Here is a 144,179-nt window from a genome sequence, read left to right as displayed (position 1 = left end):
GCTATTACCCTCAGTGTGTTATTATTAAGTTTAGAAAGGCAAAATTACTTACATGGTATCACAAGAACCCATCAATCGACTATCGGCTTTCATATCCGGATGGTATTCAAGACTATATGCAGAAGTCATGGTTGCATGTAGCTAACTAGCTACCACTGTGGCATACGAAACACGCGCGACTGTCTCCCCCCGCTTGTGTGATTCAGCTACTGCGCTAGATATGTCATAGAAAGACAGGTGCAAGGCCTCCCCTCCTCAGCCAAAGATTCTTTACTACTACCCAGTCCCTTCTCTCCGCTCTTTCATTGTTGTTCCCAAAATCCTAACCGAAAATTTGTCCTCATGGCGAAAGATGATGTTAGCTAAACTAAATGGGTCAGAAGAATGGCCTTTTAACGGAGGCGTGGCTCTCTCTCTACAAACCATAGGCTACCGAAACACCCATTCTGAAACCACAGGGGGATTTGAATTATTTAAATATTTTTTTGTTTTACAAATAACATTGCGATGTTATGCAAATTACGTTACTTTAATCGTGGGCACCATTGTAAACTAGGCTACATAGCAAGATGTTGTTCCGGATAGCACCTCGTGAAATACTGGAATAGACTGAAACAAGCTGCTAAATAAAGCCTTAGTGGTGAATTCGAATAGGCAACTATGACACCTAACCTAGGCTACATGATGTGTATTATGTGAAAGGAGTGTGGATCAAATCATTTTGAAAGAAAATCTAAAACAACCTATCTTCTTGAAACAGCAAACAAATCATACACACACAGTTTGGACGTTATAGACGTTGTGGTGCTGGGGGTTGGGAATAGCCTGAAAAACCCAGCGGGACACTTCACAATTAGCAACTCGGATTATGCCCATTTCCAATACAAAAACATCAAAATGTAGCCTAAATGAACTCGCTGCGCAATCAATTAATGATTTGTTTAGGTTACTGAACCTGTAGCCAGTCTGTGATCTCACCTAATCCTATTTCACCATATTAAACCTAGGCCTACTAATCCCCTTACATTTATCCATAGTCTTACAGTATGTTGTTCATGTTTATGTTTTTGTTAACCTAGGTTACTCTACAAGCCTATACACCAGTAGTCTAGGAACCTTTAACCCTCTACATTTCCACATGACCGGCTCTGGCAAAGATGACACAGAAAACCAGTCACGCGTGTTGGTTTAGTTAGTCCATCCTTATGAATACTAGGCACCAATCACATAACATCAACCACACAAGTTCAGTAGTTCTTCACATGCTTAGGCCTATTTGTGGAAGGCAGCGGTTAATTAAAAGGTGTTTAAAACTGAATATTGTCTCACCCCTCAGCCAGATGTCATGATAGAGCATTTATCAGGTAATGTTGATATAAATGTTGCTGATTACATGACAGGCAACACCATGATTCAGCCTAACAATGTGCATTATAACAACAAAACAAGGAGATACTTCAGTTACCTAATCCTGAGAAGAGATATATGAACATCTTGTTATCTTTAAACAGGAAGATATTTTCACATATTAAACAGGACGATATTTTAAAATGTTATGCCTTTCAGGGACACTGTTATTTTTCTGTCTTTTAAGATTAACAATAGCAATTACAGTCCACACCACAGTAAAATGCATGCCCAATTTCCATTGATGATGAAAAACAAGGCCTATAGGTAGAGAGCTAAAAGCAACACATCCTCAGACACAAAGAAAACACAAATCATAGGCGGGAAACCAGATTCTGCAACGATGGGAGGAAATGTGCACCCGTACCTTAACAGTAAGTCCTCACTTCTCACAGGAGTACAAGATGGGGGGCAACGCATGCTGTCAACATTCAAGCTCTACACCGAGGTCAGATAGTGGAGCACTCCAAAAGCACTGCTTAGTGTGTGATTGCCTTGAGAAATGGCTCCTTTCTTTGCTGTCTCTCTCTCTCTCTCTCTCTCTACAATGAAGAAGCCTAGATTCAGTGCAGTGAAGTGGAGCCCAACCCCTCTGCTGACTGGCCTGGCTGAAATAATCCTTTCTGACAGCTCATCCTGCACTAATGCATTGTGCTGCCTAAGGCAACCACATTCAGATACCATGAAACCTTTTTAAATCTTTTTGAAAAAAAAAAAGATTTAAAAAGTTTTCATATCACTACATTGTTATTATTATTATTATTATTATAAGCATTATTTTAAAACATCATTTATGGGAGTTTTCATTTCTGATTTATTTATGAATTTTGATTCTGCTGCTGTCATTTCATCTAACAGTCTCGGCATTTTTATGTCTGTTTTTAATCGCAGTAATACTACATAAATAAAAAAAAAAACATTTGTAAAGTATGGCCCATGCACTATCCTGTTTCATATCACCAAAAGGTAAAATGTCGACACCTGGTGGTAGCTTTAACTGCTACAACTGAGCAGAAGAAATACTGTGAATTACTCACTTTGAGCCAGGGTTGCCAGATTGGGCGGTTTCCCGCCCAATTGGGCGGTTTTGCCATCTATTTTGCGGGCAAAAATGGGTTTGGGCGGGTGTATAAAAATTGGGCTGGTTTCGGATCAGTTCGGCGGGTTTTTGTAGCCTTAACAGAGGCACTTCAGACCCTTCTTCCAGCGACCGTTTCTGGTCAGCAGGCAGCAGTCTCTCACTCAGTCACTCACACACCCTCTGGCTGACGTGCCCCCTAAACTCACGACACTCTCAGCTCACGTCACCTTATGCATTCTAGCTATATAAATGGCATAGTGCATGGTATTTCCATAACCGCGAGATATGCGCTTCACAATGACGGCAATTAGTTGTTAGATATTCACAGCAGACAGTAAAGCCCAGCAGTAATTTATCCAAATTAACACATATGTCAAGTACCATTCATGATGTTGTCAAATATTGAAGTTGTGGGAAGTTTAAGCTGTATGTTTCTTTCGTCCCCCATGTCGTTTCATTTATCCCGGCCAGGAGGGACGAATGAAACAAAACGCACGTTCGATTTCTCCTTAAATAACTCCTGAATGGTTTTGTTCAGAGCTGAAAATGCAACGGTATTTGACAGAGGACAGATGTAGGTTGCTTGTGACAAAATATTAGCTTTCAGTGTTTTACGATGTCTTTGTAAATTACGTTTAATTAAAAAGTGTTTGAGTCCAGTTCTCCCCTACTCCGGCGCAGACCGCCCTTCAAACACACAGCTCGCGGGGTTTTCAAACTTAGCTAGCTGACAATGTCAATATGCCAAAGTGGGCAAAGAGCATTTTCTCATTACAGTCAATCTCTTCATGAGTGTGCACACTGCTGAAAGATTACCTACGAGACAGGATGGACTTACCCCTTCTTTCAGGGTTGATGGATGTGCGCAGGTCTTGCGCGAATGGCTTGACATAGGACTACGGCCCACGTTCCGTCCAGCCCGACAGTTGTTGAGGAAGTTTGACAAAGCCTACTAGAACTTTTTAATTATTTTTAGGCCTAATAACAATTGCTCAAAGCGATTTTCACGAAGGGCCTAGGGCCATAGGCCTATGTTTTTTGTGGAGATGGCCCGCCATGTATGAACGTTCTGCTTCTGCAAAGAGCGCACTGACACCCCTGTTCACGCGACTTTCATGAAAACTCTAGGTTTAACTGCCTGTCAGGTAGGCCTACTAATTGTTCTAAATTACAGGTGTCAAACTCAAGTTTGCCTTTAGCCTATATCTGGCGTATGAAAATATTTTTTGCGTGTATAGAGTTGCCATGCATGAACGCACTGCTTCTGCAAAGAGCGCACTGACACTGTCCTAAATAGCCTATTCAGCGCGATTTTCATGAAAACTCTAGGCCTAACTGCCTGTCTCAGGGAATAGATAGCGCCTAGGTATTAATTAATTGTTCTAAATCACAGGTGTCAGACTCAAGTTTAACTCAAGCCTTTAGCCTACATTTGGGGTAGGCCTATGAAAATATTTTTTGTGTAGCCTAGAGTTGGCCCACCAGTTATGAACGCACTGCCTCTGCAAAGAGTCGACACCCCTGTTCTATAATCAATGCGATTTTCATCTAATGTTATACATGAATATGCATGTGTCATGTTGCTATTATAAATAATTGAAATGTTGTGCGTTAGGCTATTTTGTATGTTCATATAGCCTACTGAATGCTTTTGTTTGAAGCGTCTATTGACACAAACACTCATTGATAGTCTACGTTTAGCCTATTGCATTATTTTCCGTAACATAAGCTTATAGAAGAATAGTCTGACGTCCGTGTAGCCTACTTTTGCGTTCATTTGATTGAATATTGTTTCTGAAATTGGATAGGCTAAGTCGAAAAATGGGTAATTTTAAAGCTTGTTAATGATTTCAATGTGTTCAAATGAGAAACAAGCAAAAGCAAATTTGGGCGTTTTTTTGTGCATTCTCGCTGTTTTTGACGAGGTTTTGGGCTGGAAAACCTTGCTGGCATCTGGCAACACTGCTTTGAGCCTGGTTGACACCAAACCAATCCTCAAAAGAGACACTTTTAGCTCACTTTCAAAGGGTGCTCTTTTAAGGGGCTTTTAATATAATTCAGCCAGCACTGTTGAGGATGAAGCTGGAAGGAGATGGGGTGGACTGCAACCTGGCTGCATGGATCACCGACTACCTCTAACAAAGTATGTAAGATATGTGACTTTGAGTCTAATGTGGTTGTCTGCATCTCTGATCTAGTTGACTTGGATCATACTCAGGTATTCATTTGGAAGCCCAGATCCTACCCTAGACTAGTGATATGTTAACAGGGTAGGGATTTCACGGCGGCCACGACGGCCATGGCCGTCGTAGCCCCTTACGTTGGCCGTGACGCCCCTTTGAAAATCAGAGGTTTACAGGCCACGGTGGCCTTGGTGCCCCCTTCTTTAAATATTCTGCTTTGCGTCCTACTAATAGCGATATATATTTAGCCTATGGCCTGTCAAAATAATCTTAGCATTCAGAGCGCAAATTACGCAGTGGAGAAAGTGACAGCGCAAGCAAGAAAGTGCGTCCAAATTAACCCATTCTTCTCAGTTGAACTACTCGCGAAGTAGCCTACTCATCACACAGACATATCAAGTATCACATGAAAGAGCTTTTTCTCAGCTTTTAAACAATGTTAGCCGCTAATTGCTGTGGTGAACGGTTCGCGAGAAAAGTAAATAATATCATTCAATTTAACCATAAATTCTACTGAAGGTTTTGCGTCCCTCTCCCTACCCATTCATCTCGGTGGAATACTTCACGAACCCTTCGTTTAACATATGACAAACCGATATCAGAATAAACAGCAGACCTTACCGAACAGAAAGGTGTAAAGCAGTCCCCTGTACAGTTAGCCGTTCCAGACTAATCCCGTTTTGAATTTGCAGTAAATTTCAACATACATGGATGTCTCCAAATTTGGGATTTAAGTTTTACACTGTGTTTAAATTGTTCCACATTATTTAATAACGGACCAAATACAAAATAAATATTACAAATGTCGCCTAGATATCGGTAAATCAGAGGACAGCTGACTATAAGAGTTTGTGAAAGTAGCCTTAATGATCACAAAATGCTAAGCATGCATCTAGGCTATTTGAGTTTCTTAAAGCTGAGCTGTGCTTAAATTGTTCAATACATGATTTCATAACAGGCCAAATATAAAATAAATGTTAAATATAGCCTAGATATCTGAAAATATTAGATGATCAGATGATTTTGTTATAATATGTTTTTGTAATGTTTCATACAGTGATGCAGGTCTACTGCAGTGAATACAACTTTGATAATTTTTATAGCATACTACTGTATAGTTAACTTTGGCCTTGGTGCCCTGACATGTGGCCTTTGTGCCCCCCACCAAATATGCCCAACTGAAGGCCAAGTGGCCTTGCCCCTAAAATGGTGAAATTCCAAGCCTGGATATGTATAATTCTTCTATGATATTACACCACCATGTTGCCATGTAAGGGATAATGGACGACACGCCGTTCGACTACTAGACAAAGTTAATACACATTCTAAATGGTAAAACGCCCGACGCGAAGCGTAAGAAATCTGGACTGCATACAGGCCATTTTAGCACTTGGACTACTATGGAGCCATACAGCAGAGTGCAGTTTGTCACTGTTTTCCTGTAATATCCAAAGTCTTCCCTGAAAAAGACGGGAAAAGATTGGAGAATATGCTGCTCAAAACCTGTGTTCCAAAGACTGTGTTCATAGAGAATGGTTATCGGTTATAATAATTTTCTAGAAACAGTTCTGGTTTTGATGCAGTGCCATCTGAGGCCCAAAAGACCACGGCCATCCAATATGGTTTTTCAGCCCTGTCCCTTGTTTAGAAAAAAAATCTCTGCATTCTCTGAATATTATGTACTGTACTAGAGATGATGAAATCCCCTGGATCAGGCAGGTAGGAACTGGCAGGCAGGCTCAGGACGACTGTCCAATGGGGCAGAGCAGGAACAATCATGGCAGACTTGAGCTGGGCAGGGCGCAGGCAGACTCAGACACAACAGACTCAGGCACGACAGACTCAGACACGACAGACTCAGACACAACAGACTCAGGCACGACAGACTCAGGCACAACAGACTCTGACACAGACACGACAGACTCAGACACAGGCTTAGGAATAGAGGTTGGGACAGCTGTAGAGATGGGAACGTAGACAGTGACAGGGACAGTAACGGGGACGGTGACTGGAATGATTACTGTGATGGTGACTGGAAGAATAATGGGCATAGGGACGGACTGGGAACAGAGACATCCAGTATAAGTAAGTATAAGTATATATGGGTCATTCCATGTGAAAACAGCCAATATCGGGGTATCATGTACATGGTACCTCTCAGATTTTGCTGAAAAGCGGTGAAAATTTGCCTTATACCAAACGAGGGAATCTGAAGTTTCAGGTCAATATCTCAAACGGTTTGCCCGTGGCGTCCATTTGAATTTCGGGTGCCACGGCCCTAATTGACACATTGGAATTTCACATTTCATCCTTTGCCATTTTTGGAAGCCCATAACGTCTGTTCTAATAGTGGTAGAAGGCTGGAAACTGGTGTGGTGGTTCATTGTAGCCTGTACTACACAATTCTGGAGGTAGAATCAACATTCCTTACTGTTCATGGGGGTCCAAAAACCCTCTCCGGCAGAGGTGACACTTTTGGAACCCCATATTTGGACCCCCAAATGACCATGTGGGCACTTGATGATCCTAATGGGATTTATACCAGATAAAGATACATATTTGTTCTTTCTTTTAATGAAATAACATTTTTGACTATGAAGCTCCATAATATGAATTTTATTCTTCATAATGCACCATTTTGGACATTGTTTCCAGAAGTCGGGAATGTAGATCAGGGGAAATTTAGTGATGATAAAGCATGAAAATAGTGGAAATAACTTAGTATTAACCTCAGTGATGGCAAACAATTAAATACTGAGACTGTCACGGATTAACCCCTTATCCCCCATGAAAGAGACCCGCCATCAAACTTTTAAAGAACTAAATAACAAGAATGTTACATAGTGTAAGAACACTACAAATAAAAGGGAGTTTTTCCTTGCTCCTGTCATTCTCCAAATAAAATTGAAAATTACATTGAATAGTGTCTTTAACTATTATCCAAGAAATTGTGGAAGCAGTGGAATAATTTTGTCATGGTCCTTTTGGTCAAGTTTGTATTGGTAAGCACTGCGTCCATAGATGTCTGGCACACTGACACAACAAATGATATGTTGGAATGGCATCCGACAGGGGATCTGTCTTTAGTCCTATGGCCATGTGAGGATGTTGTTGACACACTTCATGAATTTCACAAAAACGTCACCATGTTCATCTGAACGTTCAACAATGTTTCCAATGAACCAGTCATCATCATAGATACAGGCAATGTATTTTCCTGGCTGTAAAACTGAGTTTTGTGGCTGATCTGACTGTGAGTGTTCTGCCTCCGGGTGTTCTGTATTCAAGTATTCTGAATCCGATTGTTGTCCTGCATCGACATCTGTAAATATTTGATCCTGTGATATTATTTTTATCCGTATCTTATTTTTGGAAATTGGTATAAAGCAATGATTCAATCGTGTTCCACTGATCGTTTTGGCCGAGGCGTAACGTCTCTCCAATTCGTATGTTTCCTCGTCTTTTTTAATATCTTCTGCACTAACAAAGCAGAATGTAATGTTCTTAATGTTTTCTTTTGCCCATTGAAACATCTCCATTGGTGTCAGAATATGGTTTGCATCAGTGGCCTGCAGACTTGCTCTTTCTGCAAGACGCTTGAGAGTTCCGCTTATTACATCACATGGGCTTTTCCCATGTAAAGTTGCAAAAAAGTGACTTGCAGAAAACATTAAGAACATTACATTCTAGTATTTAATTGTTTGCCATCACTGAACATAATACTACGTTATTTCCACTATTTTCATGCTTTATCATCACTAAATTCTCCCTGATCTACATTCGATTCCTGGAAACAATGTCCAAAATGGTGAATTATGAAGAATAAAATTCATATTATGGAGCTTCATAGTCAAAAATGTTATTTCATTAAAAGAAAGAACAAATATGTATCTTTATCTGGTATAAATCCCATTAGGATCATCAAGTGTCCACATGGTCATTTGGGGGTCCAAATATGGGGTTCCAAAAGAGTCATCTCTGCCGGAAAGGGTTTTTGGACCCCCATGAAACCCCCACCAGTGGTACCATACCCTTCAAATTAATTTTGTCAAGAGCAAGGTTCACACATATAACAAATAATCCTGTTTAGAATAAATATGATCATTAATTGTGGTGCTATGGCCATCCAAAAAGTGAAAAATCACACATGCCGTCAACATTTTTTAGGACTTTGGTGACCCACCTCTCACCCAAACAGTAAGGAATGTTGATTCTGCCTCCAGAATTGTGTAGTACAGGCTACAATGAACTACCACACCAGTTTCCAGCCTTCTACCACTATTAGAACAGACGTTAAGGTGTCATGTACATGGGTGGCTGAGTTGGCGTGGAATGACCCATATACTCTTTTGATCCCGTGAGGGAAATTTGGTCTCTGTATTTATCCCAAGCCGTGAATTAGTGAAACACAGTCAGCACACAATGAACGCACAGTGAGGTGAAGCACACACTAATCCCGGCACAGTGAGCTTCCTGCAACAACAGCGGCGCTCGGGGAGCAGTGAGGGGTTAGGTGCCTTGCTCAAGGGCACTTCAGCCGTGCCTACTGGTCAGGGTTCAAACCTGCAACCCTCTGGTTACAAGTCCGAAGCGCTAACCAAACACAGCTGCCCCAAATCCTCGTCCCTCCGAGAGTTTAACAGGTGTGATAATTCATTTGCATTGGCATTATTTTGTCTGCCTGCAAATTAAGGTTTAGCAAACTGCAAATTCATACTGGGTGCAGAAAAAATCCCAGCTATCCACAAGTTTCTTACGTCCCATGTGTACTTAATTATAATTTTAATTGGAAAGCCTACATATTGTAGCCTGACGAGCCAGACCCATATTAAAATGTAGGGTCTGGGCACTCACCGTTCGCAGTGCTCAGTCCGAAGGGCGGGATAATTGGTTGTCTTTCAAATTCTCTCTGCACGCAATAGGACCAGTGCTGGAATGTAACGAAGTACAAATACTTCGTTACTGTACTTAAAGGAACCATATGTAAGAAATGTATTTCAATTAATCATAAAATGGCCCTGATATGTCACTAGACATTAAGAAATCATGTTCATTTCAAATACTGATATCACTAACAACAGTAGTCCGGCCAGGATATTGTCATTTAAAAAGTGAAGTTGCAGCCCTCAAATTATGCTTATGTTTAGTTTTGTCATGTCATGTTGTGTTTTGGCCTGATGCGCCAGTAGTGAAGTCAGTAGTGTTTCGGCATCCGGGTTGGCAACCTCGAGTCAGGGGGAGGGGATACACGGCTCTACAGTAATTTGAAAGTGATTGCAGTACCAGTTTTGGCCACAATCTTACATATGGTTCCTTTAAGTAAATTTTCCACGTATTTCCACGTACTTTACTTAAGTAGAATTTATAGTGCATACTTTTGACTTTTACTTCGTTACATTTTACAGCAATTATCTGTACTTTTACTCCGCTACATTTCTACAACACCATCGTTCCTTTTTACAATACATTTTATGATCAGTTTTTTTTCTCTATGCCAAACACATTTGTTTTACCAGGGGGCGGGGTTGCTACCAAAGATTCTGGAGCTCTAGCTTCTAGCTAGTGCCCAGCTTCTAAATCTTTGAAACATAAGCTTCTAGTCTAGACCAGGCAAAGCGTGAGCTTGTAGCCATCTGCATGCGGTAGGCTATATTCACCAGACCTATGGAAGCATATGAGTAGCTTTATTCAAATGAGAATGCAATCTGCAATATGCAATTCAAAAAGACATTACATTATGCAATTGACAATTCATTATGCAATTTAATATTGCAATTTGCAATAATATCCAACAAATTGTATTTTAATCTGCAAAGTGACAATGAACTCCTAAAATCAATTCCAATAATGTTGGTTAAAAAATAGAATAAACATGGATTGAATTGCATTCCATTTTGCCATGGTACTTCAGTCTCAAAATTCAAATGGCAATTAATTTTGCATTTCGATTTTCAATATTCATTTTCATCATGTAAATGTCAATTCGTTTTGCAATTTAATATTTAAAGTGCAATGTAGGATTGCATTTTAAAAACATATTTGGCAAAACTGTCAATGCCAGCCTGAAAAGATTTTGGATTATTTTGGGCAAAACGTTTTGCCATCGTTTTGAGGCGTTTTATTCAAATGGAAAAGAAATAGCTCCCCCCGTGATTGCATTGCACTTTGGTCACGCTCTTTGTGTTGCAAAATTCAAATGGCCATTCAATCTGCCAAACGAATTGCAATCTGTCAAGTCACTCGTCAAGGCCGGAACTAGGCTACGTCTAGTTGTCTAGTTGTACTACTATGAATGGTGTTTTGCTGAATGATCTTTTACTCAGCAGATCACCCTAATAGATAACCAGAATTCTCTAGAATTGTCGGTCAGAATGTAAATTGGGCCACAGATGGTAAGCACAATTGCATTAGCTTAAAACGATCTAGTCGAGTATAACCTAAAACTAGCTTAATTAAAATGCCACAGCCCATACTGATTTTTTCTTTTAGAATATAGATATTAAGAGAATAAATCATTATGCAAATACTTTTACTTTTAATACTTAAAGTACATTTAAAAGCAGGTACTTTTTACTTTTACTTAAGTAGGGTTGTCATTGTGGTACTTTTACTTTCACTAAAGTAAATATTTCTCTGTGTATTTGTACTTTTACTTAAGTACTGAGTTTAAGTACTTCCTCCACCACTGAATAGGACAGCGCTATGAGTCCCATGCGTTTCCCACCAGCGGAGCTAGTTGGCTAGTTCAAACTTTTGGCAACTTAATAAAAGCTTAACTCATGTCACACTGTTCGCCAACAGCAACATTATCTTATTTGTTTTCAAGTAGCAGGGAATTCAAGCCAAACCGTTGCAACTCTGCCATCAATCATTATGTTAAGCCTAACGACTCTATACACGATTTGATTGGCCTGATAGAAGTTTTTCGAGAATTTTTCGAGCTCACAAGCCAACGGAGAGTTGCTAGACGCAAATTTAATTTGCTGCCAGGGTGCGTCTAGATTTCTAGGCTATACATATTGCGCACTTAAAGGGATATTCCTCTATTTGGGAAATTACACTAATTTTCCACCTCCCCTTGAGTTAAACAATTGATTTTTACCTTTCTCCAGTTCATCCAGCCGTTCTTTGAGTCTGGCGATACCAGTTTTAGCTCCAGCCTAGCATAGATCATGGAATCTGATTAGACCATAAGCTTCTCACCTGCTAGCATCACATTTAAAAGTGACTAAGATTTCCGGTAATTTTCCTAATTATTATAAGTGTAATAAGACCAACGGAAAATGAAACGTGGCGATTTTCTAGGCTGATTTGACATGGAACTACTCTCACTCTTCTTTGTTGAGGGGAGGGTCACCTAACTTTTTTTGTCTAGGAGGGGGGGGTCACCCATCTTTTGTATTAATGAAAACAGCAAAAAATCAAAGTGGCTTGTTTGATTATTGATTTCTGTCGCCATATAACGTTCTCTTTCGTTCCATAGCTCTGTCAATATTGAACAATGAAAATAAGGGAGATTTCCCGGGTTTCTCACGCAAAATACGGAAAATGTCAACATCCGTCCCCATTAACGTTGGAAGGGTTGGAGCAACAAAGTAGCGTAGGCTACTTTATTCACGCCTAACAACCTATTTATTGCTAACCAGCAACAAGTGCAATTTGTTAATCGCCGTCATTCTCTCTCCTGCCAACAAAAATGTGTTACGTTCCAAGTAGCAGTGCGTAATTCTGCTTCATAAAGCAGAATACAGAATACAAATACATTGGTCATATAAATAGCCAGTTTATGGTCTACAGTGTAGGCTAGAGTTGGTAAGTTATGGTAGGCCAACTTGGAGTGAATATACAGGGGGATTTCTTTGGCTCTTAGCCTTGCTGGTGCGCACGTAGACATAGCCTACGGCCGAACACTGCAAGCGCCAATGAATCGTGCTCTCACAACAACCACGTTGTTAACTTAAATAGGCCTACTGTAGGTTAACATCACTCTGAGTTCGCATTCAAGCAAGCAAAACGATGATTTGAATACATCTGTTTCTCTGGAAGGGCAAGGGGTAACAACAGGACAACACAGAGACAGGCCAGAATGCAGGACTAATGTTATGAGAGTATTAGGCTACAGTAATATGGGATATTCTATGGGAAAATATTAAAACGGCAAGACAGTGGGGAAAAGTTAAAATGATAGGCCTAAACCCGGAAAAAGTTGGCTTGTTAGGTATTTTTCGGTCCCTGTGATTATTTGTGAAATTGTGCAAATGGTATTTTCAAGTCATTTGAGAAGGAAGGAGTGTAAGCAAGCTCCCAAATTGACGCTCGTCTGAGAAATTGAGTTTTGGATAATATTCAGCTTCGGCAGCTTTACAATGACTGAGGAAGCCTAGAGACGAGTCCATAGCAACAAGTTCATGTGTTGAATTTGTTATTACCCAGTGTGCTTTGTTGAATGGTCTCAATGTTTCATTGTTTTATTTCATGTGAATACTTACTAGAGGAGTAAATTATTTCAAGTAGGTTAATGCAGTTGCAGGAAGTGTGCATTTAGTTTCCATGCTTATTGTGTTTCCACAACAATGTTAGTGAGTAAATCTACAGAAATGGCCACCATCTTGGTGAAGTGTGAGTGAGAGGGTGAGTTTAGAACGATTGCATAAGTCGATGTGTTTTCATAGCGCTCCATAGCGCTAGGTATCGACGATTGGCCGGGGAGGGTCATGTCATTTTTGGAAAAACTGCTGGAGGGTCGTTGAAAATGTTCTTGCAGGCAGGGGAGGGTCATGCAACTTTTGATTGAAGCACTCAAAATCCCTCCGGTGACCCCGTTTATAAATAACGAACGGTCCCTTATCCAAAAAAACTCCGGCCAAAGTGTTTTTTTTTTAAAACTCTGTTTATGCGTTTGGTTCTAAACTGTGGTAAACAGAGTTTTTGGCAGCCAACAACGTCACAGTATGCGACAGAAGTACACCAAATGTGCGACCAATGTTTACATTTACATGTTCTCACGTGCGACTTTTCAGGGTTCTGATTGGTTAATGTGAGCTTGAGCTTATCGTTAGACTGCCACTGTGGTTTGGCGTGCTCATGACAGCATGTATGTACACGGGTTCGTGTAAACACATTTTAAAAATAAACGGTCTCGTGTACATGCAGTTTTATTTGCAAACGTAGATGGCCAGATATTCGTTTAGGAAAATACCCTGCTTCGTGTAAACGTAGTCTAAATCTTGTCAAAGTTGTTTGGTGTAAGGAGGCCATCAGGGCTCTTTGGATCATTGAAATCAATCTCAGACACCTGTGATAATTAGTTTGCTAGGTGAGCCCAATCAAAGGAAAACTACTTAAGAAGGATGTTCCACATTATTAAACATGCCACAGGTTTCATGCAATATGGGAAAGAAAAAGGGTCTCCCTGCTGCTGAAAAGTGCGAAATTGTGCACTACCTTGGAAAAGGTATGAAAACATTGGATATTTTCCAATATCATTGTACTGTAAAGTAATTTGTTGCTGATTCAGAGCACAGGCGGGTTTGTGCAGACAAAGGCATGATAAGGACGGTTTCTGCCAGACAAATTCATAGGATTAAGAGAGCAACTGCTAAAATGCCATTGCAAAGCAGCAAACAGGTATTTGAAGCCGCTGGTGCCCCTGGAGTCCCGTGAACCTCAAGGTGTAGCATCCTCAAGAAGTTTGCAAGTGTGCCATTCGACCACACCTAAACAATGCAAAGCAGAAACTTTTTCAGTGGGCTCAGGAATACATGTAGACTAATTTTCAAACAGTTTGTTTACGGATGAGTGCCATGCAACCCTAGGTGGTCCCTAGGATGGTCGGTGAATGGCCACCATGTCCCAACAAGGCTGAGACGTCAGCAAGGAGGTGGTGGCGTCATGTTTTGGGCCGGAATCATGGGGAGAGAGCTGGTAGGCACCTTTAGGGTCCCTGACAGTGTGAAAATGACCTCGGAAAAGTATGTAGAGTTTCTGACCACTTTCTTCCGTGGTACAAAAAGAAGAACCGTGCCTTCCGTAGCAAAATCATCTTTATGCATGACAATGCACCATCTCATGCTGCAAAGAATACCTCTGGGTCATTGGCTGCTATGGGCATAAAAGGAAAAACTCATGGTGTGGTCCCCCCTCTTCCCCTGCCTCAACCCTATTGAGAACCTTTGGAGCATCATCAAGCAAAAGATCTATGAGGGTGGGAGGCAGTTCACATTCAAGCAGCAGCTCTAGGCTATTCTGACATCCTGCAAAGACATTAAAACAGAAACTCTCCAAGAACTCACAAGTTCAAGGAATGCAATAATTGTGAAGGCGATATCAATGAAGGGGTCCTATGTTAAAGAAGCCCTATGCAGGTCTGGTTATTCCTTCGCTGTTTCTGGGTTTTCGCCGGATTTGGGCTCACATTTTTCACGACATAGCTCCCCCTGCAGCTTCGTGCCACGCTAAACCTCCACTAGCTAGCAAGCTAGCCATCAAGAAACCAAGCTAAACACATACAGGGCTCACAATAAAACGGTCGAGCAAACACATTGCTCAAGAGACTATCAAACTACATTACAAAAACGAAGTTCACCCAAGGGTAGGCTACTTACAATTTCAACAGCAACAAAGCCAAGTCGGTGTCCGTTTTGCAGTCTTCTTAGAAAATACAATCTGACTACATTTTCGAGGCGCGATTGGATACTTCCGCCAAGTTACATCCGGATTTACCCGGTCCGGGTTCAGAAAGTTGCATATTCGGTTTTTCCGTGGAGAAGCGATAGAGGGAGACGAGGCACCCACCAAACAACCCAGAAAGTGTTGTAGAACCATCAGAACGACTCTCAACCTGCATAATTAAGGTCATTTTTGCTAAAATTGTTGCATAGGGCTTCTTTAACATGGAACACACACATATATATATATATATATATATATATATATATATATATATATATATATATATATATATATATATATATATATATATTTGCATCAACTATTTAGGAAAATCTGAGAATGTAATTTGCATTATAATTTGGAATGCAGTGTATAGCATAAAGTGAATCCTTACTCAATGCTCGCCGTGTTTATTATATTATTACATATGAACATCACATTATAGGATTTCGAGACAAGGGGCAAACTTCTACTAGCCTGGCTCCGCCCTCTTACGTACTTCCACTCAATTTTCATTTACCTTCAGTACGTCGTCTGGGTCTGCGGTATATTCACAGGTTTTCTCCTGCAAAAATCTGCAGGTCCAATCAGCGAACAGAGGGAGTAGCTGAGAATGATGACGTACAGGTCGTGCGCTAGTTTGAGCCATGACATACGTTACCAGGGGCGTAGATTTGCGTGGGTCCACACCAATGTCAAATTACGACTGAAATGTCCCCACCAATATTCAGGTTGAAATGGGAGTCTTCGCCTGCAGACAGATCTTGCAGTTGCCTTCCACGGTCTGCACGACCGGAACCCTCCCCCCCCCCCCCCCATGACGTCAGTTCAAAGACGTGATAGGGCCATTTGGGAGGAATCTCCTCATGACGATTTTGACGGATGTCTCATGCTGCTTCCTTATGTTGGAATATGCGATAATGAACCGAAATCAAAGGGATACCTTCTTATATGTGATTTCTGCAACAATGGTAGGCTAGCCTACTAAAAACGTTTGGATTCTGTTATTTTCTGCTGTTGGTTAAATAGATAGACACACATATAGGGAAAACACTTGATATTGAATTTATGTGCTACAATGCAGGCCTGTAACTGTATGACAACAGTGGTTTATTTAAACTACATCATAAGAATTGAATTTATTTCATCAGTCATCATGCTCATTCATCAAGTCAAACGCAGTTGATTTCAAACAAGCCTATTGAGCAGTAGGAGTTAAAGGAACCGTATGTAAGAAATGTATTTCAGTTAATCATAAAATGGCCCGGATATGTCACTAGACATTAAGAAATCATGTTCATTTCAAATACTTATATCACTGACAACAGCAGTCCGGCCAGGACATTGTCATTTCAAAAGTGAAGTTGCAACCCTCAACTGATGTTGATGTTGTGTTTTGTCATGTCATGTGTTTTGGCCTGATGCGCCACCCTCCACCTATGTACTAATCACGAAGTCAGTAGTGTTTCGGCAACCTCGAGTCGAGCGGGAGGGGATACACCGCAGTTATTTGAAAGTGATTGCAGTACCAGTTTTGACCACAATCTTACATATGGTTCCTTTAAGTCATTTAGAGACCGCAGACCTTCTGCAGACGAGTCCAGGAAGTGACGTCAAACACGTCGAAAGACGTCATACCTGGAAGTGGGATTCCGGAAGTGACATTACATATAAACAGCGACGTGGGGTTCGAAGCTGTCACACCCATTTAGGAGTCTAGCGGGAGGTCCAGTGTCTATGTATTCCTATGGGAGAAATTAACATTTTCACGGAATATGACCAATCCCTTAGCCCTACATTCAGCGATGTAAGTTTTGAACCCATTTTCTACAAGCCACAGCTCTCCCTAACATTCCGACATTGAAATTGTATTTTCCAACGAAACAATTAAAGACTTTAGATAGATAAAATAGCTTTGTTTGTGATCTGTCACTGTATCCTCAAAGCTCTGGTGCACAGCCACCTGTTCTCAGAGGCTCTAGACTGAGAGATGGTTGATAAACTAACCTAACATATTTTTTGCTAGAACTAGTAGACTACCACAAAGTTGTGGAACGTATGTTATTTCACGTTTGTTTTCAACAATATATACGTTTAACCAAAGTTCTTAGCTGCTAGCTAGCTAGCGAACATTCCCATTCACTTTCCGTTTACTGTGCTAACGTTAGCTAGCTAGCTAGCTAGCTCGGTTAACGGGGCAAAATGAAATTATTCATTCCGTGTCCGAAAGAGTGTTTCATTGGCATCACACACAAACAATGACTGTAAAATAGTATACAAAATTATATTTATATGTTATTATTGCTTATTCAGAGAAAAGTTAATGTTTTGACACGCCTATTTAGGAGTCCGGAACTAGTGCCATTTCGTTCCATTGGTGAATCGTCTTATGATTCATCTTAGTTAACTATAGAATCTTTGATAGGCTTGTTCGAGGTCAACTGCGACTACCCAGCATGCATCACATCAAGTCAGATCTGAGCAGATCTGCATGAAGTCGAACAAGCCTAGTCCAATGGCGACGCACGCAGGTAAGATATATCCAATGGCGACGCTACAAGATATATAATTGGCATTGAGTAATCCACCACCTTTATAATATCCCTTTAGGAGGCTTAGTTTTAAAAATAGTTAGTTTTAAACATAGGTATTATGTTAAATGGTTTAGGCTATTGTTTGATTGTTCATTGTTTATTTCGTTTTTTCATCTTTGGTTGTTTGATTAGGTTATAGTATATAGTTGGTCTTACTTTCATTTAAATGTGTAAATAATACATTGATGGATTGGTTGGTTGGTTGTTTGATTGAGATTATAGCCTATATATTTTGTCTTACTTTCATTTAAATGTGTAAATAATAAATGGATTCATTGATGGATTGTTTGTTTGGTTGTTTGCTTGCTTGATTTTGGATTGTATTGTGAAATATTATTAAGTAGGCTAATGTTATTAAGACTGAAGTCCTAAAGTATATTTTCTTAATTAATTAACACATTACATCACTTTACACACATTACACATCACTTTGACCATGATTTGGGGGGAAATATCCAAAGGTATTAATGCTTTTTATATAGGCACGTTACCTCAGCTTCAGATTCTAATGCCTATGTTTGTGCAGATTGCTTTGAGTTTCTCAGAGGAAGAACTGCATGGAGGCACTGAGAACTGCAGGTACTGCAGGCAAACTGTCTTGTGCACAGCAGAACATATACTTCGACACTTAAAATATGCCATATATTTTGAAAACAATAATGTTCGTGAGTATATTACAGATCCCATTCTTTAACAATGTAATATTCTTTTATTACTTTTTTATTTTATTTAACTAGACTTATTAGTCATAGCTAGACTATGAAATCCATGTCAGCGAAAGAGAAGGAACTCTCTCCTTACAGTTAAATTTACCATTTTGTGCCAATGGATGGCGGGAGAAGAACAGATGCCACTGGCACTGTCTTAAGTGTCAGGAGGTTTTTCCCTGTACCAATGTCTTTAAGAGACACCTTTCCCAACACGGTTTGTACAAATTGTCATCTCTTCTTCTGCCATTAAAGTGTTCTCCTGTTTTGCTTTTATTTTCTTCTTTTCATGTTGCAGGTCTTAATGTCACTCAACAGACTCAACAACTGAACAACATGCCCTGTCAGAGAAAGCAACGAAGACATCAGGGGATACTGACCAGCCAGAATGCCCTGAGTGCTTCATCAAATTTCACAATCCATCAAATTTGAGGCGTCACCAGGCTATGCGGCACGGCCAAAAACATCCACCAGTCATTTGCGTAGATTCCAAAAATGGAATTTTTGTTACACCAAAAGATGCAAGTGGTCCCAGGATTCCCATTCATGTTGTGAAATCAATTGTCGGCCAGCGAATTTCCTGCGAGTCATCCGTGTGCCGCGATTTCATGCAACTGTCTGTGGAAATCCTGGGACCGAATGCAAACCCCTTGTAAGGACAAACAAGAGTCTGCCACACAGTACACCCCCACCCCTGATGGCTGGGTCTTTGCAGCTAATGGTTGACAGGGGCCTTCTGTTAACCGTACAGCAGAAGGAGTGTCAGCAGCTGCAGGCAAAGGCCCAGCCTGAAGGGGTGGTATCTGTGTTTCCCATTTTTTGGGGAGGACAGGACAAGGACAATGATAAGGACTGTTATCTCCAGTTTTCAGTCTTCACAGGACAAACAGATGGCTGGTGCATATTTGGAAGGGTGCGTGTATCTATCGACACCCGCAAGGGCCAGAAGCACTGCCGGTGCCATGAGAAATCGGAAAGATGCACACACCGGTGTATGTGTATATGGTGGGTGTTTCAGGAGAGACCCCACCCGTTGAAACACACACACCACCAGTCATCTGGTGAGGAGGGGGAAGAGTGTCAGAAAGACTCCATCAAAGAGACTCCAAAGCATCAGCAGTACTGCAGTCAAATGACTGAATATTTATGGCAACACAAAAAAGTACCAGCAGAGTTACCACATGAATTGGCGACAAAAGAAAAGGAAGTACCTGGCAGCTTTGAGCCAACAGAGGAAGTATGCCCTTATTGCCCTGGTCCATGTCCTCCAGCTTTGGGTGAGAGAAAGCTGGGGAACCGCCATGGGACTGTTTACGGCATGTCAGCAGTTAGAGGTACATTTCCATTTTTAATGTCAGGTGCTGTTTAGTTTCAGGTTACATCTGGCATATTTCTGTACATGTGTTCTACATGTGTTTCCAATGTTTGTGCAATGTCAATAATCTGTTAGCTTCTTGTTGCTTTTTTACAGATGTATGTGTACATAAAGGAGTGCCTTGTCTGTTATTGACCTGTGAGGTTCCAGTACTACCAGTCAGGATTTCACAATTATAACAAGACATTTTTAACAATTCCTCTTTGTACTCTGATGACATCTGGGCTAGGGGTAAGTGACTTCAAAATTCATGTTCATGGAATATACATCTTGACACATGTTGATATGTGGCCACAAATACAAGTATTGTTTATGGAACTTATTTGTAGACTCATGTTGCTGTTGGGTGATTGCTTGAGATGATGCTGCACCATTCTTTTTTTTTTAACCTTTATTTAACCAGGCAGATCATTAAGAACAAGTTCTTATTTACAGAGATGGCTTGACAGGAAGCACAAATTCTTCAGTAAGCCTCCCTACTACTGAGATTAGGAAAGAATTCCATCATTTCAGCACACTGAGGGAGTATGAGTACTCCTATGTCAGATGTGGCCACAGCCCTCCTGTTCTCATTGCTGATGCCAATTGGAAGGTTGCGTTTGATTTGCCAGGTTGGACAAATTATGGAGTACTGTAACATTTACTACTTTTAGACTTATTTAAGTTTGTTCTGGTTGCCCAGCAAATTGTCCTTTACTGACATATTACAATTGACATGTAATACTTAACTTTGTAATGTAAATGGATACAGTATAATTTGTGCTTTATCATCATATTCCAGTTCACCTCTTTAAGCGTCCAAACAAGGACAACATTACCTCTGAGGACACCGAAGTAAATGTGCCCGATAGATGGCAGATCATTGAGAAACGCATGGTGGCCTCAGGTTTTTGTGATGGTAAGAATGATGGCAAAGCTATGGTGGTTATACTGTAGCTATCACATTACACCTGAAATGGTAACTTACCATTGGTAACTTACCAAATGGTAACTTGTATCCCAAAGCTCCGGAGGTTGCCAATCCATACGGCAGTTCCCTTTCATACTCCGCCTTCACTCCATGGCTTGGCGAGAATGTCAGAGTGAGCGATGTTGTCCCAAAGACAGAAATGCTGAAAGGTTTGTCTCAAAAGAACCGGACATCCACTTCAGGGGCAGCCACTGACATAGATGAGGACACCATACTAAAAAGTGTTGGAATCAAATCCAGTGAGTTTTTTTCACTGTTGCTGTCATAATGTGCAATAACTGTATACTCAGGGGCTATAGCATGAAACTGTTCTGTACTGTATTGGACTGTACTGTATTTGTGTGTGTTCCCTACAGCCAAAGAAGGATGAATTAGTGAAGGCATGCAACGTTTCGGTTTTTATTTATTTTGGTTTTTATTTATGTTATATTCAAGTTATACAATACCAATACAATCCAAGACAACATGAAAATATTTATACAATCTAAGACACATAAACTATTTAGTTTACCCAGCTGCTGCAGTAGGCAGTAGCCAGTATGCTGTCACGCATAGCTGTCTGTCGGGTATGTTCTGGTTCGTGCGTGTCCCTTTGTTATGACGCAACTTCTTGCGACGGTCACTCGTCGCAAAATGACTTAACTCCCTCTCCGAGTACAGCTGCTACAAGAGGGTCTGGCGTCCCTTTGTTATGATGCACTTCCTGCGACGGTCACTCGTCTCTAAATGACTTAACTCCATCTCCTTGTTTTGGTGGTGGGCGACGCAAACACAGGCGACACAGAGCGTTATGGCGGTGAAGTGCACATCTTTTGACATCAGCCCTCTACGTTATATTATATATAGCTCTAATATTTTTGAGGTGTAAAAAGTTGATTTAGTTATCGCTTCCATGTGGCTGTTGAAATTTAGATCACTGTCAATTAATACACCAAGATTTTTAACAGTATCCTTTGCTTTCAACCCTTTTGTGTCAAGGACAGTGGCAACCTTAAGTCTTTCCTCCTTTTTATCAAATATAATTACTTCAGTTTTTTTCTTTGTTCAGCTGAAGAAAATTGAGACATCCAGGTGTTGATTTGTTCTATACACTGGCACAGTGACCATAGTCGTTTGGTGACGGACGACTGTGACGGATTGTGTGTCATCTGCATAGCTATGATATGAAATAAAATTATTTTGGATGATTTGTCCAAATGGGATAATATAGAGGTTGAATAATAGTGGCCCCAAGATCGACCTCTGGGGAACACCACAGGTCAAGGACATTGGTGTTGAGGTACAGTTTCCAATGGCAACAAAGAAACTCCTTTCTTGTAGATATGATTTCAGCCAGTTGATAACTATGCCTGTAAATTCAACCCAGTGTTCTAGTCTGTGTAATAAAATATTGTGATCAACCGTGTCAAATGCTGCACTAAGGTCCAGTAGCACTAGGACTGATGTTTTACCTAAATCTGTATTGAAGTGTATGTCATTGAAAACCTTGAGAGCTGTTTTAGTGCTGTGATTTGCCCTGACTGAAAGTAATCAAAAAACCCATTTGATGTTAGGAAGGTGGTTAGTTGATTAAAGACTACTTTTTCAATAATTTTGCCAATATAAGGTAGATTGGATTAGCCTGGTCCTTACCGCCTGTGACTACGTTCCTCTTCGTCATACAGTCTGGCACAATGTAATAAGAATCTGTCTCCGTAATGGGCGGATGCCCTGTTCCCTTAAAGCAGGGATTCCCAAACTGTGGTACGCGTACCCCCGGTGGTACGCGAGCTGCTTCTAGGGGGTACGCGAGATGAAAAGGGCTATGGCGGACAGGTGTAAAATGAAAATTTTAAATCTTTTGTAATTAATTTATGAATAAATACATAATTTCGAATCAGGTCATAATGATATGGAAACATGAAATTAAAGGATATCATTTATAAACTCTGTATGTGTTCATCAAAAAAAGGGCAGCCTATTAAACATGACGCCTGGAATAGCTAATAGAATGCGTTACTTTTGAATGCGTTGGGTGGTCCGTGGGGGGAAAGTTTTGCGGATATAACAGGTTTTTGAAAACAACAAAAACAGAAAGGAGGGAAGGAGCAAAGCTAGGAGTTATTTCAGATGGGCAGGAAAGGTAACATTAAGCTAGGCTTTACATTAAACAAACTAAAGGTAGCCTAAGTTTAGCCTTTCTAGGCTGTGTATAGCCTAATGTTGTCCAAACGAATACATCCTTGTCAGGCGTTGTTGTAGGCCTATTATAAGATATTGTATGTGGATGTAGTTAGGCTACTATGCAGGCTACTTTTCATAACTTTTTAACTGACCAAATGCACACACCTAAAACCGGGAAACGGACAAATATTGTCAACACGAGAGGAGGGGGGGGGGGATATAGAATGTGTCACGTTTTTATGTGTTTATGTGTCGGATGGTGGGGGTACGCGAGCCGAGTCGGAATGTAGCCGGTGGTACGCGGGGGGAAAAGTTTGGGAACCGCTGCCTTAAAGGAATTATCCGGAGTAAAATGCACTTTAGATCAATTTACGGATGATTGGGAGTACATACGTTGAGTTGATATCAAAATCATGTCATTCGGATGTGTTTTGAGAAATTTCGATTTTACCGTTTTTAGTCAAAACTCGTTAGCCTGGAAGTGACCAGGGCAAGTCATTTCGCCGCTACAAAACGCTATTTTTATACCTCTTCTACAGTTCCAAACAACATTACACTTACGTGGTAGTGAGTAGAGGGTCCCTAAAGCCAAACCGAAGTATCCCGAGGTATTTATGTGGTCGGATAGAGAGTCCAGAATGAATTTCATCAAGCCAGTACCTTTCCGGAAATGTTGCTGCAGCTGGCTAGGGGAAAGTCCGTAGGAGTCGATTGCCGAGTGTGGAGTAACACGCTCTGGAAATTCACAATTTCGTCGCTGTTTAAAAAAAAAAAAAAAAAAATAGTCCAGTCCATACAACTTCATTTCAATTTCGAAAGAAATACTGGACTATGTTTAAAAAAAAAAAAAAAAAAAAAACGGCAACGAAATTGTGAATTTCCAGAGCGTGTTACTCCACACTCGGCAATCGACTCCTACGGACTTTCCCCTAAAGACACCAGCTGCAGCAGCAACATTTCCCGAAAGGTACTGGCTTGATGAAATTCATTCTGGACTCTCTATCCGACCACATAAAGACCTCATAAAGATCTCGCCTAAACCGAGACCAAGACACTACCAAGACCAGAGGGTATCAAGACCGAGACCAAGACGAGAACAAGGCCAAGACAGACTGAGCCAAGACCAAGACAAAGTCGAGACGAGACCGAGACCAAAAAAAAAAAAAAAAGCTTCTTTCTTGCCCCTGGACTGCAAATTTCTTTATGTTCCGTGAATGCAAATTTAATGATGGCGGAATTCGCTGACATTATTATTACTAGGTCTGATTGAGACTGACAGCTACGACGTAAACCTAACGTTTCGCGCTGGCTACACTTCCGTCTTTTGATTGGATGAGCGCCAGTTTCACAACAAAATATATGTATGTCGTTGATTGGTTGCATTTGAAGGGCGTGAAAAGCGAAATAATTTAATGTTGCATTATCGAATGGTATGTTTTGTATCATGGACATTATTTGATGAAAATCTCCCGACCACTACGTCGACCTGAGACCACAAGACCAAAACGGTCTTGACTTGGACTCGAGTCATGATTCAAAACACATGACTTGGACTCGAGTCATGATTTTAATGACTTCAGACTTGACTTGATAAAATTCGGCATGACTTGCGACTCGACTTGGACTTGAATACTATTCACTCGAGACTTGACTCGGACTTTCGCCTTTGACTTGTGATGACTTGACATGTCTCGAATCAAAAACTAAATTTCCTGATCGTGGACCAGTCACCCCAGAGACGCTTTCCCTTCGCGACTAAAAAAAAAATAGCGGAGACAAGCGGCCAGAGCACAGTACTGCCGCTACCCCCACACGCGTTACGCACTGTGTGTAGGGCATCAAGAGACAGAGGAAGGACCAACATTTAGCCAATCACTAGATTTACTGCAAACTGATTTGCACTCTTGATGGAGAACGTTTAATGTCAAAATGCACCAACAGCATGTTACATAAAGATGAGTCCTCTCCATTAAGATCCAACTTGAACTTATGCTAGCCTGCATTTAATTGAGAACGCATCTAAGCGCGCACGAGAGGGAGAGAACAAGAGTAGGTTCCAGCTGGCTTTTCATTGTTGATGATGATTGATATCTTCTTTTAAATATAAGAAACGTATAAAAGGAAATCGTGAAGGCAACAAATACGAGATTAGAGGAGATTGCGAATTTATCCAGTTCTCACTAGCCTACTGTACTGTTATAAACTATGAGATCCAGGTCACTATGACATACTAGCTGCACTCACTGTGATTTGGAAAGTGGACAAGAATATTATGAAGAGTTGTCTTTGCCTTTGTGTAATGGAACTGGTGAGTCTTGAAGTATTCAATAATTTATTTACATGAAGCACATGATATGCTGATTGAAACGCATTCCACTCAGCTACTGTAGCTAGGTGGCTACTGGCTACCAGGCTCATAATTCACTTTTAATTGCCAACAGAAAATGTCAAGCAAGCATCATGTCATACATGCTTCTCTTTCCAAAGGAATGAAAGCTGTTTGTGCCAACTTAATATCATGCTTATCATTGTTAATATTGTGCTATACATGTGGCACAAACAATGTTTGAGTTTGTGGACTAGCCATAGGCTATATTTGAATGGAGCTGGTAAAAAGGATCGATCATTATGAGAATATGTGGACAGTGGCACACAATGACACAATGGGCTTAAAGTGACAGTGCACCATTTACAAATGAGATAAACAGCATCAAATGTGTAGTATTTCTTAAGAAATTAATACTTAAAAATTGTAAATTATTTGCAGGCAAATCTGTGGCCTAGCGCAGTGAAATACCATCAGTCAAATTATTACTCATCCTTACAGTGGGCTCCGCAATTTAGAAAAACAATATATATATTTGCAGCTGTGCTGAGTGTCATGTAGCTATCCGTTTTGTACAGATTACTCAGGTATGCACATGTGTATATTACACAGGTATGCGCATGCATGTGTCATAAAAGATTACAAGACAGAAACATTGAACATATTTTAATCTGTATTTATAAAAAAAACACTGGGTTAGATGGAAGTGCTAAAATTATGATCAATAGTCTAATAACGGCATTATTATGACCGCTGCTAGCAAAGCGGTCATATAATGATTGTCAAAGTCTTTTTTTTTTTTTTTTTCCCCCGTCATCTACTTCCTGAATTTTTGGTCAACGATACCCGGGACACCGAAACACCGGGGCACATGAAATTTGGTGGGTATGTAGCCCCACTAGACTTTTACGGAAAAATTTTGTTTGGTCCCCGGGGGCCACTCCCCCTCCGCGCTGGGGCCCCCGAAACCCAAAAAATGCAGTTTTTCCTAAATAACTACCTGAACCGTGGCACCGAGGATGACGAAATTTTTATGGTATGTTGGTCTCAAGGGCCCACATCAACCTAGCCCATAATCACTCATTTGTGATTTGCACCCCCCCCCCCCCGGTAAAAAATGAAAATGCAATATCATTCTGCTTTAATCGCCCCTCTCTTCAGTTAAGATGTTCAGAACTGCACCAAATGTGTATGATTAACCTGACATCCTCTGGGGGTATGCCAAGTTTCGTAGAATTTCATCCATGGGGGGGTCTAAAAAAAATTAAGTTATGTGTACATTTAGTGACTGTACACTCATTGGCCTGTAGATGGTGGTGCACACATATACACACGCACACACACACACAGGCACGCACATACTATCGGTATAGACAATTAGAACGGCCGATACATAATTACAAATTCAGTAGGATTAAAGGAAAACCAAATATTCATCATCATGGCTGCATTTCCAGTATTGGCGATACGTAGTCGTTTGTCCACCAGATGACGCATCATTGCAGTGAGACGTAATTTTGTTGGAAGTTAATCTAAAGTGGGTTGGAAAAACAATGGACGCTTCCTACAAGGACTGTAGTTTACTGCAGAGAACGTCTAATAAGGATAGGACGATTTTCACATGAAATGTAATTCCCATTTCTTCTTGAAGCCGAAATAAATCTGAGAATGTTTATCGGACATGCTTGGTTTTTACTGCAGGTACGTTAATCTTATAATATCAATAGCTATAGGACCTAGGTACAATAATGTTACCGTTAGCATTGGTTGAGTGATGGAGGCCAATTTGATTGCATTTGTAGAAAACTATGGGGTTATACCAAGCAAATTGATAGCAGCACTAATTGTATCTTTCGACTGTCCTCTCATTTGCTTATGACCATAACCTAGGCTACTAACAGGAGCTAAGTGAGTTAGCCACAACACGTTCGCTACGTGATGGGTTTTTTAATGGAAAATATATAGGCTACCTGAAAGATAACCTGTCTATGATGCATCCTAAACACCGGGCTGGGACATTTCTGCTCAAAGTCTCAAAAAGCATCTGAGTCAACGTTCATTCCCAAACACCCATATAGGCTACTTCAAAGGTGATTCAAGTAAGGAAGAGCATGGCCCAAAGTAAAGTAACTAGGACTTTAACTACATAAATTCGTCAAAGTGAATAATTTGTGTCAACTCGCCGCAATGTAGATTTATTAACGCACCCGTGATGATCTATCTCCATTTAAACCAAATGTTTTAGAGCGCACGTTGAAATGTATCCAGGGCAGGGCTGTACCTACACATATTTGTTGCACGTGCTACAAAAATCATTCTTTGCGATGGATAATTTAGTACCAACGTTACACCGGTCCGATACAGTTTTGCCTATGGCTACTGTGAGACTGAGATGCTTTTTGTTTGTTCGAAGTGCGTGTTTAGGGTGCGAGAGGGGAGTCGATGTGCTTTGATTCCAGCTTGGTAGTTGTAGTCTATGCGATTAAAAAACACGTGTGTGTGTGAAGTATCCAAACAATGATAACGCTTTCATTATGGCTGCAAGGCCACAGACCTTGAGCTACTGTACAGTGGGTTGGGTTCCATTTAGAAGTGTCCACTTCATTCGTGCTTTCCGTGATTAACACAGCTGCGTGTAATGTATTACTACTGATATGCAAAACTATTGGTTCCCAAATGAGATTTTATTTGGGTCGCCAGCATAGCCTAGTGACCATTTATGTTGTGTAATAGGCCTAGCATAGGGCCTACCTTATATAGTTTGTTAACAGTCACGGTTTTGTCATAACTCCTCTATGCATTTTTGCATTTAGAATAGCTCTGAAACCGGGGGGCGAACACGTCGCAGGGGGGGCAATCGCAAAATTAAACAATATTTCTATCGGGTGCCTACCATGGACTATAGGCTGGGCTAACTCAGCCTGATCTGCCGGCTTATTTTTCGATTTCTTAAAAGATTGAGCTTGCTAACCATGGACCTCATAGTTGCAAAATGCAAGGGAACATGAATCAGCCTATTATTTGCACGAACAATAACGGACGGTAGCTCTTCAACTTGGCCCGTTAAAATGTGTATGAACAGTCTAGCAACGCATTTCATGAAGGCCCTTTTGGACATGTCAGTTATTTGCACCACTGGGTAAAACTAAATTTTGTTTTAGACTACTGGTATTTAATTTGTGCATTGACAATAAAGCTGAATATCATAAGAACTAGATGACTAAACTTATGCATATGTAGAAGAAGAAACATTCACAAAAATCCATGACATGACCTCTCTTCTTGATAGCTGTTGAAAACTGCATGGAACTGACAGGGATTGTTTTGTTTAATAATAAATAAATAAATGCATTATGCTGCTACCTTCTGCTTTTCCCAAATACAATGTAGCCTACAGGTGTACCTTTTATCAGTCCAGTTGCAATGGATGGACTGTGATGAACTGCCCTACTTTACTTGTGATTGTTTAGAGATTTTAAAAGTTTTATAACAATGCTACAAATTCAGGACTTGAAAAAGATTGGGACTTGGACTTGGACTCGACTTGGCTTTGATGTGACTTGGACTCGACTTGCCCTTCTCTGTATTTACTTGGGACTTGACTTGGACTTGACTGCTAAGACTTGGGACTTGTGACTTGCCAAACAATGACTTGGTCCCACCTCTGACCGAGACCACGTAAAAGTGGTCTCGAGATCGGTCTCGAGACCAAGACTGGTCTCAAGACATCCAACTCTAGTTCTAAACGAGGCAGCGCTTGAGAGGTTGGTTCAGAGAATGTCTAATAAGGGGAGAACTGCCACTCTCGGGAAACTTCCGGTTTCTGAACTGGTTGCAGTTCCTTTTCTGGTTCCACATGAGGGCGCTCACGAATAAGTGCAGAATTAATGGAGGTCTATGGAGCTGTACCCCTCAAATCCACTTTTCTCGGGTTATAATTTTTTGCCCAGAAATTTGAATGTTGCATGCGAAAGAGGGGACAGAGAAAATACACACCGCTGAGTATTATATTTTTTGAGTCACTTATTTGTTCTAAAAAGCCTTTCAAATGCGTCAATGACCATTCATTAGCAGAAAGCTAGTGTGTTGTGGGCAACAACGACCCAACCTGTAAGAAATCGAAAGGACATAAGTACTCGTTCATTCAACTTTTGACCTATAATCCATAGTGAGCTTGCAGAAACCACAATGAAATCTTCGATTTTTCAACGATAACCAGGTGAAAGAGACAAATTTAGCCGTCTAGCTCCATAGACCCCCATTGTTTTTGCACTTATTCGTGATCGCCCCTAGCGGAACTGCAACAGATTGCAGGTACAATGGAGTTAATAGGGAGTGATCCGGCTCTCTGTAAACAGGCTCTGGTTGGTTGCTATATAACCAGTGGACACGCTAGGCGCATTGGGGAAAGTAACCATTTTCACCGGAACAGGTCATTTAACCATCCAAATTATTTCTAAACGGGTTTATTACTGTAGCGTTTCACCAAGAGCCAGAGTCTCATGAACTGGTTTATTGTCACCAAGCACACAATGCAGCATATAACACACTGGCCGTGTCAGGCCCAGAACCGAAAGAGGCAGAACAGCCCAGTGGTTCTCAAACTTTTTCTTTCATTCCCCACTTTGATCAAGGGGGCATTCTCGAGCCCCACCTGTCCCTCATCGCTCTAAGAAAGTGGTAGGTCAAGCTTAAACATGTCAAATTTATTGAAATCAAAGTCAAAGTCAAAGTCTGCTTTATTGTCAATTTCTTCACATGTCAAGACATACAAAGAGATCGAAATTACATTTCCCACTATCCCACGGTGGAGACAAGACATTTTACCAATTAGGTCCACAGACAAAAACATAACATTCAATTAAACAATATAAAAAGTAAATAAGAAGGCACATACAGTGAAGAAATAAGAGCAGCAAAAAAATGGGTTGAAATTGTGCAATTGTGCATACAGTAGACAGTCAATATAATAATAGTGCAAAAGTCAGGCCAATAAATGGCTGAGGTAGTTCTGTTTGACCTAAGTATGCAAGTGGCATAGTGGTGCAAGTTATGTAAGAGCAGCAGAAGTGTGTTCAGAAGTGTTTTCAGGACACAGGACAACAATAACAAGTTGCAAAGTGTGCAAGTGTACAAGTGGAGTAGTGCAAGGCAGCCATTGTGGGTCCAAAAGTCCAGGATGTTATGTGGCTGAGGGTGGAGGGGGGAGAGGGGGGAGAGAGTTCAGCATCCTAACAGCCTGGTGTATGAAGCTGTTGGTGAGTCTGGTGGTGCGGGAGCGCAGGCTTCTGTACCTCTTCCCAGAGGGCAGTGGATCAAACAAATTGTGAGCGGGGTGACTTGCATCACTCACAATTGTGGTCGCCTTGCGGGTGAGGTGGGAGGTGTAAATGTCCTTCAGGGAGGGGAGTGAAGCGCCAATAATCCTTCCAGCTGTGTTCACTATGCGCTGCAGGGCTTTCCTGTTGTATTCAGTGCAGCTTCCGCCCCACACAGCGATACAGCTGGAGAGGATGCTCTCAATGGTGCCTCGGTAGAATGTGGTCATGATGGCTGGTGGAGCACTTGCTCGCCTGAGTTTCCGCAGGAAGTACAGGCGGCGCTGAGCTTTCTTCACCAGTGATGCAGTGTTGGTGGTCCAGGAGAGGTCTTCACTGATGTGCACCCCCAGGAATTTGGTGCTGCTCACTCTCTCCACCACAGCACCGTCGATGGTCAGTGGCAGGTGTTGGGTGTGACCTCTCCGGAAGTCAACAACAATCTCCTTGGTCTTGCTGACGTTCAGCAGGAGGTTGTTGTCCCTGCACCACGTGGTCAGAAGGTCGACCTCCATCCTGTATTGAGTCTCGTCGCCCTTGGTGATGAGACCCACCAGAGTTGTGTCGTCAGCAAATTTCACAATGTGGTTGTTGCTGTAGGTTGCAGTGCAGTCATGCGTCAGCAGGGTGAAGAGAAGCGGACTGAGCACGCAGCCTTGGGGGGCCCCCGTGCTCAGTGTGATGCTGCTTGAGATATTGTTGCCAACACGTACTACTTGAGGCCTCTGACAGAGGAAGTCCAGTAGCCAGTTGCAGAGGTAGGTAGTGAGTCCCAGTTTGTCAAGTTTGCAGATGAGTTGTTGTGGTATTATGGTGTTGAATGCAGAACTGAAGTCTATAAACAGCAATCTCACATATGAGTCTCTTTTTTCCAGGTGGGTGAGGGCTGGGTGGAGGGCAGAGCAGATTGCATCCTCTGTGGACCGTTTGGCTCGGTATGCAAACTGGAAGGGATCCAGGGTGGGGAAGAGAATGGATTTGATGTGTGACATGACAAGCCGCTCAAAGCACTTCATGATGATGGGTGTCAGTGCCACGGGGAGGTAATCATTGAAGCAGGATGGAGCAGTTTTTTTCGGCACAGGTATGATGGTGGCAGCTTTGAAACATGATGGGACGATGGCTTGCTTCAGGGAAGTGTTAAAGATGTCTGTGAAGACATCCTTAAGCTCCTCAGCGCAGTCCTTCAGCGCACGACCTGGGATGTTGTCTGGGCCTGCTGCTTTACGGGTGTTGATAGCAGCAAGTGTCCTCTTCACGCTGTCGGCAGAGAGGCACAGGGGCTGCTCGTGTGGAGGGGGAGGGGTCTTCTGTGGGCAAGTGCTGTTTTGTGCTTCAAAGCGAGCAAAGAAGCGGTTCAGGTTGTTGAGCAGAGGGATGTTGCTCTCACAGCTCTGTGGCGCGGGCTTGTAGTCCGTGATGGCCTGAATGCCCTGCCATAGGCTTTGTGCGTTCCTGCTGTCTTTGAAGTGGGTGGTTATCTTGTGAGTGTATTCCTTTTTTGCTTCCTTGATGCCACGGGACAGGTTGGCTCTCGCTGTTCTCATGCCAGCTTCATCCCCAGCTCTGTAGGCTTTGTCTCTGGCCCTCAGCAGCCTGAGGACATCCCCTGTCAGCCATGGCTTCCAGTTAGCCCGAGTGATGATGTCTTTTGTGTGGGTCACATCATTGATGCACTTGGTGATGTAAGAGGTTACAGTGTCTGTATACTCCTCTATGTCTGTCTGGTTGTTGTAAGTGGCTGCCTGCTTAAACATTTCCCAGTCTGTTGTGTCAAAGCAGTCTTGAAGAGCATCAGAGGCTCCCTCAGGCCACACTTTTACCTGCTTGCGAACCGGTTTGTTTGCTTTCACTCTTTGTCTGTATGCAGGCATTAGCATAACAGTGATATGGTCAGAAAGTCCAATATGGGGGAGGGGGGTGGCTTTGTATGCTCCTTTGTGTGTGGTGTAGACCAGGTCCAGGATGCTGTCTCCTCTTGTTGGAAAATCAACATGCTGGTGTAGCTTTGGAAGAACAGTTTTAAGATCTGCATGGTTAAAATCTCCAGCGAAGATGGTGAAACCGTCTGGGTGTGCCGTCTGTTGTTCACTGACAGCCTGGTACAGTTCACTAAGAGCCGTGTTCCTGTCGCTGTTATTGCTGGTAGGCGGGATGTATACTGCGACTAGCAGAATCGCAGTAATTTCCCTTGGCAGGTAAAAAGGACGGCACTTTATGATCACTAGTGCAGTGACCGTTCAAACATGCCATTCCTGAAGAAAACCCGTAGCTCAATTACATGCCCACAGGTATGCCTGCTTTAAAAATAGGATGATAGGGAAACATCATTCCAGCTAAGCATTCAATAATGAATACTGAATATTATAATATATTAGCCTATAATTAATGTGGCCTCTAATAAATTTAGGCATGGCTGCATGTGACATTTCTACAGATCAGAATGACATAATGACAACTGTTTTGAGTTAAGGCTAAATGTGTATAGCTTACTGAATAACTTCCTAATGCTATTCGAAGCTTGCACATACTTTTATTTTGAGTGGTCACTACATACCCGTGTTTAATGGTGTGATAAGTGCCGTCGCTCAGTCTGCAACTTGTCTAACGTTAGCTATGTGGCATTAGCCTATCGCTCGTTTCAATTTGGGACCTTGCAGTCGGAATTGTCGTTTTAGTCAAAGTCTCTTGAAAGTCCAAAGTAGCCTGGGCTATTCGAGTGGTCACTACATACCTGTGTTTGTTGGCGTGTTGTTGCAAGTAATCATTTTATGCAAGCAAACTGCATACAGGGAGTCTTTATTGTTGAGGTCAGGCATGATAATCATCTTGCATCTTAACCCACAAGCGGTTCCCGAGTAATCTGTTTAAATTGCGACTGACTATCATCAAAGTGAGACCTAGCAGAGCCCGTTCTCTGGACCTAGCTACTGTTACACGATCCATGGGCTGGAGCTCCCCTTAAACTGTTCCCCTTGGAAACAGTGCAGTGCAGCGATAAACGTCCTACGTAAATAAGCATATTTTGAAATATGCATTCAAAAATCTTAAAAATCGAGAGTGCACACTTTTGCGCCACGCGCGAGCCACATACGAAATCTTAGGTCAGTCTGACAAGCGGTCAGCGAGATATGCGTGCCACAGACACACACACACACACACACACAGACGCTTCTTGCTTTATAAATAGATAAACTCCGCCAGTGGTGAGCAGTGTTTGCATACTACGACAGTGTCCCGGCACCATTCGTCACGGAAATAATGACAAGTTCTAAATATATCCTCTTCAACTGAGTTAAAATCAGCTGGTGCTGCAGATATAATAATAATAAATAAATACATAACACACATATTTCGGTTTTCCAGCAACATATTAGGAAGCATAAGCCATTTTACAGCATTGTACAATATATCCAATGAAATACCAACATGCTGCATTAAATGGATCCATAATCCAGTCATACTGAGCACTGCTGGTTGGGAAATATTTTTGAAATAAACTTTGCAGGGATGTGATGTAGGCCTACTGTTTAATACATGGGATCACAAGAGTGGCTCCCAATCAGACGTTTCAGCGATTTCGCTCATAAATCTCAAAGGCATAATACTGTCGCGATCGAGGCGCCTGTCCCATACTCAAGTTTTTTTGGTGAATTTAGTAATCTTTGCTAGGTGAGGTAGGTGCTTGTCTTTGCCTTGTAACTGGACATTTAACTCAAATGTATCGCTAAGATATATCAAATATATCGCTAAGATAGGCCAGCTTCGTCAAGAAATGTTCATAAGTGAACGTGCTTGCAGATTCAAACATGCGCTCTTCCTCCAAGAAGAGGCGACTCGGAGCTCAAACACGCGCGTCAGCACTTTACCTCGGGAAAGCCACCTTGCCTCGCTGTGAAACAGTACAGCCTTTTGGTCAGCTACCATCTCTTCCCAAAGTGCGGAGAATAGACGCACTTTTAAGGGCCGGGTTTTGATGAAATTAACCACTCTCACAACAACGTTCAAAATGTCATATAGGTCGGGACTAACTAAGCTGCCTTGACACGAGCGCTTCCCTGTGAATAACACAGTGCGTCCATTGCGCATCGGGTGCTACCTTGGGCCAGGCTACAGATAAAAAAAAAAATAAAAAAAACTCCTGTTTTTCACGTCAGTTCGCGCCCCACCTGGCATGTCTCCGCGACCCACAGTTTCAGAAACGCTGCGTGTAGCCAGAGACTTTCAAATGTGGAGACACAGCACTCAAAAAATACTCCATAGAAATGCATGGGGCTAGTTTGTCACGCCAATATGGCCGTTGTCTACACATATCCCACCCCTTCCGACATGTGAATACATTGAGCCAATCATGTGGTGTGATGTGAATACATTGAGCCAATCATATGGTGTGTTGTGAAGACATCGTGCCAATCATGTGTTGTGATCTCGCCGCTGGAGCAAGATTGGTGTCGTGAAGCCTTGCGCACGCGCAGTTCGACCCAAAGACTGTGCCCGATGAGTGCCCATAAAATGTTGGTATATGGCCGCCGAGTGGAGGGACTTGCCTAAAAGGACTTTGGCGTAGCCTATATTCCCCGGGGGTCCCGCCCCCCTCTCGCCAGGCTGCCAACCATAGACCTCTCCAGAATAAGTCCCGCCTCCGTAACTTCTGTATCCATCCAACCTTCGGTCGTCAAATGTCTATGGGAAATAACATGGTGTTTTGAAAGATCGTACCTGTCAAACTCTGTAGGTGACAAAGTAGAAAAAGCTAGTGGGCAGATTGGCCTACACACTTCTGCCATCTAGTTTCCACTGGATTTTTTGATTGTCGGTGCCGTTTAAGTAGTATAGTACTATCCAACTTATCCGAGAGTGTAGTCTGAACAGCCCGTGGAGAACGAAGTAAGCTCCGACGAAGTCACCGGGCTGCGTAGAACAACAATCGTCTGATAAGCGGCGAGAAGAGATAAGAGGGAAAACTGTAGTGATGTTACCCGTGAAACCCCTGCTTCGAAGCGTGTATCGAAGACATGAACCAATTTGGAGTGAAGCTTTGTATCGGAGCTTGATTCGTTTTGTGATAATCACGTGATCAGTGACGTCCGAAGCTTCGTTTCACACACACACCCACGTGACTGCTTCGAAATTTAATTCAAAGCATTAAAGTTGCGCGACACGGGGGGCGCCGTTGTGGGTTGTTGAAGAAGGAGAGCCAACAGACTCAATAGTGCTGCTGACACGAAAGCTTATAGGCCGGGCTTTTAGCTCAATTATCAGCACGCTCGACTCCCGTTCTAAGGTGCGTCTGTTTGGCGGGTTCGAGTCCAGGCGTGTGCAGGACTGAATCGCACAGTTACAACACAACCCAGATTACAATTGGTCTAGGCCAGTGGTTCCCAAACTTTTAACAGGCATGTACCCCCTGAGACATTATGATCTTCCGGAGTACCCCCAACACCACCAGTTGTTAACAAGTTTTTTTTTAATTGTTTTATTAATATTTATTTTTATCAATTTTGTCGAGAATAGTGGTCATAAACATATGATACAAATCTCATCAATAGTCAACATATGATAGGCCTACAAATGTGCTGAATATAATGATTTTAAATAGATCTGCACCTAATCTCACACACAATCGTCTTGTTGAATGCAGTGATCTTATCTGCTAGGTGCTTGTGTAGCATTTAATATGAGAACAGCGTTGATTATCAGTTACCATGGTAATGACGAGTTTGGGGGGTGTTGAAGTTCCGGTGTGGGAGAGATCTCGTTGTTGTAAGTTGTGGTGAGCCGCCATTAAACGGAGAGCCATTGTCTCATCCAAAGATTTACGTTTCAGTGTGCATGTTCTTAAGTGAGCCTTACCTCGGACGCTACATTGGTGACAGCGGTGTTTAAAAGGACTCGTATTTTATTTCTTTCAAACTTTTTCCGGATTAATCGGAACACTGACAGATCTTTGACTATGGACGGCTACAGAGCTTACCAAGACTGGGACGAGGATGCAGTCAAGTTTGGTGCGTTGCACCGCGCTGATACTAACGTGAGTAGCAATTTGAAGATTGAACTCCCCCCTCCCTTCAAAGGCGACGGCACGAAGTCTTTTGCGACATGGAGCAAGCAGTTCGAAGCTGCCCTGCGGGCGCACACAAGGGGAGGTACAGGAGTACGTTATTTGGCTACTCTTACAACACTGCTACCAACTAAGTTGGACGGGGCTGCGTTCATTTTGTGGGACAGTTTGGCATCTGATGTTCAAAGTGATTATGAGAGTGTAAAGGAAAGGCTATTGGATGCCTTCGGACAGAAACAATTTATTTTGTATTTCCAAACATGTCTGAATGCTCGCCCCAGGAATGCAAATGAAAGTTTGGAGGTGTATGCAGCCGATATCTCAAGACTGGTACTGGAGGCATTTCCAGAGTATGACAAAGTTGCACAAGATGGGGGAAAATTCCGTCGATTTCTTGCAGGCCTGGACCCGGCCTTACAGACTAAGTGTCATGAGATGGGGGCCAGTAACTTGGAGGAGGCCATGGCAATTGCAGCGCGCTGTGAGCGTGCAAGGCAGGCTCTGTGTGTGAACGCGCGGGTTCCCCAAATGACCCCTCTGCAGACCAATGTGTCAGCTTTGGATTCTGTTGACTGCAATTCTACAATGACAGCCGGACTCTTGAGTGCGGTTGAACGTCTGTCTGTGAAAGTGGACAGCTTACAGACAGAGTTGCGAGACATTAAAGGCAGTAGCAGCAGGACGGGATATGACAGACCAGAAACTTACCGCTTCAGAGGGCATGATCAACGTAGTCTCTCTCCATATCGGACTCCACGCGGTGGCTGCAGGTGTGACTGTGGGGAGTATGGCTGCCGTTCAGCGGCTGCTGAATTCAATATGAGGGGGCGTTCTCCACAGCGTGTGGGCAACTCACAGGCCCAGCGCTGGTCATCCCAGGAGAGGCTGGATGCTCGGACGACGGCAGCTGGACCCTGGACCTCTCGTGACACAGAGGGGACTTCCAGACGGGGGGTGAGGTTTCTGTCCCCAGGGCGCCGCTCCCCCTCTCCTGCACATGCGAGACGAAAGCAGGGAAACTCCCAGTGACTGGCGTCGTGGCCCAGACGCCAGTTTTGCCTGTGGAGGGCCATCGCCACAGTTCTGTTGACATGTCCGCCACTTTCCCTTGTGATAGCCAGACTTTTGATGACTCTGTTAAACACACGTCATATGTAAAAGGACTCATTGAGGGTTCTGAGCTCACAGTTCTAATGGACACAGGTTCAAGTGTGTCACTGATCACAGACAGTTTCAGAATGTCCATCCCCTCACTTCGCAGACGTGTTTTGAATAAGCAGTACATACTGGCTAGGGCTGTCAATGGGCAACTATTAGATACGCTGGGGACTCTGTCACTGTCTATACACATGGGTAACGAGTACTGGGAACAAGAGGTACATGTCGTACGTGACGCCACACAGAATGTGTTGCTGGGCTGGGACTTCCTGTGTCAACATCATGCCATACTAGATATAGCCCAGGGCTCAATTAAGCTGAGGAACATTATCATTCCCCTGATGCGTACCAGTGATTTTGTCCCTGATTGTTGGAACATTTCTATTTCCACTGTTGTAACTGTGCCTCCTCTCAGCGAGATGATTGTGCCAGTGCACTTAGAGACTTCAGACAATACAGGGGCCCCTGTGTGCTCATACTGTATGTGGGCTACCTGGAACCAGAAATTCGAGACAATAAGCAACTAGTGATGGCCCATACGGTTGCCCAGGTTAGTAATGGTAGGACTGTGGCCCGGCTGCTCAACCCCACAGAACAAACATTGACACTCCATCCGGGGTCGCACCTGGGCCTGTGCTATCATGTGAATGAAAGTGACCTTGCCACTCCAGTGGACGCGCGGCAGTGCAGCCCGGTGGCTTCCTTTTTGCCTGATTTGTCTGAATCACCACTCACACCACAACAGAGGCAGGAGCTGGAGTCTTTGTTGCAGGAGCGCCAGGAGGTGTTCCGACCAGGACGTACACAACAAAAAGCACGTGGCCCTATCAAACACTACATCCGCACTGGCGACCATCCACCAGTTAAACAACGTGCCTACCGTACAGCTCCTGAGAAAAGGCGGGAAATTGACAGGCAAGTGCAGCTTCTTTTGGAGGATGGGGTGATAGAGGAGAGCTGTAGTCCCTGGTCATCTCCTATAATTCTTGTAAAGAAAAAGAACAATTCATGGAGGTTTTGCGTCGACTACAGAAAGCTTAACTCTGTCACCATAAAAGACTCTCACCATCTGCCGCATCGATGATACCTTGGATGCGTTGTCAGGAGCTACATGGTTTAGTACGCTTGATTTTTCGGATGGCTACTGACAAGTGGAGGTAGCAGAAGAAGATCGTGAAAAGACGGCCTTCACAACTGGCCGTGGATTGTACCAGTTCTGTTCTATGCCCATGGGCCTTACCAACGCTCCTGCCACGTTCCAGCGTTTTATGGAACTGGTGTTGAAAGGCCTCCCCTGGAACATCTGCATGGTCTATTTGGACGATATACTTCTATACAGCCGGTCTTTTTAATGACCATCTCGCACACCTGGATGAGGTTCTTAAGAGGATAGAAGGAGCTGGAATGAGGCTGAATGCAAGAAAGTGCCACCTGGCCTGGGATCATGTTATGTTCCTGGGCCATGTGATCTCACATGAAGGGCTACGACCTGACCCACGCAACATCAAAAAGGTACAGTCATGGCCTGTCCCACGGTCAGCAACAGAGGTACGTGCATTTCTCGGACTGAGCTCATATTACAGAAGGTTCATTCAGGGTTTTGCACAACAAGCTGCCCCACTTAACCATTTGATGGGTAAAGACGTGCCTTTTCAGTGGACGTCAGAGTGCCAGGCCTCATTTGACTTTTTGCGTGATGCCCTTTGTTCAGAACCAGTGATGGCTCATCCAGACTTCTCACTGCCATTCACATTATATACAGATGCATCCCAGGTTGCAGTGGGCGCTGTGTTGGCTCAGAAGTCAGATGGCGTTGAGAGAGTGGTGGGCTTTGCTAGTCACTCCCTCACAGCAGCAGAGCGGAAATGGTCTACGTTTGATAGGGAAATGTGGGCCATTGTGTGGGCTGTGCGTCACTTCAGACATTACCTGGGGCTCCAGGCGTTTACTATTGTCACTGACCATAGGCCCCTGCTTGGACTACGACATCTCTCCCTGGCTAATGACAGGACAGGACGGCGCACCAGGTGGGCTCTGGAGCTTGACCCTTATGACTGGCTCATAGTTGATAAGGAGGGCTCACGACATGCGAACGCGGACGCTCTGTCTCGCCGGCGGCCTTCGGATGATGACTGTGATACTGCCAGCCAGGCCCCTCCCATGAACGTTCATGCAGCAACACAGACGTTGGCAGCGATTTTCCTGTTGCGTGTATAATGGACACCCCACCTCAGGTTCCTGTCAATCCACTAGCAGGTGAGCAGCAGTCCCAGCCAGAGACTGACACCACACCAGACCTGCCTATGTTGTACTCTTTGTCTCAAGATGGTACTTCAATCAAGGACATGCAGAGGAACGACACTGATATCAGCTTAGTGATGTCATGGGTGGAAAGTGGCCAGAGGCCCCTGAGGTGGAAGGTGAAAAAGGCCCCTCTAAATGTGAGGCGGTTGTGGAGTGAGTTCCCAGCCCTTACCTTGGTCGATGGACTGTTATGCCGCATGCTGGAGCAACCTGGAATTGGGCAGATAGCACAAACAGTCATTCCAGCTGCATTGGTCCCAGAGCTCTTGAGTCAGCTGCATGGAGGCCCACTTGTAGGTCATCTGGCCTTCGAAAAGGTCCTGGCACGAGCACGCCGGATGTGCTTTTGGCCCAGCATGCACCGTGACATACGGAAGTGGTGTGAGGAGTGCTATGCATGCCAGAGGAGGAAGTCACCTGTTCCTAAGTATCAGGCACCTTTGATGAGCTCGCAGGCGGTAAGACCTTTCCAGCGGGTGGCTGCTGACATTTTAGAGCTGCCTGTGACATCTCGGGGAAACAGATATGTGCTGGCTGTAGAAGACTATTATACCAAATATGTGAACTTGTATGCCATACCTGACCAGACAGCAATGACAGTTGCCTCTTGTCTGTTTAATGAGTATGTAATGGAACATGGGGTAATGGAGACATTGCATACAGATATGGGGAGGCAGTTTGAGTCTGAACTAGTCAGGAACATGTGTCAACTGCTAGGTATAAAAAAGACTCGTACTACACCATACAACCCTCGCTCAGATGGCATGGTCGAAAGGCTGAATCGAACTTTAATTGACCTATTGGCGAAGACCCTTCTCTCCTGTGAAGGAGAGTGGGACTCTTTTCTGAAACAGGTCGGTTTTGCCTACAACACTAGTGTGCATGCCAGCACTGGATTCACCCCTTTCTTCCTCACCCATGGCAGAGAAGCGAGGATCCCAGCTGATGTGCTCCTTGGTCCTCAGACAGCGACAAGTTGGGGAAATACTTGCCCGGGGAGTTTTGCTGCCTCCCTCAGGGCAGGTTTAGAAACAGCGTTCAAGAGAGCCACAGACAATCAGACTGTGGCACAAGAGCGTCAGAAAGCCCACTATGACGTTCACATGAGACACCGTCCGTATGAGGTCGGAGACCTTGTGTGGCTACATGATCCTACAGAGAGCCGTCTCAAGTTGCCACCTCATTGGAAGGGGCCTTACAGAGTGCAAGGACTTTTGGATGTCTCGGGTGAGGTTGGTGTCACCTATGAACTGACCAGTCCATTAGAGGGTAACTCTCCCCTCGTGCGAGCTCATTATAACAGACTGCGCCCGTACACTTTACCGTGGCCTGTCTCTCCCAGAGGCCTACCTGTGACTGCCGGACCTCCAGCACCTCCTGTGGATGACCCGGGGAGCACCAGCACGGCCCTCCAGGAGCATGGTGAGGATCTGGATGGTGACCAGCCTGCTGTGAGTGCCGGATTTCCCTCGCCCACAGCCATAGATGGGAGGACCTCACGGGCTGGAAGAGTAGTCCAGCTCCCGAAGAAATTGAGGGAGCTGTGCATGCACGCGTGCATGCATTTTCTCTCTCTCTCTTTCTCTATTTGTCTGTCTCTCTCTCTCTCTCTTCCCCCTGTCTGTTCGGTTACACAATACTCAGGGCAGGATGTTCTGATCTGCTTTATTGTAGCCTTAAAGGGAGGGAGTTTAGTGTGGTATATAATTACTTTGACGTTATTGTATAATGGATGTGTTTTTTTATTTTGATTTGCAGTTCTCAAGAAACGAGGACGTTCCTTCTTGATGGGGGGGAAGAATGTAGCATTTAATATGAGAACAGCGTTGATTATCAGTTACCATGGTAATGACGAGTTTGGGGGGTGTTGAAGTTCCGGTGTGGGAGAGATCTCGTTGTTGTAAGTTGTGGTGAGCCACCATTAAACGGAGAGCCATTGTCTCATCCAAAGATTTACGTTTCAGTGTGCATGTTCTTAAGTGAGCCTTACCTCGGACGCTACACTTGTCTTTGCCTTGTAACTGGAGATTTAACTCATTGAGCTTTCCAAATATATCGCTAAGATAGGCCAGCTTCGTCAAGAAATTTTCATTAGTGAACGTGCTTGCAGATTCAAACATGCGCTCTTCCTCCAAGAAGAGGCGACTTGGAGCTCGAACACGCGACAGCACTTTACCTCGGGAAAGCCACCTTGCCTCGCTGTGAAACAGTACAGCCTTTTGGTCAGCTCCCATCTCCTCTCAAAGTGCGGAGAATAGACACGCTTTTAGGGGCCGGGTCTTGATGAAATTCACCACTCTTACAACCTCGTTCAAAAGCTCATTCAGGTCGGGACTAACTAAGCTGCTTTGATACGAGCGCTTCCCTATGAATAACACAGTGCGTCCATTGCGCATCGGGTGCTACCTGGGCCTATGCTACAGATAAAAAAATTAATTAAAAAAACTCCTGTTTTTCACGTCAGTTCGCGCCCCACTTGGCATGTCTCCGCGACCCACAGTTTGAGAAACGCTGTTTTACCCTCTCTGTCTCCACTCTCGAATATTTTGTTAATGCGGAGAAAATACGTTTTTAATGTGCAGTGCAAATGCAGAAGTTAAGTTACCAACGTGGGATAGAGAAAACGTTTGAAAAGGCATATGACTTTTTTCGCGTAGGCCTACCCCCTGAAATCAGTCCACGTACCCCTGGGGGTACGCGTACCCCAGTTTGACAACCGTGGGTCTAGGCTACGTACTCATAGCCTGGGTGCCATTCCGAACTTAGTCCCGCCCACAACGTTTGAGGTCGGGAAGTTCTGACTAGAATTGAGTATGACTACGTCAGGCTAACGTACTCAATATAATCACAGAAATGTGTGTGCAATGTGCATGCCCATTCTTTATTCATCTACCTTCTAAATTGATGTATTTGTTTACGAATACAAGAAATGTTCACAGCCAAAATACTACCTTTATTGTTTTTGTAGAGAAGGCAATTACATTTGTATTTATGCAGGGTACAAAATAGGCTTAGTTAGGCCTATTTATGACATTATTTATTTATCCATTAATTCATGCTCAACATTTATTCATCTTCGACTCAAAGACATTCATGGCTAATGTCTGAAACACTTCGTGACACAATGCTATCCTTAACTTTCGCCAGCAGAGGTCCTCATAGAGTTCTGAAGCTTCGAGTACTGAACCCTTTTTCGATACAATTGGATTGAAAGCTTCACTGGTTCAGAAAGCTTCAGTTTGCCATCACTAGAAAACTGGTGTGTGACAAGAGCTGATATAATCTCGGCGACGTGACGCTTTTGGTATACAACTCTCGGTCTGTGGCTGGCGCAAGTTAGAGATATATCCACTACGAAGAGACTGCCCTGGCGGTCAGGTAGCCTGCATACTAGCCAGCGGTCTGTTTACTACTGAGGGCAGAAGTGGAAAGCGTAAGAGCCTGAAGCGGAAGTGGTAAGCGTAAAAACCTGAACTCCGGCGCACAGCATACGTCATTACCAAACGTTGCTGATTGGTTAAGGGAACTCCAATGATTTTAAACCTCAAAATAAGCATCCGCCCACTAGGGAGACAGATTATTACTTTGTTCCAGACTGTATGACAAAGAGAAACGTAGTCACAGGCGGTAAGGACCAGGCTAGCTATATTCCAGCTGAGAATATGAACGAGAATATGAATGAGAAGAGGTTGTTGCTGCTTAAAAGATCCTTCTGAACGGGGAGGGGGAGGCCGTGGAGGTGCCATGCTCTTCTTTGGTGCTAAAGGTACTAAAAAACTGCAGGGCTACTGGCAGCAGTCCTTCCATTCTTGCAGGGAACATCATGTGCTTGGGTGGGGATGGTGATGGGTATACAGTTGCAGTGCCGGTGCTCCGCACACACAAATCACGCACTTCGCGTAGGGCACCAAGTGCCTGGGGTGGCACCAACAAATCTGGGTTGTAAAAAATCATCACAATAGGCTACTAGTATAAATAACAAATAAAATATGTCTAAAGCATGTTAAAAGCAATACAAAAGTAATATAGGCCTAGACCAAATTAGTCGAGAAAAAGGTCAATATCTGCGGCCCTCTCTCCAGTCTCTCTCTGGCGCGTCACTTGCAGTTAAGACAATGTTTTAAATAAAAAACATTGCATTTGTGCTTAAGGCACCCAAATGGCTAGCGCCGGCCCTGTACAGTTGCTAAAGGTCTTGGGCTACTAACAAACTGCTGGGCTACTAACAAACTGCAGGGCTACTGGCAGCAGTCCTTCCATTCTTGTAGGGAAAATCATGTGCTGGGGTGGGGATGGTGATTGGTATACAGGGGATCCTGGGGAGTTTGAGCGGGTGGGGGAGTGTTGGGGTGGGGATGGGTATACAGGGGATCCTGGGGAGTTTGAGTGGGTGGTGGGGTGTTGGGGTGGGGATGGTAATGGGAGATCAGGGGGGTTTGGGTGGCCTGGGGAGTTTGATTGGGTGGGGAATAAGCTAATCTCCCAAAATGTTTCGTGTTCCTTTTTAAATTTGGACTCCACCTTAAAAAGTGCATTTGATTTTTTGTCGCCATTAGATGGCAATGTTGACCGCATTTCCTCAGAGCATGCCATAGCTCTGCATTTCCTAATTGATGCTTAAGCATTCGTCAGACAATCATTACATGCCTTTTCTTAAAAACATAGAAATTGTGTATTTATGTAATATTACAACTGTAATATTTACTAATTTCATAATTTACAAATTATGAAATTAGCAGTTTAGCCTAACCTACTAATTCCTGCCTCCTATTTCACAATCACATGCCATGGACATTTACAAAACACAGAAACACTAGACCTCCCTGCATCTCATTTGACAACCCTCATGTACAAATCCATCATGGAAAATGATGGCCCCCTATTGCCCAATATTGAATTGCCGTTTGGTTTCACAGACGTGGAAATCTCACACCTTTTCCAATGCCCCCCCCCCCCCCAAAAAAAAAAAATCCAGGTGAGTCCCATTTAGATCTTAAACCTCTTTTTCAAGGGAGCCCTGGGACAGCAAATATACAATAAGAACAACAACAGAAACGTATACTGTACCATAATGACAAGGTAGGACAAACAGAATGGTATAGAATAATATAGAATAATGACAAGTCCAGACACAACAAACAGGTTACATATTACTACATTTAACAAAAAGACAAATATAAGACAGAAGGTTAGATGGTTATTGGAAACAAGTGCAGTAATCTGACTTGATTAGCTAAGTAACTGTTGATTTCTTGGTTGGTATAGTTGATTTACTCAGCTTGGAATGCAGTGTGGGTGGTCTGTCAAGAAATCTACACTATCATGGCATCATGTTGAGGTGTAGTAAAGTAAGGACACAACCGAAAGGTCATTTGATATTAACAGCATACTTGATGTTCCAGGCCTGTCAAATACTCACTGTCCGATGGCTGTCCTCCAAAGAACTTGGACCAGCGCCAACATTGCTGGTGTAATGCATCAACAGCATAATCCTCAACTATTCAAAATACAGTATATGTCTTACAGGACTCATTGGTGGCACACCATTAGGACAAAAGGACAGACATAGCAGCACCTGCCCATGTGACCAAAACAGAGTGTGGTTATTATAAGCAACCAGAGTTTAGACCTTTAAATAGGCACCTGAACCACCAACCACCTTAGGGTGGAATGAGAAGTGTTGAATGAGCAGTGACCAGGTGAATTCCTTACAGGCTAGACCAGGGGTTTCCAAACTTTTCAACCCGCAACCCCCAAAATAACCGTGCCAGAGACTGGCGACCCCCACTATCCCTGGATGTGACTCAAAAATATAAAATAAAATGTGTGCACCGGCCATACGCACTAGGCTTATCCAAACACGGGCTTAACGACAACACAAAAGAACAGAGCAGCCTGTTATGATTTTACATATAGAAATTTACTATATGATAAAAGCAGAATACCTTAGTCAAAAAATAATATCCATGTAACATGAGTGCACATTATTGCTGTCGTGCAAACTTAACTTAAACATTACTTTAATTTCCATTAGAATATCTCAGTCAGGGTAATATCCACAAACTGTTGTAAACATATGTACATTGTTGCTGCGCAAATTTACATTTTGGCAACTATGTTTCAGCATTAATCCCATATAATGAGATGGATGCGCCCTATGCGTGGAACACAGCAAGTCTATTCTTGGTTTAATTGTGGAGACGGCCACATGGAGATCATCCTCCACATTTAGACGCGATCTGTATTTGTTTTTAATATATGTCAATGCAGAGAAAGTCTTTTCGCACAGGTATGTGGAGCCAAACGGCGTCAGTACATCCATTGCGGCCTTGAATAGCTGTGGATATTCCCTCTCGACTGAAATCCAGAACTCAGCAAGCGTCTTGGAATTAAAATCTGTCTTTAAAGTGCGGTCAAGTGACAGCTCTCACCCCCCCAAATTTATTTGATTTATGGAAATCATTTCGCGACCCACCCCTCGGTGTCCGGCGACCCCCCGGGGGGTCCCGACCCCCACTTTGGGAACCCATGGGCTAGACTGCCTTCTACAATTAGGCTACCCATTCTGTGTACATGCATCCCTGCAGGGGATACAGAATGAGTTGACACAACAGAGACCGCAATGCAAAACAGTGCATGACCTCAGGAAAGTCCAGATAGAATCTCTGCCAAACATGGCACTATTGCTGATAGTAAACATTAGGGATGGGCCTACATGCTTCATGACACCGCGGCGATCAGATGATTTGCCTGGCAGGCAGTTTCTGGAACCCTCATTTGTTATAGCTACCTGCATTAATACAGTATTGACCAAACCCACCTGCTGCTATGAAGCGAAAACGACCAGGACATTTGAAGCACTTAACACAATCAGATGCCCACGAAAGACCTGCAGTCATTGTGTAAGCTATACTTTACAAGTATGGCAGCGGAAGCAACAAATGAAGAAAGGGACGTCAATCAAACGGTTCAATCAACAGAATATGGCTCCATAATGGAGAACATAAACGACTGCGACTCAAGCGAGGGTGCTCTGACATCCACTTACATTCTGAAAATGCTCGAGGCTGCGGCAAGTAGACGTTCAGTCAACATTGTCTTAGTCGGCAAGAAAAATTACTCTGCTAATGTCTCAGTGAAAAAGGATTCTGCAAATGTCAAGGAAGCAGTGAAGAAGGATGTAGGAAATGTAAGTTGGCCTTAAAAAATAATAGCGCTTGTGTCTGACCTACTTTTCTGTGTCAGCTGTAGCCTATCAAGAAAAACTAGTCAGGCTTCGGTGATATTGCCACAGTGGTAGTTCAGCGCAAACAATTGTGCAACTATTGCAAGTGTCAGTCAGCAACGTCTCGATCAGATCATGATTCGTCACGGCTGCTATCCTAGAAATCTAAGATGCTCACCAGGTTAAAATGAGTGCTAAGTGATATGATAAATAGCCTAAAGCATCAGTTGTCACTGATGTGACGTGATTTTACCACAAGAACTGATTTGGCTACTTTAAACCAGACAAGAGCTGTAGTCTAGTCAAGCCCATGTTTTTCAAGTCAAAGACCGGGGGTGGAGGGGGGCACATTTGGCCATTGGTATGAATATCTTCCATTTTATTATATTTCCATTTTATTATGTAAAATGAGAGATGCAGCAGTGAAATGGCACTCAAAGTGGTTGTATTGGTTTGTGAGAAGTAGTAGTATAGAAGTTTACATGAATTATTAATTGTTTAGAATGAACAGTGCATATTTGGTTAAAAATATGTTTGTAATCTGGCTTGTTAAAAACTGTAATGCATGTTAGATTGTGTGAAATACCTATGACCTATGAACCAAAGATTTGAATTAAGAAAACTGGTTGATATACTGTAAAAAAATATGTATGCACTTGTATGCATATGAAATCATGTTTTTCTGAGTTAGATAGATAGATAGATAGATAGATAGATAGATAGATACTTTATTGATCCCCAGGGGAAATTCAAGGTCACAGTAGCATACAGACAACACACACACATTCACTAACAGCAGAAAGTAATTAAAAGTATATAATATAAAAAAACACAACTAAGCAATAAGGACAGTAGAAGATAAATATATACTAAATACTAAATATACTAAAATACAAATTATACTAAATAACACTTAATCTAAATCAATTCTAAAAAAAACAGTATCCACATAGTGCGTGATTAATCAATCAAGATGCGCTTGCAATGACTGAGGCAGGGACTGAGCCTGTGATTCTCTGTGCATAAGGTAAGGTAAGGTGCTCTGTGTGAATGAGTGTCATGGTGATGGTGCAAATGAGTAAGTCAAACAGTGCAACAGTGCAAGAATAAAGTCTATATATCTATATATATATAACTATATTAAGGAAGGTATAAGTGTGGTCACAGTTCGGCTGTGGCATGGAGGGAGGGGTTGTGCATATGTGCTAATATAGCACGCAAACAGTGAGGCAGAAGACAGTGTTAAAAAGTGGCTAGTGGACAGACAGTTCAAGACATGGAGGTGGTGAAGAGGCAGACAGACTATGCGGAGAAGTCTATTTCTCCTCTTCCCTTAAGTGAAGCATTGAACAGTTCAATGGCCCTGGGGATAAATGACTTCCTCAGTCTGTCTGTTGTGCAAGGCAGTGAGCAAAGTCTCCAGCTGATCAGGCTCTTCTGCTTAACAATAGTGTTGTGGAGTGGACGACACTCATTGTCCAAGATATTGATCAGTTTGTTCAGGGTCCTTTTGTCAGATATTGAAGTGATGCACTTCAGTTCAGCTCCCAATACAGAGCCAGCTTTCCTTACCAGCCTGTCAAGTCGCCCCGCATCCTTCCTCCTGCAGGGCGTGAGGTGATGGTGGCTTAGGTCGTTGGGTGTCACCGGGATGCAGAGCTGGAGAGACTGGGAGGTGGGGGTAGGGCGGGCACGCAAACAAGAGCAGTGCCTGAGTCAGCCGGGGGTGGTGGACAGACCACTCCCATTGGAGCTGGAGCAGGGCAGTCAAACCTGTTGTAGAAGTGGTTCAACTGGTTCGCCCTGTCCAGGTCCCCCTCCACAGAGCTGCTGCTCTTCTTCAGGCCAGTTATAATTTTCATGCCGTCCCATGCCTCCTTCATGTTGTTTTCCTGCAACTTCTGTTCCACTTTCCTTTTGTAGTCCTCCTTAGCCTCCTTCAGCTTGACTTTGAGTTCCCCTTGCACGCGCCTCAGCTCTGCCATGTCCCCCTCTCTGTACGCCATCTTTTTCCTATTAAGAAGGGTCTTGACATTGCTGGTTATACAAGGCTTGTTATTGGGAAAGCAGCGTACAGTTCTGATGGGAACAACAATGTCCATACAGAAGTTCAGGTAGTCAGTTGTGCACTGTGTGACCTCCTCTAAGTCCTCTCCATTCTGTAATGGTGCATTCAGGGCACTTCGGAATGACAAGGACCGCCCCCGTGGCTACTTTGTTTTTCCCACAGCAAGTGTTCATGTGCTTTGCCGTTGGAATGTGTGACATACACGGATGCCACAACAAAGGTTAAAACATACACTCACTAATCCTAAACAAACAACTGTATTTGCTTAAAATATAGTGTAAGCCGCTTGTGAAAGAAAGATATGTAGCTTTCAAGTGACAAAAAAAGGCAAATTCCAAAGTTCACATTAAAACTGTTGGACATGAAAGGCCACATGGACTACAAACGAACTACAACGTGACCACAAAAGTGATGACGAGCCCCTAACTGGGCAACTCTGTTAGCAAAATCCATAGACAGTAAAAGAAATGGACGAACAGACTCCGTCGTTTTCAATGGGAGGGCACTGAACGATTTTTCAGTTGGTCCCCCACTGCGCAGACTCGCACTTAACTTTGTGACGTTAGCCATCGAACTAAATCATATGATAAATAGGCTACACAGAAATTCTTCTCACACTTCCTTTGCCTTCAAAGATATCAAAATTAAACATTTATTTAAGTATTATTATTAATATTATCCTTACAAGTGATATCAAGTCGTGTTAATGTTGAAACTACCACACATGATCATCTTCAAAAACAGTCATGGTTAAACAAACAAAAAAGTTATAGCAGAGATGGTTGATAAAGCATATGATATATATTAAGGATCTTTGATTATAGCCTAGCACTGCTATCTAGCACTAGAAGCTAATCTTCTTAACACTTTTCTGACCTACGGTCAATCCATTGAAAACCTCAAATGATTATCGTTAGTGCCGTTTTTCATTAGGTTTACTTGCCTCTATCCAATGCTTTACCTTAACATACAATGGTATTGTAGGCTACATAGCTTTGTTCATGAGTTTCCGTGCTGGCTGGACTGATCTTCTTATCCAAACAATACGGTTATCTCCCTACGGTGCATTAGCTTCCCTACAACCGGACTCGCTAACTATACTTCTTACGGGAACCTCAACATTACATACGAGGTAGCTGAGCCTGTTTTGCCTTCTATTGTTTATGTAGATAATACAGAAGCTACAATGTCGGCACAGGATATATGCTATATGAAGTTATGGCATTTCAAAAAAATCCTAAAATGAATGGGCTTCTATGGGGGTTAGCAGAGAAGTGGGCCCTCCAGCCTCCATTGATTCTTCTACTTCCGGGAATTCGACTGCCCCCTTGGCAAAATCTAGCCCCAGTTTCCGACCTCTGACTCACACATTACATGACGTGAATGACGCGGAATGATGATGTTTTCACTGGGAAAAAGGTTTTTCCGAAGCCCATGAACGCTAGGTAACACACTCCAGTCAGTGCACTCAAAGCAGAGTGAGCCTCAGAGCCTCATCCGCTTCAGGTGTCCACTTTCTGAAGGTGCGTGTGGCAACTGGTAGCCTCTGTACTTTGGGCTTGTACATTGGCTGGAGATGAATGAGGTTGTGGTCTGACTTTCCCAGTGGGGGAAGGGGGTTTGAACTGTATGCATCCCTCACGTTTGCATACATGAGGTCTATTGTCCTGTTCCCTGTAGGGCAGTCAACAAACTGGTAGAAATTTGTGAGTGTGGAATCCAGTGTTATGTGATTGAAGTCGCCAGATATCACAAAAAAGGCATCACTGTGTTGGGTTTGAAGCCTTGCGATTGTGGAGTGGATGACGTCACATGCTGTATCCGGGAGAGCTCGAGGTGGAACGTAAACACAGACATGCAAGAACCTATGGCGAGAACTCCCTCGGCATGTAGTACAGCTGCGTGCGTTGCGTTGCTGGAGACGCATCTCATTCACTTTACATGGGCTCACGTCATCTGTTGCCGAACTGAATTGTGGGTCCGTTGCGTCGCGTTTCTCCCGCCGCTCGCGTTGAGAAGTTTAGCTGTTGCTGCACCGACAGACGGCACCAGCCAATCAAGCCAATCGACTGACAGCACCAACCAACCAATCAAATTACGGTTATACTTCAAGTCATTTGCATAGCTACCGTCGGGAACACCCACTGGCATACGTTGACGTAACGCAACTGTGTGTACTTGTAAGTGAGTGAGTTCACGCCAGTGAGTTCACGTTTCCGATCACAATCGATGGAACTGATACTAATAGAATAAATAGTACCTTCAAGTAGGCCTAGATAGTAAACCATTGCATCATGCCTCATCATAGGAAACTTGTTTGGACTTTTAACTTGCTCATATTAAAGGCTTCCTTCCCTCTGGATCTGGAAGTGCACAGATCAAAATGTTTTTTGTGTGTGTGTGTGTGTGTTTCTCTCTCTCTCTCTCTCTCTCACACTCTCTCTGTGTGTGTGTGTGTATGAGTGTGTGTGCGCTTGTGAGTGTGTGTCTGCATCTCACGCCAGGCACAATGAGTCATTGTTAGAATTCAGAGTTTCCACTACTCACACCTACAGGTGGGCCTTCACCACATCACCTGTGTTCCCATGGGACATGTAAAGTAGCCTACCTTTTCCCTACCTGGTACCTACCTGTGTTCTTGAAAAAAATACATCTGTGTACCCTCTAATTAAAACCTTTGTTTGTATTGCCGTGGGAAACATCCCACTGCAGATTATCCATAACAGCTATCGAGGCAAATAATTGGGACATTTTATTATTTTCTCATTGAGACCAACACAACATAACTCAAATATAACATCTAATGCATATCAATGCGATGCTATAGGTGTAGTACTGTAATGCGATATTGTAATGAGTTTTTGTTTCATTATTTAAATATGGAATTGTGTTTTCTTTTTATATCCACAATGCTTTATATCCGTGGAGGTAATCATCACATCGACTAGACAGGACGAAGTATCCAATTTCAGTCAAAGTCAGCTATTCCTGGGAGAATCCGTGAATCCGTTGCAACGGCTTAATCATTGTCCTTGAATACGTCACCTTAAAAATCACAGAGTGTCCTCTACACTCCTCAACCTACTGAAGCTCATTTAAATGCTCCTGACTCAAAGGTGCTGTTCATCTGTAGGTGAAAAAATACACAATTTCCTACAAGACCTATACCATCTGCAATATATTTCAGCTTGCTTTGTTTTTTATGCCTGAGAGTTGGATTCTCAGAATTTACTGCCAAAACCATGAAGAAGGTCTACAACTTGGTCCATGTAGGCAAGGTGAAGGGGCAGACCGAGGCAGTGCAGTCCCTCAACATCAAGGTACCACTCCCATAGCAGTATCACTTGCTTTACATGGAAGTGCTGTGTTCCTGCAACACAGGATACTGTTTAAAATGGGCTTTTTTGGTAAAGTATTTAAAAATACAAAACGAGACCGTTTAGGTTGTACATTTATTGTTTAATGCTATAATATCATAATGCACTGTTATGCTATAGCTGCTGTAACTTACTTACTTAGCCTACACTGTCATAACCCCATACTGTACATAGCATATAATGTGGATGAGTGTGCTTGTCACTTACCATGCAGCGCATTCTCAACACTTGAACTTTGACCATTTCTGTGGTGTGCTCTGCTGCAGAATAGTAGTACAGAATAGTAATACGGTGGACTGATGCTATGGAGTCAAAATAGGGTCTTTAACATTGAGAGCTTGTGTAAAGATGTTCACATAAAGTTTTGCAGCTGTGCAAAAAAAGTTCTGTATATGCAAAGACATTTCGTACCTGTAGAAATATTTTGTACATGTGTGAAAGAAATGTGTATTTGTAGAAATGTTTTGTACATATGTGGGGGGGAAATGAGGATCTGTAAAAATATTTTGTACTCGTGTGGAAAAAATATGTACCTGCACAAATACTTTGTACGTGTGTGAATCTCCTACGCGACGCTACGCGATGATTTCCTGCGCAACATTGAAAGTACGAGCTTGTGAAACTGATTTGCAATGCTTACGGACTTTTGACCCTAATTTTACTGCCTTTCTGAAGAGCCAATCAACACAACCAATCAGCGTTCCCCACTGACCACCCAGATTTTGGTGCTAAACCACAGATCTAGTTATTAAAACTGGAGGTAACAGCAAGGGCAGATAGGTCGTAACATTACTGTAAATGAGCACATGCCAACTATGCTAACCATGTGACTCAGCTAACTTAGCTAATCATTTTTAGCAGTTCTGTTAAAATGCTAATGATGCTAACTAGGTAGTGAGGACTTTTATTTTGAAACAGTTGAAGGCAGATGATACAGTTGATGGGAGTCATAGTTGACAAACAGTTACAGTAACAGTTGAACAGTTGATAACAGTTGAACAGTTAAAAAGTTGGATAGTTTAAAGGGACTTTTATTTTGAAACAGTTGTGGACACAGGAAGCAGTTGAACAGGATTTGCAGTCTTAATACAGCCATATTGTATGCTTAAAGCCTGAGACAGTTGCTCCAGGTGGCCTGAACACCCGGCATAGGATTCGAATTGCTCTATTGTGATGTCATAATCTAATGTTAAGTCAATGGGGAAATTTTAGTAGTTTTTAATTAATAGTTTAAAAAGTATAAAAGTTACAAAGTTGAAAAATACATAGCTGAAGTAAGACATACGCAACGCAGTTTGAACGAAGTTTCTACGTTAAATGGTTGAAGCCGCATTAAACGCACAAAAAGCGTTTAACAGTAGAGTGCATTTTCATGCACTCTAACTAGCTGCCATAGCTATCCTAGCTGACGCTTATCGTAGCTCATAGTGCTAGGGCTAATGTAACTCGTCAGTTTGTACGTTGCCCAGCGAATAAGTAAGCTTAATTCTTACATGTCTTAAGTTAAAGAATTGAAAGAAATAGGAAATAAAGAAAACGCTTGAACGGGTTTATCCATTTACATTCAGATCTTGCCATAGACTTTGCCTAAGCGCTTGCAGTCCTTGCATACGGTTAAATCTCACTATAATCTCCTAGCCGTGGATGTCCCATTACAACCCATTAATTTGATTCGTCTTTTTGCCGTCCACTAGGCTATTATTATAGGCTTGCAAAGGGTGATAAAATAAACGTGTTCTCATATCAAATAATAATAGCAGATAAACATAAATGTGTGTACAGTATTACTGTTTATAATCATGAATGACACCACTGAATCACCATTTCGGAAATGGAATAAATAATACAACTATTTCGTCAACATTACTGCTAGCTAGACGTTAACCTATAACGTTACAGTCTAAAAAGCGGATGGGAATAGCTAACGTTAACATTACGGCTCCGCTACCCTTTTTGCAATCGCAGTATTGGTGGCTGTCCACAACGTTATAAACTTAACCTAAATAGTCGGCTGCTGTAAGCTACAATCGGATTTTTTTGTATACCCCTGTTGTCTCAATGATAATAACATCTCATTTCAGACTATATTTCAAAGTTTGACGTTCATTTTGGATTATTAATATAACATCGTATTTTGTCATTTTTGGCGAAGACATGCATTCTGTTAGGGATATCGAACATATTTAACATTCTCTAACCATCGTGATTTCGAATTGGTGCAGTTTTCAGCACAAAAACTCATTTTATTCTTTTGCTCTTTTGCATTGCTCTATGCTGTTCTATGGTGCTTTCTGCCTCTTTGTTGCGCACGCATGTTTTTGTGACGTTCCATAGAAATCCATGTATAAATTGAGCTACCACGTCACTCTTAATTAAGTTATAATTTTGCAACCCCAATCAAAGAGAATTTCTAATAAGACATTATAGACGGGCTCTGAGTATACTCTTTGATATGAAGCCAATCTGTTTAGTATGGAGCTAAATTTGTCTCAATAATATTTGTATATGCGCAGAGGGGGATCCACAAATATTTCTTGATTTGCATGTGTGTTTTGATATCTACAAATAAAAAATCATATTTGTAACTCGTATATTGATTTTTACAAATATATATGTGCATTTGTAAATAAAATGCCATTTGTAAAACCGGAAATTTCATTTGTGGATCACCAGCACACGCATTCTTCGCTTTCCAAAGTTACGTGTTTTTGAGACGTTCTTCACATGAAAGTCACACAAATCCACATGTAAATAGGCCTACTTTAATTCACCGGCACACAGAAATCGCAATCCAGTAGATGGCGACATCCACAAATATTTCTTGACTTGCATTCGTGTTTTGACATCCACAAATAAAAAAATCATCTTTGTAATTTGTAAATTGGTTTTCACAATTGTAGATGTGTATTTGTAAATGAAATGGCATTTGTAAAACTGAAAATTGCCTAATTTTGCATTTGTGGATCACCAGCACACACAGTTTTCGTTTTCGCATTTGTGGATCAGCATTTGTGGATCACGTATTTTTGAGACAAACTTTGCGCAGAGAAGCCACCCAGATCCACAAGTAGCCTGCTGACACTTTCTAAACCAGTAGATGGCAGTGTTGTTCTATGGGACTCATATCTTAAGGTTACTCACGTAACCCCGGTTCTCTGATAGCATGAGTGAGGTATCTCACTATGGGACACGCCCCCTCGCGAGTTCCCCAGAAGCCATTATTTCATTACGCCAGCCACCATTGGCTGGACAACTGACGTATGCGACGTGGAGGAGGTACTTCCTCCTCCCTTATATTCTACGGCGCAACGTCATTGCTTCAGTCTAGCTAACCAACCTCTTCTCGCCACCGGCAAGGAGGGTGGTCTGGTGAGATACCTCACTCATGCTATCAGAGAACCGGGGTTACGTGAGTAACCTTAAGTTCTCTTTCAAGCATTCATTCGGTATCTCACTATGGGATATCGTGACTCCCGGATTGCCAGACAATGCGCCAAAGTCGGGGCAGTGACATCAAGTCTGTAAAACCTGACAAACGTTGTCGGGTTTGCCCAACACGCTGCCAAGCATACATCCTCTATGGGGAAGCCCTGAAATAAAGCCCATGATGTCGACATTCCTCGAGTGGAATGGGCTCGTAAACCGACTGGGGGTTGTAACCCCTTAGTCGTATAGGCCAGGGCAATAGCCGCCACAATCCATTGTGATAGACGCTGCTTAGTGAGCGGTCTACCCAGATGTGACTTTGCACAAGACACAAACAGCTGTTCCGTTTTCCTTAACTCCGCTGTTTTGTCCACGTACGCACGCAACGCCCTGACCGGACAGAGCGCATTCAGCCGCTCTTGCTCCGGGGAGGCGAAAGGCGGTGGGTTAAACGCAAATAGTTCAATCGGCCGACACGACAGTGACGGGTTGAAAACCTTCGGAATGAACGCTGGGTTGGGTTTTAATACAACCCTAGAGTCACCCGGGAAAAATTGCATACAGGCTGTATTCACAGATAGGGCATGAATATCGCTTACGCGTTTAGCCGTAGCCAAAGCCACCAACAAAGCCGTCTTGAGTGAGAGCACTTTAAGATCTAACTGTTGTAATGGCTCGAAGGGAGGGTGAGACAGAACATCCAAAACCATCGGCAGATCCCATGAAGGGGCCAGTGGTTTAGAAACCGTGTGGAGGCCTCGAGCCCCTTTCATAAATTGATGTATGAGAGGGTGCTGGCCCGCTGTTTTGTCCCCAAAGCCTACATGGCAGGCCGAGATGGCAGCCAGGTAAACTTTGACAGTGGAGAAGGACTTGTTTTTATCCAGTAAGTCTTGCAAAAACGTAAGGATAACGTCCACAGAGCACTGGAAGGCTATCGTCCCTGTTTTAATACACCAATCATTAAATACAAGCCATTTGCTATCAACGTCCTAGTCAGTGACGGACTGGACGGTCTGGCATTTGGGCAGATGCCAGAAGGGCCGCGGCCCCTCGTGGGCCGTTTGGGCCGGCCAATCACGGAGCGGCATGCTTGTCGGGTTTGCGCGGCCCATTTATCGTAAAGACGGTTTTACAATATCTCTCGGCCGACTATCAAGCATCAATAGTGTTACATGGCTTCGAATAAGCCATTTATCTCTAACTCCCTTTTCCTCCTTCACAGTAGAAACCTGATCAGTATTTATACCAGACATGAGTCTCTACACTACAGTCATGGTGACCCTTAATATTTACATCAGTCTACATACTTTTGTAACCTTATTCAATCAAATGATTTAAAAGTGCATTGTTTGAAATTGGAATACAATAAATATGCTGCCTGTATCTTTTATTTTATAATTGGTTTACAAAAGTTAGGCTACATGAAGCAATGACTTCTGGGAATTTCAAAACCGAATGCGTCTACTTCCTTCAGCACGGGGAATTGCCGATCTAGCATGCCTTGATCCTCGGAATTTTCCCCTTATAAAAGCTAATAAACTGCCCCCAAATGCACTTCGAAACATAAGAGAATGTCTGCTTAAATTCAGTGAAGGTGCTACGGTTGAAAATCTACAGTCGGAATTGACACATCTCGCCACGCACTGGGACAGCCTGAAAAAGTCTCCTCTAAACGAGTATACAGTCAAAGCGTCGGACTTTGATGATGCCGCGGAGATATAGGAAGATACAGAAATAAACCTGGTGAGCAAGAAATGTGCTACCTGCAAGAATTGTGCAATCTGTGTGTTGCGGGCACATGCACGCACGTGCATGCGCGTCCCCGTGTGGGCCGCTGGTTGGTGAAAATGCCAGGGCCGTTTTTTAATCCCAGTCCGTCACTGGTCCTAGTTGATGACGCCCTAGCGCTCTGAATGGTCGCTATGACATTGCAGGGCAGTCCTGCAGCTGTCAGATTCAGCCTTTAACGGGCCAAACCCAGAGGGCCAGGCGCTCTGGATGAGGGTGAAATATTTCCCCGTTCGCTTGGGACAGCAGGTCCCTGCAGGGGGGGGGGGCAGCGGCCACGGTGGGGAGTGGAGTAACGGGATTATTTCTGCTAGCCAGGGTTTCCCTGGCCAGCGCGGGGCTATGAGAATGAGTGAGAGGCTCTGTTCCCGCACCCTGGCGAGTGTTGGAGTGATCAGTTCCAACTGAGGGAAGGCATAGAGCAGGACGCATCTATCCCTAACGGGGCTTTCTGATCGCGCAGGGAGAAAAACATCTAGCAGCTGGGTCTTCTCCTTGTGGGAGAGGCTGGAGAGGTTGAGCCAGCTCTCTCTCTCTTGGGAGACCATGAGGGCCATAGCCCGTCCCGCTGTTTGCACCGCACACCTGTGTAGCCGTAGACATTTCGTCCCACACAGCTGGCTGGTTGGGGGCGGACGAGAAGTCTTCCTCCAGCTCGGCTTGGTAGGCCATGAGCAGAGATGAGGCGTTGAGAGCTCTCACCGCCGACGCCACTGCTTTGTAGCTTTTTTCAGTCACTGCGGACTGGAAATTGTCGGCTTTGGAGGGGAATGCGGGTCCCGAGGGGGTCATCGCAGACTTCTGGGTGGGGTGGAGATGGGAGGCCAGGAGCAGTTCGACAGGGGGCAGATGGGAGAATCCACTGCTTTCCATGTCTGGCCATTCCAGCGCCGCGAGCCCTTGAGCCGGGTTTTTCGCTGAGAATGGGCTGCTCCATGAGCGTGTGGCTTCCTCGAGGCACTCGGGGAAGACGGGCAGTAGTTGTCTGGTGGAGCTTTTAGCCTTCAGGAGCCTCTTTCCCTCGTAGCGAGAGGACACGGTCTCCTTCTGGGCCTCAGGCCAGGGAACGCCGAGCTTTGCAGCTGCTCTCTTGCAGACGTCGTGAAGGCCCACGCTTGCGGCTTCATCAGCCTTAGTGGCGGTCGTCGCCATCCTCATCCCCCAGGGATAGTAGGTCGACGGAGTCATCCTCTGAGATGAGTTCAGCTTCGCCAGTCGCACCTAGCATCCCCATTGGGCTGTCTTCGGTGTCGGATATAGGCGATAGAGCGTTGAGCTGGTCGCCCCAGCTAGCGCCCAGTTCTCCAGCGCCGGCCGGCTCCTGGGAAAGGGTTGCTGACTCAAGGGGAGGGGGGTCATCCGCTCCTAGCATGGGGTCGTCGTCGGTGAGACTAGCTAGGCGTGCTAGCCTACGTCGGCGAGACCGGAGGGAAAGTCGGGCGCAGTGTTCACACACTTCAGGGGTTTTAACGCGGTCTGGGCGTGTTGCAGCCCCAGACACGCGGCACACACCTCGTGGGTGTCAGCGGCCGAAATCTTGTTCCCACACAAACACATCCTAGCCGGGGCTTCGCACTTCCTCGTGGGGAGGGGGGGCACTGGCGTCGACATGTTGTTTCGCTACTGTTTGAGGACAGGCTAGGAGTTGCTACTATTTGGTGACAGACTAGCTTTGGAGCTACTGTATGGAGACAGACTAGCTTTGGGGTTTGGAGGCTACTGTTTGGAGACAGGCTAGCGGGCTACTGTTTGGAGACAGGCTAGCGTGCTACTGTTTGGCGACAGGCTAGCAAGGGAGAGGCTACTGTTTGGCGACAGGCTAGCGAAGTCCAAACCAGTGCTCTTCGAAGATGAAGCGGCGTTAAGGTAGCGTTCGGGGACCGAGTCGTTACCTCGCTCAACGAACAGTTAAGCCGCCAAGCCACAGCACCTGTATACGAGAGAGCAAGCCTCTGGGGGCGAGAAGAGGTTTTAGACTGAAGCAATGACGTTGCGCCGTAGAATATAAGGGAGGAGGAAGTACCTCCTCCACCTCGCATACATCAGTCGTCCAGCCAATGGTGGCTGGCGTAATGAAATAATGGCTTCTGGGGAACTCGCGAGGGGGCGTGTCCAATAGTGAGATACCGAATGAATGCTTGAAAGAGAACCAAAGATTCTTTGAACAGGTACGAAATGTCTTTGCACATTCAGCTGTTGCACAGCTGCAAAACTTTATTACACCTGTGAACATCTTTACACAACCTCTCAATATTAATGACCCTATTTTGACTCCATAGATGCTCTCATGTATTAAATGATTGACCTTCGCTGGTTCTGGTTAATGGAGTGTGACAAAGTGGAAAGCTATCATAGTCAGACAGTAAGGGAGGGTGTATGGTGTATTAATACTAGATGTACCGCATAGCGGTACAAAATATGACTGCCGCTCAGTCCTGTACATCCGTTCCGCAAACATAAATCACACTAATCAATTTGTATCCATCTTCTACTCAACCCCCACTCTTGAAACTTTTGTGTATGCTTGTTTGGCATGCCTGTGTGTGTGTGTGTGCAGACCGCACAGCAAGTAGCCTACTGTTGCTGCAAAGGTAAATAGATTTGTAGCACTAGCCAAAAAAATTGTAGCATTGTTATAAAATCTTTAAAATCTCTAAACAATCACAGGTAGGGCAGTTAATCACAGTTCATTCATTGCAACTGGACTGATGAAAGGTCATGTACACCTGTAGGCTACATTGTATTTGGGGAAAGCAGAAGGTATCAGTTTTACATTTATTTAGTTATTTATTTATTAACAAACAAAACAATCCCTGTCATTTCCATGCAGTTTTCAACAGCTATCAAGAGGTCATGCCATGGATTTTTGTGAATGTTTCTTCTTCTACATATGCACGATTTTAGTCATCTTTAGTTCAAGGACTGTGAGCGAATCAACAGCAGAAAAACCTATTTAGCAAGCAGAAATATCCCAGCCTGTTTAGGATGATTCATAGACAGGTTATCTTTCAGGTAGGCTAGGCCTATATTTTCCATTAGAAAACCACGTTAGCGAATGCGTTGTGACTAACTCACTTAGCTCCTGTAGGCTATAGTGGTCAGAAAAGAAGATGACAGTCGAAAGATACATTACAGCGCTGATATCAATGTGCTTTGTAACTGCATTTATGGTTTTCTACAAATACACTGATCAATAATCAAATTGGCCTCCATCACTCAACCAATGCTAACGGTAGGCCTAACATTATTTTACCTAGGTCGTAGGTAGGCCTATACAACTTGTATAAGATTAACGTACCTGCAGTTAAAACCAAGCATGTCCGATAAACATTCTCAGATTTATTTCGGCTTCAAGAAGAAATGGGAATTACATTTCATGTGAAAATCATCCTACCCTTATTAGACGTTCTCTGCGGTAAACTGCAGTGTCCTTGTAGGAAGCGTCTTTCCAACCCACTTTAGATTAACTTCCAACAAAATTATGTCTCACTGCAACGATGCGCCATCTGGTGGACAAACGACTACGTAACGCCAATAATGGAAATGCAGCCAAATGATGATAAATATTTGGTTTTCCTTTAATCCTACTGAATTTGTAATTATGTATCGGCCTAATTGCCGATAGTATACGTGCCTGTGTATGTGTGTGCACCACCATCTACAGGCCAGATGTGTACAGTCACTAAATGTACACATAACTTCATTTTTTTAGACCCCCCCATTGATGAAATTCTACGACACTTGGCATACCCCCAGAGAACACTGGTTAATCATACACATAAAATTTGGTGCAGTTCTGAACATCTTAACTGAAGAGAGGGGCGATTAAAGCAGAATGATATTGCATTTTCATTTTTTACCGGGGGGGGTGCAAATCACAAATGAGTGATTATGGGCTAGGTTGATGTGGGCCTTTGAGACCAACATACCATAAAAATTTCTTCATCCTCAGTGCCACGGTTCAAGTAGTTATTTAGGAAAAACTGCATTTTTTGGGTTTCGGGGGGCACAGCGCGGGGAGGGAGTGGCCCCCGGGGACCAAACGAAAATTTTCCGTAAAAGTCTAGTGGGGCTACATACCCACCAAATTTCATGTGCCTCGGTGTCCCGGGTATCGTTGACCAAAAATTCAGGAAGTAGATGACGGGGGAAAAAAAAACAAAAAACTTTGACAATCCCTATATGACCGCTTCGCTAGCGGCGGTCATAATTATATTAGCAGATCGATTTCAGAAGTCCACTCACTACTTTAACTAACCACGAATTTGAAATAATGATTGAAAAAGTAAACATGTCCCCCTTGAGGCAAAGTCAAAGCATAACAGCGTAAGGCTGTCTTGAATTGCTGGACTGTTGGAAGGACATGGATTTATACTTATGAGGCTCAAGTGATCTCAGTAAATTGAAGTAATTGGAAGGGGGTGTAATATCTCCTGTTTATTCTGTTTTCATCCTTTTACCTCTCTCTCTCTATCTCTTTCCCTCACCTCAACCCTCTTTCTCTCTCTCTCTCTCTCTCTCTCCCTCACCTCAACCCCCCCCCTCTCTGTGTGAGTGTTTAAATAGTCTATGGTGTGACAACAGACGAGAGGAAAGGAGGACTCTTGCACGGCTTGTCGTTTACACCATGCTACACTGACTTCCCCAAGTTAGTCACGATAATCATTATCATATGACAGGTCTTACGAAGACCTGTGATGAATCATTTCCGAGAATTTTTGTCGGCTTAATAACACGGTTTTAAACTTTTCAGTTATGACTGCAACTCCATAAGATCCTATTAGTGTGCTGATCTGTCACCATGTGATAGGCTCACCTCTGTGGCAGACCTTGTTAACTTTGTGCAAGCTTATATTTGCCTAGTGGCTGAAGGCCCCAATGTGTTTATGTGAGTTGATGCTCTGTCATGTTGATGACATGCAATATGTCCACCCTCATTTGTTAAAGCTGACCACTTGCAATGTGTCCACCCTCATTTGTTAAAGCTGACCACTTGCAAGTTATCTTAATTCAGTTTTTAGAGGTTAAATGATGGGTGGCCTTTTGGTTTTACAATCATAGTGAAATGAATGATGTGATGTAAACACACTGTATACTGTGAATATGCGACCACTTTCTAAGCAATTACTTGCACAGGTTGAACCAGAGCCGTATAAAGATATCTTGATACGGTTGAACCCCATTTAAGAAGGAGCTGCTTCAATGTACTCAAAGAATTCCTGTTACTAAGGTTACAGCTTGCTTCACTTGGATACTTGTCTTCCATGGCTGTTAAAACAAGCTTTGTATGCTGTTGAACTCTGGTGTCAACCTTTGTAACAACAAACTTATTTCAGAGGCATCAAATATCTGAATGTCTGTAAGCACAGTAGGTGTTTAACCTTTCCACCTTTGTCTGAAGGTTCTTTTCTGTTTTTCAGAAAAGATAACAAGATAAGTGTTGACCTCTTAAAATCTTTCTGCTTATGAAGGCCTGTTATGCTGCGTTTGTTTGTCTGTGGGACCTGTGCTGTGGCTCAGTGTGGGTGACAGCAATGTGATACCCACTCACATTTAGACTGACTAACCCTCGGATCTTTCCCTCTCGCACATGGTGTCGAATGAATGCGGCTCATTGAATTTCCCCTCTGACATGCAGAGCCTGTGCTCGTCCCTTGCAATACTTGAGGTTACAACAAGTTAATGTGTGCCATGATTTGAGTTCATGCTTGTGTGTGTTGCGCGTGGTCAGTCAGCGGGCAGTTAAGTGAACATGCACAATGTTTTGACTGGCCGTACAGAGAGAGGCTAGTTTGTATTACGCAGGAATGCCGCGCCATGGCAATGGCTTGCCAAAAGCCAGGAATTCAGCCTAGCAGGGCCCTGGGTTATTAAATCTGATTAAGCTCCTGGGTAGCTTGCCATGCTCTTTTGCTAATGTCTGACTCCAAGGGATCAGCCATGCAAGATGAGAGAGCTGGCATGGAAGAGAAAACCATGGGGTTTGAAGCGGCACGGAGGGGCAGGGTGGTGGGTGGGGGGGGGGAGTGAGGGAGGGCTTTGCAGTGTTTTTAAAAGTGCTTCTCCGAGACAAGGGGAGAATTGAGCTGTAGTGGTGGCAGATATGGCCAAGTGGGACTCCTCCGGCTCTAACCTGGCTTTCCAGTTACCCCAGTGGATGGTGAGTTTGTTGGTCACCGCGGTTTTAATCTCCTATGGCGTGTTTGAGTGATGTGTCGAGTGGCCAGATTGTTTGGTGCCAGTAGAATACTGCGTAGAGATTTTCCATGATGTAACCTATTTGAGAGGATGTTATTTTGGCTGTGAACATACCATTGACAGTGTAACTATATGTATCTTCAATTGTGGTCATCTAACAAGGAAATCTTTATACTTTTTGAGAATGTATTATTTTCTGTTATAATGGTTCAATTGATACAAGTAAATATGACATGCAGTGGTGCAAGTGCAACTTATTAGTACTTACTGATACGATATTGCTTGTGTATACTGATCTTTTTTGGAATTGTTTTGAGCAACATTATTCTGTTTATTATTTTTAAAACGGATGCAGATGCAGCTCGTTAATAATAATGTATTCATAATTTCAACCAGTCACCTCACTATCTACTATGCATAGACCTAGCTGAAAATACCTGACTGTACAATCTGAACAAGTCTCTTTGAATGGCCAAATTGGTGCTGTTCCCCAACACAGCCCCTTATTTCCACTGACACCTGAGTCAGCCTGCTCAGCCAGGTGTGATGCAGCAGTCCCTGCTGGTTTAATTAACTTGAGAGCTGATGTGGGCTTAATGTCCTAGAACTATAGTGAGATATCTTAGGGAGAAATAAGTTAACTGCATTTCAAGAATATCACAGAATCAGATTCTCCATACTGTTGCCTCTACCTGATGTGCAAAGTCCCCATCCTGGCACATAGTATTATTATTTCTGTAAATTACTGTCTGGTTTATTTGCACAGCAAATACAGCTCACAGAGCAGAAGCAGGCCGAGTTCAACAAGCGCCCCGGGAAGATCGGACGCCGGTCCTTCTCCCGCTCCATCTCGCAGTCATCCACGGACAGTTTCAGCTCAGGTACTGCACCAACCCACACAGAGACGAGACTGGCATCCCAGTGTGAGTTCACTCAGGCCAGGAGAACTGTAACAAAAAGCTTAATGGATTTGTTTGCGGGGCAAGTTATAAAGCCTTCAAAGGAGTCAGTTAGTCTTGATCTCCTTTTTGTAGTATGCCAAAGTGCTTCTCAGACAAAATGTGTTTGTGTTTGCACTCTGAGCGCATTATTTTGTGAAAGACTGAAAGAGTTCATGTTGTTCTTTAGCTCCCTCAGAGTCGGACAGTTCAGAAGATGAGGGCACACCTCGCGAAAAAGTGCAGAAAAACTCCAAAGGCAGCAGTGACTTCTGCATCAAAAACATCAAGCAGGCCGACTTTGGGCGCAGAGAGATTGAAATTGCAGAACAGGGTATGTCAGACAAAAACAAGAAAACACCTTTGTGTTGGTATTTTGAAAGTGGCACCTTAATTAAACACTCTGGTTTTCTCTGTGCAGAGATGTTAGCCCTTGTTGCACTAAGGAAGAGAGCTCAAGGGGAAAAACCTTTAAGTGGAGCCAAGATAGTGGGCTGCACACACATCACTGCTCAGACCGCGGTAGGTGGAGTGGTCTTCTCCAAAACTCACATGGACACACACGTGCGTTCACACAGACATACACTCGGCTCATGTGGTGCTTCAAGTCAACTAGTTGACCCCGACAGTTCATGAGTTCAATTCCCACGGAGAACCCATGTTGTTCACACTGTATGTACTTGTAATGTAAGCCGGTGTGGATAAAGGTGTCTCCTGAGTGTTGTGCTTATCTCTTCAGGTGTTGATAGAGACTCTGGCTGCGCTTGGTGCTCAGTGCAGGTGGGCCGCCTGTAACATCTACTCCACCCAGAATGCTGTGGCCGCGGCTTTAGCAGAGGCTGGTAAGGGAAAACACACACACACACACACGCGCGCGCTCATACATGCACATACACGCACACACGCTCATACATGCACTCACTCACACACGCTTATACACGCACAGCACACACACGCTCATACACGCACGCATGTACACACACACACGCTCATACATGCACTCACACACACACACACACACACAAACACACATGCCTTACATTAATTCCATGACTCTTCTTGTTACCAGCATTTCAACATTTCTTTCTGTCTCTTTTCTATTTTGCTCCGGTTCTGTCTGGCTGTTTTTGTTTCAAATGCTGAGCTTGTTTCGTCAGTCTTCCCTGCAAAATGATATTCTGCTTTCTGTTTGACATGAAAGGATTTTCAGTGTTTGCCTGGAAAGGGGAATCAGAGGATGACTTCTGGTGGTGCATTGATCGCTGTGTGAACCTTGAGGGCTGGCAACCAAACATGGTAAGATATGTTATGTTGGCTCATTTCTCTGTTAATAATGATGCCTTAACATCTAACACTACTTGATTTCTCATGTATCCTCTGGTCATTAACATCTATTTCAGTAATTAATGTTCAAAATCTGTTCAATTACATGTCTTGTCTTCTGTTCATAATGCTGTTTGTAGATCCTTGATGATGGGGGCGATCTTACACATTGCATTTATAAGAAGTACCCCCATGTCTTCAACAAGATTAAGGGCATCGTGGAGGAGAGTGTCACTGGAGTTCACAGGTTTGATAGGGTCTATCAACTCTTATTCTGTATTTTTCATTTGTCCTGTCTCGTATCTGAAAATAATGTCACTTCTTACTCCCTTTCAACTGTGTGGATGTATGGATAACTTACAGATGTTTTCATATAGTGCTAATTAACTCCTGCTATACTAACTCATGTCTTCTTAGACTGTACCAACTGTCTAAAGCAGGAAAGCTGTGTGTGCCAGCCATGAATGTGAATGACTCTGTGACCAAGCAGAAGTTTGACAACCTCTACTGCTGCAGAGAGTCCATTCTAGATGGGTCAGTTCGCTTCCCTTATGATCTCCAGACACACATTTAAAAAAGTACTTTCCCACACTAATCTACTTATCTCTTTGAAACTCCACGAACAGTCTGAAGAGAACCACTGATGTGATGTTTGGTGGCAAGCAGGTGATGATATGTGGATACGGAGAGGTAAATGCAGACGCATGCACATTAATTCTCCTGCTCTGTACCCTCCCTACTATTACTATTATCTGTCTGAATATGTATTGGTTTATATGTAATTTGTGTCTATGTATCAAGCTGTCCTTCTCTTTCTTTTATCTGTCTCTCTTCTCTGTATGTTGTATGTGGTACTCTGTAGGCTGGTAATATCTGTCTCTGTATGTTGTATGTGAAACTCTGTAGGTTGGTAATATCTGTCTCTGTATGTTGTATGTGGAACTCTGTAGGTTGGTAATATCTGTCTCTGTATGTTGTATGTGGTACTCTGTAGGTTGGTAAGGGATGCTCTGCTGCTCTGAAGGCCCTGGGTGCCATTGTGTATGTAACAGAGATCGACCCGATCTGCGCTCTGCAGGCATGGTACTGCACAATAGCTTTATTATTGTAGAGCTACAGAGTAGAACTTCCCTACAGCAGTTGAGCCTTACACGTTTTACTGACTTATCACATGATCTCTCTTCCCAGCATGGATGGCTTCCGACTGGTCAAGCTGAGTGAGGTCATCCGAAATGTAGACATTGTCATCACATGTACAGGCATGTAAATAAAATGCTGCTCTTATGGTCCATTTTGTTCCTTTTTAATGCCTGTATTTGAACTGCTTAGCTTTGTATTTTCTTGGTAGCCATTTCCTGGAGATGGATGGGAGATGAGAATTTCTGAAATTTCTGTTGAAATTGATGAGAATGGCTCCCTTTGTTTGGTCTGTAGGCAATAAGAATGTTGTGAGGAGGGAACATTTGGACCGCATGAAAAATGGCTGCATGGTCTGCAACATGGGACATTCCAACACAGAGATAGATGTGGTGAGTGACAAAAAAAAGAATAAAATACTGTGAGCTCTGGCACTCACAGAACAACTGGGAGAACCGGTCATTTGTGCCATAGATTATTTTTGTTTGTGAATTTGTAGACCACTTTGGCACAAACTTTGTTGTACTATGTAAATGGTTCATTGACAAATAAGGCTTTTAAAAACATGTTTTTAAAATAATCTTTAAAAATGGACAGAATGCATTAGTTTGAAGTTACAGGGGTTTTAATAAAATTTTAGACTGTATTTGCAATTTTACCACCCCCAAAAATGCCTGGTGGTGCAACCAAGCTATTTTTTATCAATATAATAATTTATCTTTTCCCTCTTCAGTTCAAAATAAACGTTGTATAAATGTAGTTGCACCACCCTGACATTTGAGATACGCAAATTTCCAATTTTTTTCAATTTTTTCAATTTTACAAACAATTTAAGAGCTAGTAAACTAGTAAATAAAATAAAATAATAAAATGATGCCCCCATATTTATTTTTAATTTCCTTATCTTTTAAATTATTTTCACAGTGTTAATTTGCTCGGACGGTTGCGCCACCTGACATTTTAAGGGTTTGAGATAAGAAAACATAAAATAAATATAATTTTTATGATAAACAGAAAATATGTTCAATTATACAGGTTTTATAGAATAAAATTATGCTTGTAATGAATCATTTTAGACAGGTAGGGTCTCGCGCCAATTACTCAAGGCCGTGTGGGTGCGTTCGTTTTGGGCAATGTAACAGTCAATCAAGAAAAAAAACTTGCACACCATTATTTGCTGTTAAAAAATAAATAAACAAAGTGTTTAATCCATCAAGCCAAGGTGCTCCCAAGTGAGGTGATGTATAAACGTTTCGGTCCTCAGACCTTCATTTTGCACTGATCAAGGTCTGAGGACCGAAACGTTTGTACATCACCTCAATTGGTAGCACCTTGATGGATTAAACACTTCATTATTTTATTTTTAACGGCAAATAATGGTGTGCGAGTTTTTTTTCTTGTTATGAATCATTTAAAATGATTTTAAACCAAAGTAAGGGACCCGGACACAGAAATCTGCATGTGACGTCATTGACCCAAATACAGAAATATGACGCGTGTTGACTTGTTACATAAAATAACATAAGTTCAAGAGTGCTTGCCCAGTTCTATTACGAAAGATCTGGACAGAAGTAGAGAGAAAGAGAGAGAGACAGAGAGAGAGAGAATCACTGGGTTGATTGGTTGTGTCCCCCCAGGCTAGCTTGCGGACGCCAGAGCTGACGTGGGAACGTGTGAGGTCACAGGTGGATCATATCATCTGGCCAGATGGCAAAAGGATCATTCTTCTGGCTGAGGTCCAACATATATTTACAGTTATTAGATATTTACCCATATTTCCCAGTTTACATAACATCAGTGTAGACATACACAGTGATTTACACAGTGACAATAATCAGTGTATTATTTGAATCACGTGTTGTCTGTGGTCTGTAATTTCAACCGTTATTTGCAGGGTCATCTGCTGAACCTGAGCTGTTCCACAGTTCCCACCTTTGTCCTCTCCATCACAGCCACCACTCAGGTAGAACAACTGTATATGACTACTGACACCAAATTAGTATTTGCCCCATCAACAATGTGTTTCAAGTTACACTGTGTCTCTAAAGTCTTCATGTACAGCTCTTTATACAGTAGTAGAGGAGACTGGAGTAAATAAAAATTCTCCCTGTGGCATCCTTGCATTAGTGTGGGCACACTCAGATAAGCATGTCCAGGGAGGTCAGCATTTGATGTCTTCCTCTGCTCTGCAGGCGTTGGCCTTGATAGAGCTCTATAATGCACCAGAGGGACGCTACAAGCAAGACGTCTATTTACTTCCAAAGAAAATGGGTAAGGCCAGTGGCCGCTATTTACACATTAGAATTTCATTTGTGTTTCCATATGTGACTGGAAGTGGGTGTTCCATTTGTATAGGGCAGTCTAGCCTTGGAGCCAGCCCGAGTTTCCCCCACCTACAAAATTTGAGTTTGGGAAATTTGGTCTGGACTGGACTGGCCTCTATATGCCCAAACCAGAGCGGTTTGTGCCAACTAAATCGTCTAGATGGGTTACATACAATGATGGACAGATGAGCGATTGGTGCCCTGTCATTCAAGCCACCTGAGCACGCTTGAGTTGATTTTGTTTACAACAAAAAGGCTATCGCTAGAGAAACTAGATGTTTAGATTCATCGATCAAGTCTGTTGTACAACATTTTGACTGTACAATAACTTTTATCACTTTATCACTAAAGCAGTGATTAAGACATTTGTCAAGAAGAAAGATGTTTTTTGGTGGTTCTCCCTACAGGGTTTATATGTTGTTGATCTGATTGGTTAGGTCAGGTCTATCCAGTTGTGTGCAGAGTCATTATTTCCCCTGTATTTGTTGAAACACGCCCCATAATCAAATCTGTATGGACTGACACCAGACTCAAATTCTGAATAGAATTGAGAATTGATTAGTGTAATCCCAGTCTGAATAGAATTGAGTCTGGCTATACATCAGGCTAAGGGCAGTGATGATCTAGTGTCAATGTTTTGAGTCAGTGTACTGTTTTCAGATGAGTATGTGGCCAGTCTTCACCTGCAAACATTTGATGCACACCTTACCGAGCTGACGGATGACCAGGCCAAGTACCTGAGCCTGAACAAGAACGGGCCATTCAAACCAAACTACTACAGGTAAAGCAAACACAGAAATTAAATGAAATCTCCTTAAGATGATTGGTTCCGTTTTTTGCACCACAAGGTTGCATAGACGTTTAAGGACATTTTCACTCATTTTCTATCATGCCCAAATATTTCAGATATTAGCACACAGCTATATAAACAACAAGAGATAAAGGAGGGACTGTTGGACCAAAAGGAGAGTATTGAAACTTGGTCCCATTCACTACACTGCTGGGCCTCTTCAGCTGCTGGTACTCTGCTGCCATCTAGAGGAAGACTTTGTAACTGTCTCTGTAACGGAAAATCTTGAATTTCACAGTCAAAACTACAGTGCTACTTTTTAAGTGAATCACAAATTAAACACTATATGATTTTATATGTAAATACATGGTCCATATATTTAAAGAGTGCTTTCATAATGTTGGTGTACTATTGAGTATTCTGTATCATCACTGTAGTTTGTGACAGTTTGTCACTGCATCTTAACAACAGATATATGTGTAATGCATTATTATGATTCATAAAAATAGCTCACTGAAATATGTAATACTATTGAATAGTAAGTGTTTAATTTTAAATTAGTAATACTGATTATTGAAATATTATGTTAGATTTAGCTGTTTTTGTTCTAATTATTCTGTGGGTGTAGCTGTCTATCATGTAGGCCACTTTAGCGTTAACACTGGAGCAGGATGAGGGGAGTGGACTTATTCTGTGCCTTTTGAAAACATTTTTAAATGTGTAAAAAACTCTTGTGTTGTATGTGTCTGTTTATTTGAATGACAGAGAGAGAGAAAGAAAACACGCGCGCGAGAGAGAGAGAGTTACTGAGGCCAGGCAGGACTTAAGATGTCCAACTAATTGTTTGGGTGCAAGCACTTGATTGCCCAGTGAAGTTATCATTCTTCCATAGACTCCACTGCCTATGCCATTTCATCCAGTAAAAAGTCAGCATGTTTATTGAAACAGTTTATTGATTTAATCTCTCTGGCTAACTAGACAGCTTTTGGTACATAACTGTCATGATTTCTCCAGTGTGGCAATTTTATCCATGTTAGTTAGAGATTGTGTCTTTAGCTCACCTGGTCTTCCATTTACTGAAGGTAAATAATCAGCAATCTGTTTGTCTTCTGTCTGTATGCTACTCACTCTTGGTAGCTGCATCTGTCATCACAAGTTGTCACTGCAAGTCCACTGACCCACTACTAGTCTCTGCTAACAGGTAACTGGCAAATGTTCGGGGACGACAAAGGCCAGACCAGAGTAATCACTCCCAGAGCATCACTCGGTGCGCAAGCAGCAGATCACTGTGTGTGTCCTAACATGAGACGTGCACTCCACCAGACTAGAGCTAAAAATACTGCCGAGTTCCAGGATTAGTGTAATCCCAGTGGGGGTTGGGGCATGGATATTTGGAGACAGAAGAGAAGAGACAGTTCCCAGATGAAGAGTTCGGATGTGGACGTTTTGATTCACATCTTCATGAAGTCTGTCTGAAAGTGTTGAGGCATAGGCTGAACAATCTAAAATGACTTGGTTAAAATTGCTTGATCCAATCCACTAAAACACATTTTCTATACACCCTCCAAAATCAATATGGCTAAGCACCAGGTTCTCTTCCTCTAATAACAAACTCCTGAGGGATTCTGATTGGCTTGTCATTTGGAGAAAGATGAGAACGCTTGTGACAGATGGTCTGGTCACCCTATAGGCATTCGTGGTCAGACTGCCAAAGGAAACCAGGAAGTACACATTATAAAAATGATAAAATCTGGGAAAATAATTACAGTGCCATAATTCTTTATTGTAAATGTACTCAACAGTTGAGAATACCATAAAAGTTGAAATCATAGAGTTTCACAGGTTTGGTATTCCTCTTATATTTAACATTGGCTTTCACCACAATTATTTTCATATTTTCTGCATTATTTTCCTTGGCAAATGTGTTGTAACAAAACAGGCATTGCAGAGTTAATATACTGTAAGTTGTAACACTGCTGACATTTTTACTTTTTACTGAAATTGGAATCTATTTCTTATATAGCATGTGTGACTATATGATGAAACTCCGCCCTCCTTTTACCCTAAGGCAAGCAGCACTCAGTAAGGGTGGTAACCAGTAGCAACCCCTCTTGGGACCCTCTTAAAACGCTTTGACCCACCCTGCCATCACAACATGCTGTAATTGGGATGGACCAGCTGTTAATGTGAACCCCACACCCAGTCCACTCCCTGCCCCAGCCGCCTCCTCCGCCCCAGTTGCATTACAGTGGAGTGATGAATGGGGGCCGTTAAGCAGGAAAACTGATTAGCAGGCATTAGAAGAACATTTACAACGTCGGACACGAGGAACCCGTCTCTCCTGTCTGTTCCCATTGCTCAGCCATAAAGTGGCCACTCACACCAACACGCAACCGTGCATACGCACATAAAATACGTCAAAAGAAGTCAAACATATGGAGCTTGATACAGTCATCTAAAAGAGTCACGTGTTGTGTTAAAAACAACGACATGGCATGTAAACTGTGTGATTGTCTGTTCTCACTGATCTCTCCCAATAACCCACTGAAGGCTGAATATCCTCTCCCTGTTTCCACTTTCCTATCCCCCTGGCAGCCTGAGAGGGAGAGAGAGAGAGAGGTTGCATCATAATCTGAAATCCCAGATGATAAAACCAAGGATTTAAGGCCTTCTGCCATTGCAAAAAGAGAGACAGAGAGACACAAGCATAATCTGCCATGCATCGTGCCATTCTTCTCCATTCACGGACATGTCTAAACCTAGAACAGTACTTCCTGCATGCCACACGCAGAAACACACTTAAAAGGGCCATTTTGTACTATACTATATTTCTTTCATCTGTATAAAGTGGCATTATCAAGCTACAGACCCTTTTCATCACTGTGCATTTTAGACCTGAAACCCAATACAATGTTGTCAGGCATAGTCAATTTTTAATGAATCTATTATGGAACCCATTGTTCAGCACAAACCCCAATGTATTCTCTGAGTCGGTTGACTGTGCCAGAATAATGGCATCTGGGTCTCCACAACTGGTTTCCTTCTGAGATCATAGTATTTGCTTATCTGGCTTTTCCTCTGAGCGTGTCACATTACCAGCTCTGTGATCAGCTAATTGCACAGGAGTCACCCCCGAGAGAGACGATGCCTCCGGGAACAGAATAGACATGGGGGAGAGCAGAGGAGAGAACGAAACAACCGTTAGTCATTCTTGAGTCATTTTATATTATACCTATATCAAGTGACAACAACTCCCCATTACATGCATCATGTTGCACATTGATGTAATTTTCATTATCCACCGTTACACCTTACATTCTTATCAAATCAATCCATTTAGATTCACCACCACTGCATCCCTGTTTAACTATCGAAGGCAAAGTGGAGAGCAATTCTGAGGGGGCCCTCAACAACGCTTCCATGGCGACAGTGGCTCTGAGACCGCAGGTGTGCAGAGGAGGCCATTAGACTCCACCCCTTCCTGCCTCACCTGAAGTCACTCACTCAGTGCTCAAGTAATGATTAAGGCATAAACTTCAACCTACAACTGTCAAAATGCAGGTGTATCCTGCTATAGCTATCGCGTGACACCACCAAGGAGATTGGTACATGCCCTCAAACAGTTGTTGGCAAGTCTAGAACCACCGGATCCATCGTGCCCACCAGTGTGAGTTCTACCATTGCCAAACACTGTAGGAGAGTGATGATATAGCCAGGCGCTTCCACTGGACACCATCTGACGGCTGCTTTATCAGTCACATACGTACACACTTCCACATCAAATTACTGCATATATTGCATAAGTCAGGTGCATCTCAGTGTTTACACTCTGCAATAAATGTCTCAAGAAGTCTTCATAATAATAGGCTCAGATACAAGATGCACATAAACGTTCAATTTCACAACTTGGTCATACTCTCAATGATAACCATTACAAAAACATTCAATAGCCTACTGATATTCCCAGATTGTAGTATTTGGGTCTAATGTTACTGCTGTGCTGCAAACAAAAAAAAAGACCTCCATAGCAGTGAAAGACATCTGAGAAGATTAGCTGATTGATCCGTCACCCTCTGTAGACTTTCTAAAGGTATTGAACCTTGACAAAATATTAATTATGCATTATATTCCAAAAGAAAGAGGGAAAAGAACATCTCACACTGAACCTCTGTGGAAAATATCAGTTGTGTGTCTGTCTTGTCCTATATTGGCACTACACATAATTGCTCAACTGATATATACAAAAGCAAAAATGTGCTAGTGCCAAAATAGGCTAAGAAGAGATAAAGCACTGTTTCAAAAACCGACACATTTCCATAATTTTGGTACAGATATGAAAAAAAATCACAGATGAAAAAGATGGGGGGGGGGGGGGGAATCACAGATGAAGTTAGTGTGGGCAGAAGAATAATGTGGTTCATTCTCTACTCTGTTTATGGCCCTATGGTAATTCACTGACTGAGTGTGTTTACAGTGAATTCTACCAGTGCCATACACAGAACAGGAGTCAGAGTGTATCGGGCCCAGCAGACCTGTGGATAAGTCCAAAACACCCTTACCATCCAGTTCCATTCAACCATTAGGGAGAAGTGGGTTGTATTTCTCTGAACCCAAAATAAGCATATTCTCTGAACCCAGCATCTTGTAAAACCAGAAAGAACTAACTTCCTTATCTTATGCCTAGCTCTTATCATTAGATATTCAAATGCGATTTCATCATTCGAATTATCAACATTTGGAAAATGTCATTCTCTACGTTTTTGTGAAAAGCCTTGTGACCTGACCACTGCCACCATTTTTGTAATAAATACTGATTTCACTGTAGTCCAATACAGACCTACACAAAACAAGACATTAAATAGAGTTCCAGGTAAGGGGATGTTAAAATAGCACTTATTCCAATTTTAAAAACCTGGATGTTCGCATCCATGGTATCAATGTAGAGCGCACGTGTTAACGAGTCCCCTTTTTACGCATGTGCTCAATTCCCTTAAAATAATGAAAATAATGAATACTGAACACCACAACAACATACAATTCAAAAGACTAAGCTGACAAGTTAGTGATATCTTCTGGTCTGGTCTTCACTCTCTGTCAGTTGCTTTCAGACAGTATGAGAGCATCAGCAATGCACTCACAGTCTGCCATGATAACAGCCTGGACTGAATCCAGGGCGAAAATTATGCGCTAAGTGATTTTTGAGACGTTCAAATGTCTCCCTGAGCACTTCTCATTCTCCCATTTCCGCTACAAATCAATAAGCCCGCTCCAAAAAGCCTCTACAGCTCGCCAAAACAGAGGCGTTGACTTGGGTTTGCAGAGTCTACTTGAGTGATGAAATCTTGGAGCAAAACTACACCTGCATTGGTGTTCCAGTTAGAACACATAGCCTACAAAAAGGACGTAATTAATCGAAAGAGAGATAAAAAAAATAGCCTAATTTTTTAAACGTAAAATGTACTGTTCACATCTCTTCACTGCACAGCAGGATGGCAGCAAAGCTCGTTTAATCTCATTGTCTGTGATTACAGTCTCATCCTCCAACTTCAGTTATTTTAGGAATGATTAGGAATGACCACTCGGTTCATGGGAATATCCTACAGCGCTATGGATGTAGAGATTCAGTGAAGTACGGTCAGTGACGTATGTAACGGCTTAATATAAATGTTGAAAAGTTATCTCTCCGGCAAACCTGACATATATGCACACTCTTCTCATTCCCAGAGTCACGACTAACCCACTCATTTAATCTCAACTATGTCCTGTCCCATTAGCCCATTTGTGTCTGCTTCAACAAGCTAAACTATTAGTACAGCGCCTTAACCTACCCGAAAGTAATCTGGTGATAATATTTATTGTTAACATTAAACGAGGATATTGTGATCACAGCACCTTACACGCGCAGTGCTTAAGAACAACACATGGTAAGAAAGAACAAACAGAAAGTCAGTATACATCCATGATCCATCATTGTAGAACACAAAATCGTTGTGTGCAACTAGGCCTACATTTTACATTCAGATATAAATCACATCAAGCTCGTCTTACCGAAAAATTAAATGGAATAAACCATTTAGTCATCTCTGGTTGATGCTCATGTAAGCAGCCCACCTGTCCTCCTCGGTCACTACGAAGGACAGTAGGCTAGTTGAAAACGTCCCGTCCTGGGCAGCACAGGCTAATGCTAATACACTTTGACTGCTCTAGGAATCCTTCGACCCGGTGACAAACACTCCTGCTGTTCGTTTTGCGAAGACTGGGATTTGCCCATGGAAAGATAATTAGCTTGTAAGCATCTTACCCCAGTGGCAAGAGAATAATCCCTCCCTGTTCCTCTGCCTCTGTTATTTGTGAAGTCACATACTCCATTGCAGACACGAGCCCAAATGAAACTTTCTGAAGTCTCACTCAGAATTAAAATCAAGATCTTGCCCCAAATAAATGTGATCTTTATGGCTATACACAGATACGGACAATATGGGAAAATACATAAACATGTTTTCTCTCCATCATGGCAGACGTAGTTTTACATTGTTGATCAAATGTGAAACAGCATGCTTTTATATTAATGTACCATAATTACATATATCTGTGCCTGTTAATCATGAGGCATTTTGAACCCCAGATTATGGTTCCTGCCTTGTTGCCCTGCCCCCATGGGCGGATTACTTTTTTGCGTGAGATGACATATTGTTAAACCTGCATCTTACTCAGATAGAGACTGCGGCAGGATCAGATGACCCTATCCAGATGGTCAATACTGAGCCCAATCTACAATTACATTTGCAGGATAAGAGTCCTTTCTAAGCGCTTCCAAAAAGAACGACTTGGAGCTCCAGTAGCCTAATCTGCGTTCCAAACCACCAAACCATCAAGAATACAATTGAAACTGAAAATATAGTTTCAGTTCCTCCATAAAAACTGAAATATAGACGAACAACAAACGTGAAGAATTCTCTAAGAAGGTAAAATACAGCCCAATCAGAGACAGTCGGTTACTCTTGACCACATGCGCTCAACTAAGACCACGGACAGGGTAGTGTCATAACTTTAACCCTAAAATTGCATACAACCTGTGCAGCAGTGCGCAGTGAAGTCACTTCTCCTTGGGGCCCGCGTCTCCGGTGTGGAGACTGGTGTGATGATGCCGTGCTGTACCTTTCCAAATATATGCACCTGCCGTCCTGCCCCTTACCCATACTCCTCTTTTTCGTTTAATGAGTACACTTGCCTGCTGTTGATAATTAGACATACGCAAAGCCTATTTGGAAAAACTGATCCCGCATTGTCAGTCAGTCAGTGGGATCCAGTTTCAGCCTTTCAGGTGGAATTGTTACAGTGAAATCAATCCACAGGTTCTCATTGTTTCTTCCGCACATTTTTAAACAGGGACAGCGAGCCTGGCACACCGCTGTTTCATCTTGCCCTCTTTGTGGACACACCGTATCTGGTAAATTTGACCATGGGGCTGGAACCCGAGATTGTAACGCGCTGAGGGGTAAATGGTGGCGACGGCAATGGATACGTCTTCCAATAAATATTTTAGCAAGTCCCTCAACCTCCGTACAGGTGAGATCCCCAAGTGCCACAGCAACAAAGCCAACACAGGTGCATCTAATATAAGCTAAATTAACGAGAAATTAAGCCACACATGAATATTGACAACGATGTGGTCCATTTCAGCAGCATACTTGACATATGTAAAATGAGGAATCTGAATCAATGGAACATTTTTACCAACGGTTCCATGTAAAAATAATAAGAATAAGAATAATACATTTTATTTGTAGAGAGCTTTTTATCATGTACTCAAAGTACTGAGCATTGTAGGGTAAAAAGGGAGGCAGGCAGGATTAAAAATGTAAAAGGTAAGAAAGTAGTAAAAATTGGGAGGCACACAATGGCATATCATAACGTTATGGCATATTATGGCAACGTTAACAGACCTGCAACGTTAACAGACCTGCAACGTTAACAGACCTGCAAAACAAAACTGTCTAATTAATTATCTGAACCCATTTCATTTGATCAAGAGCATTTACAGAAAAACAGTTCCGAATTTCACTCTCTCATTGGATTTCACTCTTGGAGTAGGCTATGTTATTATTTTAAAGAAAACACACACACACACACACACACACACACACACACACATCAGTACACACACACACACACATTGGCATTGGCAGTTGTACCTTTAATTCATTCAGGCTCAGTTATTTTACCAGAGTCTTCGGAACATTTGCCGCTAAATTGTTTACAATTTAACTTAGCATAAGATGACGGGAGATGTGATTGAATATCACAAGAAATGTACGTGCCGCAGGAATAGTCTTATGAAGAGGCTGGTTTCTGTAACCCCCTTTTCTCCTGCCTTTTCGAATCAATTAGGCCTTTAAGATGTGCATTGCGTTGTCTAATCTTAACTGAAGGAAACATATCGACAGTAGCTTATTACCAGTGCCCAAATAAAAGTTAGGCTATCTCTCAGAGAAACGAAGTATTTCTTTTTTAAAACCGGTGGACGAAACCCTGCCCCAGGAGAAGGTTACATGTTGGTAATTCATTTTAATTGATGCTATTAACTTATTTCTGCTTCTTTAAATGTGACCCATACTGTTTTGACCCCGTTGCCTCATACAGCTGTCCCACTGACTAATAAAGCGAACGAAAAAAGGATGGTTAATGATGCATAAGTGGAGGCCACTGAGCCTAGTCAAATGTCACTCACTCGATCCTTTTTGTAAGCCTGCTATACTTTAGATTAAACTTCTAAGATCAGTGTAAGCTAGGTTAATAGCATCCAAACTATGATATACAAATAGACAAACCAAAGAAAAACTGACGAATAAAAAACATGTTACAACGTCATATAAATGAAAATTATTTTACAGTGGTGGGTCTCATCTAAAGTGGGAATGGTTAATCCATGTCAACACACAGGGTCATCTTTGCTTCGTCCAATGACAGATCCTCCCCTGCTCTTTTTATTAACTTTAACATATTTTAACATTTTTTTCAAAAAGTACTGCAAAAAATATCCTAGCCTACTATGAGCAATGAGCTCAATACATTGCCGAATAAAACCCAGTTGTATAATTTAGCACCCTTCTATAGCTCTCGGTGGACACCTTGTGGTCAACATTGGACATTGTCAGAATGATATTTTAAAGTAGAAATGTAGTTTATGTAGGGTTTAATAAGATAGGAGTGTGTTTCTTAACACTGTAGCAAAGAAACAATCCATTTCATAATATAAATATAACTGCCATAATAATGATCTCACTGTAAAAAATATGAATGAATAATTATGCACATTATACACAATTTTTTATATGGAATTACTGATAATTTGAGACTGCATATGTTTTGTATTTGTTAGCCAATTAGTCATGCTTTTAACTTAGACGTAATCCTCCCACAATTTGTTGTCTGAAGTGTGTTGACTAAATCCCCCCTCACTGTTGTGGGATCCTGTCTCTTCATGTGCATACAGGTTAGTAAGGCCCCTTTGGCTAAAGCCGAGTCGGATCTTCCACCTCACGTCCTCCTCTAGATCTCTCTCTTGTGTGGACTGTTCGACCCGCACAACATAGATTGGGCTGGTTTGCTGTCCATTCCTGCGGACTCTTGGCTTGTACTTTTTCCTGTCCACCTTGTGGCGAGACTCAGGCCTTGCTCCATCTCCATCTCCATTTAACAACACACATTTTGCATGTAGAATGACACGTAGGAGAGAAAGGCAATGATGTGCTGGGACACTGGACCCATCTGAACATGATGCAATACCGAAGATGGCAATTGTAGGAGAGAGCTCAATATTACACTTATACAACTTGGAAAATGTGTCAAAAAAGGAATCCCAGAAAGAGCCAGTTTAGGACAAGACCATAGCATGCAGCATGGTAGATGTTAGCCGGGGCCTACTTGCACCTGTCATCACAAACAGGGTTTATTGTTGGAAATATTTTTGCTAGTCTAACTTTGGAAAAGTGCGATCTATAAAGGACCTTAAATTGTACCAAAGCATGTCTTGAACAAATAGAGGATGAATAGACCCTAAGCAGAGTCATGTCCCATTCTTCATCTGAAAGTGGGATCCCCATATAATTTTCCCATTGCTCCCAAATATGAGGTACAGAGGGACTGAGTGTATCCATTAACTGTGAATAAATCATTGACATCTTACCTTTCTTTAACAAATTGACCCTTAACAGAGAGTCAAGACAAGACAAAGGGGGAGTGTTTGGGAAATTGGCGAATTTCTTACGTACAAATTCCCTGACTTGTTAGTAGCAGAAAAAGGGAGCATTGGTCAGCTCATATTTGTTTGATAGTTGTTCAAAACTCGCAAAAGTATAATTCCCAAATGCTATGTTGTGAACAGCACCCGTAAAAGCAGGGAGTGGGTGTGGACTGCACAGAGTAAAGCAGGGAGTGGGTGTGGACTACTTGAGTAAAGCAGGGAGTGAGTGTGGACTACTTGAGTAAAGCAGGGAGTGAGTGTGGACTACTTGAGTAAAGCAGGAAGTGGGTGTGGACTACTTGAGTAAAGCAGGGAGTGGGTGTGGACTGCACAGAGTAAAGCAGGGAGTGAGTGTGGACTACTTGAGTAAAGCAGGGAGTGGGTGTGGACTGCACAGAGTAAAGCAGGGAGTGAGTGTGGACTACTTGAGTAAAGCAGGGAGTGAGTGTGGACTACTTGAGTAAAGCAGGGAGTGGGTGTGGACTACTTGAGTAAAGCAGGGAGTGGGTGTGGACTACTTGAGTAAAGCAGGGAGTGAATGTGGACTACTTGGGTAAAGCAGGGAGTGAGTGTGGACTACTTGAGTAAAGCAGGGAGTGGGTGTGGACTGCATAGAGTTAAGCAGGGAGTGGGTGTGGACTGCACAGAGTAAAGCAGGGAGTGAGTGTGGACTGCTTGTGGCCTGTTCAATCAGGGGCAGCGCCACTGCCACTCCAAAAAAATCTTTCCTTATATGTGCTGATATACTATTACAAATAAAAGGAGAGATTCTTTGATTAAATGCCTTAAAAATGACAGTGGTATATAACAACAGGTATAGCTCGAAATAAATAATGATATTTGGGTACTATGTTCATCTTTACAGAGTTTATTTTCCCAGTGCTGATGATATTTAACTTATATGCATATATTTACCATGAAATAATCAAATTTATCAATTTCAACATTTGATATGTCGTCTATGTCCTTTAATATCACATTCTGTTTTAATTTGCATTTTACACAACGTCCCAACTTTTTCTGATTTGGGTTTGTACATGACAACTCAGCATGAGCAGACACATCCCCCATCATTCCTCCTCATCTGCTTCCTGCTCTTTCTTTGGCACCATCTAAATCTCCCATACCTCCATGACATCTCTCTCTTCAAATGCTCCGCCTCTTTTATCAGCTTCCTCTAGATGGGGATCTTCCTCTCATTCCTCTGCTCTCCGCCTTGATGCCAGATCTCTCCATCTTGCCCTCAGAATCTGCTCACTAGTGTTTTGGTTCTGCACTCACCAAGGTCAAAGGTCATAGTCTGTTTAATCTATTGTCACTGGATGTCTGTCTTTACTCTCTTCACATACAAAACTATTGCATCTGTATTCAGTCCTGACTGTCTTTCAAGCATTTAGAGCAGCAGTAAAGCCGTTTGGTATAAAACTAGCAAGCTAATTATACAGACCCTTGTGCAAATTAATTGAAAGAAATTGTTAATTGAAAGAAAACAAACTTAAATCACATTAGACCACTTTAAATGACTTCAAACTAGAAGGGCATACAGAGAGGGCAGATCCCTGTCAGGGCCAAATTGTACTTTTGATGCCTGAACACATGGGGGCGCTATAGTAACAGTAAAATAAGCACGTTTGTACAATTGGGCACTTTTTTAATTAAAGGCCATACTTAAGACTTATTTTGATTTAATTGAGGGCCAGTTTGGAGGTACAATGTAAATGTAAAAGCAAACATACTGTAAAGCGCACATTTTGACTTTTCACTGTCTAATAATTCTCAATATATTTAATAACAACTATCTATTTATCTATCTATTAATTATTATTATTATTATGACCGCCGCGCAGCGAAGCGGCGGTCATATAGGTTTAGTCAGATTTTTTTTTATTTTTTTTTTTTATTTTTTTCTTTTTCGCATGTCCAAATTTCTGTCAATGATTCCCGGGACACTGAAAGACCGGGGTAGACGAAACTTGGTGGGCATGTAACCCCATAAGGATAGCATGGAACCATCGTTTTTCGTTTTGATCTGTAGCCCCCCCGCTGGACTGCACCCCCCGAAAGGAGGGTAGGGCAGACACAGTTTTCTGTGAATATCTCGAGAACCGTAAGGTTTAGGAGGACCATTTTTGTTTTGTATGTTGATCTCAAGGGGCCATGTCAACCCATTCCATAACCACTCATTTCATATATAGCGCCACCTAGTTAAACACAAAAAAGTAAAAATGAGGTGTTGTAATCGCAGGTATCTGTGACCTAACATAGTCAAAACTGCACGAAATTGGAAGTGTAGGATCATTATGACACCCTCTAAATGCACGCCAAGTTTCGTGGAATTCCGTTCATGGGGGGCCACACAATAAATTCATTTATGTTACTATACACCAACTGGCCTGTAGGTGGCCGGAGACAGTTTTCTGTGAATATCTCGAGAACCGTAGGGCCTAGGAGGTCCACCTTTTTTTTGTATGTTGATCTCAAGGGGCCATGTCAACCCATCCCATTACCACTTATTTCATGTATAGCGCCACCTAGTTAAAAATTAAAAAGCAAAAAATTAGGTGTTTTCATCACAATATCTCTGGCTGACATGGTCAAAACTGCACGAAATTGAAAGTGTAGGATCATTATGACACCCTCCGAATGCATGCCAAGTTTTGTGTACTTTCGTTCATGCGGGGCCTTACAATAAAACAATTTATGTGTACATTTAGTGACGTACACCAACAAGGATTCCCGGGACACTGAAAGACCGGGGTACACACAACTTGGTGGGCATGTACCCCCACATGGATAGCATGGAACTGTCATTTTTCGTTTTGATCTGTAGCCCCCCCGCTGGACTGGACCCCCCGAAAGGAGGGTAGGCCAGACACAGTTCTCTGTGAATATCTTGAGAACTGTAGGGCCTAGGATGACCATTTTTTCCGTATATTTGCCTCCAGGGGTCATGTTAGCCCAGTTCATGTGCACACATGTGCACAAACAGATACACACACACACACACATTCACAGTAATCATGACACATACTCACACAGTAGACATATGTACGCTTCCATGCACAGGCACATACGCAGGCACGCACACACACACACACACACACACACACACACACACACACACACACACACACACTCACACACACACACACACCCACACACATAACATAAACATAACACAAACAATCAAGAATTTCTCATAATTATGAACAGGCAAGATGGAGGTGGGGTTGTATAAAATGAATTTTACATGTAAAATCTATGAACTAATCATGTTTTGGTACTTGTTGTCTAGCAGATACCAGTGAGAATTGAGTGTGGATAATGCAATTTAGTGAGACAGTTAGAATCATATAGGCCTTTCAGCGTGATTTCTTTTTGTGGAAAAAATGTGCTGGACTGGGCGGCGGTCATATTTTGTACCGCTCTGCGGTACATCTAGTTATTATTATTATTATTATATTATTATTATTTATTTGATATGGCTGATGCAACTATCCAAAGTGACTTACAGATGTCTATAATAACAGGGCCAGTCTCCTCGGAGCAAATGAGGGTTAACTGCCATGCTCAAGGACAGTGGCAGACAGGAATCGAACCCACATGCCTCCTGCATGGCAGCTCCTCACCCCCTACACTATCAGCGGCCATATTGATGCATGATGGACACAACGCTGCATTTAGACAATGCAAGGACCTCTCTGGACTCTGCTAATGTGAAAGTGTAGCTGCGCCAGCATTTGAATGTTGTCGTTCGTTCCCCGACCCCTCCCTGTATCTGTTGTGGGAGATAGCGGGCCAGCGTGTGGCAGGCAGCACGCGGACGCGTTTTTGCGAGGGGGAAGCGCGTGTGCTCCGTGGAGCTGGTGGCACGGCTCCGCGTTCCTCCCTCCGCCCCAGCAGCACGCTCTCTGTCAGCTCCTGATAAAGCAATCAGCCTGACGCATGCAAGGCACACAAGCGTGGACTGTCGCTGGTGTCCTTCGCTTTTCTGTTCTGCGGCAGCTGAGACAAAAACAACTGGCTGTTGTCATCGCCTGACTGTTTGCTAAAGGTGATTAATGAGCGTCAGCTGTATTAATTCACATCTGATTAACAGGTTATTGATCCGTTTCGACTCACAGTCAGGCATCCTATGAGGGTATTCATCAGTGTCCTTGAGGTCAAGGGGTCAAAAGAATTCATGACCTTGTACTTATTAAGATATCTGGCCTGTCTGGGTTCAGCAATGGAGTGCTTACAGTATTTTTGCTTACATCCCAAATAGCAAGCTTCAGTTTTTGACTACAGTCATTCATTAGACTGTGTGGGTGTATCTAGTATCTGCAGGCAGTGATTGGTAACAAAAGCAACTTCCTTTTTGACATTTCAAATGACACTTGACAGGCAGTAGCACACATTATGAAACTGCAGAGTGGTGATTTACTCATTGAATTGTTCAATCTGAAAGAGAAACACTAGATATTTTAATGTTTTTTTTCCCAATTCCTTGAGGTGTCAAGTCCTTGGTATTACACAATCAAACCATGCTACACTCAATTCTTTTCCCTATCCTCCATTATGGCGAAATTACAGCAGAGTGTGTGCTAGCTTAATACAATAGAAACAGCCAATGTGGCTGGCATAATATGATTTCCCAGTCTTTTATCCTCTGGCTGAGAGAGAGAGGGGGAAAGATAGAAAGAGGGATGATGGGATTTTATTCAGAGAACCAGGAATCTGTCCTCATATTGAAGGACATGAGAGAGAACAATATCTTCCTGGCAGAAAAAAAAATGTGATTGAACAGAGAGTCAATTTAGAGTGAATTCTCAAAATATGACGACTCTCTTGAGGGAAAAACATTCTCATATAAGGTCTAGGTGTGCAGGAAATTACGAATAAAGCAACCTGGTTCTGGAAAGAGAAGCAGCAGGCAACACAACAGATACGGCCTCATCCTCTCAAATTATTCTACAGAGATGAAATGAGACTCTCAAGGCAGCGATTGGCTTCCTGATCTTTTCTTTCTATTTTAGGTGCAGCTCTCAACACACGGCCTGATTGACTATCATTTTGCATTAGAGTGAACAGTCAGGGTCAGGTTACATTTTGCACATTGCTAGGCTGAATGCATCGTCAAGCCTCCTTGGTCTGGGTTGGCCGCAGGCAGACGTGGTTGAGAAAAGAGGAGGTGTGTCTGTGAATACTGAGAGCATTCCACAGCCAACTCTACTCCAGGAGACATATTGATGTCTCTTTGACTGATAAATAAAGTTTTTTCCCCCCTCCCTCTGGTCTTTTGACGAGCTCGAGAGGTGCATGGTAGCTGTCATCCATTCTAACTTGTCTGTGTGTGGCATGTAATTAAAAGTTTGGACTGCTGAGATAACTTTTTTTGTTTGGACCAAATCTCATTGGAACTCAATAATAGTTTTCAAGACCTCAGGGGCTGGACTTTATTTCAGTCCAATCATAAGATTGGGACCTTTTTTCATGTGATTGACAGGTTTGGAATACAAATTATACATCGCTCATGTAGGAGTCAGTTATGTTCACATCTTTTGGCAGCAGTTTGAGCAGGGAGAGTGGAAATGAGAAATGGTGTTTTTTTTTAATACAACATCAAATGCCCAAATGAACAACTGGGAAAAGATAGCCATGTGCCGTTGCACCATACAACTTTTGGTCAGCTGATATTTCGGTGGTCTACAGTGTGATGTTAATATCTTTCCTTTAACTGCATATTTATAATAAGAACCAATGTGTTTCTTTGCCAAACTAGAAAACAATATGTTTGCCTATACGGTTAAGGTTAACCTATATAACTAACCCTTAATACTATACAAAATAAGCAGCAATATTAATGTGCATCAGGTTTGCAGTAATGGCTTTATACAATCACACAATGTATATATGCTGAGTAAGCAATAAAGGCTTGCTTCTGAGGATCATGCAAACTTGATCAATCATTTCTGCAGGATGAGAATATCTGTGGAAAATGGCGTCTCGGCAACAGACAAGGTGAAAAGGTTTTCCCACTCAGCTTGCATTTAGTGTATTTCCACTTTGACCAAAATGTAATGCGATGCTTGAACCAAAACTGGGAATGAGAATGAACTGATGTGGGACATCAGCCTAATAGGCTGTAAGAGGAAGTCAGACTGAAATCAGATAATTAATCAGTTTATAGCATTACATCATGCTGCACCAGTAGCAATTAAGGCCTTGAAAGAGGGGGGGTGGGGGGTCATTTTGAAGCCAGAACAATAGGAAGATGGATACTAGTCCTCCTCCACACATTTCGGATCGTTTCAGGCTGGCAGTGAACAGCACAGAAAAGAGACAACAACAACAAAAACAACTAGCAGGCATGTTTGAGGATCTGTCACAGCAGTGGAGCTCTTGTCAGGCTGGCGTGTCTCTCCCTCCCCCCTTGCTGCTGCTGCTACTGCCAGCCCGTCCCTGGCGCCACTCCCATCCCCACTTGTAATCACGGCTCTGGCCCCGGGGCAGAGAGGCATCCTCGCTCTGCTTTACAGCACGGTCATAAAGCAGCCGCCATCAATATTCCTAAATCAGATCTCTGCACAGCTGCAAAGCATGGCCCCTTGACCAGCATTACATAATGGTGCTCCAGACCTCCTCCCAAGTGTTAACTGTGCCGCAGACCTAGAGTAAACCGAACATCTCTCAGAGTTAGGAGTTTGTCTCTTCAGCATGCTTTTGTTGAATTATGTGGACTTGTTTTGCGTCCACTGTGTACACATGAGGATTTGGGTATATGAAACTCTGTGTAAATATCATGAATCAGCCCCCTCATCTTCCTTCGGTTTAAACATCAACAGACATGTCCACTTATGGTCTACTTTCATAACTTACACAATATGCTATTCTAGTTGACCTTTTTTCAGAAATACCATGGAAAGTGAACTAAGACATTCAACGTTAGACATTGCCAGGCCATTTTTCTTTCTGGCATGTTTTGCATGACAATTTAACACAGAGAAGCTTGAATGTAACAGGAAACAAAGAGGAGTCCTATAACTCCATATCTAGATAAAATGTTTTGGTAAAAAACAAACCTGGAGTTATTACAGTAAATATACATAAATGTACTGATGCCTCTCTGTGCAAGTAGCTTCAAGTCCCATTTAACGTGTGAATAAACATACAGCGGCTCTGTAAGCTTCTGGGTGACATCATGCGACTTTGGCCTGGGAGACTAACGTTCCAGTGACAGAAACAATTTTGATCGATGTTTGATGTGCAGGGAAATTCACACCAGTTCTGTAAAAGCCCCCTGCTGGGCTCTCTCCCCCGTATACAGTAACTGTCTGACATGATGTGCATGTTGTTGTGATACCAATAAATTACAAGTGAATTACCCCCTTCTGACATGGGGCTGTGGCAGACGGTAGCAGCTGTTGATGCATTAGGTGCTCACTGCAGTTAATAGGTATGGGGGTTGTGACTGAGAACATTATATGTGGGATTTTAGCCCACAGAGATCAAAACTGATGGTGGCTCATACCCACGGATAGACCCAGTATACCTGAGAGTAGCAGATGCCCTAACACTGAGAGTGTAGCAGATGCCCTAACACTGAGAGAGTGTAGCAGATGCCTTAACACTGAGAGAATGAAGCAGATGCCCTAACACTGAGAGAGTGTAGCAGATGCCCTAACACTGTTGTGGGCATGAGGAATAGTCGCTCTTTGTCCACATCCACTAAAGTTTCCTGCAGTGCACTTTTTTAGTGAAAGCAGATGCATTTCTCTCTGTCTTGCTAAAGTCTCTGTCTCAGCAGAAGCGTGAATTATACAGAGGATGATTTAGCTTTGCCTAAGGGCACTGTCTCCTCTCTCTTCTTCAAGCCACATGTTATCCCACCTCTGTCTCTTCTTCAAACCTAATGTTATTCCACCTCTCTCTCTCTCTCTCCCTTAGCTTGCTTTTCCCACTCTCATCAAGACAGGCGGCCATCTTTCGATGAACTCTTGACCTTGGCGAGGCTTGGAGCAGAGAAGCTACAGTCCCAAGAGGTCTCCGTGATGGAGACTGACTGACACGATAACTAATGTCTCTGTCTCATCTGTTATGGATCCGCTGTAGTTTGGAGTACGCAGGGCCACAGGGTTGACAAGGCAGGGGAAGAAACAGTGAAACACCATCTGATAAAACAACCAAGCAGGTTCATTTAGAACAAATATATTATAAATGTACAGATATTACATCACTTACAGTCCTAATATATGTATTTATTCATGATATACAAATAGTCTATGTACACAAAGTAGATGTCTAGAGTTACAAAAAGCCATGCATTATCTACAGCATAAATTATAGAACGACTCTATGAAGTCTACCATACTCTGTCATAAAGTCAGAATAAATAGTAATAAATTATCTGTCTATTTCTCTTTTACACTTTAGATACACACGTATTTGCATGACACCTTTTAGATAAATGTCTTCCCTTTTGTGAATGTTTCCTGATGAGAACACTGTTAGTGTCGGTCAGTTTTTGAAAGCAGAGAGTGTGTGTAATGTCCGTCTGCACTCAATCCATGTCCTCTGAGGACAAGCATTTCTGCCTGGCCTCGTGGTCCTCGAACGTCACTTTTTTGTTCTTCTTGGGGTCGATCCACGAGTTGCGGATGACTGCGTTGTTGGGCAGCGGATCTGACTCGATGATGGACACCACGCGCTTCTTCATCTTGCTCTTGAGCACCTTCTGGAACTTCTGCCTGGTGAAGGCGTAGAGCAGCGGGTGGAAGATAGTGGTGCCGTAGGCCATGACCAGGAAGCCCAGCCGCAGCTTGAGGGTCAGCTGGCTGAGCCCGGAGCTGAGGATGATCGCGTTGAGCACCGTGATGGGCGTCCAGCACAGCAGGAAGGTGGAGATGATGAGCAGCGACATGCGGAAGACGCGCCGCTGTCGCTCCCGTCGCTCTCGGTGCCGCTTCACGGCACGCCGCAGCGCGATGATGACCGACACCGACGTGCGCATGCCCAGCGCAGGCATGCGGTAGCCGCTGCTCTGTGAGGCGTCGGTGGGCTCGGGCTGCGGCGTCTGCGCCGTCTGCTGGGACGTGGCCATCAGTGAGATGTTCTTTTTCCGCCGCGACTTCTTCTTCTTCTGCGAGTTGTGGAAGCGTGTGCCAATGCGGATGTTGAGCGCCTGCAGGATCTTGTAGTAGGTCACTAGCATCACCACGGCCGTGAAGATGAAGATGGGGATCTGGGCCAACAGGTGGTAGTACAGGCCCAGTGTCGCGTAGTCCTGGTCACTCGTGTCCACTGTCGTCGCCGCGGCTGCCGTCTGGTTCCGATCTGGCTGCGGCTCGGGCCCGAAGAAGCCCACCTCCACAAAGGGCACCAGGAAGCTGAGGAAGGACAGCACCCAGATGGCCCCCAGCAGTGCCACGGCGCGGCCCATGGTCAGCACGCGGTTGGCCGGCTTGACAGAGATGTCGTAGCGGTCCAGCGTGATGGCCAGCACGTTGGCGGCCGTGGCCACGCTGGCGAAGGAGACGCAGGCCTCGTGGAAGCAGCCCACCAGCTCCACGTCCCCCTCCAGCGAGAGCAGCACCACGGCGATGGTCAGTGGGATGCAGCACAGGCACACGATGACGTCCAGCACGTGCAGGTTCATGGTGACAATGTTGCTGACAGAGTTGACCAGGTTGGACTTCATGCAGTAGAGGGCCAGCACGGTCAGGTTGCTGCTCAGACCCAGCACGATCTCCAGCATCAGGAAGCCCGTCAGCGACACCTGGAAGCTGACGGGGTAGCTGGCGCTCGCGGCCAGGTTCATGTTGGGACTGACAACGGACTCAGTGTTGTCGTGCACAGTGACGTTGCTCATGGTGGCTTCTTCCAGCACAGGAGGAATATGCATTATCCTATGACGGGACAGAGAGTGGGGAGCTCAGGTTAGGACACACTCACAGAGCGTCTTAAGTCAGCTATGCTTGATATACTTTGTTGTGGTGGCATAGGGAGAAATTTGTCGATGGGTGCCTAGTAGAGCAGGACGAAAATCACAAGAAAAGATAATTCTTGCCTGTCAGAAAACATGGTTTATCTCCTTCCAATTCCACCTGTATTGATCTCTCATATATCTCAGGTAGATCTTGTCACCTGGTTGCCAATAAGCGGATCTGATATGAGTGTGTAGTTGCAGCAAACAGCCTGATGGTGGGGCTGTTGTCAATCTGCATGTTTTTAGCTTTGTAGTATATTATCAAGTGCATGTTTGTTAGTTTCCTCTCAACACATTAGGTTTTCTTTTTGTGATATGAATATATGAATTCTATCCAGACTGGTACATTAATCTCATGTATTTATAAAGCCTGCTGGTACGCTGGCATTTACATTGCCACACACACACACACACACACACACACACACACACACACACACACACATACACACACACATGAACACACACATGAACACACACATGCACACACACTCACTCACCCTTCCCCTGGGCTCAGTCTACACCCCAGGGCTTGGTGTGTGGGCCACAGACGTCTTGACAGGATCCAGCTGGGTTATCTAATTCCAGCATGGCCTCTTCAGGGGAACGACACACCACCTGTACTCCGCTCAGTGGTACACCTGTTCGCAATGCAACCAGCATCTGGTCACTCTTCACTCAATAGAAAACATCAGTAGGCTCCTATTCCAAGAGCACTTTTCTTCTTTTTTTCTCTTTTTCTCACATTCTCTCCTTCTTTTTGATTGTAATAGATGATGAGGAAAGTAAAAGCAGATAAGCACCTTGACCGGGCACTACCCAGTCCGTCCACTGTTTATGATATTTGTAATTCCCCCAATGACAGGGCTTTCAGAAAGTACACACAACAGCAAAGGTCAGATTCTCTTCCCCCATAAAGCATTAGGCGGTTACGGGGAGATATTGACTGTGGTCCTCAGCCAGATAGACCCATTCGCTGTTCAGTGCAAACACCGATGCTTTATGGTGTTTACTTCAGCCCCTCAATAAACAATTAATCCTCCTGTGGTAGCACCATTATCAAAAGACAGCACAGAGCCGTATCTGAGATTCTTAGCCGCAGGTCCGCCAGCAGCTACTCCGGTGGTCATTTGGATTTTTATCACAGTGCACGACAATTAAATCCTCATTGATTTTCTATGGCAGGCCGGCGTTGACACCGGTCTGGCCGGTAACTAAGCCGGTGGGGTCAGTGAGTCTGAGGGATGGGCATCTCTTTTCCTCCCTCTCTCTCTCTCTCTCTCTGGGGGTCTCGTTGTTGTAGATGACCTTTAAGCTTCCCGGAGGTCACCTCCAACCATCCTTACAGGTCACCTCAGCGGTCAGGGGAGCTGCGGCTAGTCCACTAACATCCACTACAAAACACAACAACATCCATCCCTTTGAGCCAGCATTCCACTGCCGCTGAAGCCCATGAAGGCTCAGCTAATACTTTTATATTTCGCCTTCAGTGGTGTGTGTGTGTGTGTGTGTGTGTGTGTGTGTGTTTGTGGGAACAAGTTGGTTTGCGTGCAAAAGTAATACTTGGGCGCCCGTTATTGTCGTCTGCGTTTTTGAGCGATTGGCTCAGTGTTTCACTTGAAGGTCGTTGGCCTGTGAGGGAAAATAAGAGCCCATTAGCCAGCGGCCTTCCCTGGGGAGCTGGGGGGGGCTGGCTAGTGGGGGGTGTCGCTGCTGGCGGAAGAGACGCTGTCGACTGATTTATGCTGGGGCGAAGCCCTCGAGGGAGGCAGGGCGAGAGCAGCAGTCCTGGGTCCACGCTATCCCCACGTCAGGCCGTCGCTCGCTCCGGTCTCCGCACAGCCGCTCTGCAGGGAGAGGAAACACACGAGATGGGGTCTGAGGCGAAGCTAAACAACCATCCATCACAACCAACCAGGCATCGTGCTACAGCAACTTTTAAATATAGTGACTGCCATTCAATGCCTAAACACATTCCTTTAATTTTCGAAAAGGGACTGTGTGCATACAGTATTTGTGTGAGTGAGTGAGTGTGTGTGTTTGAGGGATGTGAACCTCTGGAATCTATTTGGTGGAAGAATGGAATGAAAACATTAGAGACACGATTAGGTGCACAAGCACATAAAGAACCATAGTAAAGAACAGGTTATTTCTTCCAAAGTCAAGAAGTTATGGTAAAGGCCAAAGGTTGATAAAGCTTCTGGGTGACAGAAACAGGACAGGAAACTGCAATTTAGGCAAGAATATCAAGGCGTCCAAAGGTCCCGCAGATGTGATGGTTTTGTATACTGTATGTAGAGCTGCACTACAACACTTCTGTACCGCCTCTCCCACAGAACATTTTAAAAACCCCTCAGGACGGATGCAGTGCTGCACACACACACACACACACACACACACGCACACTGCTCTCAGCTGCCCTCACTCAAGACTGGTGACCGCAGGAGCAAGTGGTCGGCAGGCAGGCAGGCTGTCAGCCCGAGCCGCAGCGCTCCGTCACCTCTGGTAGCGCACCGCTAGAGCGCTGAGAACACCACTGAGTCTGAGCCGCGTCCGAGTCGCGTCCAAGCCACGGGCGGACACAGAAAAGTAGCGACAGGGCTCAGCTCCGCTGTGGTGACTGATTAAAAACAGGATGGAACAGCAGGTGCAGAATGTGTGTGCATTTTTGGAGGCCACTGGGAGATATTCTGTCCAGATGTCAGAATCGAAATCTAATCCAACTGATTTTTACTGTGCATATGTCAAAAGAAATACTCTATGTTTACTTCACTCTATGAGTCTTTAACATTTGCTCTGCATTTAGTGACCACTGTCCCTGAAAGACACTATGGTGATTGCATGTATTTAGGTACAGTATGTGTTGAATGTGTTGAATTCTTGATGAATGTTTGCCATAGACACAGACATGCTTATTTCTCACAGCGTGTTATTTGCATTTTCCATTTTCACAAAGCGCTCCTGTGCACACACATACCTCATGCTGCTCCAAATCTTTCTTCTTCTCAGTGTTTACCCATGCAGTAAGAAGGAAGGCGAGAGTGTGTCTGCACACAACTGTCAAACAAACCCCTCTGGCTTCAGTAGCCCTAACTAATCGCCTGGTCCTGCTAATGAAATTCAGCTCTGCTCCAGAAACAGTTTGGTCTCCTGGCTCCAGTGGGCTTTTCTCCTGTTTGAAGACGTCCCAAAGACCCAGTGAAATCCAGAAGTATAAGCACGCTGTACTCCCAGTGCGCCACAGCGGATGTGTGTGAGGAAGGAATTGTTGAATGTCATTGGCAGTGAAACAAGGGGTCATTTAACATCCCAAAATCAATGCATCCCGCAATCCAGAGGCAGTAAAAAGAGAGAGAGAAAATAAGAGATGGAACATGCAACCATGGGCTGTCCTGTGGCAGAATCGGACCATCCCACTTTTTTCCCTCTCATGCGATTGCAGTCCTCCCGTTGACTGTGAAGCCCAGCTCCCTCTGTCTCTGTTGCGCTCTCTTAGCTGTGCTGTGCAGCGCGTGCAAACAGTCCTACTCCAACACTCTCTCTCTCCTCCCCTCTCTCTTTCTACTCTCCTCCTCCCCTCTCGCTCTCTCTTCCTCACTGCGGCGAGTTGCGGTGCTCCCTGCTGCCCTGATTGGTCTCCTGTAATAGGCTTAACCCTTTCCTCTCTGCCCAGGAGCCGTACCCCCCCCCCCCCCCCCCACACACACACACACACCATCCCGTCTTCACCTCCTCTCTGGGTTCTGGATGTCCTCCGCGTGTTGGTTTAAGGGAGCTGTATCCATGGCGAGATGATACTGTAATCAGGGAGGTGTGATTCGGGTTGGGGTGGGGGAGTGGTGGTGGGGTTCTGTGCTCTTTTTGGGTCCGTTAGTATCCCAATATTAGCCAAGGGTGCAGACAGTGGGAGAAATGGCTGTGGACATCATGGCATTACTTATTGATGCTTGATAGTGTTATAAAAATGAATCTCAGCCCGCATGGGTCTCGTGGGGAGAGGTGGGGTGGTGGTGTGTGTGTGTGGGGGGGGGTGGGAGGGGGGTAGTGGGTGAAGGAGAGGATGGAGATAAGACTCGGAGAGCACTGATGAAGAGATTCTAAGACGCGTTTTCTTTTTTCCCTCCTTCCTTGCTGCTGTGTAAGAGGCGGAGAATGGCCCCTGATTGATAGCTTCAATTACATGCCGCTGTCAGATTACAGAGGGAATGGTCACCCTCCATTTGTTTTGTTTGCCTCATTTGCCAGGTGTGATAAGAGCCAGGGGGCATCTTCCTTCAGAGGGGACAGTGATGTGATGTGTGTGTGGGGTGGTGCTGGAGGAGTGTGTGTGTTGGGGGGGGGGGGGTGGTGGAGGTGGCCATGGAGCAAGATAGCTGGGGGGGGGGGGTGAGGGGGGTGGTGGTGGGGAGTGGTGGTGGTGGTAGTGATGGCCATGGAGCAGGATATCTGACCATCATATGTTCCAGTATCTGTCTGCAGTAACCTCTGCAGTTATTGTGCAGCGCAACATCATCATTGTGCTGAGTGGAGACTGTGCACTGGGGTATCTTCTAGACAGTTGGGCAGAGAAGGCCTTACATGGAACGCAACTAACCTCCCATCAGCATGTTTTTTTGTTATTCAAAATGTACTGTAGATGATAAGCTGTCATATTCATTCAGACAAAGCCATGGCTGTCCTCCTATTTGTGAAGGGCAGATAGATGTCTCACATTAAAAAAATTAACTTCATATGAATCGCATGGGAAGAGTCTGCTGGGGCTCATTTGTGTCACACACAACAATCCCTCGCACAAGAAATATCAAATTCTACACAATAACCAGTATTGGTAAAAATGTTATTGCAGCATTTTATCATGGTGTTAGAAACAAAATACTGCAATACATGTAAGGTAGTTGCCTGTAAGTACTTTAATGTGTGTGTGTGTGTGTGTGTGTGTGTGTGTGTGTGTGTGTGTGTGTGTGTGTGTGTGTGTGTGTGTGTGTGTGTGTGTCTGTATTTATTGTGTGTCTTTTAAGGGTGACTCCGACTGGCAGGTAGCTCTTAAGGAATCACTTTCATGCTCTGGAAAGTGGTAAACATCCTTCAAAAAAGGCAGTTTTTCTGTCGGAATTCAGTAGAGAAAGCCATTAATATTTCACAGAAGTATTAATATTTCAGCCAGGCTGCTCACTAGTCCCAAGACTCTGCAGTCTGATATGCGTTGTTTTATTCTGCCTTTTTTGTGCGAGTGTGTGAAGATGTCTTTGTCTGCATAGGGAGGACAGGGGAGAGTGGTTGATGATGAAAGAACGTTGATTGCTGAAATGTGGTTTCCATTAGTGCGTGTAACCTTGTGAATATGCTAAAAAGACGTGTAGTGGCACAAGTCTGGAGACTTGGACTTTGTTGAATTTGTAGTGCTTAGCCGGGCTCAACGTTTAAATCCTAAATGTGTTTGGCTTCCTTGGGTGGTGGAAAATTGTGGGCTAGCTTCCAATGTAATCGCTTCAAGTACAATGGGATACCAATTAAGTTAGAAGAGTAGTCGTGTAGCCCAAAATTCTCATTGCCTTTGAAGATGCTGTAAGAGTGGTTGCCAGATATTACAAATAAAGATAGGAGAAGTGTTCGCAATATCTCACTTAAATTAATGGCAAAGTGTGCACATTTGTGGCTCTCACTGGATTGTTGTATGATTTGTTCTAGGATGGGTGATTTTTAGCTATATTAGATTTACACATATAAAGCAAAGGGTCCCTGGTCTTATCAGATGTAATGGGTGTTTGCCTACACACCAGCAAGTCAGATGGCAGTGGAATGTGATGACAAACAGTGGAATGAGAAAGCCTGAGGACTCGAGAGCAAGACTCTTTTTTTATCTCTCTCCTGCAGCAGGCTTTCTGCTCTCCAAATCTGGAGCGTGTGCGATTTGCCATAGATTAGCCCGTTGCTAATAGACTCCCATATTTGAGTGGCCAAATATGCTTAACCCAAAGCCCACTTTATTCTAAGCTTCAAACAGTCTAAGAAGCAACGTAAGTGGAATTAGAATAAGGGAGAGAGGGAGAGAGAGGGGGGGAGGGAGGGAGTAATGGATCATCAGTGAACAAACACCAGAGCCAACCTGGCTCAGAGACGGTCCCACTCTCCAAACTCAAAGCTTTTTTTGAGATCATTCTCCATGTGGCCCTGACTGCATGCCAGTGTTTAAATTCACTCCCACATACAGGTTGTTTCAATTGCCTGAACAAGCTACATTTATGTTCATTGCCTTGCTCTATAACCATTATGAATGCTCTGTAACCATTATGAACGCTCTATAACCATTAAGAACGCGAGAGAGAGAGAGAGAGAGAGAGAAAGAGAGATAACTGAAGCATGCTGGAAAAGTGTTGGCTTGGCCATCCTTGCTTGTCAAATCTCTTCACGATGTCTCATGTTGAGAGGAGTTGTGTACCCAGATTCATCCAGCAATAGCATGGCTGTCCCCATGCCTCCCCAGGGCTCCCTTGTAAAAGAAATTTGAATATCTCAATGGGACATCACCTGGTAAAATAAAGGATAAATAAATAAATAATGCCCCATCTAACTTAAAATCACTTTTTGATCACTGTGGGATATTGGGTAATATCCTGGCTTGAAACTCAATCTTCTGTCTGGTAAAGCTACCTGACAAACAGAATGTCATGGTGAATGTACAAATAAAGGCGCGAAAAGGAAGATTACTGGAAATAAAACTAGAAATTATGTATTAAATGTAATAAAAGCTGAAGCACATTGGAAACTCAGAAAACAAAAAATGGCATCTTTAACTGTGCTTGTACTTCAGTGTGAGGGATACACCTTACCTTTCTGTATCCATCTGTATATGATAGAATGACAATAAAAGCTGACTGGACTTGACTTGATACATTTGTAAGACAGGCCTCTAGGTCTCTGGATTAAAGCTATGAAGCAAGTGGCCCAATTCTTGCCTGTGTCACAGCCTCACATTGTGATTAATACTTGCTGGCTTGACTCTTACCCCTTTATATGGCCATCACCCAATTAGAGACAGGGGGGCTTGGCCCATGACTCATTCATCCCTGTGTTCTCCCCTCTGCAGCCTGAATTCTTCTCATCTCTCTCTCTCTCTCTCTCTCTCTGTCTCTCTCTCTCTCTCTGTCTCTCTCTGCATTTGTGTGTTTGGACAAGTCTGTTTTCCCTTTACCATTTTGCCCTCAGTCTGATCTGTCATCAGATCTGGCTGTTTTGAGTCTTTTCTGATGGGTGAAGGGACGCTCAATAAACCTCAAGCTTCTTGTCCTTCAGTTGACCTCCCGCATTGGCTCGTCTTTACAATCTGCATATGAGGATGACTGAGATTCATGCAGAAACACTCCCCTAGTTCCCTTCTGCTTCTTGCCCCAAGGTGACGGATGTTCTCTTTTTTTCACATTTAAGTTGGGTTACCGAAGGATTATCTGCACACTTTGCCAAGAAAGATCATTTTTAATCACATTTCTCGCTGAAAATATTAGTGGAGAAAAGCCAGCGTTATTAACAGATTGTTATTTTTGTTTTCTCTTTGAATAGCCTCTGAATTTCCAGGATGAACAGCAGGTCGATTTAAAAGTCTTCATCGTTTATTTCAGGGTCAGGGAAGAGATGGATCCCTGGATGAAATTGGACTAGCTAAAAGGCTTTTTGGGGGGTGGAGAGAGGAAGGAGGGGGGGGGGGGCTGTTGCATCCTCTGCGTCCCTAACGGGGGCCTTTATAGCCATGGCCTGATAGTGGCCGTGCTGTTTCTGGTCACGTTCCGATTGCCTCCTGGGGGTTCGCTCTGCATGCTGGGGCCAAGAGCTCAGTGGAAGGACCATGAAAAATGGAGGTCATGACTAGGGACTCATGCTTGCGTCTGACCATAGACCAGCTCCTGCTTGGTCCCCCTCCAGACTCAGAGAAGCAGCTGCCAGCAAAGGTCCAAAGGCGGGCGAGTCTCCACCGAGCATTCATTGCTCTTTATAGACCACTAACCGCTAATAAAGCCGTGCCCTGCTAGGCCCAGATAGACACAAAATGTTCCCCCATGCAACATAAACTCTGCCATAGTTAAAGGTCAGGGTTGTCAATTGCACAAACCCTAAACTGAGTTTGACACGCAACACTTAACTGTTTATTAGAAGAAATGTTGCCACGGTTTACCTCAAATTAGATAGTATGAATGTGAGGCATTGTACAATTACATTGGCATTGTATGCATATACAGTATATTGCAGTAATCAAAGAAATACATTTGTATAACAAGTGGTCATTTACTTTAATAGTGTAGGCAAACTTTTGAAATGAAAAAGGTTTTTATGTAACACATATTACTCGAAGTACAAACCATGTACACCTGTTGAAGAATCAAGCCTTGCCATAAGCAATAGTTATCACACTACAGTATGTTATCCATAAATCAGTCTCAGACCAGCATTGTACCCTTCATGATAAAACTGAGGCTAAAATAAATAAATGAATACATATTGTAATAAAAAAAACATACACAATTATGACTGCTCCTAATTTGAAAGTTTAATAGCAATGAATCATTGTTGCCAAATCATAAACAATTCCTAGAGGAATCCCTGGAAAGAATTCCATAAAGTATTCCTACAGTAGGTCTAGTTGCACTGCCTGCATTTCTATACTTTTACAGTGATGGTGGTCATGAGATTCATTCATTCATTCACCAAAGGCTTGAATGTGAGGGGTGAACTGGTCAAGGCCCTGGTCAAATAAACACCATCCCACACTCACGGCTCCCTCTGGCTGCAGATTTGACCACAGTAAAAGGAAGTGTCATGCATTTGGCCTGGACATGAGATGACCACGGCTGTGTGTGTGTGTGTGTGTGTGTGTGTGTGGGGGGGGGGGGTACGACGCACACATGTCCCCCACCAAGGATCTCCTTTTTTTCTGGGGGGGGGGAGGGGGAAGGGCGGTGGTAGCGTGCAGTTGCATGGAGGAGAGTAGCAGTGCGGTGAGTGGAGAGGGTGGGGGTTGTGGGGGAGTAGCGCGATGCACCCTGCAGCTTAAGCGGCAAGTTTTCCACAACGCGTCTCAGAAGTCCAGTCGCTTCCTGTCACAGCAAAGCATCTGTTTACGTCCGAGATGTCAGGGGGCGTCCCTGAAGGCGTGGGAACGCCAGGGCTCCCCTCGCACGGCAGGACTCGGAGCGGCCGGGGTGAGTGGTCCCATGGGGGGGGAGGCTCAGTGGGATCTCCTGCAGGCTTGTTGATCCGAGATTTAGGACGAGCGGCTTCAGGGGGACTGGACATTGGATTGGACGCAGAACTGGATTTTAATTAAAAACCACTTCGTGTTTTAGTTTTAATAAATTGCATCATGATAACATTGTAGAGAGAATGACAGTGAACTGAAACTTTTGGGGGAAATATGTTCTGTTACTAATTTTGATATAATTATTTTGCTGTACCACTTCCACAATAACATATTAAATAAACAAATAAATAAAATGGTAAAGTAAACAGATGGAGGGTTTACTTTCCTCTGACATACTTGGACACTGTTCTACAACAAGGCTACAAAATTCATATTCAAATAATCTTATTCAAATAATATTCTAAATATATCATGTAAATGGACATATTTGCAAGTTGTTTTTCCATGTTGCTCTGGAGTTGATATGACTGTTATCTTTGCTTAACAGCAATCACTGAACTGGAAGAATGAGGTAGAATATAGTTACCTGGGCTGCTTACTGTAGTCATGCTGTTTCATCCAAATGGATCTGTATCACTAAGTACAATTTATCATATAGTTCCCTTAGGGGAAGGCATTGGCTTGAAGTTATTCCATGTGGCATTGGCTTGAAGTTATTCCATGTGTATCCATGGGAATGCCAAGGGAAATATTGTTCTTTTTGTCCAGAGAGGTTCTGTCCTGTGGTGGACATGAACCCCTTGCACCCATGCCCTACGAGAGTGCCCATTGTCACCTGTGCTGTGACTGTGGTGGTCTGCAGCAGTCCCTTGCCACGTCAGCTTCCAAGTGGATCTTTATCTGTTTCTAGACAGGGAAGCACAATGGAAGAGGAATGACCCTGACTGGACAGATGGCCTGCCAAAGCCTAGAAAGACCATTAGGTGCTGACAGCGCAGTCCAGACAAAAGATCACTTAATGTTGGACTGTGACATTCATTGCTCTCTATAGCTGCGGTCCTCCCCAAAACGTCTGGGGATTATAGCGCTGGTTTTAACATCAGTCTTCCCCAAACTGAAAGCTACTGGCTCTCTGGTGGATAGACAAGATCAGGTCTCTGTTAGGACAGTTCAGCTTGTTGTAAATCAAATTGTTTGACATGAAAAAAGAGAACGCTAATATCAGCTGAATGATAAAAGCAGATCAGTAGTCACAATGTCAAATCAAGTGCTTTGCAATGAAACTAATTCATGTGCTAGAGAAACAGATCTTGCCCAGCAGAGAGGAGGGAAATAATGTCATATTTTGTATCAAAGTTGATAATTATTTGTTCTGTAAGATGTAATCAACGTATATCTAAATTGTTTTCGGAGTCAGGTCATGTTTGTTTGTTTCTTTAGACACAAGACTCCCAAGATCAAGACTGGTCACTTTACAAGAACTGGGATTCATTTTGTCAACAAAAATGATTCATTGGGTTGTGGACTTTACGGGTCCTGCCAACACATCTATCAATACACAGACCTCGTTGCAGGCAGCAGGCGCCACTCTTTATCGGATTGTTTACTTTTGCTCAGCAAAATATCTTTTGCTTGGTGTCTATGGGTTCTGCTGGACTTAAAATACTTTGATTAATTGACTGGAATAGCCAACCTATTTAGTGCCTTGCCTGCACAGCCACACTAAGTGCTCTATTTTCAGGGGCCGTCGTTCCTCTTTCTTTGGGATATTGACAAGTCTTTGGCAGTCTTTCAACAGAAGAGATTTTGTTGTTCTATAGAGTCAAGTTTCCCCTTATTAGTGAGAAAACATGAACCCATCTCTCTCCAGTTGAAAAAAGGGACATTTTCTCATGTGCTGACAAAAATAAGAATGATTGATCTTGAATGCATCTCATGCATGTGAGGTAGGACACGACAAAGTCTTTAGAAGGAGGTCCAAGTGTGATGTTCCTTTGACTGGTCAGTGCATGGACTCATCCATCATTGTGCAGAGTAGACATGTAGCATGGTGTGCCGTTGGAACAATCTGACCCCTTAGTTCTTGGTCTCCCATGTTATTTGATCTTTTCTTGCCTCCCTTTGAAGTCAAGTTATTTGGGGTGAAACTGGAATCAATGCAAAGCTCCTAAATGTGTTAAACCTACCAAAGTGCTTTATTACTTCCTACATATGATCCCATGTTAGTGACGAAATAAATTATGAAACAGTCATTTATGTCTTTGTACATCAGTTCCTGAATGTGTTGACATATGAATTTTAAACGCCTGTCTGGCTTTTAAACGCCATCTTCTAAGCAAAAAGAAAGAAAACACAAAAGCTACTGTACACCATCATACCATTGTTCCTTTGAAAGTTTCCATAGAAGAGATTTCACATGGTGTGAAATCAAAATACTTCTGTTTACCTTGAGAGCAGGAAGAGGATGACTTCTTCCATCTCAATGTTCAGTACCTTGCATACTAAAAAGTCTTTGATGAGTGAGATGACATTTTCTCTAGCATCCTCTGATGCTATTGTCTTATTTCATTTATAGATTCAAGATTCAAGATGCAATACTTTATTGCCATACAACTCTGTGCAAGTTGGATTTGCTTCAGTGTGCTCATGACAGGACAAAGACATTACCATAGACACACAGAAAAAGACATAAAACATACATATACGGAGTCCCACACAGGATCACCCTTGACATAGGGAGATAAAAAGGGCACACTGCTCACAACATACCTGGATGATAGTCCTGGAGGCTAGAGTGACAGGTCAGGTTAAAGTGACATGGTGCATAGGGATGCAGAGTGCAAATCCACAACTTTACAATACATAGATAAATAAAACTAATATGGGTAGCATAAAACATATACTAGAAGAGTATTGTAAAAACAATGTAGAGATGTGCAAATTATACAGGCTTGTTGGGAGAACCCTTTTTTCATGAGATACTGGTTCAGGGATGGAGAGCTGTTTAGAGATTTGATGGCTCTGCAGTATGTGCTGTTGAGAAAGTGGGAGGTTTTTATTCTAATTGCTCTCAACCTTCTCCCTGATGGGAGGATGGAGAAATGGGGGTTGGCAGGGTGAGTCTCATCTTGTAGGATCTTTAGGCCTTTCCGGTGTATACAGGCCTCTTAGATCTCACAAATGGGGGAGAGTTTACAGCCAATAATTTTTGAGGCTGTATTGACTATCCTGTCCAGCTGCAACCTCTGCTGGACAGTAGAGTTGCCATACCAGACAGTAACAGAAAAGGTGAGGACACTCTCGATGGCAGCTCGGTAGAACTGCAACATTCCCTTACAGGCCACCCCAAATTTCCTCAACTGGCGAAGGAAAAAGGGCTTCTGGTGGTCAGGCCCGTCGCTAGAAGGCAAGCAAACCAAGCAATTGCTTGGGGCCCCGAGCTGGCCAGGGGCCCCAAGACAACGACTGGTTAAAAATAAAATGCAATGACAAACTGTGAGCGCCCCTTTGATAATGCAGTAAAGTGCAACGACACTGTTACCGGCAATACCGGGATCCCCCTCAAGGGGGCCCCTCTCAGTAGTCGCTGACAGCAGCCAGCCAGCCAGCCAGGTTTGTGATCTCTGCTGCTGCCGCGAAAATATAAAACAGGCAGTCATGATGAAGCGGAGTCATGCGTCCGGAAGCCAGAAGAGAAAGGAATAGGATGACAAAAAAAAACAAGATAGTGGTAAGTGATAAATTACACTGGATAAAATAACTCTAATTGTCTTGTACAAATGGTGTAATGTCGCAGCAGGAAGGCTAGCCTAGCAAAAAATGTTTATGTTAACTACCTGCCTGACTGCCCATGCTGCTTGTAACAAACTAGAACAGTTAGCGCAACTTTGTTTTTCAAACGGACGGAATATGGTTACATACTGTAATATGTTTATTAACAGGATAAGGAAGACGCAAATCTGTTCCAGAATCACTGTTTATCATATTTAATGACATAACATTGCTATAGCTTTGTAAAAGGTTTTGATGAAAGTGGCATAGCTTCTCTGCTATACTAACTATTCGACCGTGATAATCTACACGATAAATTCCGTGCATCAAAGCAGACTGGAACATTCATGTCTAGTAGTATTCATGCACGCCAGCTGTTTACTGTCTTTAAAGCATCAGGTGCGTCTGTCTAATTCTCAAACAGCAGAATGCTTAAATGCTATGTTAAGCTACAAGTAGGCCTAGGTCAATGTATAACATTAGCTTGGGATGTTTTTACAGTAAGCATTGGTAGTTGTGAAAGCAGCTGCATCCCTTCTGAATATCAAAATATGGAAATGCTAAAATATCTTTTCTTTCTCCCTCAAGGTGCTTTGCTTAAATTTCTCAGCCCTCAGGCTCTTCCTAAGGATACCTCCACTGATGAAGATGGCCTGAAAGGTTAATCTTATGTGTGTGTGTGTACTTGTATTTATGTTGGATCTTTAAATTGCTATACAACCTGCACTCTTTGAACAATGCATCCTTTTTCTGCATAAGATGGCAGTGTTTTATTTTCTCACTTTGTGAGAACTGAAACATGTTAATGTGAGTGTGTGTGTGTGTGTTTAAGTATGTTGGATTTAGTTATTGTGCACTTTTTTACATGTATATTGGATTTTATGGTACGGTGGTGTTTTTGCAAATGTTCAAAACTAATGCACAGTATATATATATATGCAACTGCAGTATTGCACTGTCAAACTTTTGTATTTATATAAACTGTGGGTGAACTTAAACTGTATGGCTATGCAGTGGTTCCTGTAGGCTTTGCGTGCGGTGGGGGGGGGGCCTCCATGTCCATTTTGCTTGGGGCCCCCAAATTCCTTGAAATGGCCCTGCTGGTGGTCTTTTTTGGTGATGCTGGTTATGTTATCCTCCCATTTTTAAAGAGGATGATATTGTTGGGCCTAAAAACCTAAAACTGTCCACACAATCCACCACCTCTCCATTGATGCACAAGGGCTGAGACGCCTTCCCACTTCTGCGGAAGTCCACCACTAGCTCCTTAGTTTTGGAGACATTTAGCTCTAAGTTGTGGATGGAACACCATTCAATAAGTGAGAGGACCTCATTTCTATAGGCAGCTTCATCACCCCGCGAAATCAGCCCCACCACTGTTGCATCATCTGCAAATTGAACATTTTAACAGAATCAGTGTGTGATGTGCAGTCGTTTGTGTACAGCGAATATAGAAGAGGTGATAAAACACAGTAGGAAGTCCAAAATCCAGTGACATAAGGAATTATGGACCCCCATTTGTTGGAGAATCTGAAAAAGTTTGCTGGGTAAAATTGTATTAAAAGCAGAGCTGTAATCTATAAAGAGGACCTTTGCATAGTTGCCTGGGGCCTCCAGGTGCTGTAGAATGGAGTGGAGACATAAGGATACAGCATCCTCAACGGACCTGTTTGCCCTGTATGCAAACTGGCAGGGGTCTTGCCTGACCACTTTGGACAGATGTTTACATACTATGCTCTCAAAGATTTTCATTATAACAGATGTTAGGGCTACAGGTCTGTAGTCATTCAGGCAACTAATGCTGGGTTTCTTGGGCACAGGGATATATAACACATGTAGAGGACATTTAGACAGTTAGACATGTTCATGCTGGATCGACTGCAGATCCTCATATTACTCATTGAACTAAGGAGCTGCAGAGAGGTTTGTATAGTTGCTATTCACTCTACGCTCCTCTCTCTCTCTTTCTCTCTTGAAAAGGATTATTGCCTGCAGAACAAGAAGGTACTATAATTTGATTTCTATTCTCAGTAGTGTTTGAGTGCATGCCCAATATTATGAACACACAAAGCTTCCTGGCAGGACTCTTATCAAATATGCATTGCTCCATTATTATTTATATTAGCCTGGAAATTAGAAGTCCTACCATCTCTAGGAGTTTGCTCCATCCAGCAAACGAAATGACATCCCTGCATTGTAAATGCTACTTGAAAAATGTTCTAAAATGTCTTCACTCCTCTGTTAGCATTTTCTTAGATGTTGATATTGACACCATATACCTGTTGTGTTTTTACACTGATTTGTCAGGGCATTTACAGAATATCAGATTCATATTCACATTTACACATGATGTGTCCAAATGTGCAGGTGAGAACCAGACCCTGGTGGCTTAGATGGGAGGTTTGACACACACGGCCCTGCTGGAAGAATATCGCCATCTCAAAATTGTTTCAGTGAGATGTACAGAATGCAAAGAAATACAGCAAAAAAAACTGATTTGTGGGTGAAGCCCATTTCATGACAAATACAGTATGCTGCTGAAAGTCCACTCATGGCTTGCACCCTTACCCCTAGACATGATACATGTGGATTTGTTTACAAACCGGCAAAGATAATCTACGGGTGCCAAATGACAAGGTAATATTACCCAATTTCATCCAAATGGCAGGCTATTGCACTGTTGCTGTAAAGTAATTCACGATTCTCCGGGTCTCTGGAGAATTGTAAGGCTAGTAGGGTTTGACTAGGAAGGCGCGCCCTTCTCCATTTCAAGTTAGTTTACCATCTAAATGACTTCAAAGCTGTTGTATTAAGATGCCTCTAGCTTCAGTGTTTTAGATGTAAATTTAAATTTACTTCTAAATACTATTAAACTGTTTTTCGGATTTCTCCAGTTGATTGTACAACAATTTAAATAGACTAGAGTAATGTCCCACCTGTTAACTGAGGTTACTGTATTGTATGTGGATTTTGCTAAATTTCTTCAGCTATAAGGTTAACACAGGAATGCACTCCTTCTCTTCGTTCTTCTTTATGATTAGAGCCTGATCTGACTCCGAGTCGTTGGGCTCTTGGGCACTGTGGTTAATACACGGATGCAGTCAACACACGGTTTGGTTTAGTTTCTAATTTGCATAAAATACTGTTCAACAATTTGCACGATGCGGGAAATAAATGAAATATCACTACACTATACTATGTGTGTTATGTGATTCTTCTTAGTGGATGAAGGTGACTTTTGAATACTTGGCAGTCATGTTTTGACAGGTGTACCGTTTTAGGAATAATTTGACAAAAAATAACACAGCTACTGTAGTTCACTTGTGTCCTGTGAAGTGTGCACCTGTCTAGGCCCTCTGGCCCCGAGTCACCTCCATTCTGTTGTATGATGTCAGCATGGTTCTTGTGAGGCAACACATTAATGGGGCACAACTCCTGATTTGTGCTGCACTTCCTTTGTGAGATTATGAAGCCTATACCTCAATGCTCCTTTTTCTATCAACATGTCGCTTTGGGCGCATGCGCACGCGGCGACCGGCAGGAAAAGTTTGGCTGTCAATGTTTTAATCGTGTTTTATTGTTTTACGTCTGTTGTATCTGGGATAATAACATCCCAAGTGACTTTAACTGTGCACGGTGCTTTTGATTGAAGCGACATGGATCTTTTTCGCGTCGTATCGCTATTTCTGCTATCTTTTCTGTTTTACCTGGATAACATCTCTGCCTGCCCGGCCAGGAGGCAATACAGCAGAAGTGAGCTGCTGCAACTCAAACAACAACTCAGGGTGCAGGGTGTTCATCCTTTACACCAACATGTGCCGCAGCAGCAGGGAAGACAGATTTATTTTAAAGTATGCAGATGCAGATTACTGTCATCGTAAGCCTGCTACAAGGAAATGAAACAGGTCATGGTCCAGTTGTCCAGGATTTTGTAGACTGGTGTGACAGGTCCTTTCTACAGATGAACATTTCCAAAACATGTGTATAGACTTCAGGAAACTCCCCAGGGCTAAGGAAATCATCAGCATAAAGGGTCAGACAGTGGAGTGTGTTGATAAATATAAATACCTTGGGACCATCATTGACGATAAATTACATTTTGAGGCAAACTGTGAGACTGCGTACAAAAAGGGGAACCAGCGTCTAAGCTGTCCTCCTTCCACATCGACAGAAAGATGCTCATCATGTTCTACCGCTGCTTCATTGAATCAGTCATCTCTTTTAGCCTGGTGTCTTGGCTCTAGTCTAGTCGTGATTTCATGAACCCAGAAATGTTGAGTACCCTAAAGTTTTATTGCAGAAATGTCATCTATAGGCCTAGTGGGTGGAATTCAACTTGGTTGCCTAAAGTTGCACTTTGGGCAATTTGCATAATTAGCATAAATAGGCAATTAAGGCGAGGCAGTACAGGTGAATAGGGTAAAATACTTAAATAATAGATATCACCATGACACTTTCTGAGTTGATTACTTGTGTTAAGATGAGAAAAAAATGTATTGCATGTTTTTTATATTTGAATGTTTACATATGCAAATGAGGCCCTATCTCATTAAAAATGCTCTAATTTGCATACACCCAAAAGCAGATAGTGTGATAAAGCCAGGCTCAAAATTGTTTTTCCAAGGTAAACACGTATACTTGGGGTTTCCTCTCCTGCTCGCACAAAACAGTCTGCAGGTGAAGACGTGACGTGAGGCGAGAACAGGCACCTGGGAATATTCTGATGATCTGGAGAAGTGCTGATTTCATTTTCTCCTTTTGTCAATGCTGGTTCTATATTGTGAAAAGTTGACTGTACAGATATTAATAGTCCTTTTCAGTCAAATTCAGGTCTCCAAATAGATTCAGCACAAAAGAGGAGCCTATAGCTTAAGGTTCCATTAAACATTTAAAAACATCACTACTGAAAAGCTGATCTTAAAGGTGTGGTCCATTCTCTATGGCTCGGTCTGAGTCACTTAGCTTCCAACTTAGAGAACAAAGACTGTACCAACACACACTGAATGGGCAATTAACTAGAGGACCACAAGGATGTTATTTTTATTTTTAATCATATTGGATTAGAATCACAGACTGCACCTTTAAGGCATAACTAGTCCAGCACAGATCTCCCATTAAGGCCTGTGCTACACTGGGATGGTCAGGTAATGGCTGATTTGCCTTTTGTGCAGTAAGGCCTGTGCTACAGTAGGATGGTTGACCTATGGACAGACAGATTAAGAAATTAAGTGTGCCATGCAAAACTAGAAAAGCACTCAGAGAGTGCAGACCTCCGCCAAGCGAAAACATAACCGCCTCCTGGATCCAGACGGTGATCCGGATCACTCCCAAACTTTTTGAGTTATCTTGCGAACAAACAGATGAACAGACACACAGACAAACAAACAAACAAACAGACAAATAAACCCCGATGAAAACATAACCTCCTTGGCGGAGGTAATAACTATATAACAGCATGCACACACACAAACACACAGGAACTATACAATATGCAAAATAACTATATCCAGCATGCACATGTACACAAATGCACAATAACTATATACAAGAACTATATACAACATGCAAAATAGCTATATACAGCATGCACATACACACAAACCCACAAGAACTATATACAATATGCAAAATAGCTATATACAGCATGCACATACACACAAAGCCACAATAACTATATACAATATGCAAAATAACTATTTCCAGCATGCACACGTACACAAATGCACAATAACTATATACAAGAACTATATAGAACATGCAACGCGCGCGCGCACGGACACACACACACACACACTGTAAACTATATAACTATATATAGAGTGCACACACGCACACACACACACACACACACACATATTTAACAACAACCACACAATCCCACTTAATAGCCTTCACCATCTTTCCTCATTCCCTTCAGTCTCATCATCTTCTTCATCTTTATCTGAATGTATTGTAAATGGGTTGCAGCAGCGGACCTCACCCCCTTCACACTTGCAATAGTCAGTGCAACTGAGACTTGCAGCATGGCAGCTGCAGTTTCCTTTGCTGCAGGCTTTCAATGTGCTGCAGCTACAGCTGGTGACATCAAGGAAAGAAATGATGAAGATGGTGAAGGCTATTGAGTGGGATTATGTGGTTGTTGTTAAATATGTGTGTGCGTGTGTGTGTGTGCATACTGTATATAGTTATATAGTTTACAGTGTGTGTGTGCGCACGTTGCATGTTGTATATAGTTCTTGTATATAATTATAGTGCATTTGTGTACGTGTGCATGCTGGATATAGTTATTTTGCATATTGTATATAGTTCTTGTGGGTTTGTGTGTGTGCATGCTGTTATATAGCTATTACCTCCTCCAAGGAGGTTATGTTTTCATCGGAGAGGTCTACACTCTCAGAGTGCTTTTCTAGTTTTGCATGGCACACTTAATTTCTTAATCTGTCTGTCCATAGGTCAACACTGCCTCCTTACCAAGTTTCTTAAAGGTTTTTACCAACTCACCCCCCCAAGTATACGTGTTTACCTTGGAAAAACAATTTTGAGCCTGTCTTTATCACACTATCTGCTTTTGTGTGTATGCAAATTAGAGCATTTTTAATAAGATAGGGCCTAATTTGCATATGTAAACATTCAAATATAAAAAACATGCAATACATTTTTTTCTCATCTTAACATAAGTAATCAACGCATAAAGTTTCATGGTGATATCTATTATTTAAATGTTTTACCCCATTCACCTGTACTGCCTCGCCTTAATTGCCTATTTATGCTAATTATACAAAATTGCCCAAAGTGCAACTTTAGGCAACCAAGTTGAATTCCACCCACTAGGCCTATAGATGACATTTCTGCAATAAAACTTTAGGGTACTCAACATTTCTGGGTTCATGAAATCACGACTAGACTAGAGCCAAGACACCAGGCTAAAAGAGATGACTGATTCAATGAAGCAGCGGTAGAACATGATGAGCATCTTATAAGAACTCAATTCTTTTATTCAATTAATAAGCAAAATAAGAACTCCCTGAACCAAATTGTAAGGTGGGCTAGTAGGCTGATTGGAGAGCCACAGCTGAACCTGGAATCCCTACACAGTAGGCAGCTACAGAGGCTAGTTGGGTCTATCCTAGAGGATGGATCCCACCCACTATACGGTGAATTTCAGCCTCTCCCATCAGGCCGCAGGTACAAAATGCCTGTTTGTAAAACTAAAAGATACAAAGGCAGTTTTGTTCCCTCGGCTATTAGAATGTTAAATAGCACTTAGGCTACTGTTAGATTAGGCTACACACTAACTTATTGACTGCACATCCCTCTTAATCTTAATGTATTTATTTATTTATTGATTTAATCTGGTTTAGCTCTTGCATCTGCTATGATGACTTTTATTTTGCATTTTCATCTACTGAATTTTGATACTAATAATATTCATGTACATTTTTGATCTATATTCCTAGGTCTAGAGCATTGTTGTCACTGTTATGTCACTGTTTTCTGCCAATGTCGTTTAATGTCATCTATGTGTGTGTGTGTGTAAGAAACCCACTCTTTTGACCTGCAACCAAATCTACCCTTGGGTACAAATAAAGTTACCTTACCTTACCTTATGTTTTTTTTATGTCTTGCGTTGGCTCAAAAAATCATCTCAGGCCCCCCATATGTAGCCTACCTCTGCACTTCACAGAAGAGCTGATCTACTTCATGTCCTCATTGGGGCTGTTGGCTCTAGGCACTGCAAAAATTCTTACTGAGAGAGGGATTCAAAACCATGCTTTGTTCAACCCTCTCCCTCTGTGAATTTGTCACTCTGTGTGTGTGTGTGTGTGCAGGCGTGTGTGAGCCACTGCACTGATATCTTACCTCCTTGCTCAAGTTTGATGATAAATATTCTTTTGATCTCCTCCACTCCTCTATCTAGCGGCAGTTCCTCTGGCAGCTGTGCACAGGATGCTTTTCTGGGGTTGTATTCTGCTGCTGTCGCTAATAATCTCCACCTGCATTTGCTGCTGAATTATCTTGACAAAAATCATAAATGCGTTTGCATGCAAGAGCACAGAGAATTGAATCAGGTGCTGTGAAATTTCACAACTTCTCTGCCAAAAGTGCTTCACAAAAATGTGAACGTTTGTTGTACACACAGCACATTCCATTCGTCTATGGATTCATGCATGTTAGTTTAAATCTTGGAAATATATTGTGAAAAGCTCAAGAAAAATACTTTTCAGTTACATTTGTTTATGCATTATAGGGACATTATGTAGGGATTGATTGATTGTCAACATACTGGTTATCCATTTCATGGTAATTATACTCTGAATCTTAGCATTACTAAACACAGAAATGTCCAGTTCACAGATTCATGGTTTGAACATTTTTACAATTAAATCTTTGCATCCCAGATCATTTTATGACAGATAATGATAATGTATTTTAAATGAGCAGGAGCACTCATGATGAGGCATCCATTAATGTTACTATGAGCAAACATTAAATCATTTCAACTGTAGGTTTTTTTCAACTGCATTTAATTTATGTTAACTGAGCATATGTATTTTTGCATGTATGATGTCAGTAAACTCTTTCAACTTGCAAAGCTGTTTTGCCTGTGTCTCTATGAGCTTATGTATTTCTTCAACATTTAAACTGATCTAAACATGTGACATTTGCTCAGGCACTCAAAATAACGGGGAAAAGGTTATTGCTATTGATTACATCAGTAGTGGTTATTGCACACTCTTTTCAGGCACACACATAAATCAGGCACACACGCAACAATGACAGGCTCATGTCACCAATCCGGCTCCTCGGATCTAGGGGGTTGCTATCAGCAGTGCAGGGGGACGGTATTAGGGAGTATTGATTTCATCTGGTCCTGCTCCATTTCAATAAACGAAATGAATGCTGAGAGGGAACCTCGCCAATATCCCTGCATGCACATGGCCTGGCAGATGGCTTGCAGGCATTAACCTGCCTCACCAAGCCTGTCTCTCCATCCCTCTCTCTCTCTCTCTCTCTCCATCTCTCCCGCTGCTACCTCTAACTAATTGGAGTGAAGTCACAGGAGAGCGTGTCCAAATTCTGTCAGGGTTCCGATGCAATAGCACTGTGGTTCTGCTGTAGAGCGCTGATCTCGCTTCCTGATCCTGACTCAATGACCTGAGACCTGCAACGGCAATCGTCAGCCTCGCATTTTTAAAACACAGACCTCTCCGGTCTCTGTCCGAAAACAGTGAAATTGATTCTTTGGCCCAGGGTCACAAGGTACTGTATGTGAGACTCTGCAATGCCAAAACAGGGATGCCACATCGATGAAAACAAACGCACTGACGAGCAAGCAGGCGAGCGAGAACGCCCGTGTGAGCGCATAAACACCCTGGCAGCAGCGCACGGCCAGGAGCGTTAATAGCGTGAGGTGTGCCAGACTCTGTGACCTTGTCGTCTTGCTCATCGGGGGTGTGGCATCAGAACCACACCGGGCTCATGAGTTTCTCTCCGTCAGCACTTCTGGAGTTCGCTGCAGATATCTGCATTAATGAGCCACTCTCTCAGCTCACCTGCGGCCCCCGGAATCCCCCACCCCTTTACCATCCGGCGTCCGCCCAGCCTCCTCCATGAGCATCTGTGTAGACCATGCACTTTCCTGTCTGGCTCGCCACCCACTTCCTTTATCAGGCACGCGCGACTCAATACAAACACCACTGAGCAGTTTCAGTTGGAGGAAAAAGGACAACCACAATAACGCCCAAAGACAACATTTCCTCTAGATGTTATCAGTGGGTTTAATTGGGGTAGTTTATCAGTGGGGATCATATGGACAGAGGCTCATGAGGTATTTGAGGCCCTGTAACTGGGGGTATGATGAAGAGGGGAGTGTGTGTGTGTGGGTGACCGTGAATTGTTCAAGTAAGAGAGGACCCACATTGTCATGTTTGTCCAGGACCGTCTTTACAATGTTGGTCCAGGACCCACATTGTCATGTTTGTCCAGGACCGTCATTACAATGTTGGTCCAGTACCCACATTGTCATGTTTGTCCAGGACCGTCTTTACAATGTTGGTCCTGGACCAAAATGGTGGTCACTCCTGGAAGAACAAACAAAAGTGACTGTTTAGCCTATTACCAAGAAGAGACCCAATAGTTGATATAGCTTTGAAGCTCATTTAGCAATCTTGTTGCCATAGTAATTAGTGCTAATGTTAGCTGCTAGGCTAGGTAAAATACAAAAAAATAGCTTGCTATTAGGCAATACAGATCTGTCAGTTGTCGTTAGACTGATTTTTTTTCTTCCTACATTTCTGAGAAACTTGCCATGTTTAAACCTTTATACAATAAGCTGCAAAATATGTTTTCTGCTTTGTTTATTCAATCACAGTGAAGCTGGTTCAGGTCCATCATATGGAAGCTGGTCCAGGCCCATGACAGTGCAGCTGGTCCAGGTCAATCACAGGGAAGTTGGTCCAGGTCCATCATAAGGAAGTTGACCCAGGTCCATCACAGGGAAGCTGGCCCAGGTCCATCATAAGAAATAGCACTCTGCAGTCTGCACACACTCTGCTCTGGTCTGGACCCAAATTAATGGTCAATAGCATTGTGCAATGGCAGCAACGTCTGCTACACAAGCGATACATCGCTGTTTCAATTTAACTTTCTCCTCATTAATCTGTTTATACTATAATTTAAGGGGGTGGGACATGGAACAGCAGTTTAAGAAAGATAAGATTAGTAGGGGATTGACTTTTGCCATGTTAAGCTATGGAGACTGATGGAGTGTGGGTCGGTAAGAGTACTTATTTGGAAAAATATATAAGTGTCAAAAATATATATTTTTGTCATATTTGTCAATATAAATTTTGTCATATATTTTTTGTATATATTTTATTTTATATTATATTTTAAATTTTCTACAAGAGGCCAGACAACATCAGAGACTATGAAAACAGACTGCCCACCTGCACCAACACCGCAATATTTCCAGATGGAAATTATCCATGTGGGCACTGAGCACAGGACAATTTCACACACAAATGTCACTCCTTTAATCACCCTATAACAGGAAAAGAACCATGGGTTAAAGGAAAAATCACCTGCAGCACTACTAATTAGGTATATTTGATCAAATGTCCCTGTGGGAAAGCATGTAAGAAAAAAAACGCAGGGCTCTGAAGACAAGAATGTGAACACAGAAGCAACATCAGAAACAATCATTATAAGAGTCCCCTGGCGGTTCATTTAAACAAATTTGGAGGTTCATAGGGTAAGAACAAGTCAAAAACCACCGAAGAGGAGGGGACATAGACAGTCAGCTTTTAAAAAGAGAGGCTTTTTAGATCTACCACCAGGGAACTTTAGCCCCAAGAGGGCTTAATGAAGATTTTGTAATCAGACCTTTTCTGTAATATGAACTTGTAATATGGACTGTGAACAGAAAGTCTAATGAATGATTGAGCTGTATATTTTTTTCAAATCTGCATTTGTATACACTAGAGATCTGTTTTGTTCTTATATAAAGTTCTACTAATGTTTCTTATAATGTTCTTATTCATTTGTTTGGCATTAGTCACGCCACAAGCTTGCCTGCCATACCTGTAAGGGTTAATGAGTCACTGAGCTGGCTCCCCCCTATACTGTAGGCCAGGTGATTTAGATTTAGACCATGTGCAATGCCTGTGTTTGCAGTGAATCTGAGGAAGAACAATCAAGGTCATAACGTCTTGCCAAATTATGAGAAAAGAAAATCAAGAAAAGAAAATTCCAAGGAGTGTGTGGACTTTTTCCTAAACGCAACAACGCTTGTTTTTGTCCTGTATCTGGGATTGTGCACAAAGTTGTTAGAGTTAAAAGTTGTTAGAGAATGGAGCCATACACTTTTCTAAGAATCTCTGAATTTACCTCTATAGGTGTCACCAAGCCATATATAATTATTTTACAATCTCAGAGAATCATGTTTATTGGTTGCAAAAGAGTTTGGGGTAGATTGTGGAATGACAGTGGCAACATACTGTAGAATAGCATTCACAATTTATAACATTGTAACATAATGTGTCACAAAAGAACAGTTAACATCGCTATAGAGTCAGGGACATCAGTATAACTTTACCCAATATAGCCTTTAACTTTTTCTTTTTGGGTAATCTTTGAACTATTGTACAGTTGAGTCACATTTCCTATTTGGAAACAGTGGCTGATCTTGCATACATTATTTGGGGACTTGCTGACTGCAGATTTAGAAACCGATATACTGTGGTTTGTTTATGAGGCACTTTGAAGCTTGCCTAGCAATGTCCATCAATAGGGGGAAGTGAATGGACAGTGTGAGTCACATGGCAGTCCCATGTTTGAGGTGGGCTACACGCTTCACAATGACAGCAAAGAGTTGTTATCAGACATTCACTAAGACTTATTACCCAGCACCAATCTATCTAATAAAAACTTTTGGAAGTGTGTGTGCAGTATAAGTGTGTGTGTGTGTGCAGTATACGTGTGTGTGTGTGTGCAGTATACGTGTGTGTGTTTTATATACCCTCCTCAGTATGTGTGTGTGTGTGTGTGTGCGCGTTTTATATACCCTCCACAGCATGTGTGTGTGTGTGCAGTATAAGTGTGTGTGTGTGCAGTATGTGTGTGTGTGTTTTATATACCGCGAAATTTGTAATAAAAACTTTTGGAAGTGCCATTAATGATATGTTATAAAATATTATAAAATATACCCGACCGAGGACCGAATATTTTAAAATTAAATAAAGGAAAACCGAATATTGATCCTTCATTTAAATTTCCAGTATTATCGTTATGTGGTATATAGGAAGTGGAACCAAGTCAAGCAGCATGCTTGTCTTGCCGCAGAAAGCTGCGTTGTCTGATGGACAAAGCACATAACGATGACAACTCTTTGCTGTCATTGTGAAGCGTGTAGCCCACCTCACAATGATTCTGCCATTTTTATAGCTGTAACAGTAAGTGTTAACATAATGTTCCCCATACACAAAAAATATTTGAAAAATATTTTCACAATATATTTTGAAATATATGTACATATTCAAAATTGACAGAAAAAAAAACAATTTTGACACTTAACATATATTTCAATATATTTTTCCAAATAAGTGCCCTTAATGACCCACACTCAGTCAGTCTCCATAGCTTAACATGGTAAAAGTCAATCCCCTACAAAAAATCTTTCTTAAACTGCTGTCCCACCCCCTTTAATTATAGTATAAACAGATTAATGAGGAGAAAATTAAATTGAAACAGTGATGTATCGCTTGACCATCCATTTGGGTCCAGACCAAAGGAGAGTGTGTGCAGACTGGTATTTCTTATGATGGACCTGGACCAATTTTTTTATGATGAGCCTGGACCAACATCCCTGCGATGGACCTGGACCAACTTCCCTGTGATGGACCTGGGTCAACTTCCTTATGATGGACCTGGACCAACTTCCCTGTGATGGACATGAAGCAATTTCTCTGTGATGGGCCTGGACCAGCTTCACTGTGATGGACCTGGACCAACTTCCTTATGATGGACCTTGGCCAACTTCCCTGTGATGTACAGGGACAAACTTCCCTATAATGGGCCTGGAATAAACAAAGCAGACAAAAATATTTTGCAGCTTATTGTATAAAGGTTTAAACATGGCAAGTTTCTCAGAAATGTAGCAAAAAATAAAAACAGTCTAACGACAACTGACAGATTTGTATTGCCTATTAGCAAGCTATTTTTTGTATTTTACCTAGCCGAGCAGCTAACATTAGCACTAATTACCATGGCAACAAGATTGCTAAATGAGCTTCAAAGCTATATCAACTATTGGGTCTCTTCTTGGTAATAGGCTAAAGCAGTCACTTTTGTTTGTTGTACATCTTCCAGGAGTGACCACCATTTTGGTCCAGGACCGTCTTTACAATGTTGGTCCAGGATCAACATGGCGATGTTGGTCCAGGATTAACATTGTAAAAACGGTGCTGGACCAAAATTCTAAAGACGGTCCCTGACCAACATTGTAAAGACGGTCCTGGACCAACATTGTAATGGCGATCCTGGACCAACATTGTAAAGACGGTCCTGGACAAACATGACAATGTGGGTCCTGGACCAACATTGTAATGACGGTCCTGGACAAACATGACAATGTCGGTCCTGGACCAACATTGTAAAGACGGTCCTGGACAAACATGACAATGTGGGTCCTGGACCAACATTGTTAAGACGGTCCTGGACCAACATTGTAATGACAGTCCTGGACAAACACGACAATGTGGGTCCTGGAGCAACATTGTAAAGACGGTCCTGGACAAACATGACAATGTGGGTCCTCGACCAACATTGTAAAGCCGGTCCTGGACCAACATTGTAATGACGGTCCTGGACAAACATGACAATGTGGGTCCTGGATCAACATTGTAATGACGGTCCTGGACAAACATGACAATGTCGGTCCTGGACCAACATTGTAAAGACGGTCCTGGACAAACATGACAATGTGGGTCCTGGACCAACATTGTAAAGACGGTCCTGGACAAACATGACAATGTGGGTCCTGGACCAACATTGTAAAGCCGGTCCTGGACCAACATTGTAATGACGGTCCTGGACAAACATGACAATGTGGGTCCTGGACCAACATTGTAAAGACGGTCCAAGACCAACATGGCAACGTCGCTCCAGGACCATGTACAAACAAAAGCTACTGCTTTAGCCTATTACCAAGCTACATTAGTAGTCCAAAAGTGTGCTCCTTAGCAAGTGAACTAACATAACACCGGCTTGGCACTTCACATAGTTGCATGCTGCACCTACCTATTAGCAAGCTAATTTGGTAGCATAAATTTATGTTCCCTAGCCTAGCCTCTAACATAATAACAGCGGCACCAAGATTGCTAAATGAGCTTCAAAGCTACTTCAATTACTGTATCCCTTCGAAATAGGTTATTTAAAAGATGCATAGCCATTGAATTACCTATTAGGAAGCTAATGTATTACAGTAAATGTATGGTCCCTAGCCTGGCAGCTAACATTAGACCATAGATATATACACTAGATGTCGCCTTCTGCTTCTCAGCATGCGTCAACACCGCCGCCATCATGGTACAGGGATCTGAAGCGCTAAACTAGTTCTCCTGTATTGTCAGCGTTACCTATTTAGCGACGTTTGGCCATCCCCAGCGATAGAAAACCTTTTTAGCGATTAGCGACAAATTTGGGAACTTCTCACAATGATGGCAGATCGGCTTCTTTGTTGTTGAAACGTAAGAAAATCACCTTTCTCATGGCTTTGTCATTTATGAATTCAGCTACATCTCGTTTGCCCATGGCACTGACCCATGCATATAAAAGTAACGACTGGCGTAGCCTATGTAGTAGCAGAGGTAAATGTTCTACAGATATACAGCAACTTCTGGTGAGATTACAACTTACATGAGTAAACGAGACGAGGGGTATGTGGCCTCAACCAGAGCCTGTCTACGAAGAGCCTGTTTACTTTCATTGTATCGAACCTGGTTGCAGTTTACTCATTGTTCCTCTAGGGGCCGCCGCTAGCTAGTGCAGAATGAATGGGAGTCTATGGGGCTAGACGGGTAAAATGTATCTTTATTATCGTCTTAAGCTTAGTTTTCTCTAGACTCAACCATAAATACATGCCTGTCAGTTGGAACAACCCAAAAAACTACATAATTGCTTGAGATTTTGACGATTTATGGTGATTTTATTTTCGCTAGATCTTTGCCCAGATTGACGCTAATGCATTATAGAGGAGTGGATCACTGAAGCAAGATGGCGTCTCGATTGACGCATTCGTTCCAATGAACAGCAGTAGTCAAGGCGACATCTAGTGTATATATCTATGACATTAGACAAACATGGAACCAAGTCAACTAAATCGAAAATAAAAAAAATCTAAGGTGCATATATTCAGATTCCACTCGGAATTACTTTATTTTACAACTATTTTACACAAAATATGCAAGGACCTACCTTTATTGAGATACAAGTTGGTGATCCACTGGTTGTTTCTGGAGGGAAATTTCAAAATGGCAATGGTAGAAGCAGAAGACTCACATTGATGACCTCACAAGGCTGTGATTGGTTAAAGAGTTGTTGGTCCAGGACCGTCTTTAGAATGTTGGTCCAGGAACAACTCTTACTTGAACAAATCACGGTCACCTGTGTGTGTGTGTGTGTGTGTGTTTTTGGGGGGGGGGGGGGGGGGGGGGCATATTCTCTTGTCTAACTGATATCCTAAGGTCAGGACTCTCCTAATCTGCATAAAAACTACACTGTAAACCCAAACAGTCAAACTAACTTGAAATAATGATTTAACACAACTTAATCCTTGAAAACGAAAGTAACTCATAATTATTATTTTCCCCTAACTTAAAAAGATGTAGTTTACAGCCCAGCTCAACTGTTTTGAGTGTTACCTAGACTCCCATGATCCTTTGCATTAACGCTCACAGTTGCACAGTGTAGGTATTTAATTGCCTAAAGTCACCTTAAATAAAAATAATAGTAAGAATACTTACTGTTACTCAAGTCATGGAATACACAGTGCCACTGTATTCAACATGGCATCACAGACAAACTTGGAAACGGCAGAACAAACCAGGAATGCACACAAACAGTAACTCTTTTGGAGCCAGACTCGCCCCAAACAAACAGAGAGAGAGAGAGAGAGAGAGAGAGAGAGAGGGAGGGAGAGTGAGAGAAAGAGAGAGATGGGGAGGGAGGGAGTAATGGATCATCAGTGAACAAACACCAGAGCCAACCTGGCTCAGAGACGGTCCCACCAGGGGCGTCACTAGACCTTATTCACTGGGGCACGTGCCTTAGTAAAAGTCTCCAGTGCCCCAGTAAAATCCTAACGCTGCTCTCCCTGGAAACGACATTCATGAGTGAGCGCATCTCCGTGCCTGCTTTAGTCATGACTCAAGCCTGTCACTTACCAGCCAATAAAAAAAAAAGGAAATAGAAAAGGGCCATAATAGCCAATCAGGAAATAGCACCTCTGTAGCTGGGTAAGATTGAACGCAACAACCAATGAAAATCGTTCACAAGATTCTTCCGAGTATTTCGTCCGCTGGAGCTCGTCATATCACTTTGAGCACAGAGTAAGTCGTCCCCTGTTTTAATGTTTCAACAAATTCACAACTTGTTTGACAGAAAAAATGACAAGTTGATCGCTGTTAGAGAATGTTGCCCACATAATTAGCATCTGTTTTTCAATGCTTAGCATCATAGCCTAAATTTAGCAACAGTTTACCAGCTTGTGCTCTCTCCCTCACACACACACTCACACCATGTGTAGGCTGCATGCACACATGCGGACAATTAATAATGATTTATACGTATACTGGAGAGAGAGTTCTGTAAAAGTAGCCTATACTGTTTGTGAAGCTGTCCTACTGTAAAACTAAACATAGCCTTCTGATAAACTATTCAGAGATGGACATCAGACAATTCTTCCTGAACAGAGGCAGAGGGAAAGGAACAGTGAGGAGAGATGAGGAGGACGAGGGAGGTATGATAATTGCCCACATTAAAGGTAACATTTATGCTGGTAATAGCCAGTTCTGTGATTTGAGCAATGGTTTAATGGCAAACTTAAATAAGTTTGCTGCATTTGTAAATGTAGCCTATAATAATCTACACAGAATCAGACTCAGAATAATCAGATTAGGCTACATTTGCAAATTATCACCAAAAGTCATTATGAAGGCTTTAGTAGGCTATTTAAACTACAAAGAACTGCAGTATTGCCAGGATGACTACAGGACCCTTGCCTGGGAGGGAAGTATATCTCAATTTTGACTAAAAATAAGCTTCCCTTGTGTAGGAAAGCCTATTAAATTCATGCAGTGAGTATACAGTAGGCCTACTTATGCCTATGTGTTTGGATGTTGCTGCAGTGGCTGCTACAACAATTGAGGGAGAGAGTGCTGGAGGAGAAGGAGGAGGAGAAGAAGGTCGAAAAGAAGGAGAAGAGAGGGGACAAAGAGCACAGGCTGGGCAGTCCAGTACCAGGCAGGAGGAGGAGGAGGAGAGAGACAGGCAAGAAATGGATGAGGACAAGATGGGGGCTAGACGTAAAAGCCATTTATTTCATATTGCGTGCACATTTAAATGTTTTTTTTTTTTATGTATTGGGAGTTGGGGGCCTGTGCCCCAGCAAAGCTCTAGGTCTAGAATCGCCCCTGGGTCCCACTCTCCAAACTCAAAGCTTTTTTGAGATCATTCTTCATGTGGCCCTGACTGCATGCCAGTGTTTAAATTCACTCCCACATACAGGTTGTTTCCATTGCCTGAACAAGCTACATTTATATTCATTGCCTTGCTCTATAACCATTATGAACGCTCTACAGTATAACCATTATGAACGCTTTATAACCATTAAGAACACTCTATAACCATTATGAAAGCTCTGTAACCATTATGAACGCCCTATAACCATTATAAACGCTCTATAACCATTATGAACTTTCTATAACCATTATGAACGCTCTATAACCATTATGCCCTGCTCTATAACCATTATGAACGTTCTATAACCATTATGAATGCTCTGTAACCATTATGAACGCTCTATAACCATTATGAATGCTCTATAACCATTATAAACGAAACGCTCTATAACCATTATGAATGCTGACGCTGCCAACACTGATGAAGAGTATTTGACATAACTCTTCATTATCCAGTGATGGCACAGATTTCTCAACAGATACACAGTACAGCCAGTGTGCCAGTAAGATGCATAAACACAACACACAGCAGCTCTGAGTAAAAGCCCACAGAGACCAACAACATGCAACGCTTGGCAATTTGAGATTGAGCAGTAAAAGACAGTGAGATGCTAATGCAGGAAGAGGAACTTTACAGACATTACAGACTTAATAGATGAGCTTTTGTTCCACATGAAGAATCACCCTTATTTTTTTTGCTTTCTGAGAACATCAAGAGTTATTGAATTTTGGCTGAGAGGGAATTCATAGGATCCATTTTGCTCCAGAAATAGCAGTAATTACAGAGAAACAACATCAGAGGAAATAGTGCCCGGAGCATGGCAGAAAGAATTGGGGCCCTAATGTAAATGATGGGCAAAGTGTGAAGACAGTCAATAAGATGGCAGCCTCCCTCTCATCCCCAAAACTTGATTTGCTGTTATGGTCTACGGCCCGCCTCCAAAGGAGTTCAACAGTCACCGCACACCTCCATGAAGGCTCTGACTCCGCCCACCTCCGCGAAGGCTCCGGCTCCAGAAGTAAGTGTCCCATTCATTTCTCCATTAGATGCCTGGAAAAATCCATACATAACGAGCTTTAGGCTTTGCCTTAGGCTGACCAGCTACAGTGGAATGATCATACATTTCATTTAAAAAACATTTAACAAAAAAACAACAAAAAAAACAAAACAGGAAAACTAAAAAGGCAAGGTAGGGTGTACATATTTTAAGCTCTGAGCGAAGGAACTACTCATCTCAGTGTGCTAATGATACATTTGTCAACCTAATGACAGTTTAAGACACTTTCTTCTGAATGTTGCTTAATCATGCCGTAGTTGGTTTATAGTCTACCTTGGACATGATTTTATGGCTTATAATCCAGTTCTCAATGGAGAATGTGAATTAGGTTGGTACTCCCTGAGTGGGCAGTGACTGTTGAGCTCTATATCAGGCTGAACTCTGCCTGACTGCCTCATCCTCATCCTCTCTTACACCACTATTGTGACTGATTATAAAAGGTGCTAAACTGAATAATGTAGACACTTATTATTTCTTATAAATTGATATTCTTTAGGCTGGACATCCAAACATTTTGGTGCTGAGGATCAGTTTGAAATGTTGAAAACTAAAATGACATCTAACCCTGTGCTGACTGTCTGCCTGACATCTTGTCAATAGAACATTACGGTAAAGCTGCAGTCACACACAACGTCTGTTACAGTAACCGAGCCGGAAATTACACTACAGGACTCCGTGTTATCGACTCAGTATCAGCACACAGGAAGTGTAAGGTCATGGCAACAGGCTTGTAATAACATGCTCTCAAGGTCACCTTTAATGAGGCCAACTCAAACACAACCTACGAGCCCCTCTAGGGGACACATTTCTGAATTCAAGAGCCACAACTCAGGTAGTTCAATGCTACGTGGGTTAAATGGGCTACCATTACAGTGCATTTCCTTGAGTCAGAGGTACACACATGTTTAACTTAAACAATAAAGTCTTAATGCATCATGAGTGCAGTCATGACTATAAATAGCCATCAACGCTTATGAGGCTTTATAAACGCTTTACTGTATAACCATTTATCGTTTTGTGTTGATAATGCTTTCTGGACAATGGATTTGTGGAAGGTGTTGTAATGTATAATGTATTGGTGGGTTTTAAGAAATTGTCCAAGCCATAAACTCTCAGCCAATCAACATGGTGCTTCAGGACATGAGGGAGGAGTGTAATGTGATAGGCTCAAATATCAACAACCTTTTGTTAAATCAAAACCAAATTACAGAGTGCATCTTTAAAACAAGGTGAATTTGTGAGTTGCTTCTTAAGTTCCCAAAAGTATTTAGTTTCTCTTTACATTGAAATAAATACACAATGTGAAGCTCATACCTGTACACGCTCAAGATGGCAGTGTCAGCAGCCTGGAGTTTTCTCTCTGTTTGAATGTTTGTCTGGGTGTCCTCTCCCACCGGGGCACCTTTAAACATATGTCCTTATACCGGACTGAGAAGAAGGAGAATAAATCACTGTCAACCCAGGTCCCTGCAGCACATCACACAACACCTGCCGCAGTGCTACAAAGAGAGAGAGAGAGAGAGAGAAGAGAACAGAAGAAAGAGAGATGTGTAGCAGACCCTGAATGAGGAAGCATACAAAGCTGAAGCTGCTTCCCGCGTGTGCCCTCAAAGCCAAAAGTGCTCATGAATAAAGTTAATACAGTCAACATCTGACTGACAGAGCTTTTAGAAGAGGCAGAGTAATATTTTTTTATAACGGAGTGAGACAAGTGGAGGTAGGGTTTCAAAGTGGAGGCTGGGAGAAATTATTAGAGCAAAATACAAGCAGCCAGAAATAAGTCAGGACGTGAAAGACAGGCCTGGCCTGTTTGGCCCATGAATGAAATCCACTTAAACTCCAAACTTACCCCCAAACAAAACAAAAAAAAACAACCAATTACAGTCTAGGTAGGCCAATTCAGGCATTAATCCATTAGTGCAGTAGTCCATCATAAGACTACAGAATCGGTCCTGAGTACTTGGGGGTGGGACCATTATACGCAGACAAGCTCGCTAACGCGTAAGCTGCAGTAGCCTGTAGCAGGCAAAGTTTGTAGAGAAGGGAGGGGCCAGATAGATATCAATTCCCGAAACGAGGAAGAAGGTGTAAAGTTATGTGTAAGCCATTTTAAGAACATGAGAGGAGTTTAGGGGTGTAATAAACTGCTCTCAAGAGCAAGTTGCAGGTTAAATAAGTCTCTAAATATGTGCATGATATTTCTAAGAAATGTATGTAGAAATTAAAGTAGAATTAAAGTAAAATTATTATTTTTTATAATTAAGTGGGTGTGTAATGTTAGGGTTAGCAGGCCCAAATGATGTGCCGAATGGCTAGAACACCAATTGCACCCCATTCAGTTTGTTTTGGCGACGGGCCTGGTTACACCGAGAAACAAATGAAGAGCTTTGGCTCAAGCCATTACATGACATCTGCAGTGTACTAAAAAGCCAGAGGAGACAGGAAATGGGAAAATTACCCACAATCTGAATCAGTGACACCCACTCTTACAGAGTGACTATATTTTTGCAAGAGCAGAACAAAATGTTCAGATGACAATTAAATCTCTTTTCAGGCCATTATCCACTCTGATTGATTACTCTGAGATACTCTTTTCCACAATGTCTCTTTCAGAGATGGCGTGATAAAAGAGAGATATGGGACAGATAAAAGGAAGTCAGTACAGAGACACAAACAAGTCCTCGGGTCTAGCACAAAAACACACAGAAAAATGTTCAAGTCACCATAAAAACAAGATATTGTTAGGAAACTGTCTAATCATTTCTTGAATTTCCCCTTGGGGATCAATAAAGTAACTATCTATCTATCTATCCATCTAATTGCCAACATGGGAATTCTTTTTGTTGATCACACACAATAGAAACTGCTGCACAATAGAATCCCCACATGCTATGTAGTTCAAATTTACACATGCTATATAATTCAAATGTAAACATATATCAGTAATTTCATCATAGTTAATCAACTACTCTTAACCTTGTTTTTATCTGTAATAATGCTTATGCCATAGCACTAGACGTCAATATAAGCCCTCAATTGGTTCATACCTGTCTGATCATGTATAGTTCACACTAATCTCTCACAATCTAAACTGGATGCATAAACTACAATCTCTGTGGGGTGTAAGAAAAGAATACACAGACATGAGACTTGACCTGATGGATGAGACCGGCAGTTTTGTTTTACATCTGTGTTGCCATCCTTACAGATATCAGGAGGGCCATCTATCTTCTCTGGCATACATGCCATCACCCAAGCCTTTTTCTCACACCAAACACTAAGGTGTGAGACTAGTGGCTCAACTTTAGTTGTATAAATAACAACAGAGACAGTCTGTCTCTGAGTGTGCCTGTCACTGTCTGTCACTATCCATTTCCCCAGGTCTGCTACCTTTCTGCTCTTATGCTATGTAGACACTCACTTTTCCTCCTCTGACCGCCATCTGACATTGAGAGGCCATGACGCTGTTGTCGACCATCTGCTCCCTGTGTTAGGCACCAGAGCATGTGATTCCTGTGGGCGTTGCGCTCCTGTTTGGGACGACTCATTCCTCGGGCTCTTTGCTGTGTTGGCCAAACCGCAAGGTAAAGAATGCGTGGAGGAGGAAAGGGGACATCCATTACCCATCTGAAGGTGACGTCAGCTTGCAAGTTGCTTGCTCCTTGTTCTGCGATGGAGAAGCAACCACTAACCAGATCAAGAGAGAATGATGCGAGAAGTGAGAAGAAAGACAGTTCGTAGTGATTAACATTTGTCTGTCTGAAGTTATGAATCAGTGCCACAGTTAAAGTGAATTTCTATGCATTGCATGCACTGTACATCCCCGTATTTTGACAGTGATACACGTCTTTCTTGCATACCGCTTTCCATCATTGTTGTAAGCACGAAACTGAATGTTAGTAGTTAAAAATACAGTTGTGGTTATTAGGTCTGACTCCAAGAGTGAAATTCAAGATGGTTGTCGTCAGATATACATGTTAGTGTTACATTCCACTAAAGACTTCAAGTGTATTCCAACAGATACCTCACTACTCGAAATAAGGTCCACAGTGCACGAAAGGAGGACATTTCCACCATGAAATGATATCGACACAGTACCAGCTCTCACGGATGCACATTTCAAACACACAGCAACAGTTGCTCGCAAGAATTTCCAAAGCAATATCTTGGTCCACTCTATCCAATTCATGTTTGTCTGGTCACTTTTAGGACGGACAGACAGAGAGGGATTTCCAGAAGCAGACATGTTTTATTCAAGAACCCGGCCTCTCTCCTACTACACTACACACTGGCAGTAGAGATTGGGCTGAGAGCTTAAAGTTCGCATGTTATCACCATGACCTAGAAAAGTGCCGGCGAGCTCAGGAGGACACTGGCCTGATTTTAGACAGAAGGCGCTGGACGGAGGGAGACATGGAAGACGGGTGGAGTGAAAAGGCACTGAAGGAACCGCGGAAGGGAAGTGCAGCCGTTAAGAACGCTGTGCGCTGACTGAGAGAGATTATAGGAACGGCACAGATTATAACTCACTTACCCCACCAGCCCCATCCCAATCCCCTCCCGTGCGTATACAATCTTTGAAGGGCAGGTTTAAAGGTACTGGCTTAGCGCCTGGCAGCTACAGTCACTCTGACCCCTCGAATTTCAAGCGGAGCCTGAGCCTGGCGGAGTCGGAGGCGTAGCACAGCGCTGGGAGGTTTTGATAAAGAAGTGTAGAGTGACATTGTCACGGCCTTGTCTCATGCTGCACACCGACGCACTGCCGTGCGGGCTGGTCTATGTCTGACACGTGTGCGAGGAGCAGTCACATGCTTAGCGGGACAGATGTATAATATATTTTTATATTCTTTAAGCAGTAACCATTCAGCATGTAAGAATACCATATAACAGGGGTCTTCAACCTTTTTCAGCCCAAGGACCCCTTAGCTGAGAGAGACAATGGGCTTTTCTCAATATGCGTTCTTTTCTATACTTGTGTTCTCATGAACTTGAAAATCGTTCTGAAACGTTATCAATCACCGCCGAAGTACTGTTCCAATTCACAAGTTCGCATTTATTCAAGAACGCATAACATTCCCGGAAGTGTTCTCGAATCGTTGGTTTTATCAAGGATGCATCGGGTGGTGACTTGGTGGATTGAAAATTCCACAATGCATTACGTCAGCTCAGCCGTGACACTCACATAAGAGAAATGGCAGCATTGATACATAATAGGCCTACCTATCATAATTGCTGCTGCAATCCGATCCATGTTTAGGCTATAAACGGTAGGCTACAGGCTTCACAACTAACGTTAATCATACTGTCACTTAAACTGCGAACTTCAAACGTTGTTCCCGCCATCGGCAAGTGAATATATTCTTATTAGGCTAATATTTAATTTAAAAAAATCAATGAGAAACAAACTTAAACAAGCTGGTGAATTATATATTTTATTGTAAATGTCAGAAATACTGGGTAGACCAATAGAGCAATAGGTAAATGACTAGACTCCCGAGCTGTTCCGAGAGAAGCTGCCGTTGGCAAGAACGCTGCTGTCTTAAACTGCAAATTTAGCGTCCTGTGTCCTCGCGTTCTCCAGAGTCTGGACTCACGATCTTAACTTTTCAAGTTCGAACTTTCAAGAACGGGAGACCGTTCTTTACCGTACTTTGTATTGAGAAAAGCCCACTGAGTACGGACCCCCCCCCCCCCCCCCACACTCTGCCCCCGCCCCTGCTCCAAATTTAGGTCTGATATTTATATGTTATATTTGGAAATAACACACATACACACACACACACTCCCTTATATTAATATATACATTATCCATGGGTGCTATAGAACTCGTTTCAATTCATAGTTTATTTCTATTATTTATTTATTACTATTTATTATTTACTTTTTTTCTACCTTAAAGTGACGAATCACGGGGCAACATAATTTCTATCTGAATGATTTTGATACGGGCAATGTTTGGAGATCAGAGTGCTAGCAAAGAATCACATGACCATCTGTGAGCTTCTGAAATTTTCATCAAAGATGACAGTGTCACGTGTCAGGTATGAAAATGGCTTCTTATATCTTTTTACTCCGGTAAGTGTTTATGTTGAAACCCAAAATGGACACTTCACTTCATTAAATGCTTAAAAAAACAAGTAACATCTACAGTATTTTTATGTGCTGAGATTATTAAGACGGCATTGTTTTTTCCCAGTTAACTGTTAGCTAGTACCATTGCTCCATCGAGATTGAATGGGATTTAGCTAACTCGCGGTGGTTTTGCTTATAAAGTTGCTAGTTGTCTGTTTCCCTCATTAGTTGCCCTGTGTTGCCGGCAACATTGCCCAAAAAATTGCTCAGTGTATCATCAGCTTTACAGTTAGCCATCACATTTTAATTAAGGACGGACACAGAATGAAGCTTGAGTATGGATGCAATATCTCGTAGCCTATCTAGTGATTCATATCTGAATCTCCTGAAGGGTCGGACCTCCGTTTGACAAACCTCCGCATATACTCCGGAGGTTATATCTGAAAACAGCTAAACAAACAAGAGTTTCACAGGGAGGCTACACCGGCTATTCTATTCATTCAGTGAAGGCAGAATAGGCCTGAGACTAGTTGGCTTGGGACACAAATCCTTTGATTTCCAGTCATCCAGGTAGGGGTTTTAACCCTGCGGATGTAGATCCTGCCTTCTACATGTAGCACAGGGAGAAATTGAGAAAGGCAGCAACATTGTGACATAGTCCGTATTGGGGGCGAATCTCCTTGTTTACTTCTTCCTCCTTTTCTTCGTCTCCTGCAATCAGGCTAAAGTCCTCCTGAACATCTGTGAGAATCAGCTGGCCGTGTGGCTGCCGCAGCTGTTGGTGCAGTGTGCGATCACAGTGGGAGCAGCATCTTCAGTCTGCATTGTTAACGCTGACAGTGATAACTGCATACAGCGACAAAGGCACTTTAAATCATTGGTTTTCCCTGTCTGCGTGTGTGTATGTGTGTGTGTGTGAAGTGTATTTTGTGTGCATGTGTTTATTTGTATGTGGACAATGACTCTTTAAATAATCTGGGGACATTAGTGGTAAAATTTGACAAAAGGAACTGCTAAAGTGAAGATATCACAGTAGCACTCAAAGGATGGGTTTGGACAACCTTGTATCCTAGTAATTACAAGAGAGTGCCGTGGAAAAAGGCAGGATGGTCAGATGACTAAATCACATTGCAGAATTTCGTAAGAGTGAACAGTGCTCACAAAGCCCTGTTCAATTAATAATTCAATCAGGCTAAATCCTTTTTCTCATTACCCAGCACTTTTACTCTCTTGCCTGGAAGACACTTCCCCGCCCCTCCTCTCCCCAAAACTCCAAACAGCCCCTCCTCTCCCCAAAACTCAAAACAGCATAGCAGGTGGCAAAAAAGCTGATTATCAGTGGTTTTGCAAAGTGTGAGAGGGAGATATACAAAAATGAAGGTGCCTTGAAGTACGTTATACGACAAGAGAATTCTTGAGTATTGAGGGTGTCTGCTTGATGTAACATTGCCTTATTGACATCAATGGACCCGACCCTGACTTATCACTCTGCTAACCGTTGACAGATGTCTAGAAGGTTCCATTCATCTCTTCACAGCTGTTTGACAGAATACTCTATGCAGAGATTATGTTTGCATCATCATTTGTCACTCACATTGTGGAGATATTTCACACCCACTCTCAGAATCTCAAAGTTACCTCCGAAGAGGATTTACTCTGTACTCAAAGTGTTTTTGGTACAACAGACTGTGAGAAAATGTTTTGGAATTCCACTCACCTGAAATGGATCAGGTTTAAGTCCATTTAACACTGTTATATTTGTTGTAAATGTGGCAGAGCTGAGGGGTTATTGATTCTAGACGACTACGCCATCTAGGGGATTGCGCCCCAAGAAGTTTAGTTTTAAAGGGTGGTTACTCTCAACCAATGACACAGGTTCGCATACATCAAAAGACTGAAGACGTGATTTACAAAAAAATACAAGTCTTTTTATTAAGAGATTGACAAAGTACTAACAGAGTGATCACTCCTTAAAACAAGCGGATATGAGCAGTTATAAGATGTTATAAGATGTGTGGACCATGGGGGCGCAGGGCCCGGAGAGACTACTCAGCTGGATAGTGTGGGGAGAACAGGACTGTAGCTTACCACGGCAGGGGTAGACTGAAGAGGAGGGGGACGGGTCCAAAACCACACCACACGTGAATACAGCAAGAGCAAAATACAAAAGAAAAAAAAGAAAAACCCTGGATGTGCACAAAATAGAAGACCAGTGAGGAAAGGGCTCCACCACCGACCCACTGCTCGAGGTCAAACAGCTCCTGTCTTCCACACACACCAAGGGAGAGAAAAAGAGAAGGGCAACAATGTTTAGTGAGGGCAGGGAGGTCACAAAATGGCTAGTTGGACATAGCATACAACAATGTTTAGGACACTTAGCTTTTATGCACACAGAGCCCTGGGCCTTCCACTTAGTACTAGGCGGGAGGTCCCTGCATACTGCCCCAATGGTCCACTGCAAGACACAATCACAAGATTCCAAGGCCCACGCACACACACATGCACATGCACCCTAAACCGCAGACGAACACACACAAACATGCACCTCAACCGCAGACGAACACACAAGCATGCACCTCAACCGCAGACACACACACTCACACACTCACAAGCACATGCACCCCAACCACGCGCACACACACGCGCACATACAGTCAACTCTCCTATTTAGGAGAGTGAAATGAAAAAAAGAAAATAAACAAACAAAACACACAGCGTGAAGACAATGGACACAAAAGTAGGCCTAAACCATATAGCAACAGGCGGTGGTGATAGAGGCGAGTACAGTCTAGCCCAGTATCATTTGGACACGTTAGAACATGCAGTCATAACACATAGAATACACAGTATACTGTACGGCAAGCGGCTTCCCAGGTGGCACGGCCGGGGGGGAAGCTACCTGACTGGACAGCAAAGGTAGAATTTATGTGGAAACAAAGCAGCAGCGGCGAGGCCTATGTGCAGCCACAATCTGGAGCACCGCACAGGCTTCAGTTAAACTTCACCATCTGGAATCGCAGAGGAGAATTAATACAAGCCAAATACCTCTAAATGCAGAAACTGAAATTAAGAGTAGGCTACATACCTGGAAGCACAGCTAATCCAAGAACATGACAGGAAGGGCTACCGAAAAATGCTAAAACCAGACAACAGGCAAACAAGGCAGATTAAACCCCCCGGAGATAATCAACGGGGTATAAAAAGCGTCCGACATAAATTAAGAAGATCGGTATACCTTAATGGTACGATTCCAGTGAATAAACGCCCAAGGCTGGACGTGCAAACAGTCCACTGCCAAGCGAAGATGCGCTCTAAAGCAAAGAAGCATAAACTAATGATGCGGTCGCACAAAAGCATGAACAGGTGTCACGACCGCACCAAACCCCGTGTGAATTTAAGAGAAAGCTTACCTTGTAGTAGAACGATGCAAGAGACCCAAGCAGTAAACCTAGCTCCAGCAAGGCCAAACCAAACTGCCCACAAGCCACCCAAACACGGAAGCTAGCTCCTCCAGCGACAATGGGAGAACGGAAGACGCACTGTCAGCTGATATCTAGCCGTATAAATATACTCAATGTAGGGGCCGCCCCCTTCATTAACGTACCCACCTCCAATCTGGCAGCTGCCAGAGGGAAACAGGGAAAGCACAAGCTACCCTGCTACATAAACAAATGGAGAAGAATATATTCACCCCATGGGTTCTGTTCTGCCTAAAAGAAGAATTAGACTAAATGGCTTAGGCTAGCATACTTCATGGATGTGGATGAAGTTGTTTGTTTTATATAATACGGCTCTTCACAATGCTACACTCCATTGAGTTGAATGGGATTTCCCAATGTTCTACGATCAAATGAATTCATGTAATTACTGCTGATTGATGTCTTTCATACCACTGGAAACAACTGGAATCCATGCATTTCCAGGGAATTATTTTTGGAATCTGATCCCTTATCATACCTGTTCATTTGTACTCGTCGCTCGACTTATCGTGACTAAATTCTAGATGATGGCGGCGAACGGTAAACTTCCTGAAGGTACTGTCTGTATAAATCGTCTTGTAAATAAACTACCAGTGCCTTTTCAAAGTTCTCAATGTCTTGTTTTAAATGTCAAGGCCCTCGGAAGTCTACCAATGAAGTATGGAGCTACTTTGAGCCTCGTAAATGGTGTAAAACAGTGATTTATTTGCATGGCTTGGCCGATGCCCGAGGCACTCCCATCGAAAAATTGTTGGTAGCATCGGCTAACTAGCGCCAGATTTCGGAGTGCAGGGGACAAGCCGAGATGAGCTATGAGACATAAGTTCACACTCGGTATCATGTTTCAACACACTTTAGGTCAATATCACACCGGAATTTTCCTTTAAATTCATTGTGATGAATCATTGTGTATGGGCCTCATATGAATGAAATATGAATGTCATTATGAAGTGCGGAAGTTTTCCGAGAAGTTTTCACATTACAACTTTGCTGACAACATACCACATGATTGGCACGATGTATTCACATGTAAACGTGTAGACGACTACTGAAAGTATTATAAATCAGCTTTGTATTGTCATTTACCCAGGTGGGTCTCTTGTGTGTGTCCTTGGACTGTATTCAGAGCATCCTTTGTTATCCTTGTTTCTTGTGTTTACACTAGGGGGGCAAGGATGGGGGGTGCAGTCCTTCTATTGTCACCATTTGGCCATGAGCAGGTTGGGGTGCTAAAACAGTATGTGGCCAGGCCTTTGAAGCTTAATTAAAGAATAATAAAGCTGACCAGACCTGATTACATCACAACAGGAGGCCACATCCCCACACACCAGCCCTTTCATATTGCATATTTCTATTGCATATTCATACTGGGTTGGAACTATAGGTCACTCCTTCCACACTGCAAAAATTAATTCTAACCAAGTGTTATTGATCTTATATTAAGATTAAAAAATCTAAAAAAACTTACCTAGCGCCCTCTCAAAAGATCATTTTGACTTAATTTAAGAAGACTTTAACTTATTTTAAGGAGTCTTATGAAGACAAATTTGCTCAACGCACTGGCAGACAAATTTGCTTGTTTTTAGGACAAAGTTTAGGACAAAGTTTGTAAATTTCGTAAATTTCCAACACGTTTGCCTTTAGGGCAGCAGAGAAAAAGGGACATTCTGCCCGATTAGTGACTGGTGGAATCTGCTGAGCGAATTTGGACGAGGCAGCTCATCCAAAGTGTCTTTCTTCTCTCTCTCTCTGTATCTCTCTTGCATTTGGCAACATGCACAGCAGCACTGGCAACTTTATTTTACTTTTTTTTTTAATAAAAAAAAAAAACCCAGAGGCAGTGCATGCGGAGATGAGAGAGGAGAGATGGATACCACTGTTCGCAAATGTGACATGCTTCCCTGAGAATCGTACCATTATTATTCATAAATAATTGGCCCTGACTGACTGTGGTGGCTATTTATAACCTCATTGCTGCATGTTTGCACTGAATCTCTCCTTCACAGAGCTTTTCTTCAACACAGATCTCTGTTACTCTCTCAGTGCACTGACACGTTCCTTGAAATTTGCCGGACTGATGCTCTCATTAATTAGTCATTCGGGGTAACATGTCCACTCATGGCTGTTACGTCTGATTCTCATAACGGTGGATTCTCATGGTTTGGTTTAGAATAATGGCGTGCTGAGCACAAAAGCCTGCGGGCGTTCGTTCCTTATCAGCCAGGGGGGCTTTGAAACTGAGTCGCAGACTGCCAGACAAACTTGTTAATGATGCAGTTACAGGATCTGTCTTGCCTGCAACTGGGGAGTCAATAGCAGTCTAGATTGGTCAGTCAGGCACTAGATTAAAAGAGAATGCACAATCCCCTGAAGAACAACATGGGAGGGAATTCTATTCGGTATCAATCAGTGCTGAACGTTTGTGTGAATGTGCGTGTGTCTGTGCCTGTCTGGTGGGACTTTCCTATTTCCTGTAAATGTGTGTATCGAGGGTGACAGAAAGCACACGGCACAAAAACAGACAAAGGACCAGTGTCTGTGTTAAGGGACTGTGGACTGTGACTTTGCCTGCACAGAGCAGTGTCTCACAGTAGATTGCTTTTCTCTCAAGAAGCTCCTGCATATTCCACAAAATGCACAAACAAGAGACAAGAGCACCCTCCTAGCAATCAATGCATGAGCACACCAGTACATTTAATCAAACTTCCAGGCAGAAGGCTCTGAAATTGGCATATGCATGTTGAAACAGAGCAAAGGTGAAATTTGATTTTCCTGAAGCAGCTGGAATTAATGCTTTCAGCACCTGGTTTGGGGGATTACACTGTTATCACTGCAGGCAATGGCCTTTGATCTCCAGGCTTTAACAAACACAAGGGCGCTAGTATTATGTTGCCATATCTGGGCTCGGAGAGAAAAATTAAGTTTTTCATCAGGAGGCAGAGGGAGAAACACACTGCTTCTACAAGGCACAGTGACACTTGTGCTATGGTATAATCATATTCTCCTTGAAACGCTACAGAAGGGGTGGGGGAATGCAAAAACACCACTAACAAGAAGAACCAAATAGGAGCTTCACGTGTCTTCACGCCTCTGAAAGGCTGAGCAAAGAGAAACAGAAGGCAGCCTCTTCACCCCTGCTCTGCTCGATCTCAGCGAAGGTATGACAGCATATGAACATGGCCAGAATGCCTAATACTGACACAACATAGTGGATGCTTGGCTTCTTCTTTAGTTAGTATTCACGACAGATGCTGCTTGTCTGTTTGGACCATTGCTGAAATCCACTCCAGTAAATAGCAAATAAATTGGGTTTGCCATGCCACACAGCTGAGCACAGATAACGTCTCTCTCTCTTTTTTAGCAACTGGAGGTTTATCATTGTCTTTCCCTATTTTTGACTTAGCACAAGCAAACAATAGTTGCACTTCATAAAAATGGCAGAAATTCAGATATAAGAGCACATCTTTATTTGCTTTACAACTATGGTAAAAGGGTTTTGAAGGTGTCAATGTCAGTTCAAGAGCATGTTAGGTAAACTAAATATCTGGTCCACATGGTATAGGTAGATCTAAGGACTTTATTTTTACATTTTGAAGTCACAAAGTCATTCAGGTCATTTGTTGTAGTGTGAACTGACCTAAGTTAAGCTGTGCCCAATTAAGAAAGGGTAATAAGGACTCTCTAACCTTTGGCATATGTCCTTAAAATACTTCTTTTGTATATCTTCTCACATCAGCTATTTTAAAGGTCACTTTATCAGATTTCCTTTTACCTGACTGCCTTTGCTTTTCCTCAAAAGGAGTCTTTGATTTATCTCTCTCTTTGTAGAGGGATGCTTGTTGAAAATTGACTAACCTTTGCCTCCAAAGAGGCTTAAAAAAGATTTGCCCCTCGAGGGCTGCCCATTGTCGGGTAAAGACATGGTCTCCATTGTGTCTACCCACTGCGTCTACCTGTGCTCTGTGGGATTGTGCTGGGTGGGGCTTTGGTGAGTGTGGCTGGCATGTGTGAGCTCTCTCTGTGGTCTATAAAGAAACTATAAGAAACTGAGTGAAGCCTGCTACTACCACACAATTCTGTCTCTGTGGTCGCCATGGTTTGGAGGGGCCTGGCCAGCCTTCCCTTTAATGAGGTCCCAGCTCTGCCTTTTGACACACGCTGCACCACATGGCTAATGCCCCGACCGTAATTAGCCGGCTTCAGACCGTCGAGCCAGGCCAGGCTGGGAAATTTTAAGGGGCCGCCTGGTGATAGTAGCCCAGGTCTACAAGCCTCATAACCCTGAGACCTTTGTGTTCAGACTGTCAGGCCATTAGCCTCTCCGCATTACACCTCGACACGCTTGTGAAAACGTCAATACTATCCATTTTCAAACAGGATAAGCATAAAGTCGCATATCTCTTTCCTGTATGCTATCGAAGTCTGTCACCTATTTCTGTCCTTTTACATAATCACTTAATATTCATTTCTATACAAAACAAGATGGCGGATTCCTAAAGAAACGCAAGCACACACAAGATAAGTGTATCTAAATGAGCTATGTACTACCATAAATTACATTTACAGTGACTCGAAAAGTGTGTTCACTGGCTCCAGTGGAATTTAGATTTCCCGACGATGGGCAGCGTGATAAGGCACCCACCAGCCCAGCACCAAACTTCGAGCGCACAGTAAAGAAAATAGGATTTTGAATGCAGCGGATGATTGAACTGATAAACGTTACACGGACCGTAGATGCTCCTGCTAAGAACCAAACCAGACAAATCTACACATCTATGGCTACTGGAAAATGGAAGGTTCATTTATCAAATGCTATTTTAAAGTATTAAAAAAAACATCTTTATTTTAGAATTTCCGAATGAAAGGGGCTGAAATTGGAGCTTTTACGATACTTCTTTGAAGTAGGCCTATTCCACACTATTGATAGCATAAAACACACTGGCAGGAATAATTTAGTGGGACTTGTCTATGTTAGTTAACTCATAAGTTCACTTTTTGCTACATGCCGACCTCTGGACAGAGTTAGCCTACTGGCAGGCAAACATCTTTAACACTTAACCGCTATCTCTAAACTCGGTGTGCTAGCAAATACTGCTGTGCTTTCATAGCCATTCATGTTTCTCGACTCCACACACAACAATGGGTTGACCCCGCCTTCACCTTGACACCACCCCTAGTCCCGCTTTAGCACCAAGTGGCCCAACGTTTAGGGTGGGCCAGAAATCAGTGGCCAGTAGCACCAATATAGCCCCCAAGTGGCACTAGTTAGCATCCGCACCTGAAGGTGTGAAAGCAATTAGCCCCGGCACGGCCTGGCTAGCTCGGCTTTGGCTTGACGGTCTGAATGGTAGCAGAACACGCCATGCATTGGTAGACTTGAGCTTCAGAGGATGGCTACCTGAGCTCTACCTGGATTACAGATTACCTGACTGAGCGACCACAGTTCGTCAGACTGAAGAACTGTCTCTCTGACACTGTGATCAGCAGCACCGGAGCGCCACAGGGAACTGTGCTCTCTCCAGTCCTGTTCACCCTGTACACATCTGACTTCTGCTACAACACTGAGTCATGCCACATGCAGAAGTTTTCTGACGATACTGCAATTGTGGGGTGTATCAGGAACGGGCAGGAGGAGGAGTACAGGAGCCTGGTGGAGGACTTTGTGCAATGGTGCAAACTCAATCATCTCCAACTCAACACTTCAAAGACCAAGGATATGGTGGTGGATTTCCGCAGGTCTAAGCCCACTCTGCTACCAGTCTCCATTGATGGGGTCAATGTCGAGGTGGTAAGCACCTACAAGTACCTGGGTCTCCACCTGGACAATAAACTGGACTGGTCAGCCAACACTGACGCACTCTACAAGAAAGGCTGTACTTCCTGAGGAGGCTGCGCTTCTTCAATGTGTGCAGCAAGCTCCTCAGGATGTTCTACCAGTCTGTTGTTGCCAGCGACCTCTTCTATGCAGTGGTATGTTGGGGAGGAAGCACAAAGAAGAAGGATGCGGGGCGACTTGACAGGCTGGTAAGGAAAGCTGGCTCTGTAGTGGGAGCTGAACTGGAGTGCATCACTTCAATATCTGACAAAAGGACCCTGAACAAACTGATCAACATCTTGGACAATGAGTGTCATCCACTCCACAACACTATTGTTAAGCAGAAGAGCCTAATCAGCTGGAGACTTCGCTCACTGCCTTGCACAACAGACAGACTGAGGAAGTCATTCGTCCCCAGGGCCATTGAACTGTTCAATGCTTCACTTAAGGGAAGAGGAGAAATAGACTTCTCCGCATAGTCTGTCTGCCTCTTCACCACCTCCATGTCTTGAACTGTGTGTCCACTAGCCACTTTTTACCACTGTCTTCTGCCTCACTGTTTGCGTGCTATATTAGCACATATGCACAACCCCTCCCTCCATGCCACAGCTGAACTGTGACCACACTTATACCTTCCTTAATATAGTTATATATATAGATATATAGACTTTATTCTTGCACTGTTGCACTGTTTGACTTACTCATTTGCACCATCACCATGACACTCATTCACACATAGCACCTTACCTTACCTTATGCACAGGGAATCACAGGCTCAATCCCTGCCTCAGTCATTGCAAGCGCATCTTGTTTGATTAATCACCCATGTGGATACTGTTTTTTTTTTAATTGTGTTATTTAGTATAATTTGTATATATTTATCTTCTACTGTCTTTATTGCTTAGTTGTGTTTTTTATATTATATACTTTTAATTATCTGCTGTTAGTGAATGTGTGTTGTCTGTATGCTACTGTGACCTTGAATTTCCCCTGGGGATCAATAAAGTATCTATCTATCTAAAGGAGGCAAGACTGGTTTTGGATTTGCCCAGTGTCCTCTCGGCAGGCAGGCAGACAGGCAGGCAGGCAGACAGACAGATATACAGATAGATAGATAGATAGATAGATAGATAGATAGATAGATAGATAGATACTTTATTGATCTCCAAGGGGAAATTCAAGAGTGCTTATTCAAGTGTCGAGGTTCATCAAACATCAAATTCCTGCACTGAATGAGGTTGGCCTATTAAGACCCTTTTAATTGACTGTGATCACTGTGCTTAAAATCAACCACAGCTACAAGAAAAAACTGCACCCACAGGCATTAGTTTCTTGACGTAAGCTGGTCTGTTTCAGGCCTCAACATTGAAATATGGTTAGATGAGGAGAACACCTAAACTGGACAAAACAAGCAAGTGAGTATTTAGCAAACCCTTTTACCCAAGCAAGTGAGTGAGTATTTAGTAGACCGTTTTACCCAAGCAAGCGAGTGGGTATTTAGCAAACCCTTTTGCCCCAGCAAGTGAGTGGGTATTTAGCAGACCCTTTTACCCAAAGTGACAGAGCCTTGCAGTCAGGGGCAGTTCAGTTCAGGTGTTGAATCAGATCCAGCCAATCGTTCCTCAGGCAGGACCCAACCACTGCTACACGACACCCCAAGTAAGGAAATGCTTACTGTAGAAAACTAACTGCCTGCTGGGGTGTTCTCCCACAGAAATCTGAAACCAGTATTTCAAAGTCATCATGAACACCACATTCATTCTTTCTGTCCTCCTAAAGAAGAACATTGCCATTGAGCAAACTGTTTTTTTTTTCTGGATCAGGACCTGTAGTTTTTTTTTGTACACAATCTCTGTGATTTTCTCATCTCTGGTGTTTTCTCCACTTTCCTTCCCTGTCATTGGATTTTCTTTTTCTCCAACCCCTTCGTCCCCATATCCCCTCAGATGTAAACTTCTCCTTGTCCTGCACCATTGAGGTGTTTCCTGTCTCTGAGTCCAACAGAGGTGTTTAACTAGCCAAAGGGAGTTTGGATATAGCACCGCAGTGGTTGTAAGAGATGCCAGGAACTACCAAACTAGGGGCTGCCTCTGTGGCTGTTATTTTCTCAACGCCAGGATAAGTATGTGACAGAGTTGGGACATGGTTCTGATGCTCTCTCCAGCGAAGCTGCGCAGCGGGACGCTAAGAGAAAATGACGTGTGGACAGCTGCTGCAGTTCCTAAGCCTGTACGAAGAGGGTAAACAAGTCGGTTGTTTGCATGGAGAAAGCACAGCGTTTCAAAACTCATTTTCAGTAGCCCTCTGCTTCTTCAGAGATGGAGCGTCTGAGTGCACTTAAAAAGCTCCTTGCCATGTTGCGGCTGAACCCAGCTGCACAGGATGAGAGAGGTCGAGTGCTTGGCTGTGGCTACAGCCTTCATGCCAGGTTTATCGAGACAGCATTCAACTTGTCTTTAAGATGATTCCATAATCTCACTAGTGAAAGTCAGCTGGGCTGGCTGCCAGTAAGGGAAACGTTGCCTGCCATCAGATGTAGTGAACTTTACAGTAGATATGGCATCCCATTACACCCTCAGGAAATGTATGGTAATTCAGGTATTGCTAGTCTTAAACTGTATTACCATGGCAACTCAAGTGTTTTGGGGCCGGGCCCCCTAGGGGGCCGCGAGGGAGTGCCAGGGGGGCCTCAGCAAGGTGGAAGGAAAAATAAAAGCAACAAATACATTTTAAATATACCTAATACTATGAGGGTTGTTATACAATGCCATTAGAATAATTTGTTGCATATCTGAACATTATATTGTCCATGATAAGGACTAGGAATAATAGTAGAGTGATAGCTCTCATATAGCAGAAAGCCCCAAATGCAATTTTTACACACTGTATGCTCCATCGCAAAGTGCTTGTAGCTAAAAGAATTATTAGAATTAACTTAATGTATTTTTACATTTGCTGTAGTATTGTAGATGGGTTTAATAACATATCAAGGGGGTCCTTGGCCAGAACCTAGTGGTATTTGGGGGCCCTTGTTGTGGAAAAGTTTGGGAACCCCTGACCTACAGTACTGTGACAGTAAAGACACTTGTGCGGTGGTCTTTGCCTTTCCTAGAATAAAGTTATGTTTTTGTCTTGTTTGTCTTGCAGGTAAAACAAAAATATCTTGGCTTTCTAAAGGTTAATTGTGTATGTACACATGGGTAACAGTGTAATAATAAATGCCAAATGCTGTCATAAAAGATTATAGCAATGAGTGCCCAGTGATGTACTGTAACAAATGTCATATCATCATGACTGTATAGTACTATAACAGCTTAATAACATGTGACATTAAGCTCTTATGCCAACTGTCATGACAGTTACATATAAGGCCTGTAACAAATTGTCAAGTCATATCATCTGTCATGATATGCTATAACCTGTTTATGACATGGTTATGGCTGCCGTGATGCATGTGTGAGTGTGGCGTTGTGTGTACCTTGTTTTTGCATGTTGGTTTTCACTGTGTATATGTGTATGTGTGTTTGCATGTGTATGTCTAACAGTGTGTGTGTTTTGATGTAAACTTCATTAGGCTAGTTACCTCTGAGGCTCGGCCTCCTTTAACCCTTGGGAGTGTTTTATCAGCGCAGGCCTTCGAACCGTGACCATGGTAATGAACCCATTAACCATGAAATTGAGTTTGCAGATAAAAAAAGGATGGGGATAGGAGAGTGTGGGTACATACGCTTCATTTTCTTGCCTTTTTTGTCCAAAAGTAAAATGTTATTTTTACTGTCTCATTAACCAAAGATTCTCACCGTATCTCTCTGTGGGATCTTTCAATTTTACTCCATTTTTTTCAAGCTAGTATTTGAGTTTCTATTCCCTCTAAATCCTCTCTGTTCACTGCATAGGCATTAACCAGCCTGTTTTATAATGGTCTCCTTTGCTTATTTGCTTGTGTTCAGTTGTTTCTTAGTTCTCTTAACTACACTGATATTCAATGTCTCTCTCCTGTATCAGCAGCAGCACTGTACTCTTCTGCATACTTGTTTCATTTCAATAACAACACAACGTGCTCTTCACACAGTCACCATAAAAACATGTGGAAAATATTACCTCCATTCAGAGTTCTTTAAATGGAGCATTTCAGATGCTGGGAGAGTAGCAGTCTGAATTCCCCCGGCATTGCTGCTCCCTTCACCACCTGTCAGAGTGAGGGCCCTGACCCCTGGACCTGTCGCTGGGAGGCCTCAGACAGATGCCAGTGGGAGATATCACATGTAGCCCACTTTTGTGACATGCGAGGGGAACACCTTAAGCGTTGCCACCCAGAGAGAAGGGCTGTGTTTGTGCATGATTGGCTCAGTGTTTCAGCAACATCTCATCAGGATCTCTCACCCCGGACGTCTCGCAGCTCCTGGCGTGATTGATTGCGCACCGGGCGCTAACTCCTCCGCTCTCATCCCAGTCATGGAAATGACAGGAAGGGCACTGAGATGAATAATGCATGCAAGTGTGCACCTAGTAATGTGTGTGTGTGTGCATGTGGCTTGTCCTCAAGGATGCATGCGGGGGGGGGGTTAACACTAACCCCAACACTATAGTACACACAGCTTTATGCACATCTACATGCACTTTCATAGCCTGGCGGGCCATTCTTGAAATGTATAGTCTGGAATCGACCCATTCACCTCGCTCAATCCAAGGGACGGGCAGAGAATTGTCTTTCAAACTGCCTAGGCATGCAATAGGCCAGCGCTACGACCAATCAGAACAAAGAGCAGGATGACGTGGCCAGAGCGACGAAAACAGTGAACGGGGAATGACTTAAGTGCATTGTGTTGCTCAACTTTCAAAGAAAAGCACCAGTCCAACTCCTCCAAAGTTGACGCCAACGCCGATTCAAACAATCGCTCTTCGTTCGACAGCTATTTTACACCATGCAGCTCTCTCGATTACCCTTTCTCTCTCTTTCTCTCTCTCTTTGCATCATCCTGGTGTAACATCTCGTTTCCAATCACGACAATCCCGACAGGAAGCTGTGGTAGGGTACCATTCCTGGGGGGAGCCTTTGCATACATTTACACCACAGTGGCGCGGCATTCATCTCAGTGGAGCAGCGTGGTGGCACATGTACTCAGTGGGGGAATCACACTTGGCCAAGAGGCTGCTGAGATGAACCCTCCCACCTCCCACTACTGACACCCACCACAAACAGGAAATAGGTCAACAGCATGAACACGCTTCCCACACACGCACATAAGACACACACACACACACACACACACACACAACTCTTGGCTTGTGGATATGACAGTACAGTTTAGCCCACACAAAGACACCCTGAGAACAAATGAACTAATAGAAGTGACAAAAGAACCAGAGTTATGGACACAATAGTAAGAGTTTGGTGAGAAGAACACCAGAATAGGTTTGCATCCCCTTGTTTTCCCCCTTCTGATTTGTTTGTAGAGAAGGTGCATAGACACACAGCTAGTGAAA

General features: G+C 43.0%; 3 protein-coding genes and 1 long non-coding RNA gene across 6 annotated transcripts in view; 1 reads left to right on the top strand and 3 right to left on the bottom strand.

Moving 5' to 3' along the window:
- LOC143103170 (CUGBP Elav-like family member 2) overlaps positions 1 to 391 on the bottom strand; it is a 19,314-nt gene extending 18,923 nt beyond the window's left edge. The window contains exon 1 of the mRNA XM_076266983.1: positions 53 to 391. Coding sequence (XP_076123098.1) covers positions 53 to 129 — 77 coding nt within the window. The 5' untranslated portion in view covers positions 130 to 391. The remainder of the gene's footprint in view (positions 1 to 52) is intronic.
- Positions 392 to 47,102: 46,711 nt separating this feature from the next.
- Positions 47,103 to 71,645, top strand: LOC143103159 (S-adenosylhomocysteine hydrolase-like protein 1). Of its 2 annotated transcripts, XM_076266962.1 has the most exons (17): positions 47,104 to 47,507; positions 65,170 to 65,284; positions 65,532 to 65,675; positions 65,763 to 65,863; positions 66,081 to 66,183; positions 66,543 to 66,637; positions 66,805 to 66,911; positions 67,082 to 67,198; positions 67,291 to 67,354; positions 67,659 to 67,747; positions 67,853 to 67,923; positions 68,099 to 68,193; positions 69,439 to 69,537; positions 69,696 to 69,764; positions 69,994 to 70,072; positions 70,786 to 70,906; positions 71,032 to 71,645. In XM_076266962.1, the coding sequence occupies exons 1-17, from the start codon at positions 47,193 to 47,195 to the stop codon at positions 71,036 to 71,038; spliced, it is 1,791 nt and encodes a 596-aa protein (XP_076123077.1). In that variant the 5' UTR covers positions 47,104 to 47,192; the 3' UTR covers positions 71,039 to 71,645. The 2 variants fall into 2 exon arrangements, with proteins under 2 accessions (XP_076123087.1, XP_076123077.1); XM_076266972.1 differs by lacking the exon at positions 71,032 to 71,645 and having other exon boundaries at positions 47,103 to 47,507; positions 70,786 to 70,910.
- An 18,058-nt stretch (positions 71,646 to 89,703) lies between these two features.
- gpr22b (G protein-coupled receptor 22b) lies at positions 89,704 to 91,044 on the bottom strand. Its single transcript, XM_076300983.1, has one exon. It carries the CDS (start codon positions 91,042 to 91,044, stop codon positions 89,704 to 89,706), a length of 1,341 nt encoding a protein of 446 aa, XP_076157098.1.
- Positions 91,045 to 120,901: 29,857 nt separating this feature from the next.
- Positions 120,902 to 133,036, bottom strand: LOC143140149 (uncharacterized). Of its 2 annotated transcripts, XR_012990552.1 has the most exons (7): positions 132,809 to 133,036; positions 132,634 to 132,709; positions 132,484 to 132,534; positions 131,487 to 132,406; positions 126,748 to 127,013; positions 124,641 to 124,754; positions 120,902 to 123,319 (listed from the first exon to the last, which is right to left on the bottom strand). It is a non-coding gene; the product is annotated as an uncharacterized LOC143140149 (long non-coding RNA). The 2 variants fall into 2 exon arrangements; XR_012990550.1 differs by having other exon boundaries at positions 131,487 to 132,534.
- Positions 133,037 to 144,179: the final 11,143 nt, after the last annotated feature.

Source organism: Alosa pseudoharengus, unplaced genomic scaffold (genome assembly GCF_046254945.1).
Source record: "Alosa pseudoharengus isolate Yale_2024_CS ecotype anadromous, Long Island Sound unplaced genomic scaffold, YU_APseudo_1.1 YU_APseudo_1.1_scf_10, whole genome shotgun sequence".
Lineage (NCBI taxonomy): Eukaryota > Metazoa > Chordata > Actinopteri > Clupeiformes > Clupeidae > Alosa > Alosa pseudoharengus.
Note: the sequence above shows the minus strand (reverse complement) of the source record. Positions and strands in the feature narration are given on the sequence as shown.

Excerpts from the sequence above, each read along its gene's own strand:
- LOC143103159 (XM_076266962.1), top strand. The coding sequence starts at position 47,193 with ATGCCCACGAAAGACCTGCAGTCATTGTGTAAGCTATACTTTACAAGT. Across the intron at positions 67,924-68,098 it reads CATTGTCATCACATGTACAG|GCAATAAGAATGTTGTGAGG; the intron begins GCATGTAAATAA and ends TTTGGTCTGTAG. Across the intron at positions 69,765-69,993 it reads CCATCACAGCCACCACTCAG|GCGTTGGCCTTGATAGAGCT; the intron begins GTAGAACAACTG and ends TCTGCTCTGCAG.
- gpr22b (XM_076300983.1), bottom strand. The coding sequence starts at position 91,044 with ATGCATATTCCTCCTGTGCTGGAAGAAGCCACCATGAGCAACGTCACT.